The following is a 144,179-nucleotide window of genomic DNA, read 5'->3' as shown; positions in this document are numbered from 1 at the left end:
CAATTTGACACATACATTCATACATACATACATACATACATACATACATACATACAGTATTTGATACACTGCCGATTTTGCAGATTTTCCTACTTAAAAAGCATGTAGAAGTCTGTCATTTTTATCATAGGTACACTTCAACTGTGAGAGACGGAATCTAAAACAAAAATCCAGAAAATCACATTGTATGATTTTTAAATAATTAATTTGCATTTTATTGCATGACATAAGTATTTGATCACCTACCAACCAGTAAGAATTCCGGCTCTCACAGACCTGTTAGTTTTTCTTTTAGAAGCCCTCCTGTTCTCCACTCATTACCTGTATAAAATACACCTGTCCACACACTCAATCAAACAGACTCCAACCTCTCCACAATGGCCAAAACCAGAGAGCTGTGTAAGGACATCAGGGATAAAATTGTAGACCTGCAGAAGGCTGGGATGGGCTACAGGACAATAGGCAAGCAGCTTGGTGAGAAGGCAACAACTGTTGGCGCAATTATTAGAAAATGGAAGAAGTTCAAGATGACGGTCAATCTCCCTCGGTCTGGGGCACCATGCAAGATCTCACCTTGTGGGGCATCAATGATCATGAGGAAGGTGAGGGATCAGCCCAGAACTACACGGCAGGACCTGGTCAATGACCTGAAGAGAGCTGGGACCACAGTCTCAAAGAAAACCATTAGAAACACACTATGCCGTCATGGATTAAAATCCTGCAGCGCATGCAAGTTCCCCCTGCTCAAGCCAGTGCATGTCCAGGCCCGTCTGAAGTTTGCCAATGACCATCTGGATGATCCAGAGGAGGAATGGGAGAAGGTCATGTGGTCTGATGAGACAAAAATAGAGCTTTTTGGTCTAAACTCCACTCGCCGTGTTTGGAGGATGAAGAAGGATGAGTACAACCCCAAGAACACCATCCCAACCTGTTAAGCATGGAGGTGGAAACATCATTCTTTGGGGATGCTTTTCTGCAAAGGGGACAGGACGACTGCACCGTATTGAGGGGAGGATGGATGGGGCCTTGTATCGCGAGATCTTGGCCAACAACCTCCTTCCCTCAGTAAGAGCATTGAAGATGGGTCGTGGCTGGGTCTTCCAGCATGACAACGACCCGAAACACACAGCCAGGGCAACTAAGGAGTGGCTCCGTAAGAAGCATCTCAAGGTCCTGGAGTGGCCTAGCCAGTCTCCAGACCTGAACCCAATAGAAAATCTTTGGAGGGAGCTGAAAGTCTGTATTGCCCAGCGACAGCCCCAAAACCTGAAGGATCTGGAGAAGGTCTGTATGGAGGAGTGGGCCAGAATCCCTGCTGCAGTGTGTGCAAACCTGGTCAAGAACTACAGGAAACGTATGATCTCTGTAATTGCAAACAAAGGTTTCTGTACCAAATATTAAGTTCTGCTTTTCTGATGTATCAAATACTTATGTCATGCAATACAATGCAAATTAATTACTTAAAAATCATACAATGTGATTTTCTGGATTTTTGTTTTAGATTCCGTCACTCACAGTTGAATAGTACCTATGATAAAAATTAAAGACTTCAACATGCTTTGTAAGTGGGAAAACCTGCAAAATCGGCAGTGTATCAAATACTTGTTCTCCCCACTGTACACACACACACACACACACACACACACACACACACACACACATACATATATATATATATATATATATATATATATATATATATATATATGAAGAGTTCAGATGCAAAAGCCTCTAAGTGCCATCTGAAATTTTCTTCTAGAATGATAATTTTTATAAAGCTTGAAGTTTAAGTGAAGTTTAGTAATTTCACTTAAATGACAATTAATAGGTAATTTGCATTGCCATTTAAGTGAAATTATTTAACTTAAATATATGAGCTTGATAAAAATTATCATTCTAGAAGAAAATTTCAGATGGCACTTAGGCTTTTGCATCTGAACTCTTCATATATATATATATATATATATATATATATATATATATAAAAAAGACGCAAAGAGATAGCAAAGTAGTGCACTGGCAGCCTGACACCACACATAGGTTGAGAGTGTGTGTGTTTAGTTAAAGCATGCTGCTGGCCCAGACCATGCATTAGTGATGAGACTGTAGGCCTCACAGACCTCACATCCCCTTGGCCAAACTGTCAATCAAAGCCTCCTTACAGCCTGCAGGAATTACAAGAGCTACATATTCCAGCACTATCTACTGCATCTGCAAAGCTATTATGAATATATATTGACCCTATTTTGATAGCATACTAGCGTGTATGTGTGAGAGCGAGCCTCGGCCAGTGAAGCATACTTTCTACAAATTAAAGAGCAACTCTTGTGTAATTTGTGGAATGTTGCACAAGCAAAAAGGATAAAAAGTTACAGTATGAGGCTGAAGAGAGAGATAGGGAGAAAAGTAGTGTGATGAAACATTAATAACATTTGTGTTTTTCCAATGCAATGTGGGAGTGTGAAATATTGGCACATTGTATTCTATTCAAAAGTTTTAATTGAGTCTGTCACACTCATTTCTTTCATATTTTTATTCACTCAATCATAACCTAACCTAACCTAACCTAACCCCAACCTAAAAACTATTTTTGCATTTTTAAAATTAAGAAAAACATTAGCTTTATTTATGAATTTAAACAATTAAAAATATATGTATAAAAATTCAATAAATGAATAAGTATAATGTGTCCCTTTGGGGACACCCGAGGGCATCTTGACAAACTTTAAACAGGTTTTTGGAGATTTAGCAAATTTCTGTAGAATATTTTGTGCAAGTAAACCCACATCTTGCTCTTCGCCCATGGGAGAGACCACGTCTTGCTCTACAAATCGACACCTCAGTGCTTGTATTCTATGTTAAGTTTCAAGGTGAACCTGAGACAGTGATGTGGTGATCGTGTTCCTGAGCAGACGATAGAATAAGTACACACAAACACACACACACCTCCACTTAAGTGTGTGTGTGTGTCTGGGTATGTCTGTCAAGACAACTGAGCTGACACAACCTCAGGAGGTGGATGGTTTCACAGGGTAAGGGTGACAGTTTCTTGTTTCAGCCAAGTTAGATTGGTGTCACACTAAATTAAGTCTGGCAAAGCCTCACATGCCACTAAATCAGTATGTAGAATTCCTGAGTTGCCAAATATCTTTCCAACAGCTCTTGAATGACATAATGTGATAGGTGGCCTACATATCTACTCTTATGAATTTAGCTGGTGGGAGAATAAAAAGCAAAACATACACACAATTTGATACTGTGTTAGTCGCCGTTTACAAGATTGACAAACAATAAAAAGCGTTATGCTTAAACCAACACTGTCACACTGCTGTTAAACTATAGCGTTATTAAAGCAAGAAGATTGTTCTCACTTTTCCAGCTTGTTCCTCTTCCTTTAGGACTTACAGCTTTGTTTGTTTTGTGTGCTGGTATGAGGTATTTTGACATATGATTACTGCCTCATCCCACACCTGTTCTTCTCTCTCGACCCTTAAATGACCTTTGCGCTTTCAACCGACTTCCCCACGGCCAGCAAGAGCCTCAAACGCTCTTTCTAGCTCTTTAGCAGGTCTGCAGCTGCTCCAAAAACAAACAGCAGGGGAGCAGGAGCAGGTGCTGAAGGTTATGAGGGCTAAAGCTCCAAGATGAGTGAGAGGAAGCCCAGCGTCGACTGAAAACGCACCCACACGATGGGAATAAACGGCAGGTTAACAGTCACACAGTGATGTTCACGGGTCAATGAGTAAACGGTTCACAGCCTGTGTGTGCACGCTTTTTCTCAGAAGTCCTTGTGTAAATCACGCAGAAAAGCTGTTAGAATGCAGCTCTGTGGTGACTGACAGGAGTTTTGATTTGAAGTGAACCCTTTCAAGACTGTGTACATGGGGGTGTGAGACTTTCCAAAGCAAACTGACCTTTATCATGAAAGACGAGATAACTATCTCTAACCCTTTCCTTCCCTTCATGGTGTTTTGATTACGGTGGTTGAATTAGAGTGTCTTTCGTGTGGGTCGGACACGGCTGCTAAAACACCGCAGCATTATCTGAGCACCAATCAGAAGGCAGTCTGGGCTGGCGAGGAGGATATGGGGGTACATGTCCCGTACAACAAACATACTGCGTTACAAAACACGCTCACCAGGAAGCGAGTCATTTTCAGGAAATTGTGTTTTAAAATTCATTCCTGAGCAGATTTGGAGAATGTTAAGATTACACAGATGCAAAAATGCTCTGGAGGAGTGCAAGCGTGATGTGGATGAAAGAGAATTGTGAACGTGGATTGCTCAGTTTGTTGGCAACGTTTGTGCTGCTTGCCTAGATCTAATCTTCTCTGATCAGAGAAATGCTCCATAAGCACAAAAAATGTCTTGACTGTCAGTCTCATTTACCTCCTATTGAGAAAGACTGTACGGGCAGCCCGTACAAACCATCACATTCCACAGACTGTGAGCGTGATAGTTTCTTTTCATCCGTGAGCTCTCTTTAACCTTGCTAAGATAGTGCACCTGCATTGATGTTGCAAAAACTTGAGTGGTTAGTCTCAGAGAAAGCAAAGCTCCTCTTTGAATTCCAGACAAAAACAGAGAGATAGAACAAGAAGCAGACTGATAAAATTCACTGTCAAATTATCATTCTCTAAAAAAAATGCTGAAGTTCCAACCTTTGATATGATTTTTACATTAAATTCATTCAGTCTGTTAGTCTCTGTTACAGAGTAATTAAAAAATAAAAATAGAAATTAGAATCAGTTCACAATTAAAAACAGATTCACACTGTGAGTGAAAACTATGGGGACTATCTAAAATTAAATTTCAGAATAAATAACATTCTCATGAATAATATATGGAGAGTAATACTAATAACACTACATTAATATAAATAATCAATAGTAACAAAATAAAAATATAAATTTACTACATTGATATAATTAAATATGAATTGTATTTTTAATTAAATATGAAATAAATAAAAAATATATATATTTTAATATAATCCGAATTTAATATAAAAAATATGAAAGAGTAAATGAGTTTTAACACCACAACAATATATGCAGAGCCCTCTGCAGTAATATTAATTAAAAAATAATTTAAATAAATCATAAATACATTTATAAGAAAACAATTAGAAAGTATAAAGTGAAACAAGCAGTCCTGTTTTCTGACTTTAGAGAATGAATGTTTCAAGCTATAATAAGCATATTTCAGTCATTTATCATACAGTTATTAAAATGTTATAGTGCCCCAATATATTATGCTATTTTAAAGGTTCCAAATTTTGTTTTGGAAGTCTCTTATAACAGGTAGGAGATTTCTCATAATATACATTACACATTAATTAATATACATTCTCATTAATTTTCTCATAATATACATTACACATCACCAAATTTTTCAATGATTCTCAAACGACTCGATGGATGAATCGGTCTCTCTAAATCCCACCTTTCTGAGAGCCTGCTCTGCTCTGATTGGCCAGATAGCCCTATCTGTTGTGATTGGTCTACCGCTTACAGTGCATGTCGGAAACAAAAAGCCCATTACCATAACTGAACATCAGCTTCGGAAGCTTCCTAAAGCTCAGCGATTGAACTGTAAAGACAGCAACGATGACATCGATTTTACCATATCAATCAGAGCGCGAGTCCGATGATGAAACATTGAAAGAACTTAATCAACCCGAACCTCCATCGCAAGGACGACTTGAGCAGGACGTTTCTCAGTGATACGCTACTCAGTTTGTCGTACATTATGAGCTGTTGAAACCGTAATTCCTCACCATCAGCGTTAGCAAGAGTATGTCCATCAACAAACTGATGTGTATTTCTAATTTATTGCGGTGCACATGTAGGAACGGTATCATTAACTGTATCAATAACAGCGCATGCTTTAGGTGAGCACTAACGTGAATGACTGATGTAACAATAAAGTTTGTAAATCAAATCTTGCTCCCTCCTTTATCTTTACTCAAAGTAGTAGGAACTACAGACAGTCTGCATTAATGGACAATTTTAAGTATAGTGGCCCACAGCTGATTAGCAGAAGTATTTCAGTAAGACAGTAGTAACTTGAGTTAGCCGGAGACTTACACAATATAAAACACAAAACGACGTAGAAAGTACATAATTAATTAGGGCCCAAGCCCTGAAAGGGCGAAGGCCCTATTGTTTCCGTAAGGATTTTTTTTTTTTTTTTTCTTCATTATTTTTTTTTTTGCCTTTTTGCCACTTTTGGGGCCCTTAACATGCTCAAAAACTCTTGAAATTTTGCACACACGTCAGAACCTGCGGCCATCAGGGCCGGGCTGAAGCTGGTACTGGGGCGTGGCAGGGGGGCTCGACAGCGCCCCCTGGAATGGGGTCCGAAAACTTGGTCCATAAATCAAACACGCTTGCATGTAATAATATGAAACTCAGTACACATATAGATCTCATCGGGCCGAACAACTTTCGTGCTCTAAGTTTTACAAAAGCCCAACAGGAAGTCGGTTATTATACGTTGTTTGGAAAACGCATACAATGGAATGTGAAATACTCCTCCTAGGGATTTCATCCGATCGCCACCAAACTCGGTGAGAATAAAGTCAAGACATTGAGGATGAATTCTTGCGAACGGATTTTTGATATCTCGAACGGTTTGGCCGTGGCGAGGAAACGAATTTATGGCGAATAATGGGACACAGGAAGTGTGTTATAACTTCTGCATACATTAACTGATCTTGATGAAACTTCAGCAGTGTGTTCGTTGTAAGAGGCCGATCACATGGATGTGACTATTGTGAGTCAAAGTTATAGCGCCACCAACTGGCAGCAGGAAGTGTGTCACTTTCAAAATGCTTTGAAGTCACCCTCTTAATTTTACCCGATTTGCTTCAAACTTTATGTGTATAATGTAAACACAGGGCAGATGTAGACCTGTGAAAGGATTATTGATATCTTAGATACTGTTGCCGTGGCAACGCATCAAGTTTTAATATTCTTTTCGGATGCGTTTGAGACTCTTAACATGCTTGAAATTGGATGAAACTCGACAGACACATAACACTTATTAGCCAGTAGACATGTGAAAAGTTTCAGAAACGGGCGTGGCAGGGGGGCTCAACAGCGCCCTCTTGAACAGGGTCTGAAAACTTGGTCCATATATCAAACACGCTTGCATGAATTAATATGAAACTCGGGACACATATAGATCTCGTCGGGCCGAACAACTTTCCCTTTGTCAAGTTTCACGCCAGCCCAACAGGAAGTCAGCTATTATGGGTTGTTTGGAAAACGCTTGCTGTGGAATGTGATGTACTCCTCCTAGAGAATTCATTCAATCACCTCCAAACTCAGTCAGCATGAAGTAAAGACATTGAGGATGCTAAATTGCGGACGGATTTTTGATATCTTGAACGGTTTGGCCGTGGTGAGGAAACGAATTTATGGCGAGAAAAGAGAGACACGAAGTGTGTTATAACTTCTGCATACATTAACTGATCTTGATGAAACTTCAGCAGTGTGTTCGTGGTAAGAGGCCGATCAGATGGATGTGGCTATTGTGAGTCAAAGTTATAGCGCCACCAACTGGCAGCAGGAAGTGTGTCACTTTCAACATGCTTTTGACAAAAGTGGGGGGGTTAGTTTTAAATACAGTAAAAAAAAATTGTTTTTATATTGTTCTCATCAAGCCGGACAACTTTCTAATTTACGTTCATTAGCTCAGAGCAAAAGGAAGTCAGATATTTTGTTCTGAATGTGGATTTTTTTGCAAAATCAGCCTATGAATTTTTAGCCACTCCTCTTAAACTATTTATTTTATTCCCACCAAACTTTTTCAACATGATGAAAATATATTAAATATGCTAAATTGTGAACGGATAATAAATATCTCAAACGGTTTTGCTATGGCGAGGGATCAAAGTAATGTCCAAAAAGGAAAAACTAAAAGCCTCAAATTTTCTAAAAATGTAATTATATACCATTTATTTCTATATAAAAGTATACAAACATCACAACTAAACATTTTATTCTTTTTTTCAATTTAAGAATGAATTTTAAGTTTAAAAACTGCCAGAATGGTTGTTTAGTCTAAACAATACATAAATAAAGTCAAACATAGTGCTATACTGCCCTCTTGTGTTCAAAATCAGGTAGGCCTATTATATCTATATAAAAATATACTAGGTATGGGACGGTGAGAATATTTTACCACCGGTTAAAGCTACAATATGCAAGAATTTTTTGCCACGAGAGGGCGCTACATTCCAAACAACAACAACGGCGTAGCTTGATGACGATGTGAAGGAGCGGGAATGATGGGAACTGTCGTTTTAAACTCCACCGTGGATGTAAATCAGTCAGATGGGAATCGAAAAATCATGTTCATGGATGAGGCTAAGTTCTATTTTTATAATGACATGCTTTTTGTGGCGAGGGGGGCATGGTTCAGCGCGGTCTGTAATGGGAGAGAGAAGAGAAGAGCGTGGGACGCAAGTAGGTCAAGTGCAAATGACGAACACCTGTGTCTTATTGCTGTGATCCGCTTGGAGAGACTGCTTATAAGCCGCGCTGGAACGAGAGAGAGACTGAAGAGAAAATTGGACGCAGAGAAAGAAAACCGGTGGATCCGAGCTCTCATTTTTGAACTGTTTTGTGCCGTCGCGGTTGCCACGGTGAATGCGCGTTGTGCATGACTTTAGTTTGTTTTGCTTTATTTTAATAAAGTACCAGTCACGCTGACCCCTGTCTTCTTCCTTCCTGACTCTTAAACCTCATCACACTTTTATTTCATTAAAATTAATTAACCGCAAGAAAAGTAAGGTTTAATACTACACTGGTTATCATAGATGTTACTGTGTATGTCGAATTCATTGTTGTGATAAAGCGGCGCAGTTTTACGTGTTCTAAACCATTGTTGTAAAAGTACATTCGAACATACCCACATCATTTGCCAAAATACTGATTAATCTTTATGTATAACACATGCTATATTTATTTACATGGCCATAAACACCAGACGTGATAAACAATGTCAATGAACTAAACACAAATCTAAAGCAATAATACTTCCCTTACATAACTATTACAGAATGCTACATTTGGAAAATATAAATTTAAAGGGGTGGTTTACTGCCTTTTTTCTTTGCTTGATTGTGTTTATGGGCTGCAATATAACATGTCTTCGTGTTTCGTTTGTTAAAAAACGCCTTATTTTTCATAAATTTCACCTTTATTGTAAGCCGCTTCCTCCTCTGTCATTTGAACGACCGGTTGACTTCCTGAGTCTATGAAACCACTCCCTCAGAAAGAGGCAATGAGCTCAGATTGGTTAGTTCGGCTGGTGTGTTGTAATTGGCTAAACTGCGTCCGGAATCTTCACGCCCATTACCTTTACGGGCGACAGTTGCATGTGCTCCGGTCAAATGTAATGGTGTCAATATTGCCTCATCAGTTTGAGCCAGAATCAGACCCAGAGAGCGGTGATGAAGAGAGTCAAGCAGAACCTCCGCAAACACGGCTCTTACTAAACGTTTCTGAATGGTAATTTATTTTATTTTATTATTATTCTCTCAAAGAATTTCCATACGCTGTTACTTGAAAATGCTACTGCTGTTTGTTAGCTTTTGAGATACGCTTTCCCCCTGATTAAACATTTAATATAGGCATGTGCCGGTATCAACTTTTCATGCTGCGATTAATTGATTGAGTTTTTACCACGGTATACGGTATTATCACGATATTTTAATTGCTCAAGAGAAATGGATGGATTGGTGGGGGGGGGGGGGTGTAGAAAAAAAACTACTTGCATTACAATAGTGATTGTCAAAACATTTGGTAACTAAATAGAATTTTACACAATTTTCACGCTTTCAATTCTTGGGATTTGATTTCAATCTTGATTCAGTATTGACTTTTTGGATAAATATTAGGTAGGCTACAGTAGATAGACGTTAATTTTTCTCAAGAAAAAATATATCTCACATAATGCTTTAAACATACAGAGAGCCCTGTCAGCTGGTATTATTAAAGGTTAAAAATTAACTAATTAAATTAAATATAATTTGGTTTTCATTGTAATAACAATTATGACACAAGTAAAAATATAATACAAATGTAATATAGTGCACATATTGTGCAAAATACTCCTCTCTATAGCTATTTTTGTCTAGTCAACTAACGTGTTGGTCATTAAATGGCTTTCCTGAGGTAAATGTAACGTTCTGTGACATAATTGTTCACCTGCAGTTTTATTAACCTCTTTCCGTGGTTGAAAAACACTGAATGATCGATATTATGTATGAGGCATACCTTTCGGTAAGTTGTAGCCTACTGTAACTTTAAATAAAAAGTAACAGATGATCGCTTGAACTGAGGCGCTACAGTGATCTGTCAAGTCACATTTACAAGCACCAAAACAGTATTTATTGTCTGAATTTCGTAATAAAATGGACAGAACATGAGAGCTGAGAATTGTTTTCATACCATAATAACCTGCTCTGTCTAGTCTGTCGGTCTCCGTGTCCTCTTTGCTCCGCGATTTTTCTCTGCGTGAGAAACTGCATGTGGCGCGAGAGCGTTTGAAAAGTGTAAATTGCGTGAGTCTCACGCTGAATGCGTATTGACAGCTCTGCTTTTAGAAGGGGGATAAATCGTCGGCAGCGTGCCTCCTTCCGCCATGCTTCTTCTCCATGTGAGGGTTGTTTACATTAGACTAGAGTGCGCACTGCGCCGCATGCACACAGTGCTAATACATGTGGGGATTGTTTACATCAGAGCGCGCACGTGTTTCGCGCAGCATACGCAGTGTTTGTTTAAGCGGTTGATGGAAAATAAGCTAATACGCGTTCTATAAATATAAATTCTGATCTATTATTTTTCACGGTATTTTGAAGTGCCCACGATAACAATATCGTGCATTTTCATTACCGCGATTTATCGCATTACCGAATACCGGCACATGCCTAATTTAATATAACTGAATACATGACTGAGTAATACCGTTTTTTAAAGATATTGTTTTATTGATAGAATGAACAACCGTTTAACTATTCACAAAGCTTAGTTTACTCAGTTTGTCGTTTTCTTTAGGTGTACATGTGATAACAGCAGCTGAAGTTTGCTGTTGCGATAATTTTTTGAAGTTTGTACACGTTTGTCTTATACACACAAAATAGCATCGAACTAACTAGCTACTATAAACAAACAGCTTTGGCATTGGTTTGCGTTCTTGATCAAATCAAAAAATTACGTCATTAAGTATACATGGAAAATACGTTTACAAAATTTGTACATATTACAAATTCGGGTCCAAAATGTTTGTACGCGTTTGTCATATACTAAAGCCAGCGCTGGCATTTTTTTACATCCTTGATAAAACTAAAACATTACGTCTTAAATTATACAGGCAAATACATTTAAAATGATTAAACCTTACTTGCAGGTTGTGGCCTCTGGTTTTAAAGCTGTAACTGCTTCATGTTGTAGTAATAGTTTCTTGTTGAATCCGGCATTGAACTCGTGTAGATTCTGGAAGCTGTCTTCCGTAAAATGTGCAGCACAGAGAGCTAAACTACGATTGTAATTGTCAGGAACATAACCAAACTTAAATTTTAACCATTGTTGACGAACTACAGCGTCTGTAGGAAGCCTGAACACAGAAGACCTGACAGCTACAGCTCTCCACTATAACTCCTCCTCTTCGACAGCAGAACATGTTCCGGAGGGAGGGTGGATGTAAATGTATGGGTTAGTTACGTATAAAACCCGGGAAGTATCTCGTTGTAGTCCCATTCGAGACGTTTTTGTAGGCATTAAACTTCCTGATTTTTAAAAGACAATATCTCCGCTTATGTTGAACTTTAAGCGCAGCAACTTTGCAGATACTGTTCATGCACCAACAGCAACATTACACAGTATTTAAAATGAAAAAAGTGAAATAGCAATCAACCACCCCTTTAAGCATGCTTTGTCGACAGAACCAGCTGCAATCGGTAAAGAATAATTGTGTTCCATAACGACTGCACGAAACAAGCTAACGTTTGTTGCTTGATAGACGCTACAATTACAACTTCCGCATTTGTCTAGGACTCCACGCAGTACGAGCGGAAACAGAGGGTAACGCGGATGTGACGCAATTGACTGGCGACTCCCAGGTCCCCCCTGCTCTAACGCCCCATTTCCTTGGTTAAAATCGCAATTTTCTCACGATTTAAAAATAGTTGGAAACATTTGGGATATTGTAAGTAATCAACTTAACAAAATATATAACACTGGCCTTGAGATTATGGGATATTTTAATGCAAAATTATTGCATATTGTACCTTTAACTGACGTGTGACACCGCTGGGGGCTTTTTAATCGCTAACTTAAAAACGAAAGTAAAATATGTTCGTCCGCACTGACATTTATATTGGTTGAGCGAGCGTTTCAAATGAATTCCTATGGAAGTAGGAATTAACTGAAAAACGTTCACTCTGTTCTGCTCGTTCCTCGCAGTGGACGCGCACCGTTATGAATGCCCGTGCCGCCATGAGCATTTTAGTTTCATTTTAAAATTAGCGCCTTTCGGGGGGTGGATTGCTTGAAATTATTTTACAAAAGCACAATTTTGTGTTTTATTGCAACTGTACACAAATATAAGTTAACACTTTGCAGTTTGAATGTCGTCCTGTATAATGACGGAGTGTGTTTTATGTGTCTACTGTTCAATCGCGCCCACGCCACACACACACACACACACACACACACACGGTTTACTATCTTTGTGGGTACTCTCCATGGACTTAATGGTTTTTATACTGTACAAACTGTATATTCTATCTCCTCACACTAACCCTACCCCTAAACCTACCTATCCCAGAAAACTTTCTGCATTTTTACATTTCCAAAAAAACTCATTCTGTATGATTTATAATCTTGTTTACCCATGGGGACCTCTATTTAGGTCCCCACTGTGACACGAGTCCCCATGAGCCTGTGTGCATTCAGGTTAAAGTCCCCACCGGGATAGAAAAACATGAACACACACACACACACACACACACACACACACACACTCCAGCATTACAATCTTGACATCGCAGCCTGTTTATTATAGCCTTAATAAAATATAATAATAAAATAGTCAACCTAACATATAAAAATTACACTGCTCTAAATAGTCAGTAGTACAATTCGTACATTCACAGTAAGCACCGCTCGCTCCACTGTGATGTTTCCAAGCAAATTTTTACGCATGTGAAGAGGATGATTTTTTTCCGTCGATATTGGAACACGAGTGAAGAACAAAGCCTATAATAAAGAATAGTTTAGCATCCAAATACATTGCAAATGTTGAAACATTTTGATTCTGATGAGAGGGTTACGTGAGCCCAACACTGCTTACTTTCATTTTTACTTTACATTAAATTTAAAGGATTTGTTGTGGAATATTTTGAGTGTATCATAAAATCAGAATAAAAAAAAAATAATAATAAAAAAAATAAAATGAATGAATGAATGAATGAATAAATAAATAAATATATATATATATATGTATATGTGTATATATATATATATATATATATATATATATATATATATATATATATATATATATATATATATATATATATATATATATATATATTGCAGCGATGAAGGGCCAAAGCCGGCGGCACCGCCACCCTAAAGGCACCGGGGTTGCGGTGCCACCGGCTTGGGCCCGTAATCGCTGCTCGCAGCTATATTTATATTTACTGTTGTTCTGAGGAGCAAGTTGTTACTGTCCCATCTTTAATGGATAAGCATTTTGTAAATCCCATTTAGACCGCACAGAGATTTGAGAAGCAATTGTCAGAAGGTTATACTGCTGTTGTATCGCTGTGAAACTTTACAGAATACAGCATCTTATCGACATGTACACAACACAAACCAGCTACAGCGTTTGAGGATGGGGCGCTGGTCAGCAAATGAAGACCATAGGTGGGCATTATTTAAACGTGTTACTGCGTTACATATGCAGGTCATGGAAGTGAGACTGGATTTCCTGACTAATCATTTAGGCGGTTCAGAGTTGATTCTTTCTTTTGGGAAACAATACATTTATTTATCGTGCACTTTTGACTTTACAACTTTGCCGACCGTTTACATTCACAGACAGCTATATTAGACACTGCAAAAAAAGGCAATATTCTAAAAAGCATTATAGGGTCACTTTAAAGCATTTGCAAAATGTTTAATTTCCTGTTGTTCAACTAAAACTCACAAGTTCATAAACCCATTTCCTCCAGGCTTGGAGCAGTATGTGTGCGTGAGTAAAATCTGCCGCATGTCTCTGCAGTACAAGTGTGAATGTTTTTGAGCGTGTGAGTCTGAAGCTGCCTATGTGTTTCTCATTAATAACTGTGTGGCTAGTGCTGACACTTGCTGATTGGAAAGGAGAGCCTGTTATTTACAGTACAGTAAGCTGCCAAACTACCGTAATAAGAGTAGTAGATGTACAGACACCCAGAGACTCTGACACGTTCAGTATTTCATTAACTATATTACAATTTACAATCATATTCAGATCCTAAAATCATGTTGCTGTAAAATGATACATAAAATCAATCAACCACTTTCTGCCCCTTAGCTTTAACCACTACGTCATGGTACAAACACACACACACACACACACACACACACACACACACACACAAATCATAGTTTAAGTTTCCTCTGCTCTTTGCAGCTTTGTACACTTTGATGAAACTGTCATTGCTGTTTATCACAAACATTTCTCTCTGTGATCACATATCTAATGTTCTCCATCTTTTGAATATTGAATAGTGAAAAGGGCAGACTGTGTTATTTAGTTGCTAATGCATGAAAGAAAGAACTGAAAGGACGATGAAATGTCTGTCAGTGTGAATGACTTAACAACACACTGCTGTATAAAGCAGTGACCATTGGCTGTCAAATCCCCAGCAAAAACAATGTAAGCACTTTCATCCTGCAGTCTTTTAGCTCTCCAGACACCTCTTCTGTGTTTGAATTGCTAATGTGCTCTCACTCTTTTGAGCCAAGTCTCCCTCAGTATTACCTATTCTGTTGGAAGGGCTGCCAAGCTACATGCAAGCTAGCTTCCATCAAGACACACAGGCGAGTTCTTTAATACAGCCTGAAAAACATGCATGATGCACAAGATGCACAAGTGCGAAATTCCCAGAGAAAAGATGAGGACTGTGATGGGATTCAACAAAAAGAGTTTAAAAAATAGTCTAGTAAAAGCTCGTTCAAACTGCCCTATCAGAATGCGTCACCTCACTATGGTTAAAATAGTTCCATAAGTGCCATTTTTAGTGATATTTAGTATCCATCATGTGACACAGGTGTTCTTCAATCTCAATAAAATCATGGCTTTTAAATCCATCTGCCTGTCTTATAAAGCTATAAATATTCCAACAAGTGAGTACTGCAGTATACTGTCAGAATAGCAACGCTTGACACTTCATCGCAGTGAAGTTCACAGTGCAACAGCTTTTTATAACAAAGGACAGCACAGTATAGATACACCATTTAAAAGTTTGGGGTTGTAAGGTTTTAAATGTTTTCGTAAGAAGTCATTAATTTGATCAAAATTACAGTAAAACATATATTATAAAATATTGTTACATTTTAAAATAACTCTTCTTTAATAACATTTCTTTTTAATATATTTTAAAATATAATTTATTCCTGTGATGTCTAAGCTGAATTTTCAGCATTATTACTCCAGTCCTCTAGTGTCACATGATATGTACTGATTTGGTGCTCAATAAGCATTTCTTATTATTACTTTATTCTCATTATTTTTGTGGAAGCTATGATACATTTTTAGTGAAAACAAAAAATTATTTTAAAATAAATCGTACAGATCTGAAACTTTTGAACACACACACACACACACACACACACACACACACACACACACACACACACACACACGTTGTGTTTTCAAGTTTTATGGGGACTTTCCATAGACATCATAATTTGTATACTGTACAAACTGTATATTCTATCCCCTAACCCTAAAACTGCCCATCAGAGAAACCTTTTTTAAAGAAGCATTTTTTAGATTTTCAAAACTATCACTATCGTATCATCACTAAACATCCCGATCTCCACAGTGGAGGGCTTTTAGCGAAGGATCAAGTAGGTTCTTGCAGAAGTGGTAGGGACTACCTTGAAGCGAGCAGAAGCTGAAACTCCCCATCAGCAGCCTAAATGAAGAATTTATGCTGACCCGCACTAGGGAGGTGCTGCAATACCGTGAGTCCTGTGACCCAAAAGTCTTCCAGGCGGGGTTTGATGTCAGGAAAGGGCAGAAATGGCAGTTGATGATGGTGAATCACATCAAAGCAAATTAAGTTTCCAGAAACTGTTGCCATAACATCACTAAGGCCAGATATGGTGCTGATCTCAGAATGCTCCAAGCAAATTATCCTCTTAGAACTTTCCCTGGGAGGACCAAGTACATTGAGCTGGTACAAGAGTGCCTAAGTAACGGCTGGCAAGCAAGGTGCGAGCCCACTGAGGTGGGATGCAGAGGGTTCGCAGCCCAGTCTCTCTGCATGGCCAATAATATGCTGAGCATCAAAGGCAACAGCCAAAGTGGCATTAAGGTGGCCACTGAGGCAGCGGAAGTCGCTTCAAGATGGCTATGGATCAGGAGAGGAGAGCTGTGGCTGGGGTAGTGCTACCTGGACACAATTCGGGGTGTGATCAACCCCGGCTGGGTCGCCTAAGTGTCTGATTGTCTCACTGACCCGAAACACCAGATGACCCAGGTAACATCACTGATGATGTGTACAGGTGGATCAAATTGTGTAGGATAAAAGTATGATTTATAAGCAGTTTTTCTCATGGGGACCAAAAAATGTCCCCACAAGGACAAGGATTCCAAATATTGCCATCTCTGTGGGGACATTATGTCCTCATAATTTAGGGTATACCAGAATCACACACACACACGTTTTTACAAACACAACCTCCCAAAATAAATCAATGCTATGTGACAAAGCATCACTGCAACTGATCATTTAAAAATGAAATATGTGGCCATAATGTGCCACTTAATGGTCTAACTTTTATGCCTTGCTTTTGTCCTCTCCTAAATTTAGTGTCAGAGAAATTATTAGTGCACAACCTATCAAATGAACTGGAAAAGAAATAACTTTATCTGTCACAAACAGTATACATTTTCACCAAAATTTTATGTTTTTTGAGGTATGAAAAGAATAAATCGAAGCTAAGACAAACAAACATGCAGCAGAGAACTCCAACCCATGTTTCTCTATCATTGCTGCTTCCTTGTCCTGACTTCAAATCACTTCCACGGTCTGCTTGTCATCCATTGCAACAATGCTCACTAATGACACACCAGGCCGCTGACATGTCTTATCAGTTTTACCGGCATATGTAACAGACATCTGTGCGTAATAAGGGATAAGGGACATTTCTCTCTCTCCTTCATCAGAGAGAGCGAGAGGCATCGCTGTCAACAAGACTGGGGAGCAAGAAAAGATACGGACCCTCATCACTTCTAAAATAGCATGAAACTGCCTTCCGTCACGGATTAGCCAGCCAACACTTTTCATTACCTGCCATTCAAAGAATGGTATTTATGGCGGCAGGGGGAGCAATTGTGTAGGCATAAGATGAATACATGTCTTGCAAGACTTTTAGCTTGCTGCTTTCGGAAACCAAGCACAACTGTTTAATTCTGCAGCCAGAATTACGACAAAGACAATGACTATATACATTTATGCATTATTAAGGATATATAACAGGGAGATCTTATAAGAAATATTTTTTCAGGTTCAGATGGTACATTGACAAGAAAGGCTATTATCTAGTGTTTGACGTGTTTTACATGTCTAGCAGATGCTAACTTTAAATAATAGCCCAAAAAATACACTAAAAATAACTAAAAATAAAAATAAACCATCATTTCTTACCACTTCTACTAACATGTTCCTAATACTTATTTGATTATACACTATATTATATTACATATTTTATTATCCATTATTCTATTGACAACACTACAAATATATTGATGTTGTGTTTTGCCTGGTAATTTGTATTTATAGGTCATGTCACAAGAATTTATTAAGAAAACACACACACACACACACAAAAATGTAATAATATATAAAATGACTTGAACACATCTCTTCTATGAGAAACATTTTCTGAAGTAAAATTTATTTTGATGTTTTTTTAAGTAAAAATTTTAAGTAAAAATACAACAGTCCTGATATCATAACTGATATCGTAAACTTTACAATTTTTAAAAAATGTTTGTCACACACGCACGCACACACGCGCGCACACACGCACACATGCGCACACACACACACACACACACACACTACATGAAAAATTAGCAATGAAAGTTATTTTTATGTTTGTGTCCTCAACAGACAAAGTGATGTGCACGATGTAGAAACCAGACCTAGAGAAGAGGGCAGGAAATGTTTGGCCATGAGGGGGAAATAGAGTGATGTCCACAGCAGTTGTCCTTCACCTCCCACAGCAGCAGCTGCCTGGATTTCTTAATGGTCTTTTCATGCTCTTGGACACTGAGTGTCTCTTTGTAGGCCGCTAGCTGTGGTCAGGGTATAATATTACTTCACTGTCTACTGCATACTCGGCACCAGGCACACTAGCTGAGTCGGTGGCACTCAGTAAAGCATTACTGAAGCCCAATGGTGCATGGTTGAATTTAGAGCTACTTCATTCACTGGTGACCACAGAGAGTGTAGCATTTACACTTCTGGGGAAAGCAAACATTTAATAGTATTTATTGATATTTTAAATTTCTATTTTTTTTTTTTTTTTTAGTTTAAGTTTATTTATATTCTATTTCAGATGAATGATTTTTGATATTCTTAGGTGTAGTTAACAATAACAGTTATCAGCTAGTTTTCACTTTCTTTGACTCTAGTAAGTGGCTTTTTATTAAACTATAAATATTTTCTTTCAAGGAGAAATACGACGCTGTGTTTCTTAATGCTTTGAAGAGCAGAGAGCAACTCTAACACACACACACACACACACACACACACACACACACACACACAGTTGGCCCATCTGCCAGGTGACGCTTGGTCTCCTCAGCAATCATACCTCACCATGGCTTGCCCAATCTGTCCCACCACAAGCAAAGTGGCAGTAAGCCACATACCACAAGCTTATTAACAAACTCAGCTAGAAGTAACTCTCCACAGCTCTCAACCAAATGCTAACATCTAATACTTCCAGCTAGTTTATATAAAAACTGTGCACAAAGATCACATTGTTGTATTAAAGGTCCCGTTCTTCGTGATCCCATGTTTCAAACTTTAGTTAGTGTGTAATGTTGTTGTTAGAGTATAAATAATATCTGTAAAATTATAAAGCTCAAAGTTCAATGCCAAGCGAGATATTTTATTTAACAGAAGTCGCCTACAAAAAACGGCTGGATTGGACTACATCCCTCTACTTCCTTCTTTAATGACGTCATTAAAACAGTGTTTTGACTAACCTCCGCCCACAGGAATACAGGCGTATTGATGGCGAAATGTCAACAGACGTGGTTGATGTTTATCTATAATCGGATACCGCAAAAGTTTAATTCGAAGTTGTTAGTTTGCTCTGTCCATTTCACCACGGACTGTTTTTCTAACCTGGGATAATATCAAGCAGGCTTCTCTCAGCGTTTCATACTGACGAAGGGGACAATTTCAACTATATTCCAGCAAGCGGTAAGTAGTGATTTACTATGGAAGTAGCGATCAACTTCACATCGTTTCTCTTAGTAGGATTAAAATAATCTCACTTAAACTGTGATTAATATACAGAAAGCGATCAAAGAACAATCCCTTTCCAATCGCCCAAGCTGTTAATCACACAGCGCGAGTTTATCTGGACACTTGCCAAAACTCGTTATGAAATCAATGACGCTGTTACACTGCACAACGAATCTCTTACTGTATACGAATCTCTTACTCATGTTTGCATTGGTGAAATCATTAGTGAGTGCAGAAACTGCGTTGCAATGTTAAGATCTTTTTTCACGCGATCAACAGACTGTCATCTGCTCAATGCTCATCATCACTGCAACCTTTTATGTGATTGAAATAGATCTAAATACTTAAAAAACTTCTCACGATTCGTTAATCCCGATAGCTGTAATAGTAAAAACGTATAATAGCTGTAATAGTAAAAGTTTTCCAGATAGTTCCACATGTAATGCCAGATATTTCATATGCAAGCATGTCAGCCAATCACAGCAGAGGGTGTTTACATTGAAGTCTCACAGCAGACACGCCCCTTCAAACAGAGCGTTCAAATCAGGTGATGAAATCAGGCTAAAAAAAAAAAATGCCTTTTATTTCTAAATTTAAAAAAAATTTGATCTAAAAAACATACTAACATTATAAAGGCACCCCAGGAAACATTATAAAATAATAAAATAATCCATGGAATGGGACCTTTAACATACAAACAAAAGATTCATACTCTTCGCATGATACTAAAATAATGTGTGGGAATTAGTCACTGCTGTTAATTTGCTTTATTATCTATGTTCTCATTCTCCTTGACTGTTTATCTGTACCTGTATGAGCAGGTGTGGCCCTCTCAATGGATGCTGAGCTAAATATGGTGACGCGGCACGCATTAAAGAGTGCCAAGATATGCAAAAGGGAGACCTTGGCAGTAGCAATGACACCTATTGTTAAATAGTCAGGGGAGTGGTCTGCACTTTTTTTTGGCCAATCAGAAAACAGGCCAATCTGAAACATCATTTTGCACAATGATTGCTTTTTATATAAGTTAGGAAAATGCAGACACCAGTGCTTTTGCATTAAAGCATGTTGAAGTACATATAGCAACAGTCAAAAATGCACACTGGAACTGAGGAGTTTGGACATGAGAAGAATGATAAAATGCAATATAATCTATCATCTAAAAGTCTGGGGGCAGTAAGATTGTATTGTATTTTTCTTCTTTTAAAGGGGTGGTATAATGCCCCTTTTCCCAAGATGTAAAATAAGTCTCTGATGTCCCCAGAGTGTATATGTGAAGTTTTAGCTCAAAATACCCCACAGATAATTTTTTATAGCATGTTAAAATGGTCCCTTTTTGAGGGTGAGCGTCGTTTTGTGTGTGTCCCTTTAAATGCAAATGAGCTGCTGCTCCCGGCCGGCACAGTGGGTGGAGCTTACAACAGCTCGTTCTTAGTAGCTTGCAGCTGTTCCGCCTTTTATGTTCATACCGGAGTCATGGATTTTTAATCTATAGTTCACACTTACTATAATACCTGCCTATGTTCTGCGTGGACGGGACATCTTGCTGTAGCTTGTTTGTGTGGATATCATGTCGTCAAGACACTGTTAATTCCAAAAGTAAATTCCGTTTATTTTCACTTCCAAAAGATAAGGCCGTGAAGAATCAGTGGTTAAAATTCATCTTTACCACGATACCACAGCAGTATAATCACAAGCTTTAGCTGTTCCCTTCATTTTACTGACGACTGCCTCTCAAATCTTAGTTCAATGTGGGATTCGCAAAGCTCTAGAAAGATGGGTCAGTACGGTTTATTTGGACCAGTTTGCTCTTCAGAATCACAACCTGTAAGTATGGCTAATTATTGATGTATATATTTTCTACCAGGTGTTCAAAATACATAGTTTTGTTTTTTATATTGTGTAAGTCTCCTGCTAACTGTCTTACTGAAATACTTCTGCTAATCAGCTGTGAGCCACCTGTTTATTAATGCAGATTGTCTGTTGTTCTTACTACTTTGAGTAAAGATAAAGGATGGAGCAAGATTTGTTTTACCAACGTTTATGTTACATCAGTCATTCACGTTAGAGCTCGGCTAACGTAGGCTATGCACCGTTATTGACACAGTTCCCGCATGTTCATCGAAATATACACATCAGTTTGTTGATGGACATACACTGTTAAAACTAATGGTGAGGAATTACAGTTGCAGTATCTCATAATGTACGACAAACTGAGTAGCGTATCACTGAGAAACGTTCTGCTCAAGTCGTTCTTGCGATGGAGGTTTGGGTTGAATACGTTCTTCCAATGTTTCATCTTTGGACTCGCGCTCAGATTGATATGGTAAAATCGATGTCATCGTTCGTTACAGTCTTTAGTTTACGGTGTATAATCGCTGAACTTTAGGAAGCCTCCGGAATAGAGCTGATGTTCAGTTATGGCAATGGCCGTTTTGGTTTCCGACATGCGGTGTGTACACAGTAGACCAATCACAACAGACTGAGCTGTCTGGCCAATCAGAGCAGAGAAGCTCTCGGAAAGGAAGGATTTAGAGACTTTGGCTGTGTCCGAAATTGCCCTCTATATCCTTAAATAGGGCACTATTTGAGGGGACAGCCATTTGTAGTGGTGTCCGAAACCATAGTGGACGTTATCGAGTGAGCTCATTCAATCCCATAATGCACTGCAATAACGATTGTACAACTGATGTACACTCAACTGCTAGAGAATACCCATAATGCACTGTGAGAGTCGCGCGGTGAATGAATTCCCACGTCTCGCCAAGAGATGGCACCTGAATCAATCATCCATCCATTTTCCAAACCACGCTGGTCCAGCGTATTATCATACAGATATAAATTCCTTTTTAATTGATTATTAAAATTAATTACGGTTTATACATGCTAGTTTCCATAGCAGAGTTCAGGATAAATCTTTTATTTACTACTGGAGCTGCCAGTTTGCTACGTTTCAATTAATTATTAAACAACAAAGCACAAAATATGCAAGCGGGAGCCCTTCCGGCGCACTTAGTGTCTGAATTCACAGTGTTTTCATTCACTCCTTCAAGTGGACTATATTAGTGGAGTAATGTAGGGAATAGGGAATGAGGGTATAGGGGGCGATTTCGAACACAGCATTTGATTCATCCAACGAGTGGTTTGAGAATCATTGAAAAATGTGGTGATGTGCAATGTATATTATGAAAATGAAACCTTTGATGCATGTAAACCTGTTGTAGGAGACCTCCAAAACAAAATTAGGAGACTTTAAAATACCACAATAGGGGCACTTTAACTTGTTTACAAAGAAACTGTTTTATAGGTTTTCAAGAATTACTTGCTTATTCGTGAAAAAAAAGAAAAAAAAAGAAAAGAAGAGGAAATAAAACACTTCATATGTGGAGATATTTCTATTTCCAACAATCTCTCCACACTACATGCCTGTGGACACTATTTGCATTTTCATGACAACACCATAAAAAAGCAAAACAGTCATCAGCTCAGAGATGAGCAGTGTACTGAAACCACAATGTTTAGAGTATTTCTGTGAATGCTGCTAGGGGGCTTCCTGAGGCTTCAGAAATGCCCTCACTAAGCAAAGTTTGGATACATTATCTGAAACCAAACAACAACACACCTTAGGATATAGCCAGGAGAACATTAAATATAGAGCTTTCCTTTTTCCTGATGTTAAGACAGGCATTTTTTTCCCCCATTCTGCTGGATGTTTTCTTTCCCCCTCTGACAGCTCCTGGCAGGAATCCCCAAACCTCAGCGTCTATCCACATTTTAACATTCTCAGTCACTCTCACATCTCTTTTACTCCCTCACTTTCACTGAATTGTTATGCATACTCTGAGCCAACTCATGGTCTGAGCCAAAAGAGCTTTATTCTGCAGAGTAAAACTGACACATAATAGTGTGTATATTATAATTATTGCTATTACCACTCACATTATTACAACAACCATCTATGGAAGATGCATATGGTTCTTTCACAGAACTTTATCTTTAACCTCTGAAAATAACAAAAGACAGGGACAAAAAGATACACTAAAGCACCTGTTGAGAACCAGAAAACAACCACACTTAGATGACATCTCATGACTCCCTAAGTGAGGAAAAACTGGTTTGTAATTACCATAATTGTGCTTTGAGAATGGTGTAAACATTTCACCACATCTGATTATGGCTGAAAACATAAGACTGTGGTAAAAAACTGCTTGTCCGGAATCAGGTATAAGGTGAGTGCGCTTTGAATCCCTCCTCCAGCCTGCTTCAGTTGATCACTTCACATGGAATAATGAGCAAAGATAGCAACTTAGACAAACTCTCATGAAACCACACACCAAAACACTCTCACAAAGAGGGAATCATAAGAGGCTAGTGTCCATTGTCAAGAGAGCATACTGTACCAGTAAAATGAGTTAATTACAGGATCAGCCCACCTGGAGCATTCTGAGGTTAAGAACACTTAACATGACTTACACAAATAGGACACTTTCCTGGATTAGCATCCTTTTTTTGTTCCTGGAATAACATTCCTCTAGTATCCAAACGTTTTAAGGTTAGGGTTAGGACTATTTTTGGAAGCTTCCAGGAACAACAAAGGTTGTTTATCCATAAACATATTCTATTAAACACCTTCTTAAAGGGATAGTTCACCCAAAAGTGAAATAATACTTTCAGAATTCTTTGATACTTTATAAAAATTAATTCATATTATTAATAAATAATAATAAATATGTAGAATAATAATAATTATAATAATAATTCATATTAAAAATTATTATATATTTTTAAATTATTTACAATATTTAAGCATTACCCAAGCGGATATTCATTAAATCTTCTTTTGTGTTCCGCAAAAGAAAGAAAGAAAGAAAGAAAGAAAGAAAGAAAGAAAGACAATATTTGCACGATAACTAAAACGATTAAAGCTTTAATAATCGTTCCACTGTAATTCTAGAAGAGTCCACCACACAACTACAATGATAACAACATAAGAGGAATGATAATTGGAATCACTTTTAGAATTTTTGTTCAGCTAACTCTAAAGTGCCAGGGATCACATTTAACCATTACACTAACCAGCATCTGTTTATAAATGCCACATACGACTTATGGGAAATTAATTTTATGGAATTACATCAGCTGAGATGACTCACAGCAGAGTTCATCTCCTCACTGAGAGAAGCGCATTAATGCGTAAGTACCTAAGAGAGCAGCCAAAAGCACCTCTTTCAGCTCTTCCCCTCCCTTCACTAAACAGACAGGTGCTCGGGGCGACCGTAACACTAGCCCTGCAACCCAATCAGCTGCTAAGCTATTACCATGCCAGTGACTGTGACAAAGACACATCTGTTAATACCCTCTGAGTGTCATCAGAATGTCAGCTGACGTCACAGCTCAGCAGGCCCATCGTGTCAGAATGCCCTTCTCTCCCAGAAAGCATTAAAGAAGGGTTGGGTCAAATGTGCTGCTCACACCTTGCAGTGAGATCAGGCACCGCGGGTTTCCAATAACCATTTACTACATGCTAACGGGCCTCACTCTAGTTTAAGAGTCACAAGCTTAAAAGTGCATGGGATGCCAGAGAATGGGCGCCAGTCACAGAATAACATTGCGCTTTAAGTATTCGTGACTATTTTGTGATTAAAATAGAGATGGTATTGAAATATCTATTGGCCCCAAAGGATTTGTACGTCTACTATTTTCCTCTATAAAAACTGTGTTTTAAGATTAGGGATGAGAATGAGAAATTCATCAATTCCAGTTCCTTATCGGTTCCATAAAAATAAACGCAGGTCTTGGACTTGTTTCTATCCATGGGTTTTTGATTGGATAGAGGCAGATCGGCTGAACGAGAGCTTGAAGTCAATTGTAAAAAAAGGATGGGGTTTAAGCGGACTGATGATTGGAGAAGTCCAGCATACATCACAAGTCAGAAGTTGTGGTTATGATCTTTTGAGTAAGTATTACATGGTCCAAGAAAAGTAAACATAAATGGATGAATCAATCCCAAAAAGAAGATTAATAACATATATAGAAAATAGGCTGAATTTCTATTTCACAAAAATATGATAACCTATTTAATTCATTAATATTTTCAGAACACAACTGCATAAAGCTCAAAATGTGTATCTAAATATTATGTACAAATGTAAAAAAAAAAATATTTCAAGAATGTTTTGCAGGAAGTACTGGTAACACTTAACAATAAGTATTAAATTTGTTTCTTTAGTTGCAAATAGAATATAAAATATTAAAGTTAATTTTATGAATCTATCATTGTTCATTAATTATAGTTCATTATACATGAAATGTAATTTGAAATGTTCACTATTTCACAAACCATGATGCCTTATGCATTAACTAATGTTAGAATCTTATTGCAAAAAGTTACCAAAGTATTTTACGTTGCACATTCACTGTAAGATTGCTTGTGTGCGGCCCTGCAGTAGCACTGTATCATAGCGGGAGGCTGCCGATTCTGGCAGTCTGTGTTCCTTTCCTCACAGCTGTAGCGGTGTAATTAAGACCTCTCTGGAAGTGACAGCATGAACTGGAGACATAAAACTCTCTCTTGCTCGCTCCCTCTCTCCACCACCCTCCCTCCGAGCTCAGCTGTTTCTTCCCTTTGCTGTCACAAGCTGTGCGAGCATGAGAGAGAGAGTAAAGGAGGGTGGAGTGCAGGGAGGGCTGACAGGTGTATTTATAGCATGCCAACACATTAAATTGATAGATGTCACCTTGCTGCTGTAGTCCTGAGGGCACTGCACCAACCCTCCTGCGCACTAACAAGCTGCAAAGTGCTTTCAGGGAACACCAAGCGAGAGAAAGAGAAAAACTGAGAGATGGTAAGATAGATAAAGAGACAGAGGGGGTGAAAAACAAGCGCTGCCGGCAGTTAAATGAACAAACAGAGAGAAGAAGAGAAAACAAGAGCAGTTCTCAGTTTCACCTGCCTGACTGCATGGGCTACTCACTAATTAAAACAAAACCGCAACTCCCAGAGCTCCTCTGTTTCCAGGAATAGCGTCACTCTAACGACCAGGCAATTAGCAGCGAGCCACTGAATGATGTGTCCTGTCTGGACCACTACTGTGTACGTCTGACAGTATGTTCAGCATCAAAAGCATTTTGAACTTAAAGGTACACTATGTAACTTTTGCCTGCATCTTGCAGAAGAACATTGTAGCCACTTCTCTCTGTTTATGGATATGACGAGTCATCCCGCCAGTCTAGAATAGTCTGAATATAAACACTTATTATAAGTGTACCGTAGTGATTCAGGATAAGACAAAAAAGCGGTTTGGAAGATGGATTCATAATGTAATCGCTTATTATATACACTGTAAGCCCGAATAAGTTAGCAGAACTCAAACAATTTAAGGCAATCGATTGCCTCAATTTTTTTACGTTTTGAAATTCAAAGTTTAAGTAAGCAGAACTGGCAGGTTTTAAGTTTGTACTTAAACATTTCAAGTTAAGAACAATTAAAATCAGAGTACACTATTTCATACATTTAACTTAAAACCTTCATGTAATCTCAATGTGCATGAGTACAACAATATAAAGCTTTTATTTGCTCTCAAATCAAGCCGCATGCACCATTGGTCACCATGATGGTAACTATCCGAAAACCAACATTAACAGAAATTCTTCTAAATTAGCATAACAAAACATTAATCAATACTCAATCTCCCACTTAACATTAATCTTGCACAAAACAAAACAAAACAAAACATTATATTACACTTAATTTTAGCATTTACTCTCCCATTCAAGTGCCATCGGCAAAGCATGCTGGGGAATAGACATCCCAGCCGTTTCAGTTAAACTTAAGTTTGTTTAAATTAAAATAAATAATTTCATAAAACTCAAAACAATGAAACAGTTCAGTTTACTTAAAATATATCAGTTCTGTGAACTTGAAAGAAAAAGAAAGTGCTAAATACTCATAAAAGTTAATTTGACTGAACTAATTAGTTTAATTTAAGTTTGTCCTACTCAAACCAATTAATTATTTTGAGCGTTAGGGTTTACAGTGATAGGCTCCATTTTTTTTAACATTTTTAACACAAAAAAAAGTGACATAGTGTAACAAACTCTGCAGGGCTGAGTTTAGCTCCAACCCTAATTAAACACATCTGATCCTGCTAAAGGTCTTTAAGATTACTAGAAACTTCCAGGTTTGATACTACTGCTATAAAAAAAAAAAATGTATACGGTTTCCACAAAAATATTAAGCATCACAACTGTTTTCAACATTGATAATAATAAGACATGTTTTTTGAGCATAATAGCATGATTTCTGAAGAATCATGTGACACTGAAATTGGATCAAATCGGAGAGCTTGTGATCCTAGTATATGATACCTCTACCTTGCCTAAGGTTTATATAACATTTTAATTGTTATTATTTAAAGTGCATGTGAGCATACTGAGTGTTATGTAGCGAGCGAGATGTTTTAATAGTGAAGGTCATGAGTGTTCTCTTGTGTTACATCTCTCCACAGCATTACAGAACACATTATCCCGTAAACACATTAGACAGTTTCAGATAAAGAGTGTCTGCGTTGAGCCGGTGGTGTTGAAGCTGCTGAAATAAAAGGCTGTCAGAATGATTGTGTTGACATTGCTTAAAGTCAGCATGTCACCTGACCCCAGTCTCCTGAGGCCGGCTCTGTCCAGTCGAGGTATTGGGTGTCAGCGCCAAAGAGCTCTCTCAAAATACACTTAGGCTAAATTAAAGGGTTGGGGAGGCCCGGCTGTATATGTCAAGACCCTGAACTGTCATTTCCACACTTCTAAAGCCCACTTGGCTCACACTTATAACTATATCTATAGCAGCCAGGAATACACAGCCTAAATGAAACGTAAGATCAGCACATATTTAGTCGCTGGTAAGCTATTAGCTTCAATAACACTCATAATGTCCCATTACAGTTGCTTCAACTGTTGCTGTGTCTAAACCTACGCTGTTAAAGGCAATCTGAATGTGTCAGTGCGTGTGTGTTTGTGAGTATTGACCTAGTTTGTTCCTAGATGGCATAGCAACATGGTACTTATTATCTACTGGGAAGGAAGTGGAGGTAGAAGAGAGAAAGAGAGAGGGGGGCGGCAGACAGAGAGGATACACTATCTCTGTGCTGACATGTGTCACCGGCCTCAGCTGCTTCTGGTACTCTACTGTCAGAGACTGAGGGAAAGAGCGATAGAAAGAGAAAGAAACAGTGAGTGTAGCGAGATATGAGGATATACCACAGCAATACAAATACCACCACCAAACACTGATCCATCTGTTAGTCCATCTGTCTGTTTGACCACACACTCAACCAATCCCACTTTTTTTTGTTTTTTTGGTCTGTCCTCCACTGCCATTTTCTCTACTCCATGCTAAGCAAAATGCCATGCTATTCCTGCTGGCACCACCAGCTCACACAGACATGAGCCGTCCAATATGTGCCACATTAACTACTGCTACACTCACATCCAAGTAACATTTATAGAAGGGCAAGTGCCACAGACTGAATATGCACTGAATGACTTTTCTCTTTAAGAGCACTGTATAAATAATATACTGCTTATCTGAGGATTGCTGAAGTTTGACTTTGAAGAATTGCTCAAAAGTTTAAATTATATTAATTGATCAAATTAGGCTGGAAATGTCACTTGTATAAAATGCATCTATACTGATAAAATGCACTATTCAGGATGACATATGTAAAAGAAAACTTGCACTGTGATAAACATTTATATACAAAAGACAACTAGCTAAAAGGGAAGATTGAGTTGTGTCATCCCAGTATCCTGAAAATGTGCTTAACATAGTAAACAACAGGAGTATGATGAGCATATAACCCTAGAAGCATTATTGTAAAACTAAAACTGCCAAAAATTGTTTTAGTAATGGAAATAAAGCTGAAATTAAATTAAATATAAAAGCTAAAAAACAAACAGTTTTCTAGAAGAAAATAAAAGGTAATTAAAAATATTAATAAATAAACTACAATAGTATAAAATAATACTAAAACAACACTGAACACAGGAGTACAATATACATGTATATAATAATATTGAGTAAAATAATAATTATGTGCATAAATGTATAAATCACACATTTAGATTTACATATTTGTTGCCATCATTTCAAGAGTTTGCATAAAATGATTTTTAAAGCAACTTTTGGATTTACTTTACGTTCTGAGTCGTGGATTCAGACGGGAATTAAATTACAGAACAACCTTGGTGTTTGCCCAAAAAAATCAGCCAGGAATATTCTCACTGGTGGTAAATAAAACCCCCTGACTTTTCAGATTCTGCCAGCAATTCTCAACATAAAACAATTACTGTCCAAATAGGGCTCCATTGTGTGTATCGAGACATGATTAAAGATGAAAATACTCAAATGAACTGGTGAATGCAATGACTTTGCATTAGATATAAAAGTAAAATCATCTCTGTAATAAAGTGTCACGTCGCTCATGTGAGCTCGGGATAGTGTTACTCTTTCGGGACACTGACCACATTACCATGAGAGCGGAAGAATGCTAATGTACTGTTAATTATGACCCTTGTAAATACCCTGCTCAAATGTTCTCCGTGTACCCCTACCTCACACAAACACAACCATAAGCAAACATAGTGCAAATCACAGTCCTGGCCAGTATCCTGGGCGCAGTGTGTAGCTGGTGTTGGAGAGCGTGTCCTTCCCCTCTCCATCAGAGCGACCAGTAGCATGCTGGGACTCCGCCAGCGGCAATCATAGTTCCCAGAAATATGCTTACGTTGTAGCCCCTCACGAAAAAGCATCTGGCACGCACACACACACACACTCTCTCTCACACTGAGGGTCATGTTTGTCTCGGGTGTGAAAATAAGATCCCTTGCCTCGGTAAATACCTTTTAGCAGCAGGGCAGTTTAAAGCTTTCCAGCTATGCCAGGACCTCTCAGCCTAAACCCCCTCATTAGCAACAGGGGACCTCATATTTGCAGCCCAGTTTAACACCAGCTAGATTTACACTTAGTAGGCTGCCACCTCGCCAATTCCTAGCTGGGTCACCTCTTCAGACCACTTTGTATGTGCCTTGTGTGTATTAAATGTAGACTAAACTGTCTGCACATTACTTTTTTTACAGCGTGTGCATTTCGGTAACACTTTATAATAACGTTCAGTTGTAAGTCATTTATAAGTGGTTAGTTAATAATGAACTAATCATTTACAAAACATTCAAAAATGATTAGCAAGTGATATACAAAAATGTTATGTATGTTTAGTAAATTCTGTTACAAGTGATTAGTAAATGATTGAATAATTATTTACGGAACATGACTATGCGTTCATAAATAATAAGTGTTATGTTCATTATTGTATGTATGTTTTGTATATTTAGTTGTAAGTCATTTAAAATTGATTAGTTAATGATTAACTAATCATTTACAAAACATGAATATGCGGTTCATAAATGTTTAATAAATTATGTTTTTTTGTATGTATGTATGTAGCAATTAGAGGGTGCAGAAAGTGTTGTAAATGCCTTGTATACACGTACAGATAATTTGTAACAGGTAAGTAACAGTGTTCAACATAATGATGTGTCAACGCATGAATAAATCATTTGCAACACTTTCTGCATCCCCTAATCTAAAGTGTAAACTATTCATCACTTGTAAATGTTACACATCATTCGTAGATTACCACTTCAAGAATCAATAAGGCATAAGATCAACGAATCGTATCAACGAATGATGTGTAACACATTTACAAGTGATGAATAGTTTACACTTTAGATTAGGGGATGCAGAAAGTGTTGTAAATGATTTATTCATGCGTTTGCACATCTATAACAGGTGTTGAACACTGTAGTGTGTGCTGCAGTGTAAGTGCTGACTGGTGAGGGTATAGACAGCTGTCTTCTCTGAAACACATGGAGACTTTAAACACTGTGCACCTGATGTGAGCAAAACATACAAAAAAAATGTAAAATGTATTAAACATTTATGAAACGCATAGTCATGTTTTGTAAATGATTAGTTAATCATTAACTAACCAAATGTAAATGACTTATAACTGAATCTACAAAACATACATAAAATAATGAACATATCACTTATTAATCATTTATGAATGCATAGTCATGTTTTGTAAATGATTTAGTTCATCATTAACAAACCACTTACAAATGATTTACAACTGAACGTTAATATAAAGTGTTACCGTGTGTGTGTGTGTGTGTGTGTGTGTGTGTGTGTGTGTGTGTGTGTGTGTGTGTTTAAGAGGAATAGAGATCTCAGTCTGAAGTCACACTACTGATGAGAGTGTCAGACATGCTGTAGTCTGATCTGCTTAAAGCCACTCATTCGGTTTCATTCACTCAACCACTCATCAGCTCAGAAAACTAAACCTACACACACTGAAATACATGACATGCATTTCAGTCATATAACACCTCTCTATCTAATGCATGTCCTCACTAACATCTCATACATCACTGTATGAGGATCATATTTTTACTTTAATATATATGACATGTAAATATATATTTCCACAATTAGGGTTAATATAACTTTATTAGTTATTTTATGCTATTTATTAAAAACCAACAACAAATTCTAATTTTTGTTTGTAAGGCATCAGACCAATTTAGAAGTTTTGAGTAAGGACAAGAAGACTTGTGAAGCAATTCTGTGAAAAAAACAAACAAACAGGAAATATATAAACACTTATAAGCTGAATCAAGAGGGTGTTTCTTCAACACAGGATCTTATTAGAGATGCAAAAAAAGGTGTAAAGAAAGAGAAGAGGAAGCTATTCACGCACACATACACTAGAGTTTGGCAAGAGAGTCAGCCTTTTGAGACTGTCCTTCCTCCTGCATCCCTTTATCCGTATGACAGGATACTTTCAGACACAACAGGGGTGTGTTAGGGTTAAGGAGGAGGTCTGTTGACAGCACAGTTACACACTGATGTACAAATGCATGCACACACATACACACAATAATCTTCTGGCAGAACAAAACAATGCCCTAGTGAGTGGCTTGGCCCGGGCACCCTGGCATCCTCTCTCCCGCATCCTCAGTTCCTGGCCTGATTGGTGCCAGCTCTCCTGACTCTTTCTGCCAAACGCATAAAGAAAGACTGTGAAGAGGGGCCCTGTGGAAGAGATTGAGGACGTCTTCAGATATTCCGGTAAACAGAGAAAACAATTCTTCCAGAGCAGAAAACCAGGGGAGGCCACTCTGCCAGTCAGACCTGCTGCATAATAATTCAACAGCCGACGATAAAAACCTGAAGACATTAAAGTATCATCATTACATGCAGAGGGCTCTGAAATATTTAAAAAGGGTCTGATTGGCTGACAAATTCTAAAACACTCAAACGAGTCTTAGCAAAGTTCAAATGCTAACACCAGCTCGTGAATTGAGATAAAAATCAGAATACTATAAAGCCTAGGAGGTTTAATACTTCTACCCTTTATCTCTCTCTCACTCCCTCTCCTCTTCTTGCTTCGCTACTCCAGGCCCAAAGTGCTCATTTGTGATTAAATAAGTCATCGTCTAGCAATCATTTATTCTTAATGAATTCCAGTCTCTCTCCAGATCACTCCGTCCTCCAAAACTGTTCTTTCTCCTCATCAATGTAATATAAGAGAGAGAGAGATAAAATAATGAAAGGGATATGAACAGTCTACATGCAGTGGATCCACAGTAGAAACACAACAACAAAATTTATTTTCTTTTCTTTTAACTTTTCAAATTACCAAAAGTGGTACTGGGTAAATGTATGAATCAGAAAAAAAGCATAAATATAGTGAGAGCCAGCCATCAGATTACAGCTGTTGTTTGTTGCAAAATGCCTGTATCATGTGCATTGTCTGTTTTCAATGACTGCCTGATGACCTACCATCACCACAAAGCCAGTACAAATCCCTTTGATTCTTCATTGCTTTTCCTTCTTAAACTACCTTGGCTGCATTTCTGTTTCACTTCTGCCAGCAAATCATTGAAAAAAAACACTGATTGCAAAGGAATCAAGTCTGCATCTATTTTATTTTTCTAAACATTTGCTCAAGGCTACAATAAATAATATTTTTCAAGGAATCATTGCAGGATAGTATAATCAGGCATCTGTAAATTGGCAATCATCGCCATAACATCCATCTATGACCGTTAGGGATACTCTCACCCAGTGCTGTGGATTGATTTAATGCGGCACAAATTTCTGTGATCAAATTTCAAATCAAAAAGTTTGAAAACCCTTGAGTTAAGATAGGAATTCATAACAAGGGCATAACTTTGGTTATTAGCATTATATTTGTTGCATTAAGTGCAAGAGGTCGCACTGTGAGACCGCTGGCCCTGGGCTTTGTTGGGCTTGTTTTGCTTCTCATTGACATATGGATTTTCATTATACTTCATTGCAACTGTATAACCTAAATCGTCCCTCCCGACTGGAAACCTCTACATTTGATTGGTGTACTACCCTCGGAATTGCACGTCATGCACGTTATATCCATCAGTCTGCTAAACGTCGATGGTTTTATGATTGCAACTCCTCTCTATCAATACCTGTGATCTGGTCGCAGAGATCGAAACGTTACCATAGTAACAATGTAACTCTTCATCGCGCCAAGACTCTCATACCACTAACCAGAGATGCGGTCTATTCGTCAACGCATGTTCCCCATCGACACAATTGCGCTCTAGAACACTAGTGTCACGAAACAGTTAACGTGAGACGAGGATACAGATGCAGAGGAAATTTATTAGTAACATGCAGACAAGGTACAAAAACTCAGGACTCCAGGAACGGGAAACTCGGACAACGAACCAGCACCAGACTACAAACACAAGGAGGCTAAATAGGGGAACAAACAAAGGAGGGTAACGAGACAGACAGGTGGGACAAATGAACCAATAATCAGATAACAAGATGGGAGGGGCTAGACAATAGACACCAGCACATGGCCCAAAATAACAAAACACCCATGTGCAGCACAAGACAGGACAGGCATGTGACAACTAGTTCCTTGACTGGCAAGGGTACATTGCTGAATGAAATTACAACTGAGAGAAACCTGGATTTATGATTTCTGACTGAAACCTGGCAAACGCCTGATGATTTCATTGAACTGAACCTTTTAACCCCTCCTGGATATACAGTAGTTACCTGACAAAACCTCGACTTAGTGGCAGAGGTGGTGGTCTGGCTGTGCTCTTTAAGAACAACTATAAAGTGACTAAATACGACGTTCTTGATGTTCCTAGTTTTGAATGTCTATCACTTAAATTTGCTGGTCCCGCTCCGCTTCTGATTTTGTTGATTTATAAACCCCCTAGATATAATACAAACTTTTTCTCTGAACTGACTGAACTTCTCACTCTCGCCTGTGCCCGGCATGATAGAATCATGATGCTAGGTGACTTTAACATACATGTTGATTCTGATTGTACTGCTGCAAAAGACTTGTTTTGGATTATTTTGAAGTATCTCAGCATATTGATTTTCCCACACATTCTCACTCTCATACTCTCGATTTGCTTTATACTGTAGGTATTGACAATGTGCCTGCTCAGGGTCATGATTTTGGCATCTCTGATCATAAACTAATTGTCTTCGACTTCTCACTTCCTCTTGTAAAACCAAAAACTTGAGATCTATAACTGTTGACAATTTCTCTGCTTCTATTGCCATTTCTGCTCTTCGTTTCTAGTTTCAACTTATGATGAATCTATTTGTAATGTTTTGGATGATCTTGCTCCATTAATAACTAGAACTGTCCCATCTACCCATTCCTCTCCTTGGTTCACCCCTGAGCTTAGAGTTATGAAAACAAAATGTAGGCGTCTTGAAAGACTTTACAAAAAAATCTTCCCTTCTTGTCCATGCCATGCCAGATTCAGTAGTGAAATATAAAGAAGCACTTAACATTGCACGTTCTGACTATCTTTCTACTGTGATCAACGAAGCCAAGTGCAAACCTAAAGCTCTTTTCTCTGAGATAAACAAACTGGTCAAACCATCCTCTGTAGCTATTACTGGCTCTGTTGATCTCTGTGAAAGTTTTCAGTCATTTTTCCTACAAAAAATGTATAACATTTATCAAGCTTTTTCTCCAACTGCCACTTCCTATTCAACAACATATCTGATAGGTCGTCCGCTAGACACTTTTTTACTCACAAATACATCTGTGGTTGAAAAACTGATTATCAAATCTAATTCTACCTCCTGGACACTTGATCCTATTCCAGCATACCTTCTAAAAACCCTTTAGCCTTCACTTATTCAACTCATATTATAAACCGATCTCTTGTCACTGCCTATGTTCTGCATGATCTGAAAGTAGCGACCATCTAAAGAAGTCTGGCCTCGACAACACCATTCAGAACAATTATAGACCAATATCGAACCTCCCTTTCATTGGCAAGTTACTTGAGAAGGTAGTTGTGACAACTGCAGTCACATTTAGAGAAACATAATCTTTTTGAACCGCTTCAATCTGATTTTCGTCCCCATCACAGCACGGAAACAGCACTTTTAAAAGTGCTAAATGATCTCCTTCTGGTTTCTGATTTTGGTGCCCATAGTATCCTGGTTCTTCTTGATCTCAGTGCAGAATTTGACACTGTGTGCCACTCTACACCTCTGCAATAGGTATCACTGGTGCTGCTCTTCAGTGGTTAGCTTCATACAGTATCTATCGGATAGACAGCAATTTGTTAGGATAGGTGAGAATCAATCCTGTACCGTCACTATTTCTAATGGTGTACCTCAAGGTTCTGTACTTAGTCCTCTTTTATTTCTCATTTATGTGCTGCCACTAGGACAGATCAATCAGACGGCATGGTCTCAACTTTCTTAGTTACGCTGATGATGTTCAAATTTATTTCACGGTTAAACCCAAATCAGTTTGTCCACACGCTTCTGTTATCTCTTGCCTTCAGGAACTTAAAACATTGATGTCTGATAACTTCTTACAGCTTAATGCTAGGAAAACTGAAATCCTGTTGATTGGCCCTAAATCACAGAGTTTACCCCGGCATGACATTTTTATTGATATTGATGGTGTCCAGATTAGGCCTTCAAAAACTGTGCAAAATCTGGGAGATTTGTTCGACGACTCGTTACAGTATGTTTTCACTCACACATCTGTCAGATTGTTAAATCATGCTTCTTCCACTTGTGGAATATTGTTCTTATACGCCCTTCTCTTAACTTTGGAGATGCTAAAACTGTTATCCACGCTTTTATAACCTCCAGATTGGACTACTGTAACTCCTTATATAGCGGCTTACCCACCAAAGCTGTACATCACCTTCAAATGGTGCAAAACTCTGCTGCTCGAGCCCTTACATATAATAAATCTCCACATATCACTCCTATCCTTTACCAACTTCACTGGCTTTTCTGCTTGTTTGATTGTTATAAAAAGCAGATTGCATGTCTCTTTGTCTGTCAACTGTTTGTATTATTTTGTGAAGCGACCTTGGGTTCTTGAAAGGTGCTATAAAAAATGTACATATTATTATTATTATTACTATCGAGTCTTCTCAGATTCTTAAAATGAACATAAAATTCCATCTGAAACACTTGTCATTTCTTCAAACTGTAAGCACACTCCACTTAAAAAAACAATAACAAATGTCTGGCTAGATATGTGATACATTCTTTGCATGTCACAGACGCATCAATTCTCAAACATGTCCTCACACACACAAACACACGTGCCATGTAGCAGAACCTGATTTCACCAAGTACAACATGTTCCTGGATCAACATCTTTGTTGATCCTGGAACAACATTCCATTCAGCCAATCAGATTTGAGATGACAAGTTTACAGTTTATGTAAGGTTTAGGCTGTTATTCAGGACGTGAATAAAATCAGGACGTGCGTACATGTATATGCATGCTCATGAGCAAGTCAAGCAAAAAATAATCACATTTCTGACCTGCTGCCCACTCTTCACCCCAGAACATACCCTTAGCGAGCAGATCTTCTTCAGGAAGCATGAATGACCCTGCCGCCCTGCATTAGTCCCCATTAGTTATGCTAACTGCATCATTAGGACTCAACAACCATTCAATACGCAGGTGTGACACAATTATTATCTCAATTATTGCTGATGACAGGGAGAGAGAGAGAGAGAGAGAGAGAGAGAGAGAGAGAGAGAGAGAGAGAGAGAGAGAGAGAGAGAGAGAGAGAGATTTTCCTAGGAAAGAGAAAGAGGAGATCCCACATAACTCCACTCGAGGCTGCAGTAAATGTCAGCCAGTGTCAGGGTGTGTTTGTCTCCCCCACTGCTGGTCAAGATGCCCTAGAGTAGCTATCTGTCACGACTGCTCTTTCTTTGCGTGTGTGTCTAGGCATTTATTTGCTCACTCATACTTTCTGACTCCACACACATATTGGGAACATTAAGAGTAGTGGAGACTGTCAGACAAGGGTTGTGTGTCTCTTCAGGAAAGGTGACAGAAAGTTGTATATTGTATGACTCAGTCTGACACTGTAGCCAAATGTCCCTGAGACACATGCTCGTATATACACGCTGAAAAATGAATAAGGGAACATACATAGCTGTCAGATGGTTATAGAGACTATGGGCCAGGATTTATGTAAACTCAAAGGGACTAAAGAAAGTCACTATTATTCATATGATATCACAATACTCAACCTTTTTTGCCTGCTACCTGTATTGTCCTCAACAAAAGTCAAAGGCCCATAGCCTTAGTTTTGTCTTTAATACTTATTTTAATTTGACAGAAACTAGGAGTGCATATAGATTAAAATAAGTCATTAAATGATTATCATATAATTACAATTAAAACAATTACATTTCAGGATTCCAGAAGTTTTAAGAGCTATATGTTCTTCAGGGTTCTATAATCCAATTCCTCTGAAGTCACACAATAATTGTGTGATTTTGTGTGCACAACAGACCAAAATGTAAGCTTTTATTTACTAATCTTTTTTTATGGGGAGGGGGGGGGGGGTTTAACTATTCTTGCAATCCTAAATCTACCCACTTTATTGGAAAAGCAGACTGTGGTATCCAGCAGAGGGCACTAACTCTTATACGCACAAGCGGTGTTTCTTTCTTTCCAGAACAGTCTCTTGGGGACAGCAGACTGATTTGACCTCTTCTGCCCTTACGTCTGTTATTTCGGCAGTGACCTCACAGATGTCACTCAGTCTTCTGCTCGTGGGCCAGCCTGCTGACAGGAGGTCACAACCAGTGCTGACCCCGTCACTATCACTTTGCGAACAAAGAGGACATGCACACAGACTCTCACACGCAGGTCTCAAGTCTTTTGTCACGGTGTGGTGTGTATAGTTGCGGTGTGTGTGACAGTGTGTACCCATTGATTTCTGTTGTTGGTGTGTGAGAGTGTGTTTATGTGTGCAAGCATCAGTGAACAGCCTATTTTTTACATTTCCACATGCAGAGCTGCTTTGATTGCCATCTCGCTGCCAATGTGTGAAAACTGCTAATGAGAGAGAGAGGAAGGAGGGAGAAAGAAAAGGTGGCAAAACATAAACTGTTTACTTGCAAACCACCCACACATCTCCCGTCTCCTCTCTCTTTACCTTCCTCACTATCTTTGTTTGTCTCTGACTTTGTCTTACACAGGCATTTAGCAATTATTTGTTAGTGAGGAGAGACGCCAGATAGTTTTGCAATTTCCAAAAGCAATGAATTTCAAAATCTCCAAACAAAAAGTTTGTCTCAGCTTGTCTCTATAATTACATACTGTTGAACTCATTCATTAATTAGGGGATAGATGAAATTGCTCTGGGTACATTCAATAACGTATTATGCAGATAAATAGAGCAATTATAATAAGTCATTCTAATTATAGACAAACATTAGGAAACAGCAGTAACACACCATGCGTCTGTGTCCAATTATGTTTGGCTGCTACTGTCCTCCATTTTCAATGCTTGGGTAGCCATGCTAGCCAGACCATAATCACAGCTAAACATACATTAAAAAGAGGAAATATGTGTGAGCACGCGCACACACACACACACACACACACGCACGCACACACACACACACACACAAATGAGATGACTGGATGATTTATGAATGTGTAAATAAGTTAATAACACAGTGAGCGAATCAACAAGCGAATAAACAAATGATTGAAGGAATAAGTAAATAAGTTAATACCCCAACAATGAACGAATGACTGAAATAACAAATGAATAAACAAATTATCTGTGATAGTGTATTTTTGTATTTTTTGCATTTGTATTTGTCTCTTATTGTTTCTATTTTATAATAATGTGCTTAATAATAAAGCTTTGATTGATTGATTGATTGATTGATTGATTGATTACACTTAAATGAATGAGAAATGAGTTTAAAAGTGGTAAATTAATGAAGTGAACAATTGAATGAATGTGTAAAATAACTGATGGATGAATGAAAGGTAGAATGAATGAATGAATGAATGAATGAATGAATGAATGAATGAATGAATGAAAGACTGACCATTTGAATTTATAAGTGAATAAGTTAATAACCTATCAATGAATGTACAAAACGAATGATACATTAGTTAATAAGTTAATTAAAAATAAATTAATGAATGAACGAACAATTTAAATGTTTAAATGAACGAGTAAACAAGTTAAATACTAATTATTGAATTAATACATGAACAAAACTGTTTGAATGATTGAGTTAATAATCAATGAATGAAAGAACGGAACAAATTAATGAATGAACAATTACGATTGAATAAGTAAATAAGTTGAATGAACAAATGAGTGTGCAAGCAAACAATATATTTGCACGCGATATATTTTTGCAGGTCCATGTTGCTCAGTGAAGCTTGTTCTAAGTGCCTTTGTCATCACAGCTGAACCTGAATGATCCTGAAACAACTATATTCTCCACTGTTCTCTCTGTACTCTCTCTCTCTCTGCTTTAACCCTATGGGTCACATCTTTACAGAGCAGCCTGTAATGGTGTTTAATATTAGGCTATTTGCTCCCTCCCATCAGCCCTCTATGATTTCTCTGATCCATTAGCCTTGGTTTTCAGGGCTCCTGCAGCTAAACACATTTTCTCCTCTCTCGCCCTGGATCCCACATGAGGATTCATCCCTTTGCCCTGGAGCTAATGTATTTAATTCAATCACAGCAATCCATACCAGGACCTTGTTCCTTTCAGCCTCTCTGGAGGGGGAAGAAAGAGATGAAGGGAAAAACGGAAAGAGAGAGAGAGAGATAGGTGAACGGGCAAATAAACAACCTGACCCCCCTACACACACACACCCCACTGATCTTCAGGGACAGGCCTGTCGAATCTCGATAAGAATAACTATGCAACCACCCACTCGCCAGAGCAACACACACACACACACACGCTCGATCACAGACTCTCAGACAGCCAGTAGTGACAAGTGTACGAAGACTAATCTCTGAACCAATGAAATGTCAGACAGACAGCGAGAGAAAGCAAAAGGAAAAAGGAGCGAGTATAACTAGAGAGAGAGAAAACAAGAGCAGCAGCAGCAGTCGTGTTGGCTGTCCTTCCTCTGTCAGCCGGAGGGTAACTGCAGTAGCAGCTATAAAAGTTTCACAACACATCTGTGTCTGTGCCCTCTTTTTTTTTTTCATGCCTCATTTTTTCAAGGCCAGTTTGCCAGCGATGTCGAGAGGGGGAGGTGGGAACGATACGCCGTACGCCGTGCTCCCCCCATAACCCTCCACTCCTGTTTTTGCTGCTCTAGTGCTCATCAGACTCAGTCACTTGTGCAATGTGTTTTTATGAATTAATAAACGGCACTTTAGAGGCCCGGGGCGGGGGGAGCACGAGGATGCGGCGGGGAGGGGAGCAGGCAGTCGTTGGCAGCTTAATGAGCACCATGGGGACGTCTCTCTCTCCCCTCCCTCTCGCTCGCCCGCCCGCTCACTAACACACGCACACACAATGCTCTACATCACTGTCACCGGCATGCAGAGCTTGGCCGCAGAGCGCCAGATGACTATCATTACCCAGATAAATACATCTGCCCTCAGCTATACCCCCTCTCACTACCACAGCCCTCTCCATCCATCTCTCTTTCCTGTTCTCCCCCAACATTCCTATCTATCCCCCTCTCAATCACTCCCGTCCCACCATAGCTCTCTCTTGGTGTCGACCACACCTCTCCGCTCCATCCGTCTCTCTGTGGCTTGGGCTCTGGCGTCCCCGAGGGCCGTCTTTCTCAAACAGGTTCATTGATTAACAGCCTGCCATGATCATTGATTGAGGCGGTTCAGGCCTCAGCTGCACGCAGAGTCATTTCGGCTCTCTGTGTAGCTAATGATGCTTGTGATGTATGAAACATTGTCGTCCGCCGCGACGACACCTCCGTCATCGGAATCATTTTCATACACATTCGCTTGTGTTACGTGCTACTGTTGCAGGTATCGGACTGCCGCTGCTAATAAGGTTCACTCCGGCTCATCATTGCAGTAGCAGTTTACACCGCATTGTGACAGGCCGGCTGAAAAAAAAATACATTTCATTTGCCAAATTAGGCCTGAAACAGCCCTCCGTCTCAACTGAGAGGGGATGGTAAATGGTCTCATTAGAGTAGTATGGGCTTTCTCCAGACCATAATCACTGCCATGACAACCGTTTCCTTAGAAACTGGACCGGTCGCCAGGCAGCAGCACAAATTCCTTCTGTGGTGTCGACCTGGGTAAAAAAGGCCTGGAGCCAGAGGGAGTGAGAGAGAAATGACACTGTGACACCGTGCAACAGGCATGAAATCATTAGAAACATTTGTGCAGCAAATAGTAAAGCACAAATCACTGTTTATTATTCATTTGTTTTACTAAGACATTTTTAAATTACGTGTGTATGCACAAACATTAAAGATCTGGTCAATAATTGTCATGCTACAGTATGTATGATCACCAATAAATAGTTGATATTAAAATTGTAAATGCATCTGAAGTGAATTTAGGCATTTTAACATCAATGTACAACACAAAAAAATGGATATTCATCTTAATATTTATTAAAGAATACATTTAACAGTGTTATAAAATTATTAGTTTTTCTAAAAATCAACTTAAAGTGAGCGTTAGATGACGGCAAATGTGACCTAAAGGTAAAAAAAATAGAAATCCACAAATAACCACTATCAGCCAAAATATGTCCAATATTGATAAATAATATCCAAAATCAATCAATAATAATAATAAAAAAAATCCTCTATTTTATTTGAATCTGAATCAGATAGGGGTGACATCAGGACATCAGGTTTCTAAGCTGAGGGTCTTACACTCAAAAAAATGATTTTAGCTCTTTGTTCAATTTCATTAATTAAAATGAGCATATACAACACAACCCTTCATAGAAATGATTCCAGCTTAATTTCATTAAACATAATCAATGTAATTTTTAAAAAATTTGGTTTACCAAATTTTTTTTAATTGAGTCAACATGAATATTTTTCGTTCGTCTTAACCGGATGTCACTCAAAAAAAGAATTTTGGCCTCTTGTTAAAATAATTAATTACAATAAGCAAAAGTAACACAATTGTTTAATATTGTCACAACTTAATTTAATTGTGTTCAATCAACCTAATTCATTTGTGTGAAAACTACATGAATCATTGTTGCTGACATCTAACTGGGCAGTGGATCTGTAGTTCCCAGCATGCTTTGCAAGGGACTGCATTAAGAGGGTCAATTTAGGGAAAAAGTGTTATTTTATGTGTTTTTCAGTAAATGGAAAGATGTTGTTAGTTAATGTTAGTGTTTAATGTTCATTTATGTTAGAAACTTAGAGGACTTTCTGTAATGTTTTTGAATTTTGTGGTTACCATTATGCAGAAGAGTGGCGACTGTGTTTAGGCTGTGGGCTCAGTATTATGCTATATGTGCATTAAACCTCGTGTTCAGGCTGTGGGCACTCAGTATACACTGTGTAAACCTCGCTTACAGACCTGCACAAGTAATAATTCAATTGAATACTAGTAGTGTCCATCATTAGAAGTGACCATAGAGTCAAATTAACAAAAATTATAATGTTGGTTATTTAAGGCAGGACAAAAACTAAATGTAGTTAACCTGACAAAACTTTATCTAGCAGGAATGACTAAATTAATTTAAATTCATACAACAAGATTACAACAAATTATTTCAAACTATTTCGATTTTGTTGGAAAAATGTAATTCAATTTCGTGGAAAACCTTTCCTTAATTTAATTAAGTTCGTTCAACAGATTATTTTTTTGAGTGTACAATGGCTTCATGGACAAATGAGAGAGAGACTAATTTAAACAAACACTCGGAAATAAAGTGACCTGTTTATTCGGTCTCATATTCATTGTATGCTCCTTTTTCCTTCCACTTTGCTCCTGCACCTCAGTCCTCTCAGACAATATGCAATTTCCAATTCTATATCTCTCCCACTTGCAGTGCTTTTGAAAGACTACGTTTCACTAGTCCTCTCAAACTGAAGGATTACAATTTAGTGGAAGGATTGGCTTGACAGTTGCTGGTCTTACTCTCTAGACCCAATAAAGAAAGAGCGAGAGATAGACAGAAAAAGCATGAAATCAAAAATACAATCCTTCTGAATGATACATGTCTGAAAACCAAACAATGTTTTACTAGATAATGCAATTCACTTTCATTACACACCACCTAATATAGCAACCACAATAGAAAAACACATTACCCACCATTTCATAAAGTGGCGCAGGGAGAGATGGAGGGAGTGTGTGAATGAGGAGTTTATTTCGACTAGTGCGTGTTGAGAGTTGACCTAGCTGGCTCTGTAATGAGGGATGTGGGATTAAAATGTGCTAGCGTCTGCCTGAAGAGCTCCTGTGCTTATTCTAATGGAAGCTGTTGGCTGACAGCAGCACCACTTGACTGCTGCAATAGTCATTCTGTCATAATAAAACACTTAACATCAGACCCTGCATACTCGTTCCCTCGAGTGCCACCACTCCGTATCTCTCCGTCTCTCTCAGTGTCACTCTCATTCACTACTTCATTCTGATTCTCTCTCTCCTGCTCATTAGTGTCCTTTTCCACAAAAATATTAGGCAGCACAGCTGTAACATCGATAATACTAATAAATGTTCTTGAGCATCAAATCAGCATATTAGAATGATTTCTGAAGGACACTGGAGTAATGATGCTGAAAATTCAGCTTTGCCATCACAGGAATAAATTACATTTTAAAATACATTCAAATAGAAAACTACTGTAAACTGCATATATGTTTCACAACATTGCTTTTTTGCGGCATTTTTGATCAAATAAATGCAGCCTTGGTGAGCATAAGAGATTTATTCATAAACATTAAAAAAAAGATTACTGACCCATAACATTTCAATGGCTGCAAAACTCAAGTCAAACCCTTGCGTAAGTCTAGATGTCAATTGTGAGACAGAAATGTATGTTATGCACCCTTTCTCCATTCAAAAAAATCAGCTGCTCAAAAACATACAACAAAAGCATCACCTTTTTTTAAATCCAAATCCAAAAGAATTAATGCAAACGGCTTGTTCCTCACTTCCTCACAGAAATTCTTAGCGAGTCACCCACTCAGAGTAAACAAACTTAGACAGTGGTCTGTTATCCTGTCTTGTCAAATAAGAATCTTGTCAAAATTAGCCTGTTTTGCAATCTTACATCATAATGCCATTCGTCATTCTTATCGGTCTGTATCCAATAAAAAGGCACAGAAGACAGATCCTCTGCGGGCCCAGCGGGGTCAGCCAGTGGCACTTGGCCCATGTCATAAGCTGTTTATAGGATTGGTCTGCTGTTAATATTATACCATTCATCTACAGATTAACAACAGATAATGGCGATTACAGGTTAAAATAAGGTTAAACTACTCTGGCAGTGACAAAAACATACATAAAATGCAGGATAATGACCTCTATAGCAATAATGGGTACATGTCTGAAAGAAGAAAAATAAATCGATTTCTGAACAACATAATCTCCTCCTTATTTAAAATTGATTATAGGCCTACTGCTGCTAGATACATCTAATCCATAAGATAAAGCTCTAATGTCAGAGAGAGAAGAATTAATATTGATTCTAGATATGTTTGTTTAACATTCTGAGGTGTTCTGTCTTGATTCAAAGGCATTATTTAAGTGCACTACTATTCACAAGTTCAGTTCTGGGTTCATAGTGATTTTTATTTGAAAGGGATATATATTTTTATACAGCAAGGAGACATTAAATTGATCAAAAGTGACAGTATAAAAGTACACTGTTACAAAAAAAGTATTAATTATACACTTATACAGACAAGTACACTTGTCACTATACACTGTAAAAAAATATTGTTGGCTTAACTTAAAAGTAAGTTACCTGGTTGCCTTAATTTTGAGTTCATTAAAATAAAAATAAAAATCGAGTTAATGCAATAAAGGAGATTGGTTTAATATAAAGAAACTCAAAATATTATGTTCTCTGAACCATATTAATATTCTAAGTTGATTTGACAAAAGTTGTGATAACAAATCATGAAAATAACTTTTACAGTGTTTTTTTTTTTTAGTTTCCACAAAAATATTAAGCAATACAACTGTTTTCAAAATTAATAAAGAAATGTTATGCACCAAGTCAATACATTAAAATGATTTCTGAAGACTGAAATAATGGTTACTGAAAATTCAGTTTTGACATCCCAGGAAAAATTACATTTCAATATTTATTATAATAAAAAGAGTAGTTTTAAATTGTAATAATATTTCATAATATTACCGTTTTGTGTTTTTAATCAAATAAATGCAGCCTTTATGAGCATAAGAGATTTCTTTCAAAAACATTTTTAAAAAGTTAGCGACCCAAAACTTCTAAACAGTAGTTTACCCTAGCAACCACCCAAAATACCTTAGCAACCGCCTAGCAACACCATAGCAACCACTCAGAACACCCTAGCAACCGCCTAGCAACCACCCAAAATACCCCAGCATATAACTTTATGTTTTATCCTAATCTCCTTGCTGATATATATCTGATGAACTCACTCAGTGGATGTGGACCTTTATTCTTTTTTTCTGTCTGAGATCATATAAAATGTGATCACTGCCCACTATTCAGTGCTCTCTGCCCGTTTCTGCTCTATGCTTACTCCTCACTGGAGTAAATGTTTGGCCATCCCAGCAGTGCATTTAAAAATCCCCATGTCTGGTGTATATGTGTGTTTAGAGCAGTGGCTTTAAATATGTCTGTCTGACAGCAGCTGCTCCTGATTTAATAGTCTTGGCTGAGGTGGCAGGCCTGGGATTCAGAGACCCATAGTAATCAGTGTCTCTGAAACTCGAACGGTTATTTAAAAATCAATGGCTCGTCATTAGACCTCAGTCCCCTCATTCCCCGCCTGCACATATATCGATCTGCTCGTACGCTTACTGGTTATCGATCAGACTGGTAATTTGCAGATAAGTGTACATGATGCATGGAGGGAGGGCCAGCCGGGTAATAGCGCAGCACTATTAATACTGAAGCGCTTAGCCACTATGGTCAAAAGGGGGACAAAGAGGACTGAAGGAAGGATGGTTTCAGGATGCGTACTATAATGATTTTGTGATTAAGAAAAAAAAAACATGAATTGGGAGTCACTAAAGCAACAGATTTCAGATAATTAGTCACCTACTGCTAGTAGATGAAATCAGAAATATTAGGACTAGGAATTATTACAGCATCCATCTGACTTGCTGCTTTGTAGTGTCATCTAATTTCTAAAATAGCAAATGGCAATAATATAATTTAACAGAATACAATTTCAGGAAACTTGAATGCTTTTATGCGAGAATAAGTAATATAGATATGTGAGTTTACACAAATCACACAAAAAAGAAAATGTCCATAATGGCTAAATATGGATTACTTAAAAACCCAAAATAAATAAAGGTAGTCTTATTATTATTTACTGTTGTTATTATTATTGTTGTTGTTATGAAAAAGATGATGATCATGATGATGAAGACAAAGAAGGGAGGAGGATTACAACAGTAATGATAATGAGTTCAATAGGCTTATTTTGAATAACTGATTGCATTAATTGGTCAATCAAGGTCAGGCGTGATCCATCACTCTCCTGATGATCAATAGAAAATGCTGTGGGGAAAAAAAGGGAGCAGGTGGTAAACACAATGAACATCGGCCTATAATGTATCCATTTCACACAGGAGTGTGACTGGAATCTGAGTGTCAGACGCAAACACACTCACAACTCTCAACCACACACTCTACATTCACAGAAATTTCCATTGTTAGCATTAGAACAATTAAAGCTTAAACTGCCTCTCCCTCCCCTGTTCCGCTGGAGGGTTTGTGTTTGAAGAGTGTCTCCTTTGTTCTCCGCTGAAGCGGAGAAGGTTAAGTGCAGTATGCCACATCACTAAAAAAACAAGGGAAGAGGGCTTTCACTACCACAGCCATTCACTCTGAACTACTGCCCCAGTTATGGAGAATAAATTCAGTGGAGGGATGGATGGTAAGAAGTGAGCAGAGAGACCATTGGAGAGCTCTACATAAAGAGCTTTTAGATATAATTGTTCCGTTTTAGGTGTCTGTAAAAGCTTAGCAACATAAGAACACTTGTTATGCTAATAAACTGTTTTAAATATAAGGCTGGGGGTAAAAAGGGAGACAAAAACAGACAAAAGAGGAAAGCCACACGCTGTTGTAGCCAAAACCACTCACAGAATAAACCTGTCCCAAGATCATCTCTCTCTATCCGACACAACCAACACAGGTTCACATCAAAGTCTCAGTCAGAAACACTACAGGCAACATTTGCATAATTTAAGTTTGTGTACAGTTGCTCCATGGCATTGATGTATCAGCCGCATCTAATGTCCGAGTTTGGACGCACCCCTTGAAACAACCACACCAAAATAGTGCGTCCTGGTGTTTTAAATGTGCTGTGTGCACAGGGACAGCAAGCTCAATTTATAATGTAAATAAAGTATCTCACATCTGACTATTACGTGGAGGAAAATCCGCAGAAATAATCAATATGCAGCTCTGGTGAAGTTAAAATACTCCTGGTGAATACAAAGATCCTACCCAGGTTTTTCCAGTAACACTTCAGGCCACCCTTCCTCCCCCCGCCTCCTCTTCTGCTTTGCACTGATTCAGTACCCATCCCATCACACCCCCATTAATGACAGGGACCCTGCTGGGCTTTTGTGGCTCCATCCACAGACTTTGCTCCAAACTGCCACCCCAGCTACTCAGACCCCCACAGTCAGCCCACCTAAACCCTCCGCCCTGACGCCAAGCCTCCCAGGACCCATTCAGCTGAGGGAGGAGTCCCACAGTGACCCTTTCTTAGGGGCCATTATCAGGACTCGTAATGGCTGCTGGGCACGGCTACACACTGCCTCAGAAATGCTATAGCTCTTTCACACCACTGCTGGCTGGATGTGGCATTTTGAATGTGGTGGGTAATGACGGGGAGAGAATGAGAGAGGAGGGAGGGATGCGTGTGCGGTGAGAGTCTGTTTACATGCCTAGTTATAGACATGAGTGCACGTCTACATGCAAGACCGAGAGGAAGAGAGACTAATGCTCCTCTGAGAGGACATGTGCTTTTATTAACAAATGAGGGTGGGTTCGCAGGCCTAACTGCCTAACCGATGGTCAGATTAGCCATCGTGAAAAGTCGCTCTTCTATTGGTCCGCTTTCAACCGACGGAATGGAGTTCCGCTTTTCCACAATGACCATGAATCATCACTCATTGCTATTACGGCAAACCCACATGCATTACTACTCAAACACAGGTAAATGTGGGCAGGCAAATCAGTGCGCCAGCCTGGGATTTGCATTAGTGTGTAGTGCGGCGAAAGAGAGTTACACTCGAACACGCTGCACATGGCCATAATGTGCAAATGAGGCGGTCCTGCCACCTGCTGCAAATTTGCATGGATTCAGGGAAAGCACAGGCTGTAAATAGGGAACCAGATAAGAGAATGGTGTTGACTTTATTATTTCAATATGTTCCGACAATAAGGTTTTATTAGACGTAAGGGTGGGGCTGTTATGAGGAACTATGGGAATTTCTATTCCCACGGAAATGTACGCATTACAATTTAACACCTTGCACTACATGCTTTATCTGTTTTATCCAGCTAGTGCTCTGATGTAATCTAGCCTCATGCAAAATACTACTAAGCACAATCAAACTAAAGTATTTTGCATATGTAAAATCAAATGCAAATACAGAAGCATTGCAGAAGCAGGAACAAAAATCAGCGATGTTAGATGAGGAGAACGCCTTTGAAAATAATATCAAACGCATCAGACACATTTAAGATAAGAAACTGTCACTGGAAAAATAATGGTGCCGATATGTAAAGGTCGTCTGGATGGCTCATTTTTATGTACTGCGTGAAACGCTCAAAGGATTTAAAAAAAGAGAAGTTATGAAGGTATTTCTCCGAGATCAATGAGCTAACACCCCTTCATAATTCAGCTGCTTTGATCATCTTGTCAGTTGTTCTCATCAGAAAGTTTCAGAAATGCATATCTGTTACAAGGCCATGTCTACAGCATTTCCCTTAGTGGAAACTCTTCTTAGTGGAAAGTATTTTATTTTTCAGTGTTTAAATGTCTTCAGAGAGAGTTTATAGAAAAATTTAAGCCCGTTTCCACGTCAGAATAAAAAAAATATATATTGTGAGAAAGTTTAAAATAAGAAATAAAATCACATTGTGAGATTTAAAGACATTTAGTGAGAAATAAAGTTGTAAAATACAGTCACATTGCAAAATGTACATTTACAGCTGTTGCAATTAATATTTTATCCTTTTTACTCAAAAACAGGCTTCCATACTAAAGTGAATTGTGTATTGTGAAACACTGGAATTTGTTGTGCTGAATGCAAGACTAGTTCATGTGATGCTTACATCGCATACACAAAACGCACAGAGCGAGAAAGAGAGAAAAAGAAAAGCACACACACACACAAACGTTCTCACACATATTACACACACCACTGAAATTTGCAAAAACACAACCCGGCAAAGCTAATACACAGAATGGGCTTGGGGGATAAGCAATTTCTGCTTTGCCCCGCAATGAGTTTGCATAATAAGTCATTAGTTAGAATAATACAGTGCTTTCACAGAATAACACATTCTTTGTGTTGGGAGCTCTAAGTGAGTGCTAAAATATTTAAATAAGGGGAAAATGAATCTGTGAATATCCAGCCTCCAAAGCTGTGGGTGTTGAATGTTAATCTCTCGCTCGCTCTCCTGCAAGCAACGAGTTTAACCCATACCGATGTTTATTCCTCATAAAACTAGGCCACATTTTCCATGCATGGGAATTTACATATTATTTACATTTGCTGTAACCTGTCTCTTCTCTCATGTTGTCTAACAGACTGTGAGAGGTCGTTTTCATGCATTGTGTAGTATAATATAACTTGGCACTGCATGTTGATAGTGGAATGCAATGGATTTATTCTGTATAATGTGTAGGAGTATACGAGAGTAGACATGGTTAAAAAAGACAGTTATGTATTATTCTCCATTATTTATGATATCACTTGTTGGTGTAAATATAACACTGTTCTCTGACACAGTGGGGCTAGTCAGCATGCTGCAGAATGTACGGTTTGGACTGAGCTGTGAGTCATACATACAAATACCCAACATACACAAACCTCTCTCTCTATCAGTGTACGTGTGTTTCTCTTGTTCTGTACACCATCAGTCTTGGTTGGCTCATTTATGGATTAGGGCAACATATCATGGAGAAGGAATTTGATTGTTTGTTTGTGCTGGAGGCTGGAAGACGGTTTGAGATAAATAACTCAACAGGACTGCCATGTGCTGTTATGAGCCCAACAGAGCAGAGGCACTGCTGTAAAACTGAACACTGCGCTAACCAATGAACATTACCATTCAGAAAACTCTAGCAACTTCAAAACATCCACATCTCCATGCAGTGAATAACAACACAGAACTAGAAGAGCAAATAGGAAATTGGATTAGAGTATCCAAATAATGGCATTACCAGTCCTACTAGTCCAGTGGTTTCTCAATCTATAAACCCTTCCAGAAAAACTGAAAACCGATAAAAATCCCAATAATGAATGTCTTAGTAGTAATAGTATACTATATTGTCAAAACACACACACACACACACACACACACACACACACACACACACACACACACACACACACACACACACACACACACACACACACACACACACACACACACAATATAAATAAATGAGTTGTTGTAAATGCTAGTTAATTTAGGCATCCAATCATGAACACTAAGAAAAAAATGGCTATTTAGAAATATTTAACTATTATTTGGAATTAAAAGTGTTATTAAATTATTAGTGTTTTTAAAGATTAACTTTAAAATCAAAGGCTATCTAAATGTGCACACTCATTAAATCAAAAAATTATTATATATATATATATTTTTTTTTTCATTTTACAATTAAATATATTGTACTAGCCAAAATGAGAAAAGAAATTATGATAACACTTTAGAATAATGGTCCGTCATTAATTATACAGGAATTAATGCAGAACAAATTGATAGTTCTACATTAAGACTTCAGTTACTATTATTCAATTATTACTATTATTATATTACAAGATTAACTAATAAGTAAGTAATATCAAATTTTGGACTGAGATAGTTCCTTATTAGGTTATCAGTAATTACTGAATAAGATTGGCCTCATTAAGAACTAATAACTATGAAAAATGATAAAGAATTAGCAGTTATTTACCAATCACAACATTAACGTGTCTGAGATGTAAGCAATTGTCTTTTTTACTCTAAACATGGTCATAAAATAAATGACATATTACTCAAGTGTTACCTAGTCACTCTTCAAGAACTACTAGTGATCTGGAACATTATTTTAAAGTGAAAAACTTGATCCAGATCATTATTAGTAGTAATAGTAGTAGAAGATTGGCTTTTTTAAAAACATGTTTTTTTTAAGAACATAGTTATAAAATGCATCATAATTACTAAAGTATTATCTGGTCACTCTGCAGGAACTACTGATCTGGACTATTATTTCAAACTTTTTTCTTTGCACTTTAAAATAATAGTCAAGACCACTAGTAGTTTTTGAAGAGTGACCAGGTAACACTTGAGTAAATTGTAATGCATGTTATGACCACGTTTTGAGTAAATAAAGACAATTGCTCACACTCATTTAGTAATAATTATTGATTACCTAATAAGGAACTATCTCAGTCCTAAACATTACTTACTGATTAGTTAAACTTGTGTTTCCATTTTAGTTAACAGTAGCAGAAGTGTTATTTTTCCTGCATTACTTCCTGCATATAACATATTAATGACGGATTCTATTACAAAAATATATTGGTCGGTAACCATTAGCGGGCTGATCCCTTGCGCATCCCTATACATATTTATAATGATGCTATATATATATATATATATATATATATATATATATATATATATATATATATATATATATATATATATATATATATATATATATATATATATATATATATATATATATATATATATATATATATATATATGATGATTCCACTTCTCTGATGGATCTAAAGACAAACTATTACAGCACCCAAGAACTAAGCCAACAGGATACTGCCAAAAGGAAGTTGCCCACCCCAGAACTCAAATTCAGCATCACTCTGCTGCCATATCCCACATAATCACATTCCAGAGTAAATGACAAACAAAACAATTAAGCTAAAGCCTCACTCCTATTCTGATAGGCTTGATGCAGTAAAACCTAGATGCACCTGCCATTTAGCCATGCCATAAACAGGGCAACAGACACAGAGAATACTGCCAGTGCAGGAAGTGCCAGTTCTGGGCCCTGCACTGAGCCAGCGCTGGCTCCAGCATTTGGCTGAAGCTCTGATGCATGTGTCCTGCAGTCAGAGCTGCTCTGGCCCACAGATTCATGCTCACATGCACAAATGTGATATTATCAACATGGATATAATTAATCCCAAAGACATACACATGTCTCTTGGTAGTGGCTGGATCAGGGGTTATTAACTACAACTTAATCCAAAAATTCCTGAAAGTTTCCTGAAATAAAATAAATGTTAACTGAAAAAAGTCTGTAAAATGTTAATTTCTCCTTTTTTTTATTTAATTTAACTTGATGTACTAAAATATCTAAAACTCTGAAATAAAAATGCATAAAAACTATATAAAAAAAAAAAATTTGGGGAAACAAATCGACAAAATACAACAAAATTACCGGTACTAAAATTGTATGAAAAATATTGTATGAAATAATTTTTATATTAATAAATAATAAATTAAAGCTTTTTTTTTTTTAGACCAGACATCTACCGTTTCAGAGGACAGATCAAGTTTGTAGAAAAATTTGCATATATATATATATATATATATATATATATACACACACACACACGCCTAAAAAGCTAATTGCAAGGAGTCTTGCATTAAAACTTGGTATTCTTCCTTTCACTCTTTCTCTGGCAAGTGATTTATTTCTGCCCATCCGTAAGCATTTAAACCCAGCATTTAACAGAGAATGATTTAATACTAGGTATCAAACATGTCATCGTAAACACTGCTCTAATTAAGCTTAATTAAAGCAATTTAATTGATGCATAATCAAACAGTGCATACGAGCCCGAAGAAAGATGAAGCTTTCAACTCGCACCCACACGCACTAACAATCACTTGCTCTACGAGTACACCCACTTCCATCAATCACAGTGCTTTCCAAACCCATGCCAATCCTTCATTAAGCTGAGGAAGAGCCTCATAATTACGATAATGCAATAATCTAATAGAGTCGTTGCCTCTGTCTGTCTCAGTTTAGCGCACCTGGGAGGCACCACTCAATCTCCATAAAATGTAGACGATGGACAAATCAGTTTCTCCTAGCTGGTGTTATGCTTTTTGAATATTCATAGTGTTTTCAGAATTTTAATCAAAGTCAGTGATGGGCTTGAATATGAGCTGGGCTGAGCAGACACACACACACACACACGCATGCAAGCGAATGCATAATTCATATTGCTTAGCACACGGTAGTTTGGCCACAGCTGGCTAAAGGAAATGTGTGAGTGTGAAATGTGAAATGTGTGTGTCCTGGCTTGAGGGTTTTGGCTCTGCCTGCTGGACACATGGCAGGTCCAGATGTTCTGGTTTCGTTTGTGCATAGCTCATCAAAAACTCCATGCCTGTGCCACCCTTGGGCCCCTGCCAACCCAGACACCAAGCGGGACTCGCTCTGCCATGCACGTGTCCCATTGCATTATGGGCTTGCTGTGTGTGTTTTGTGATGTCATAATTAGCTGATGCATAGGACGATGGAGCTGGTTACCATCCAACTTAGTACAGACCTTTTGGCCAACACCAAGCAACAATCCAAGATTTTTCATGCAGGTGTGTTTTGTTGTTGGTATTGCTCTTAATTTTATTCAAAATATTTAGCAGATGTGTGCTGCTGCTCCCCTGATTTTGTTTTAGTCCTGTCCAGTTTTCGATGCAGGCCAGGTCTAGGCCGCTTACACACTAGTTCTGAATCACTAAACTGAGTGCCTGTCAATGCCATATTTACCAATATGCACATATGCACACACACAAGCACACACCCTGAGAGGCGCTAGGTGTCCAAACTGAAGCAGGTCTGGCACAGAGTGATGATGTGTCCCTAGTGACTGTCCGCCATTTTGTTTTGCTTCACTAAGCATGTCCCAAGTCAGTCAGTCTCACTAGCCAGCACTGGTCTATGGCAGCCTGTCAGAGATGCTAATACTCTCAGACTTTCTCTCGCTCACTCACTTTTTAGTTCGTTTTTTAATTCAGTTCCGTCCCTTTGAAGTTGATATAAAACTAAATATGCTATATCAAAGGCACGTTCCATGATTATAGTACACTTTGCTGACATTTTGTGCAGCATTAGAGGCTAAATGTATCTAACAATTAAAATCATACAATGTCATCATTTTGACAATCTGTTGAATTGATATATAAATAATTATAGTAATACAAAATATTAATCAATGTTATGATAATATATAAATACAAAAAAAAAAACACTTTTCTCATTACGCGGAAATAGGCATCTCTCACTGTCTCTCTCAGTCTTTGTAATGCTGCTGTCAGCCTTTAAGCTGCCTGCTGGATGCTGACAGTTAGACTGAGCGTCATCAGACACCTTCCCTCTCCTTCCATATCCCTCTTCCTTCATCAGAGAGAGAGAGAGAGAGAGAGAGAGAGAGAGAGAGAGAGAAGAAACACTATTCCTACTGCCAAAGTTTTTTAGTCTTTTTTTTTGTGTGTGTGTGTGCCTGAAGCATTGAGGTGTGTGTGAGTAGAATACAGGTATACCTGACTGACTGGCCAAAGACTGTCTGCTGTCTGCCTCCTCCTGAAGAGATCTGAACATCTGGACTGCAGAGGAGTTGTTCTCAAGCTCGACATTTCTATCACCAGAAACAAATACCTAATGAAATTAGCCATTAGTGAAAGTGAAATGGAGAACTCATCAGGTCTCATCAGGTGTTATTTCCACATGTGCACACACACACACACACACACACACACACACACACTTGTATCACAGCCACCCACAGCAAATAGATTATTTACCTCTGTTGTACGCAAGCAAAGTTCCAGTTCCACATATGAATGATTAATACGCCTATAAAATATAATCCCTCTGTAATCAGAACTCTCTTACTCTCTCTCACACACTTAATACATCTGTGTGATAGACACACACACACACACACAAAACATCTGAGTAACAGAGAGACAGACAAACACTATTAATTATTTATGTAGCATTAAAATTCATCTACCAGTCTAATATAAAAGAAACCATTTGTTTTTTCAACCTCAGTCAGCTGCACTATGAACCCAGGCAAGCTGAATCTCACCTGCACAAGTGATGGCCTCATAGTGGGGTGTCATTTTTGTGCCGCAATACTTTTTTTTTTTTTTTTTTTGGGGTCACCAGATTTTCAGCCAATCAGAGATGAGGAGGAACATTCTGATTGGCTGGCTTGATCACCAGTGCTGTTGCTCATTAGAGCGAGATGAAAAGACAGTCATGCATAAATAGCTAGCAGGAAGTTATAGCTACCTAAAGCCCAAAGTATACTTTGGTTTTTACTCATTATGCTAGAGAGTGTATACAGTGCTTGTGACAAAGATTTCATCATTAGCATAGTACAGCCAACTGTATGCATGCTGCCAGATTTTTTTAAACGTGTGTACTTTGTACGCTCAGCTCATGCACCTTTTTTTAACTACTTATTTTAACACTGGCCCGGGCCATTGTTTCACAGTCGAAAAAGAAACGGAGGAGACAGAAAAACAACAAACTACTAAAGATGGCAACAGCAATAGATGCTTGCGTTGAGGAGCACTTGTGTCAGGGGGTTAAGAGATGCATGCTAATGAACTAGAATGAGCTCTAGTTTAAACAAGTACACAAACAATTTATCATTATAACTTGTGGAAAGAAATACTACAGGCACTGACTTTTAAAGACTTTTCATAGTAATAAGACTGCACTAATAGATCTACGGGAGACAAATCCCACAATATGGCAGAATAAGTCCCGCCTACTAAATAAAAGAGCCAGTTTTATAGCCAGTTTTTGAAATTTCTGCATTTCGCCATTCATATAGATATGACTTGGTATTGGACACCCGAAATAGCTGCCCATTGCAAATATGGTCACCAAGTTAACTGACTCTTCTTGAAAGGGACATTGACAAAGATTAAACTTTCTAATGCACGTGTTGAGTGCCTGTGTTTGTGTACACTATCAAAAGTCGCATACTTATTTTATTGCCATATATGCATTTGGCTGTACTCATAAGCTAGTATTCACATCAAAACTGAATTTAAATTTGGGCTTAACTATCAACTAACTAACTAGTGTGCAGAATAACTATGTAAGATAACTAACTAGTGGGCAGAATACCTATAAAAACCAATTGGTGCACAAAAATAATGCCATATATTATACACACTGACAGCACTCCATGTACACAGGAACACAATGCAAACAGACTCCTGGACCAAAACACAACAGTAGACAGGACATTATCTGGATTATATGAAACATAATCTGCACAATTGTGGTGTTAAATTAGACATAACACATTCCCCTTAACAACCTGCCCCAAACAAACCATAACACAGTGAATGCCAAAACCATTGCTTTTCCATTTCATTTAACAATGCCTTGTCAAACACACAGATAGTACAATGCTAAAACGCAAGGAAAAGCATCCCCGGATAGAAAAAGAGCAGCATTCTAGTGCAGTGGAGAGTGAAGTACATGCTGTTTTTAATATGCTGTAAAATATTGATGAGGAAAGTATGTGTGTGTGTTTTTTTTTGTTTTTTTTGGCATGCAGGGAAACACCAGCCAAACCAACATGAGATGTGCTACTATTTCATGCTGAATAGAAACCAGCGACTCGATCTAAATTTGAGTGTTAATTGCAACGTAGGAGACCACAGAGATGATCTCAGCACAGGGTGAAAGGGATTGTGGGTAAACAGAAGGGCCAAAGGGCAGCTAATTTCTTCATGAAAAAGCCTGATAGTGGATGTGTCTTGTTACAGTGATGTGGACTAACAGTGTCAGTTAGATATTTTATTCATGCTCCTTATGAATATACACTTTAACATGGCTGCTGCTCCCTACTGAACCGGAGTTAGTGTGTTTGATTGGACAGAGTGGACACCTGATAGGGGCTCGGAATCATTATCAGCAGCACTATCACAAGCTCTTACCACTTTATCTTACTCATCCAAGAGCGGTTCTCAAACTGCAACTGATAAGAGGTCAAAGTTGATGCGGATCACAGAGGAGACATTAGAATGAAACTGGAGACGGCCTGAGCTTTTTGTGATCACGATCGTGCAACAAGAGATGCTTTGCTGCACTTAAAAGCATTGAATATGATTTGTGCTTCATAGGCAGGGAAATACAATTTATCTTCATTATCTATGTGCATAGACTACAAGCTATCATTGTGCACAAAGGTTTTCAGAGGGCACACAATTTTATCTTTCTCTGCAGCCTGAGGCAGGGGCACATGATCCACACTCACATACACACACATAGATAAGCCCTGCCATTGACTACTATTAATCCTGGCTGATTTGCATTGTCAGAGTGCCTGTGTTTGAACAATGCTGTTGTTTCCTTGTTTGCTAATTTAGGAACAAACATTTGCCTGTGCAGCAAACAAGCTCTCCCAGGATGTGTTATTAATAGGCTAATTAAGCCAGCGGTAATGAGCAGGATTACAGCTAATTATGACAAGATTTGTTTTGGCGTTCCGTCTGGGAAGAAGCAGTGGAGTGTGTGCATCTACCTGGGAGTTCATTACTGCCATCACCATGCACCTGAGTGCACAGAGTACACCGCTGGGGGAGCGCTGTGTGTATTTATGTAAAGGAGGACGAGGGGAAAGGAAGCATGAAGGTGTGTGAACGTCAGTTAAGGTGGCGGTGTCCTGGGCTATGATATTGATAGCACATGCACAGTGCACTACACACCTAACAATACAATTGTGTTGTTCGGTATTCAGTTACTCACCTATTTAGCATTTCAGCCATCTTTTTGTTGAGAGAAGCGACTCTTCTGTTACTGTCGCTAACGCAGACGAGCTTTACCAAACATTCCATAGGAATAAAGTAGGCTTATATATTATATACAGTATCAAGGTTAAACAGCAGTTGCTAAGGTAGGATTAGTCAGTTGCATAATATGTAATAGGGCGGAGCTTAGCAAATGGTCGATCAATCAAACTTTTGCAATTGCACACACCAATACAATTTCTGATCAGTTGCTTTTTGGCAACCGTGCAATAACCTGAGACATCAGATACACATATTGTATGTTGCAAATGTTTTTAAAAGCTTTAAATCTTAAAGGGGTCATTTAATGGTACATGTACTTTTACAAGTTGATTGTACTGAAAAGTGTGTTGGCAGTGCCTGTACACAACCATCATAAAATGATAAAAATCCATCCAGTGTTTTTTTTTTTAAAATCTTCTTATATGTTTTCCCCTCTCTCTTATCAAGCTGTTCGATTTTGTGACGTCACAAAATCGACGCCCCTCCCACGATCATAGCCCGCGCGGACCACCGCATCATTGTTGATAGCCATAGATATATACATCTATGGTTGATAGCTGGAGCACTGAGCAGAATGGCGTCTAAGTGATTGTGGTGTTCTGTTCTTGGGTGTAATAACGAACACAGCAGTCATATTGATGTTCCTAAATCCGAACAGCTGAAGACGCAGTGGCTGAGTTAGTTTTCGAAGGGGATATTCCCCACGATCAACAGCAATGCTTTCATGTTTGCGCGAATCATTTCACACACCAGACTGCTTTACAAACGAGGGTCAGTATAAAGCTGGTTTTGCTAAGAAGCTGCTTCTGAAAAAAGGATCGGTACCAACTATTCGTGTTCCTGCTGCACCTCCAGAAGAACTGAAGTGAGTGTAACGTTTTATTGACCTTTATATTAATATTTATATTAATCTTTGCAAATTGCTTGCACGCTTCACGATGAATGCGTCTATTTTTACACTCAGGTAGCCTACATTATGGCATGTTTTCTATGTATGACGTTCTCAATATAATTTATAATCCCACGTTTATAATGAACAACGCGTTATGGTTATTGTGTTATTGTGTTACAAACGGTGTACGCACAGAACAGAGGGCCGGGGTGAGCAAAGCTCATTATCATTTAAAGACACATGCGCGTGCTGAAAACAGAGCTGTTTTTGACCAGGTAAAATTAGTGTTTTCTCACTATAGCCTACTAATGAGAATTTTTAATTAAAGTATATTACAAACTTTTCATTTAGACCCTAAAGAATCATATTAGCTTGTACAAAAATGACATTATATGACCCCTTTAATTTTTGTAATACCCACAGCTGATGTTACGGGACTTTAAACGTGAAAAGACAGAGCGATGACTCAGGGTTTGAATGCTCACAAAAAAGGAAACAACTACATCCCAACATGGCCTACACATTTCTGTAGCGCAGGATAAGAAAGCTGAGATTGGGATTTACAGCTAAGCTTCATATTTTCACCCTCGTCTTTCTAAGAACAGCCAACACCAACACAAATCCCTGCACCTCATATGCACAGAGCAGGAGAGGGAAAGGGAGAGGGAGAGGGAGAGAAGGGGAAAAGAGAAATGAATATACTTGTGAAATCTCCATTTGAACAGGTGGATTTATTTGCCTGGATCAAAGATTAGGTCACATATATAACCTCAGAAATGATTGCTCACATTTTTCCCAGCATTGAAAAAACATAAATCAGACACACATTTAACAAGCCTTCTGGACTTTCCATTAACCTCTATTGTTCTTAAATCAAGTGAATTATAATTACTATAATCCAAACCCAAACACTAACAATAAAAACGTTCTAAAATTGAAGAAGAAAAATAAAGATTCCCTTTATGAGGTCTTTTTATGAACTTAATATCTTCTTTAAAGGATGTCCAGAGTTTTTTTTTTTTTTTTTTTTCTTGTGGGGATATTTTTCAGAAATTATGTTTTTAAAAATAGAGCTATAGGCCAGAAATAGATCTGTACATCCACAAATGTACATTTTCCATTTTATTTGAGAGAGAGAGAGAGAGAGAGGGGTGGTATTTACATGCTAAACTTGGACAACAGTTTCCCCAAATAAAACTGCTTGTATTCTTCTCAACATGTGTTCATGAAGATTATGCCATTCTAATCTTACAGGGTTTAATAGAGAGAGAGAGAGAGAGAGAGAGAGAGAGAGAGAGAGAGAGAGAGAGAGAGAGAGAGAGAGAGAGAGAGAGAGAGAGAGAGAGAGAGAGAGAGAGAGAGAGAGAGAGAGAGAGAGAGAGAAGTTAAAACAGAAAAATGAAACAAGGCTACACTGCTCCAACAGATGACTTTAATCCTGTTTATTAAATTATAAAGAATCCGTGAGGATCAGGAATAGAGAGTCAAGGATTTAAGCGATTTGTGGATTTTTTTTTTTCAGAGTTATTTGATGAAATGGGATTGTAGTGAAGTAGGGGAGCTTTGTGAGTGTGTGACAGCAGACGTGAACTGGGATAAATTGCTCGAGAAACAGAGCACAACCGACAGGATCAGACGCAGGCGTTTATTTGTTCCAAATTCATGAAGTATTAAAGGGAATAATTCACTCACTCTCACACAGAGAGAGGCAGATCCTAGAACAGCATGATTGATGGAGTACTGACGGCCTATAAAACAAACAGAACGAAAAATAGCAATAATCAAATCAGAATTCTGCAGGCTATTTATAATCGAACATAACACAGGAATCTAAGATTTATTAATGAAAGTCTATGTTTATGAAATAAACTCAGATTTCAAAGTGAAAGCACAGGGATGTGCTGAATTACAGAGACTCATTTAAATGGCTAATTTTCTTGCCACTGATTATAGGATCACTCAGTTATTCTTTGAGACTTTATATCTCATTGACACGCATTCAGGAACAATAGCGGAGGCAATTTGTGACCCCAGAATAATCTTCAGAGCACTCTTTGTGATGTCTTTTAAGAGATACTCAGAGGTTGCGATTTGGGAAGATAGAGCGAATGAGAATTAGCTGGGTGGATTCGCCGTGGCTCTTGGGGACCTCTATGTCACTGATAACTTCCACTGAGCCGTTTGCTAAGAGGATAGAACGTGCTAATCCAAGTCAGAAGACATACCATGTGAATTACATCTCCAAAACAGATTACTCCACACAGATTAGGATGAAAGCAATAAATCTTGTCATATCATTCTTCATACGCAGGAATTAAAACTTGCAGATGAAGTTGAAATAAGTTAACATATTCAATTCAACACTAAGCAAAGAGCCATGAGAAAATCATCACATGCAGGTGTGAAAATTTGATTAGTAATCTGAAGTGCAGTAATGCTGGAGCAGCCGTCTCTATGCATTCTTTGGTTTCTCTCGAACACTCTTAAAGGGGTCATCGGATGCAAAATTCACTTTTATATGCTGTTTGCAGTGTGTGGACACAGTGAATCCATTCACTCCTTTTTTTTTTTTATTCTCAAAAAGCCTAAACACTCTCAATAATCAAGCCGTTTGGATTTTCTGAGCAATATGATGTCATATTGCTCATGCTCCGCCCACGACCACTGACGGACTGTCCCGTATTAGCATATTTCCGCCCTCAGCCATTTGTATACTGTCCACCCAGGCAGGTTACCAAGGCAGCACTTTATCTCCTGCGTGACACCCCCCATGGAAGAGAGGGGTGGGGGTGAGCAGTTGCTCATTATCATTTAAAGAGACATGCACCGAAATGGGTCGCTGTGAAAAGAGCTGTTTTTGAGGAGGTAAAAAGGGTGTTGTTTTACAGAACCATTAAGGAATTTTAACCAATGTATGTTACAAACTTTACATGAAGAATCAATACCAACTTGTGGAAAATGTGCATCCGATGACCCCTTTAAATATTTTTAAGCAAGTATCAGCATTTATTTGGCTAGATTTGCTAGAAATTGGGACAGGTTTTGTCTAGTCCACAATGGTTTGTATTTATATTGTATTTAGAGTGTGTTTGTGCTCCAGAAGCCTAAAGGAAGGCTTTATTTTGTAATTTTTTGTTAAGATGTTAAAGCAAGTTATTGTCTTGAGGTGAAAGAGGAAGAACATTAGGCCTATACCCTTGAGGCCCGAATATACTTCAAGCCAAATTGAACAGACTGGTTTGATGTAATTTCAAACAAAATCAAGCCAAAACAAAGTTAGTTTTGTGTTCGTTTCAGGAGGTTGAAACAGCTTGACAAAGCCAACTTTCCGGAAAAGTTTGCTCTGGCTGGTAGACACAATCGAACTACCATTGGTCTATGGCGATGATGTAATAGGTAGGTGTGGCTCTGAGACTCCACCTTCTTTGACTTGGAAATCTTGGGTTCATTTCTTGTGTTCAGCTCAGTAGAAACTGAAGTTGTAATTTTAATTGAAAGAGACACTGACACTGTTTGTTCATGTTTAATACTGTAAAGCTTCTTGCTTTAAAGTGATCTATAACGTGCTATTTTTTAATGCAGAAATTTAGAGTCGCCTGTAAATGGGGGACGAAATGTAATTATCTTTAGTCTCTTGTCGTCTCACACCTCCGCTCCCCTTGCACTTAGGGGTTTGAATCAAGTGAGAATGAAGAAAAAGGTGTAAGGTGTGTGGTTTTGTCTGTCTTGAGCATTTGAAACAGTTGCACCCAGGGAGTTCCCGGTGCACACATTGGCATAGATGAACACAACACATACCCACAATGCATGTGGTCACCTAACACCCCACCCAAAAAATAGCTTCACTATTAGATAAACACTCTTTCTTTTCCACCTGTGAATGCAAGGAAGACAAAAGGGGAAGGACAAAGAGACGAGTAAGAGGAGGTGTCAGATAGGCATGCTATAGGTCATCAAGATTCTCAAAGGCATTTCATCTCAGTCACACCTGGGTCACACGCGCTGGCATTCTGGGCCTGCGGGGAGCAGGTGTGTGCGTATGACTGCTTTTATGCGTGTTTGTGCAACCACATTGAGCAGATGGCGAGAGCAATAACTGACAAACCCTGAGAGGGAACTGAAAGCACCTAATAATTATCCTCATGTTTTCTGCCACAAACACGGCAATTAGAATCCCAGCAACACCTTGCCAACACATATGTTTGTATGTATGACACTGAAACCATGTGTACAAGGATATACTAGACACGCTATTTTGAACAAAGGGCTCTTGTTTACACTCAAAGTGACTGTTCTTTCTTTCCTTTCTTCTCGCTGTGTTTTGGTCTCTCACTCTCTTGGATCTCTAGGGGGTAAAAGCAGAGATGTAGCTGTAGATCCCAACAGATGGAACACTTGTTAGAACAAGAAGTGCACTTACAGGACCCACTGGGCTCCCTAGAGGTCCTGCTTCTCAGACTCAACATTCAGATTCAGCTAACAGCAAAGTTCACACTGCTTTGTTGAATTTAAAGCTGTCAGTATTTTAACATGCATAATTGAAATCGGGTTTTTGTGTGGTCAAGCTACAGTCATGACAATGCATAATCAAATATTTGATGTATTACACATCACTACACTACTACTGTTTTAGTCCAGCTAAGATCAAACTTTTGAGGATCCAGCTCAGCTTTTGAAAAGCATTTTAGACCAATGGGCCACTGAAGATAGTACAATATGTTTAGTTCTTTTTTTGTTGTTGTGATAAATCACATATTTAGGCAAATTTAAAAACGGCCAGATTATGTCATAGGCTACTTGAGGTAATTTTAGAACAGACATTTTTAATTATGTAGCAAGCAACTGATCAATACTTAGTCAATTGAGGCATATGGCAGGAAAACGGCTTGGATAACAAGACTGGAAACATTATGGAAAGGAAAACTAAATTATTTACAGACCAATATTGTGGGCAGAGTGCTTAAAGATCTGGACTGGTAACATGGACGGTGAAATGCCAGAATGTGTGATAATGAGTTAATCCATAAAAAGGCCAAAAGCAATTCCACTTGTTGTTGGCTAAGCAAATAAAATAAAATAATAAAATAAAATGATTGATAATATAATAGATTGCTAAGAAAGTCTAAAGTCACCACTTTATTTCTGGACACACACACACACCCCACTGGTTTTTAACCACAACCACCTAAATCCCTCTAAATAATTACAACTGCTCCCACTTAAACAGACACAATCAGATTAAATGACCTTTCAATATTTATTTGGTTTACTCCTCATCAAACTGAGGCAGTTCAATTGTATAAAGACAAACGACACACCCGGTATCTACAGAATCCAGAAATTGTGGGGAAAAAATGACCACTTAAAAAATATTTTAAAAACTTTTCTTTGCCCTAAAAACCTCCATTCTCAGTGGATTTTACATGTACATGTCTTCTGAGAGGGATTGTTCGAGATTTAAGCTCGCATTAGACAAAATACTACTTGAGTCTGATCTGTAAGAATAGCTTCCCACCACCTAATCAACCCGAGGCCTGTGCTGTCTGTCCGCCTGGGTGCCTTGCCTTTGTTGCACCCTGAATAGACGCTAAATATCCTCCCAATCTCCTTCCTGGCTCTGGCTGAGCTCTCAGGACCCGGGCTATTCACATGCTAATGCAGACAGGCTTGATTCCTTAATCACAATCCTGCTGAAATCCAGGAACAAGGAGATGTAATAGGGAACCATTTCCTCATTGTTATTTCATTTTTTCCTCTCCGTAATTCTCTTACCTTCTCAGTTTTGCCATGAATTGCAAAGCAGGGCGATGAGAATGGAAAAAGTTGGAGTTTAAGATGAGCCGTTCTTTATTGTAGCATTGGATGCTTAGTGGCAGCGACTATCCGCGTCAATTCAGTGGAGGATTTGATTTGTTTCTGTTGACGAGCTCTGTTAATTTCCTCTCCCGCCTCATTAAGCTCTAACTGCCAATTAATGTCTTTTGTTCTCGGTAATGGCTGCCTCCCAAACAGAGCTACACACACACACACGGACACGGGCTTAAACAACAATAGGGGAAAAGTATCAGTAGTACACCCCTACAGACGGGAAAAGAGAGCGAGAGAGGGAGTTGTTGATTAATTGGGAGCTCAGTGGAACAGCAGGCAGACAGGATCTCTCATTAGCTCCTCTCCAAACTCCACCAACACTCAGACACCACTCATAGCCCCTCAGGACATGAGGTCACGATCTCCCATGGCAACAGTTGGACAGACTAACAATGCCCTAATTGCGAAGACCTAAGCAATAACACCATAACTTTATACGTTTGCACACATAGATACACACAACATTATACGTAGACATGGTTTAAGAGAAAAAATAGATGGTTTGTGTAGTTTGTTTGTCTATGAGAATAGTTGTGCACCGCAGCACTCATCTCTGCGTTGAGAAACTCTCAACTACGGTCCCATTATTAGCAAAGAGTGGCTTTTTTGAAACACAAGGCTCTTAGATTGAGTGTGGGGGAGAACCACGCTTCACCCTTCGGTCCATTAAGAAAGAATGGCTGTTTTTGTTCCGGCCAGGGAATAGAGAGAGATACTTTCTGCGAGCGCTCCTATCGGGGCTTTTACGGGAAAATATGATTATGTTGTGATTCAGTTTTCAAAGAGATCCATCTGAAAGGTTTTTGAACCTTGCATTTTCAAGATGACCTTAATGAACTTTGGTCAGCCCAACTTCTGAAGTACTGAGAACAGTCATCAACTTTTCATTTGAGTCTGAGGGAGAGAGAGAGAGTGAGAGATCAAAAGAGAGAGAGTTCATACATTTTTAGAGCATTTCTTGGACCTCTAAGAAGAACGAAGGCAGTGGTGAATGCGCGTGTGTGTATGTGTGTGTGTGCATGCACGCACACAATACACTGCAGAATTTTAACTCATTCGTACGAAATCTCATTCATAATCTGCTCTCATCTAACACAACATTGCTAAATCATGTTCTTGACATCAACGCTGTAAAATATTACATAGCCTTGCATGGCATTTTATAGCTATATAAATAATACTGCATATAGAAAGCACCAGCCAAAATGCCTGTATCAATCTATCCAGTATATTGACCACTTTGACACATACAGTCACACACAGTACAGGAGAAGAAGATGGGCTACTTATAAAAGAAAACATTATGGGAGAAACCATAACGTTCAAAATGGCGGCTGTTTCTACACATTAACTGGACCAGCTCCCATAAAATACAGCTTTATATCGCACCTATTAACACCCCTTTGGGGGCAGTTGAGGAGAGACCCCTGATATGATTGTAGAGCACTTTGGGTGTACAAAGCACTAATATAAATCCATCCATCCATCCATCCTTCCATCCATTCATTCATTGAATTTATTCTTACCAATATATGGCAACAAAAAATGTCACCTAAAAACATATGGAGTAAATCTGCTTTGATACCACGTGTCAAGTATAGTGTCAATGCATCTCCTCACTGGCCTCATTGGATACTATTGGAGACATTAATGAGGCAGAAGTGAGTGAGGCTTCGTGTCACTAAGCAGCTGTTGCTGTTTACATATCAAACTGCTGTATCATTAAACCCCTCCAAAGCACTCCACAGAGAGAGACTTACTGTGAGAGAGGAAGCCTTAAAACAGAAACAGAACAAGCTTATGCCAGTACAGAAGCTTGCATTGGAAATCAAATAAAGGATTTAAGGAAAGAAAAAATCATGCAGCTTTAAGCGAGACGATGTGTGAGAGATCAATGCGATGTTAATGAATGCTTTGGCAATTATTAAAGAGATAGTTCACCGAAAATAAGACAATTTCATCATAATTTACTCACCCTTATGTCATTCCAAACCTGTATGACTGATTTTCTTCTGTGGAACCAAAAGAAGATAGTTTAAAAAACGTCTCAGTGTTTTATGTGTGTACAATATCGGGATCCAATTGTTCTGGACAAAAAATATATTTAAAAAAAAAAGTCAGATTTGGAACACATGAGGGTGAGCAAATGACAGAATTTTCTGCTTATAGGAGAAATAAACCTTAATACAAGGAAAATAGAGACAAATTATTAATGTATAGGCTAACACATACTTTACCACATTTAAACTACACTGAACAAAATTATAAACGCAACACTTTTGTTTTTGCCCCATTTTTCAAGAGCTGAACTCAAAGATCTAAGACTTTTTCATGTACACAAAAGGCCTATTTCTCTGTGTGTGTGTGTGTGTGTGTGTGTGTGTGTGTGTGTGTGTGTGTGTGTGTGTGTGTGTGTGTGTGTGTGTGTGTGTGTGTGTGTGTGTGTGTGTGTGTGTGTGTGTGTGTGTGTTATGTGTGTGTATATATATATACACACACATAAATTATATATAATTTTTTATTTATTTTTTAGAAGTTTCTTGGAGTTTTATGGAATACTATCTGAAAATAAATGGAAGCTAGCTACTGAAAAAAAAACAAAGCCCGCAACTAAATAATCTCCAGCACAAGCATTCTCACATCCAGACACCCTTCTCTCCCATTCTCTATCTCCACCACTGATCAGTGGATTACACTGATCAAATGAGACAGACAATATGCCCAACATGGTGGCAAAGCAGACATCCTGCTGTGCCATGGACTGACTCGCCTCTGCCAACCCATAGAGGACATGCAGTCTGGGGCTGGCACAGGTTCTGTGCCCTGACCACTGCAGCTTCAAGCTCATTATCTCTTCCTGGGATATCCTGTTAACACACATGCATGAAGCAAAAAGCACACACTTACACACTGCTAGCATTAGCAAGAAACTACTTCGGCCTGCTAACAGAGTGTCAACAGAGCAGAAACAGAAATATCCATCCCTCACTTTCTGGAACACACATTTCTCATTTACATACACTCTGTATCTGCACACTCCTTACCACTACTTACGATACAATAAAGCCAGCGAATATTTTGAAACGTTAACAATAAAAGTAAAAAATTGGTAATTATTAATGTTATACCATAAAATCAATAATGAAGTACAGTATAATAACATTAAACATTTAAAACTATCCGTATTTAAATTGACATTTGGCTTGCATTCAACTCTGCCAAAGTTATGGAAACAATTATTTTATTCTCCACATAATTACGTTTGGTGGGCTTAACTGCTGTCATCAGAACCAAAGAACGGTCTCCCATCTGTTTTCCATTATTGAAATTAAGCAATTAAACTATGCAGTTAAACATTTATAGTGGCTCATTTTGTGGTCCATTACAAATCGCTGCCCTGTTTCAACACTTAAATTTGATAGGTAAAACATTTTTTTTTTTTTTTTATAATAACGAAAATGTTTTTTCTTTTTAAAAAGGAAAATATTTTATATGTATGACATTTGGCTTGGCCTCACTGTAAAAAATTTCTAACCCTCCCAAATCAAAAATTTCAAGTGACCGATACCATCTAAATTTTTCAATTGGCCCAAGTGAAATTCTGTAAATTATAAAATTAAATTTACAGATTTTCACTTGGGCCAATTGAAAAATTTAGATGTTATCGGTCACTTGAAATTTTTGATTTGGGAGGGTTAGAAATTTTTTACAGTGCTGTACAGTATACTATCATCATACATACTATTCATGTTTGCATAAAGCTAAAGTGCTGGATACACAAAAACAAGTCTCTGCCCTTGCAGCCAAATTTCAGATGTAAAGCAGTAGTACTGAAGATAAGCAATTATCCAAGTATTAAATCTTCATTTGCGTGTGACCTGTGCCTGACAGAGCAAAAGTTCAACCAGAACAAAATCAACAATCTCCTTTTCTCTACTCACTCAGAAAAGAGGAGCACTTATCCCAGCGGATTGCCAATGATCAGTTTATTCTCTTTCTGCCTCGTTCACTCTTTCAATCTCTCTATTTCATTCCTCTCTCTGCCGTCTCCTCCCTCTCCTGTTGGTAATGGTTTTATAGGGATGGAAAGATGTCATACTGTGCAATAGGCACATCAAGTCAAGCAATGGGATATTAAAGCTAAACATATTGCATGATTTCCTTGGCTTGTCTTACTATGTTTTAGGTGCCGAAGGTAGGAATCTCCAAGGTGATAGATTTCACTGAACACACAGGCTTGGTTAAACAGGGAAAAAGGGCAAGCTGACTGTACAGAGGCATGTTGTATCCGACACGTATGGTTTCATAAAGGGGAGGGTCTATGTGTTAGCAATAGGTATAATTTCTGTAAGCACCAGGCCATCAATATGCTATTCAAATCAGCAGAAGAGGGATGCACTTCTCTTTCATAGCTTTCATGGATAAGGTGAATAAGTCAGAAGGCGATTGATATATTTGAGATTCTCTTGTTTCCCATTGGGAGGGATTATCTTAAAAAAATATAAAGGCATATGTATGTATAAAGACCTATTTATACTATGTGAGAAAAAGATTCAGTTATTGGCTTTTATATAGTTGCTGTAACAGAGAAGGCAAATTATTAAAATAATGTTATATCTAAGCCTGAACATTTTCATTTCAATTCAAAATGACTTATATAGCACTTCTCTCAATAAATATGACAGATTTTACAGGTTCAATTTTACAGTAGGTTTTACTGTAGTGCAACGGTAGGTTTAGTGCAAAAACATTTATTTATTTTTTCTTTAACTTGAACTCTCTTGGGGCCCTTTGGGGACCCTAGACCCCAGTTTGAAAACCCCTGCTCTGACCTTTCTATATAAAATGTATGCAACATATAAATATAAACATTTTACTCAACTTACTGTACGGAGCATGTCATTTAGGCTTTGCTCTTTGTTTACAGTGTTGTTAGTGAAGCAGAATAATCCAATACTAAATTGCGCACATCAAGAGGGTGGAGAGTATTTACAGACAGAAGCAGTTGTGCACCAACCACCAACTGTGTCTCGCACACACAAACATCACCATCTGCTCCTGTGTGCGCCGTTAGCCCGACGTGAGAACATATTAGCATTGTGAAATGTGTGTGTAGGTGGGTCAGCTCAGTCACGGCAGAGAACAGGGACATTCGGAAAAAAACATCTCATCAGATTAGGAAGAAAAAGACTTATGGTGTCAAGAGGTATGAATAACAACCAGCCCCATCTGTTATCACTCTCTCAATGTCATTATCATCAACTCTCTAATTATTCTCATTACGACTATTTATTTAGTCACAGTAGTCTGTCTCACATAGCAGCGTCATTCACAACATACTTCAAGAGCAGGACCACTGATGTCCGACGGCTCTGACGTTCATCAATCAGAGCTAGCGTGAGACAAACAGGTCATTCTTTATTTGGACTACTGAGGCTGAGGTCTTCAAGAACAACACTGCAACTAAAAATAATGAAAAGAAAATGCTCATGAATATAAAAAAAATATCACTCTTTAAGGATTTAATGGCATTTTTGAGGCAGCATTGGCAACCGCCCTCAGTGCACCAGTAACCACAGGAAATCATTAGCAGTAAGAGCTCATTTCAGTCCTGCTCCGTCTGATTGAGGAGCTAGAGGAGAACTTCATAATCATGTTAAATTAAAGGTCCTTTAGATTTAATCTCACCCTTTCCAATCTCTTAATTACTTATTTGTCCCAATTATTTGCTTTACTGAGCCCATTAACGGCCCTTCTCACCTCAGATTTAACCAGTAGCAGCTGCAATCATGCCAGTGTGAAGTCCTCTTCATTAGAGCACGCACACACACACATTAGAGGAAGCTCTCACACTCTTCTGATGAAAACCAGCATTAACGTCTCTTCAGGTGGCGTTTCAGAGGAAGAACCCAACTGTGCTGAGATGATCTGTAGCTGTCACACTCTCCTACACAACAGACACACACACACTCATCACAGAATATAAATCATCATCCAATGCTCATGTTCCACTCTTTGTGTGATGTATCACTGCATATGTAATGTAATTTATGTGCAAATAAAATATTTTCTCAAACAGTCAGCTTCTCAGCATGGTGCAAATCTTTCATATCTGCTGTGAATCATTCTGAAGATGCCTGCCCCGCTCGCTCTGCCAAAACAGGATATTACCAATTAAAGCAGCACCAATACATCATCATTTCTCAACACCCTAAAATGTTGGTACATGATAGACATTTATCATTGTAAGAATGAAGATATGAACTGCATGTGCAGCGATGATAAATCATTGGCAAAATGTGTGATGATAGCGTAAGCTCTGCAGTGTTAAAAACTAAAGAAAAGAAGATTAATGTCATAGCGTAGCACAAAACCACTTCAAAAACATTGTCTGAATGAGGATTAAGGGGAAACCTTCCCAACTTTATCGGTCCATCTGTGCAGAACAGCGTGCACTGGCCTCCTGTGGTTATTACATCTGATTTTGTCAGAGAGATGAGCCACAAAATTGTTCAGGGCAGGCCGTTCAAGAATGAACGGTTTGTTGGCACTGCTGCTAAATGACCTTAGCAGAAAGACTGAGCTCTCACACTTCTAATGACCACTGCAGGAAGCGCTCCCTTAATCCTGTCTGATTGCTAACGTTATACATTTCCACTTCCAACAGGTTCAAAGTTAATGACCATTATGAACATACCTGATGATTAACCTCGTAATAATCACTTCCTGCTTCTGTTACCTCTTCTGTCCAGTCTGTTAGAGCTCCATGATGGACGCAACTGTAAGGTACAATAGGTTTTGTGCACATGATCCAGATGAAATGGGTAGAAACAAAATTGCGATGTGAAAAGTAATTTCATCATTTTATTTCCCACTTTGATAGTTTTTACTGTGCGTTTGACCATATAAATGCAGCCTTGGTGAACAAAGACTTCATGAATCTTAATGAAGTGGTCTGTTTCTATTATAATGTCTCAGACTGAATAAACGTAACACTGAACTGAAAAGAGATTGCCATGTTTAAGTTTTCGTCACGCATTAACTACTTCAGCCTCCAACTGCAGATGTCAGCAAGAAACTCACATACGTGAACATCACATACACACTAAACTGCCCTCTCAGTGTCTAATCAGACGGATGAAACTAATCTTCTCACACACAGTTCTCCTCCAGTTCAGTAGGAGTCTCCTGAAGAGCCGCAGGAAAGATTCCTGAGCACGCTCGTCACGCAGGAGAGAGAGAGAGAGAGAGACTGCAGCGGAGGATGAGCGAGGTTACCGTTTCATGTGGCTCAGTAAGCCTGGACTAATTTGAGGCCTGAGTGGAGAGGGCACTTGTGTGCAGGCCTGATGAAAGCTCTTCAGAGGAGAGAAAAGAGTGGAGGATTGTATCAAATCGCTGATCGCTCTCATAGAGGAGTCCTTCTCTCTCTCTCTCTCTCTCTCTCTCTCTCTCAACAGAGCCTCTTTTCTCTCTCTCTCTTCCTCTTCAGCAGTGCCACTCAACAGGACAACCCTTTAATCTCCACCTATTCAGCTGCTCCCTTATTAAGAGTGAACCAGGAAGAAACAAAAAGAATAAGAGAAAATAAAAACACACCTTGTCTATGTACAGCTTTTTCACATCAGAGCAAAATAAATGAAAGAGATGAGCGTGAGCGAGAGCAGAACGAGAGCCTGCAGGAAAATCAGTATGTTGGGATTTGGAGTGCATCTCTCCCCCTCCTTCATCCTCTGAAGCACTCTTTCTGATGAGAACATCAAACTCAGGGCTGCCAGCTAAGAAAAGTACGGTTTAGAGAGACCCAAGGAGGAAACCGAACGAACAACCAAGAGAGAGAAGAAAAGAACTGGCTTCACAAACGCTAAAAGGCGCTCCGTCAGTCAAGTTTAAACAGCATTCACGGGAACTGAATTAGCTCTGGCTTTTGGACAGTGTGGATAATGCAGACGCCCGACTCTCCGTACAGGGAAATAGAGCGGGTCAGTCCGTCATCGTCTGAGGTAGACAACAGAAATCTGCAGAGATTAGTGCAAATCAATAACTCTCATTTGATTTGCTGCCATAATGCACAAAGCCGGCGGCTCATTTAACAGGCTGGTACATCAGTCCAGAGCTGAATCACGAAATCTGCTGCTGACACTCCTTTGCCAACAGCAAGACCAAGTTCATCATCCAGCATGGTTTATTCAGACAAGAGAGCCCATATTAGCAGCTCATGTTCAAAAAAGCAGTTCAAAAGCTGCCTGTGAGAGAACACAAGATGTAAGGAAAGCATGACGGGGGCCTTAACACTTCTCTGACACCTGTGAATAATCAGAAGTGGCATCATATAGACGACTTGTGCCAACCTATGCTACTCTTTATTTAAAGTTTATTTTTCTCTTTTGATGGTGGGACAGTAAAGGCCGGTTCACATCAAGGACAAAAACTATAGCGTTTTAAAAATCTTAAAAACTCTGAGAATTTTGCGCACACCACAGTTATAACGATAACGACACATGGTAATGATATCATTGGAATCACTTTTAGAATAATTTTTTCCCAGATGAACAAAAAACAAACAAACATTGACAGCCAATCAGAATCCAGCTCAGACATTTAAAGCAGCAGACGACATAACTGCAGCATGCAATCATAAACAATGTTATCGTACACTGGTGTGGATGCTAGTTATCGTTCTTGGTGTGCATGGACATTAAGAGAGGATCAACAGAGGGAAGAGTTAAACTCGCATTGCCCAAATGAGCATCACCACGAAATGTTTTGGAGCACATGCACTGACCACCACATAGATCCACTGAATTCTATGACCATAGAAAGCGCCACACATGTCCACAGAATTACAACAATCTTTTATACTTGCAAGTTATTTGAACATATATTCAGCCTAATTTTGGTTATTCTACCAGTTGGCAATAGGCACAAGCAAAACAATAACATGACACATTTTACCTTGGGCAAACATTAATAGCTAAGCTCACGGGCAGAGGAGTGCAGGAACAGGTGAGACAGAGACATACTGTATGCTGAAATCACACCCTTAATGAAACCAGTTCAAACCACCAGAATAAATCAATTGACACGAACACGCTTCCTGGCCGATAATCCACTTGAGGTGAAGTAATCAAAAAGGTGTGTTGTGTATGTCACCAGCTGTGGTTGGGGGACCGCAAGGCATATTTGAGTCAGCCTGGTCTGTGGTTACAACAGATAGCTGAGACAGCAGAAACTATGTCTCTTTTACACACACACACACACACACACACACACGGACACACATGCACACACACAACTACATGTCTCAACTCTTCCATCAGCCTTTCATCAGCTTGACACCATGTGGGAACAACTAGATGACATATCCAGTGTTGCTGGCCTCTGTCATTAATCTCCATACTTTACACATATGGAGTTAGCGTGACAGACACCCAGCCTGTGATTCAAATCAGACAATGGCACTTATAATAAACCAGCATTAATAACACATTTTACAAAAAAAAGTTTATTGAATTATTCACAACTGTACATGATCAGTGCTGACACAGTTTGCTACATACTTTGGTGTGAAGTTGAGAGGTTGTGAAAGGCAGGCGGGTTCAGGGTTTGTAATTGTACTAAAGACGGAGTTCGCAGCGACCGGTTCTGCTGCGGCCCCATGAAGCGGACTCCAGTTCCAACAGTTAAAACCGTCCACATTTAGACAAAAAGGTTTAAAAGAGCTGCTCTTCTCTCTCGTGCGCACGCACTTTCACACTGAAGCTTCCACCAAAGTCAAGTGCAGGCAATGAATTTATTCATTAGAAAACTGGCTCAACTGGTACAGAAGAAAATCCCCAAATGACTCTGATCACTCACAAAGAAGGTTTACATCAATCTGAGCGAAAACAGGGCTGCAGGCTCATTAGGGTGGGGCTCTACAGCAGAAGTAAGCTGTCAATCACTGGAGTGAGTCATATCCCGTTTCAACAACAGTGGGGCCGCTTATGAGATCAGTTGGCAAGTTACTCATCGCAGCGTGCAATCCATTCCGAGTCAGCATGTTACAATCACACTTCATCATCTGATTTCCTCTTTCCAACAAGATGCCACACAATGCAAAGGGCACAAAAGTAGTACAGTTAGTCATTCTCCAAGTTTAATATCGCTTTCAATTTACAAACGACTTTCCCTCTCCTCTGGGCTGTTTCCGTCATATTCCAACTTCCACAGGATTCCAGTCTGATCCAGTTTCCACGAACAGCGCACAGGCTCAAAAAGCAACAAAAAATAACAAAACAAAAAAAAATACTAAGATTATTCTGGAAGGGATTTTCCAAGTGAGCCTTTTAGCAAATGGCCAGCCCAGAGAGTGTGCTTACAAATTAAAAAGTGTCCTAATCTACATTCATCAAGCATTAAGGACACGAGGACAAAGAAACCCATCACAAGTATATCAGGACATGGAAATATATATAATTATATATATTTATAAAACGTCTTTATTACTCCATATATACACTTTTTAACAAATTGTCCAGGGAGCAGGAGGCTAAATTTGAAGCACTGCTTCATATTACATCACAGATTGTTCACTTTTTGTTTGAAGGAAGGTAGGTGAGGGAAAAAAAAAATACTAAGGAAGGAATAGGCACACATAATCCCATGAGCAGACCGAAAGCAAAGGCAAGACAATATTTACTACATTAGTGCCGTCAGGGAGTCCTTGGGACAGTTTAACACGTTTCTGCTTGGATCTGTAAAGGGCCGCTCCACTTCTGTAACAATCCAGGCGTGTTAAAAATTAAAACATCTGGGAATCCGATCCCAGTGGACCAACCAATTCCTAACCTGGGTTCCAACTATAAAAGGAGGAAAAAGTGGAGGAGTGATCAATTGAATCTGTTCAAACTCAGGCCCAAAGCTCCATCCATAGGTCTTTACATGTGGTGAACCAGTGAAATTAGTAGATCACTTCATACACGGTGGCCTTCTTGTCTCCAGATCCCGTCACGATGTACTTATCATCAGCCGAGATGTCACAGCTCAGGACAGAGGAAGACTCCTTGGACTGTGGAGGGAGGACAGCAGAAAAAACATTAGCCTGACATAATCAAACAGAGACTCAGTGACGACATAAACAACAGAGAAGTGTCAACATCACTCCCTTTTAAATATTAACTGAAGAAATTACACCACTCTAAGAGGCAAATAGGCGTGTTATTAATAGTTTCAAGTTTAATAGACAAGTGGCAACATATATGTTAGTGGTGCAGAGTTGCGTGATTTTTGCCTGGAGCAGGGAGCCTTAAAACACTTTAAAATTATATTCATATTCAAGTTTTTTGGCATTTTGTAAGTGCTTTTGCCATTTCTATTAGTTGTTTGTGGCATTCATTTATTTTTACTTCAGTTTAAGTCATTTTAGTACTTCAACATAAACTTCAGTTAGCTGCCAAGGCCTACATTGTATACATTTTTCTAGGGATGTATGATATATCAGCCACCATATCGGTATTGAATATATGTAAAATATATTTTTAATGTTATCGACCCAATGTGTCAATTTGGCTGATATATTAAAGCCTATAGATAATGTATTAGTTCCTTCAGCTGAGACACTTCAGATGCGCACTGTTTGCCATGATGGTTTTGAATTGCTTGAAATATTATTGGAATCACTTTGAAAAGGAAAATACAGTTAAGTGCAACAACCAATAGTAGGCTACATAAAAGTACTGTAAAAAAAAAGTCTGTTCACCTGTGTTTTAGCACACTGTTATGGGAAGTGCTCATCCAACACCTTCATGACTAGCAAAGTTAGCTTGTGCATTGTAAGTTGTAATATTAAATATGTTAATTTTTTTTTTGTGTGTGTGTGTGTGTGTGTGTGTGTGTATATGTATATGTTGTTATATATAGCGCGTTGTTATTGGATGAGGGCATCCACAACATTAGTAATGCCGCGGTCACACTTAGACTTTGAGAACGCGAAATTTCTTTGGACACTGCAACAGTCGTGATATGTCACACTCTGCAGCATCTTTTTTATAAACATGAATTCAACATATAACAATTAATAATACACTCAAAATGTAAAAAATACAAAATGCAATCTACTCGACTTTACTGCAAAAAATATTGTTCGGGACGCATCGATCTTCTACTGGTCATACGTCTTCATGTGATGCAAATTCGCAGTTCAACTTGAAATGCAGCGAAATGCAAAACTTTTTTGCACGAGCTTGCATTTCTGGTTTGACGATGCGTTTGAATGGAAGTCAATGGAACAAAGTGCAGTGTGACCGCCCCTTTACACATTCTGACTATCACGTAATTAGTTCAAGATCACTTGTGCATTCACGTCATTTTTTGAAGATACAAGTTGTAATATGTTTATCTTGCATAAATATCTGATTAATCTCATATAGATTTGGTTCAGTTAATTAACCCACAAACAAAGCACTTTTTTTACTGGTATTAATTTGCAGCTCAAACACCAAAGCTGTTATTTAAAACAGTAATAATAACTTAAGATGTTTTTTTTAAACAAACAAACAAACAAACATTAATTCATTAATAATAATAATAATAATATTATTATGTTAATGCATAATATGGTTACATTTTTTTATAAGCTGTCCAATGACTTGTTTGCATTTTTTAGGCATTATTTTATTTCTTTGTAAGGATTTTTTTTTTGGGATACATAAATTTGGCCATCTGAGTATACAATTAATTTTAAAAGTTAAGGAATCTTACACTGGTTCACTATAGGCTACTGTATGTATATGTTTGATTTATGTTTTGTGTTTGGGACATGACTTTTAAAGGAGAACTCGGCAACTCTAGCGAACTCTAGTCACTTCTTCGCTGATTTTCCCTTTTGTTGTCGCATGTTTTCCCCACGAGCTCCCCCTACAGCTGTGGGGGGGGCGTATATGTGACAACACGGTCGTAAAAAACTCACTTGCGGCGGCCTCCTCCCCCTCTCTACCGCTGCTCATGTGTGTTTGTTTTGATCGGAGCAAGCCAACTGAATCGTGTGGAGCTTTGTCTACCGAGGTGGGTAATCTGGTAATACATCATACATGCGTGTGTGTTTATGTTGAATTGCCGTAAAGCAGGGGCGTAGTCAGAATTTTATTTTTGGGGGGGCCCATCTTAAAATGAGGGGGCAACTAATATATATACAGTATAGCCTAAGCTATAGCAGCCTAGGACATAGCTCGGCGATTATTATCTTTTACATGAAGTACGAGGGCGATTATAAAAAGTGTCAATGATTTCATTTTACTCAGCAAATAAGAGTTTGGTTCCAAAACGTGATAAACGTTAAATTATATATAGGCTATATACTTTTTTTAGTTCCCGCAAAAATCTGTATTGTATCTGGTCGGTGTTGAAAAGTCCATTTTTAATTTACGTAAAATGCGATATCCGCGCAGTCAGCGCACCATTCCACGCTTTGTAAACCATAACGGTGGCGCTTTGAATAAACCCGGCATCTTAGTTTTCCTTCTACTTTGTGATCCACAAAAAAAATAATAATAATAATAATAATAATTTTGATGGCATTGGTGACCCTGTGATGGTTTCTGCGGTGGAGAAGAAACATAAACCATCGAAATCTAATCATTTAGGCTACTTGAGGAGATTAAGAAGATGAGGCACGCGGGAGGAAAAATCTCAACTGTTGCTTGTTCTCACACGACAGCATCAAACTTCTGTCACGCTGACACTTTGACCCCAGGGGATCTTTTGAAAAACTTTCAGTTGTTTTACTCAGTCAACGAAAACCGAGCAGGACCAAGCCATTTTACAGCTGATCGCCGTAAAAAAAAGTTCAGGAGGTATTTCTTAGCGATGGTGATTTTGTCGGCTATTTTTAGTCCAGTGCCTGTAAGTTATATATAAGATTAGTATTGACCAAGTTCAGAGGCTGTCATATGTGGATCAACTTACTTTGTTGTGTATTTCAACAGTTAAAATATGAAAAACGTTTATATTGATTCAATGGATTAATTGCATTTTGGAAAAAAAAAGGTGTCATGAATTTATTGCATTTTGTGGGGAAACTAATCCTTTTTTATAATAAATATTTGAAAATCAAAATATGGATTTGAAATTATGTTATATAACCTAAAATATGCTATGTGAAAGTTAGAAACAAAAAATAGTGGTTTTAATCTTTCTACTCTCTAGAAAACACTTTACTCAAAATTAATCATAATGAATTTATCGCGTTTTGAAACCAAACTCTTCATATACAACAGATAGGCTATACAGGAAATGTGGTCATCACTGGTTGTGAAGGCGGTTCATAAATTGGAAACAAGTCATTGTGCATTGTGCCGATCTGAGTCGAAGTCTCCGCTATTCCTGTGATGAAATATGTGCGTTTCTGTCTCCTAGCCGCTTCACTCGCTGTTGTCTTGTAGTAAGCTGAAGCAAACTCAGATGTAGATGGCTTATTTTCTCCTTCTCGCTCATCTTTTCGTGTTTAATATTGTACTTTGCACAACGCTGCCATTGTCACCGCATGAACTCTCACGCGAAGATGACAGCGCATGTTACGCACAACATGTCAAATCAAGTTTGAAAACAGCCGCATTTTACCGCGCAGTATTTTGATTGATCAATCTATCAATTAGACTAACACATCAATAATTTCTTATTTTTATTATTTTATTTTAAGCCATCAGAAATATGAGGGGGCCGGACATATAAATGAGGGGGCCTAGGCCCACCCAGGCCCCCTCGTGGCTACGCCACTGCCGTAAAGCGATTCGTGTTTCGCGCTCGTTCTCGTTCTCGCTTCTCACGAGACTTCCAATTTCTATTTTGCCGGGACGGTAGTCCCCGAGTTGCAAGGTTGGTTTTCCGCCTGGGAACGCTGGGGGGAGCGGGGAAAGTCACCAGTATCACCAGAACAGGTAGTTTAACCATCCAAATGATTTCTAGACAGTTTTATTAAGTTAAAAAAGTTACCAAGTTCTCCTTTAATGGTGAGACTGTACATGCTGTATACAGGTTTTAATTTTTCCACCTAAAATTTATATTTGATTTGATTTCAGTTCTTACATACTGATTGATTTTGATGTGCATTATTTGACAAGGTCGTTCAGAGTAAGCTGAGCAGGCATTTTCTGTACAGCAACAATTCCACAGCAAAAATAAAAGCCATCACTCAATGACTATTACGACAGGGATTAAAGTCCCAATGAAAGCCTGAAGAGAGAATCAATCAAACTCACACTACAACTCACACAAACAAACATTCATTTCCAATGTAGTATGGACATTTGGATCACCTCTGTAGCAAGGGGGAGGGAATAAGCTATTGACTGACATACCTGGAAAATGCTGGCACCATAGGGAGTCCTCCAGGCATTCAAGAGATTGTCCTTCCCAGTGCTCACAAACCATTTACCTTTAGGAAATGGAACAAATACACATGGACTAATGGGTACAGAGTCAAGGTTGATCTAAATGACTTGATTCACTACAGCTCGACTTATTTGGAAGTAGAGTGGTGGGCCATTAAGAGAAAGAAGAAAGAGGAGGGAGGGAGAGGGAGAGGGGGAGAGAGAGAGAGAGAGAGAGAGAGAGAGAGAGAGAGAGAGAGAGAGAGAGAGAGAGAGAGAGAGAGAGAGAGAGAGAGAGAGAGAGAGAGAGAGAGAGAGAGAGAGAGAGAGAGAGAGAGAGAGAGAGAGAGAGAGAGAGAGAGAGAGAGAGAGAGAGAGAGAGAGAGAGAGAGAGAGAGAGAGAGAGAGAGAAAATGTGAACTACATTGTTTTCCCAAGTTTCCCACTTCTGAACTACATATATACATATAAAGTAAAGTAACAGTGTCTTACCACAGTAGGCAAATTTGAGGGAGAGGACACAGCTCTCGTGCAGATGCAGCTGATACTTGTCAGGCTTGGTATGATGAAGCACCTCCACATTACTACTCTCCATTCCCACAGCCAGCCACTCGCCCGTCGGACAGTAGCCCAAAGAGAAGATCTGCATCAGACAGAGCATTTAGCATTCAGACCACTAGTCCTAATCTTTAAAGTAAGTCAAGAAAATACATTTTAAAACGTTGTGACATGCTGCTAGGGTGTATGGGGGGGGGGGATACATTGCCACAGAAATATCACCTTTATATTATTGCAATATATTATATTATTTACAATTAGCACACAACATGAATCAGTTCTTCTAGTGTTCAAACCTACAACATTTGAGTACTTGCCTAGTTATTCTTCTTCATTACATGTGCTCATGTATCACAGGGCAACGTATTCATGTGAGTGTGTGTGAATTTTACCTGTGAAGTGAAGTCATGCTGCTGGAGCTGTCGTCCCTCTCTCAGGTCCCAGGATCGTACTGTGTTGTCCAGTCCACCTGTCCACAGTTTGGTGCCATCATGGGAAATGTCTATACAACTTGCCCCATCTGTGTGGCCCTGGAACTGCCTACATACATAGACATATACGCTTTGTCTTTAAATGCATCAGTACAGTGTACACATCTCTATCCACAAAGAGACACCATTTAATGTGGCATCCCCTGGTGTGCTTCCTACCTGACAAGGGTTTGGTTATGAAGGTCCCAGACAGCAATATTTCCATCACTGCAGCAGGAGAAGCAGACCTTGGCGTCGGGGCTGATCGCCAACGCATAGCAGGCTGGGGCAGAAGAGGTGAGCTCGGCTTTGATACGGGGAGTCTGAGAGGCTAAATCCCATATGGTAAGAGTGCTGGCTTCTCCTCCAACAATCAGAGTACGGCCATCCGGAAGTAGCTTACAGGAACGGATGTAGTTATCCCTGTTCTGAAGAGAGAGAGACAGAGAGAGAAGAGGGCAACTCATGTTGAGAGACTGAATTTTGTACTATTTCTTTTCAAAAATTTAAGGCAGCATTTCAAAAATGTCTATTTCTTTTTTGTATTTCACAAGAATATGTACAAATATCACTCTCTAGCCCCTCAATAATCAGGCTGAAGAGGTCAACCAATCAAAATGGCAGAGCTAAAAAGCAGTCGTTCAGCTCCCTGTTATTTGCTCTGGCTCACTAAATCTTGTCTAACCTGTGTTTATGAAGGTTAATAGAGGAGAAGAGGCGGCCGATAAGAGGGCCCAGAATGGTAAGTGGGTAGGGAAAAGCTTTTAAGGGTTTTTAGTTGCAGCACCAGGATGAAGCACATTTTCAAATTAGCAGGAGAATTCTAGATCTGTTCCTGAGGGAGATCAATAACTCCAGGCTTTCAGACAAATTAAATCACTTTATAATGGCCAAACAGCTCATCAAATACACAGCTTTCTGCACTATGGAGCAAGCGCAGGGAGATGCACACACACGCAAAAAGCAAGTTACTCTGACTGAGGGGGATAACGGAGAACCATCATGGTATTTTGCCTTAAAATAACTACACATAGCCTTATAGATTTGGTTCTTTATTTGGCAGGGGGATTAAAGGGAGGATAATGATTGTAAAAAAAAAAAAAAAAAAAAAAAAAAGTATAATGTTGAAAAAAAAATTAAAGAGTGGATTTGTACTTCAAAAAGGATAATTCAAAAATAAGCCTGGTAATTTGTGTGGACTGATTAGACAAATTTTTTACCAGACAGTCGAGTTGTGAGACGGGGCTCTTGCTGCCAGGCTGACTGATGTCCCAGATCTTCACGCAGCCCTTGCCGCCAGTGTAGACGTGCCGCGTGGGATTGCTGATAGTTACGGCACACACCACCTCACCATGGCTGAGTGTGTTGATCTGGCGGGCGTGACGGGGAATGCCTGGTCCAATAAGAGCGTCTGGAGGAAAAGGTACTGGTTGCATCTGGCCATCCGCACTAACGTGGAAGGAGTAGGCCCTATTTACCAGGACCATGAAAGAATGAGATAAAATCATAAGAATGATCAAAAATTAATAAGAAATTCTCTTACACTAATGCTAAAAACTTAGATTTTTAATGTTTTTAAAAGTCTGTTTAACTCTGCCAGGCTGTATTCATTTGATTAAAAATACTGTAAAACATTAATATTGTGAAATATTATAACAATGTAACTAAAAAAAAATTTTTTTTAATTATATCTTTCAGAAATCATTCTAATATGCAGATTTGGTGTTCAAGAAACATGTCTTGTTATTAATGCTAAAAACAGTTGTGCTGCTTAATATTTTTGTGGAAACTGATACTTTATTCTACCCTGTAAATCCATAGTTCTCTGGATTTGAATTTGCTCAGCGAGTTACTCTGGCATTGAGTAATGATGCTCATTAACTATGCCCTTGTAGCCGAGCTGTACCAATCACATCGGTGTATCTGATATAGGCGGGCAAGAGGCGAGCTAAACAGATGACGACAGCGCTAGTGACAGCGCAATCGCGACAGTGATTGGTCGTAGTGTTATCCAATTGCGTGCAGTGAGATTTTCAAATGCATGCTTGGTAACGCCCCTCAAGTTGGGTGATTTTCATTCCTCAATGCCAGACCCTTAATCTTTCGGATTTGGGTCTGGATTTCCAGGCTAACTTTATTCAGGATGCTTTGATGAATAAAAAAGTTCAAAAGAACAGCATTTATTTTTAAATTGAAATCTTTTCTAACATTGTCACAAGCAATTTAATGCATCCTTGCTGAATAAATGTATTAGTTTCTAAAAATAACTGACCTCAAACTTCCTAACAGTAGTGTGTTATACATAGTTATAGATGGCTCAATAACAGCACTTACGGTTTCCCTCCAGGTATAGAGGTCAGACTTGCTGGCAGACCGGGAGGACGCATGTGCGGATGAGGATCAAAACCCGCCTGCAACACAGACATCTTAGCATAAAAAAAGTAAAATGTAAAAAATACATAAGCCACAAAACAAACTGAAACTGATTTGACAGTCTAATTTCTCCTGCATCAGCTCTTTTGTAATACATTTTTAATATTCTAGTTGAGCACTTGTTTGCACTTTATCTCTCCCCTCAAGCCTTTACTAGAGACCCCCAGACAACTGTTTTACTTCCCATGCCATCAGAGCAAACAGAGATGCAGATCAAATCATTACAAAGGCAAAAGGCAATATTTACCCAGAATGTTATCCTAACAGGGTATGCATACTAAGTTAGACTCTAGAACCTGGGGACCCACCTACCAGAATGTTTTAGATGTCTCACTAATTAAAGCACCTAATTCAACATATCAGCTTCCTAGTATGTTGATTAGAGAGACATCCAAAACATACAGGGAGGTGGGTCCCAAGGACTGGAGAACTCCTTGATGATCAGAAGAACTGGAGTTGGAGAAAAAAATAACTGAAAAAGGACTAAAAACTTCTACGACCATTTAGAAAGGTTTATGTAGTCAGAAAATAATGACATGGGAGTCTAACCATCGGTGAGCGTCCATAGGCAGCAGCGGCTGCGGCGCTCATCTGAGGCGAGATGTGAAGGCCAGGGTAAACACCTGGACTGGTCAATGAGCCGTTCATCTCTGGGTGGTGTCCCATCATGGCAAACGGAGCCCCATACGGCGCCGCAATCGATAATGGCGTACGTAGGGCAGGTGCTGGTGGGAATATATGGAGAGAAGAAAAGCCAAAGTTGAAAAGCCATAAACACACTCTCACACTTACAAGTTTGGCTAGTTAGCATAGATTAGCTCTATTGGCTCAAAAAGTTGTCCCATGATTAAAAATATGGTCACAATCTTTCGATTTAGACGAATGGGAATGCTTGATGAAAGGATAGCTTAATAACGTGCGCATTTACTACTTACCCAGCGCTTCCATACCAGGTGGTTTTCCGGGTATGGGCCTGAGCCCAGGGGTGTTGCTGGTTCCTGGGGTGGGAGCGTCATTGCGTGGGGTGGGGGTGTTGGACTTTAAACCTGGGGTGGAGGACTTGTCGTTCTGCAAGATGAAGAAACAGAGATGGAATTATCGAAGCTAAAGCTACATACCACAAATTCTCAAATCCAGAGAGCTCTCACGCACTAATCCAGTCAAACACTGACAGCTCATTATTGCTGAGGAGGATAAAGCTAAACTTCAGACCGAACCCTTCCCCGAGACCTCATCCTCTCACTCATCTTTAATCACTCTCTCTACTCTCTTTTCTCCTCTTCCCCTCTGAGGCTAGCTAAGCGCATTGAGATATTAGCCAAGACTAGCAGCTAAGCCACTGTTTGTCTGACAGTAGCTGATGTATTCATGTTACGCTTCAAACTGACATTTATGCTGCAGCTATAAAACTGCTGAGAGGAAAAGGGTTTGCAAATGTGCAAAGACTTGACAGCACAAACACCCATCCTCTAGTCCCTAACACTTACATGTGGGTGGTCCTTCACTTTAGAAGAGGGGGTGCTCCCAGAGGAGGCCACAGAAGCCGGGCTGTTGGGGGCATCTTTCTTCAGTGCTCTGGCCTTATCGAGTCCATTCTCAGGAGGAGAGTGAGACGGGCTGACCCTTGGAGTGGCTGGATCCTACAGTGGGAAAGAGAAAAGTCAGTCACATACGAAAGAGATGATGTTCTCCAAACAAAAAAGGGAAAGATTGTTAGCTTTTACCTCGTTAGACACATCCACGACTAGATCATCACTTTTGTCGCCATCACTGTCCTGTAGTGTATAAACAGCAGATACATTTAAGACAGTTAAGCATTTTGTGGGGTTCAATAATACATTTATAACAGAAATTTATAAAATAAAACGTACACTACAGTTTAAAAGTTTGGAGTTGGTGAGATATTTTATATGTTTTTGAAAGAAGTTTCTCATGCTCTTCAAGTCTTCATTTATTTGACCAAAATACAGTAAAAACTGTACAATTCTGAAATATTATTATAAATTAAAATAACCATTTTCAATCATTTATTCCAGCAAAGCTGAATTTTCAGCTGTCATTACTCCGATCTTCAGTTCAGAAATCGTTCTAATATGCTAATCTAAGATCTAATTGGTGTTCAAGAAACGTATTAATATTGTCAATGTTGGAAACAGTTGTTCTGCTTAATATTGTTGTGGAAATTGTGATGCATATTTTCTGGACTTTTTGATTGATAGAAAGTTCAAAAGAACAGCATGTATTTAAACAATGTAAATGTCTTTACTGTCACTTTTCATCAATTGAATACATCCTTGCTGAAGTGTTAATTTCTTTAATGAAAAAAATCTTACTGACAACAAACTTTTGAATAGTATTATAGGTTTTTGTAAGAAACTGAATTGGGGTGCACAATATATTAGTATCATTGTTCATCAGACATAATTTATTGGTAGATTATAGATTGTAGATTACATTTGCAATCAGGTAAAATGAATCTTTAAAACACTAATTTAACACTGCTGAATGTAATCTGTATCAAAAGGAATATTTCTTTGTTATACTGTACAACTGGGGCTGTAAAAGACAAACACTTACATATCGGCTCATGTTGTCCTTCTCCTCCACTCTGCGTTTCTTTGGGTCCAAACTGTATTCAGACGAGCCTCTGTGTTTCTCACTGGCTCTTAGACTGTCTGACGGTGATACTGAATTATTCTATTGAGACAGAAAGAAAAACAATTTGATCAGAAGTTGAACAAATCACAAATAACAGCTTATCCCTGTGCACTTGCTGACAAAAACTCTTAAATGTTCCCTTGAAATAGCATTACATTTAAAGAATATGTACATTTCCCACTAGCGCATAATCAATATTTCCGGATCCTCCCTTAAAGGAACACGCCGACTTTTTGGGACTTTAGCTTATTCACTGTATCCCCCCAGAGTTAGATAAGTCCATACATACCCTTTTCATCTCCATGCGCGTCATAACTCTGTCTGACGCACCCACCGCTAGCCTAGCTTAGCACAAAGACTGGAGGTAAATGGCTCCAGCTAGCATACTTGCTCCCAATAAGTGACAAAATAACACCAACATTTTCCTATTTACATGTAGTGATTTGTATCATGTACAAATAACAAGGTCACATGAGACACAGCCATCTTCTAACTGTATACATACTGGGAACTATATTCTCAGAAGGTGAAGCACTGCTACTTCTGCGGAGTGATTTGCTCGCAGCACCTGTAAATAGGAAAATGTTGGCATTATTTTGTCACTTATTGGGAGCAGTGTGCTAGCTGGAGCCATTTACCTCCAGTCTTTGTGCTAAGCTAGGCTAGCGGTGGGTGCGTCAGACAGAGTTACGGCACGCACGGACATGAAAATGGTTTGTAAGGACTTATCTAACTCAGGGGGATACGGTGAATAAGCTAAAGTCCCAAAATGTCGGCATGTTCCTTTAAAGGTGTCATCTTGAGAAACTCAAATTGAGATATATACAGTAGTCAAATTTGAAGTGGATCAAAACCTTTCATCAAAGTTATACATGAATTTTGAACACTACCCATTCTTGTCTTAGGACAACTTCGATGAACTTTTTTTTTTATCCACTTCAAATGTTGACTACTGTATATACAAAAACTCCAAGTAAAAGAATTTCTTTCTCAGTATAATGTAACCGGCACTTTAGGTTCAGCTCATTAGCTGTAGACAGTCAGCTATGCTCAGAATGGCCCAGGCACTCAGCAGCACAAATACAAATATCAGAGGCGTCATGGGGCCACTGGTGGCTTTGAGCGAGCCATGTGTGTAAATTCCTCCCTCGTACAAGGTAAACACGGAAAAGCGAGGGGGTTAAGCCCAGGCCCTGTTAGATCACCCCGTACTCCCTGGCAATGAGGAAGGGAGAGAGCGTGGGGCCTGCCAAGCAAGCCAGCCCAGGCCCCATGAAGCAAAGCAGGCGGGACAGCTGAGCAAACTATCCCTGAAGAGTGAGGCCTCTAAACCAGCCTGACCACACCACACTTCAAACATTCTGGCCTAACCCCGCAGCCCTGGGCAACCTGCACCAAGCATTACACAACGCGAATGTGCCAAACTGGACAGCAGGGTCAAGCGAAAACTGATCCCCGCAGCACAGAAATGGGGAGAGAGAGAATAACATGGTGAAACGCACACACTAAACCAGAATAAACGGACCATCATCCTGAGAGTTAACAAGCCAGACGACAGCTTGTTTTCCTACCCTCCCGCACATGCCCATCCCAACTAAAACACAGCAAACACCCACCCTTTCACCACAACTAGTGGGCCTTAAATGAGGCCGAAGCAGAGAGAGCGAGTCCATGCATGGCCCTCTGCCAAGACCACTCACTATCTTTATTGTAGGGTTGCACGAAAACGCAATACGGCTTAGTGTGATTATCAAACTGCAAAGTGCAAATGCTGCCATTTAATTAAATATATGCCCTGTGTGTTTCAGAGTGAAGCGTGGCACATGACCTGGTGTCTCAGCAAAACACCAGTGTGGCTTTCAGTGTCTCAGAGCAGCTTGGTTCGCAGTAAATGCTGCTCCTTACGAAAACCATCTCTGCATAAGCTTTGAGTTTCTGCATTTCAAAACGCAACACGTCAACCATCTACTTAAACTTGTAAAGGACTTCTAAATCGGCCAACAAAAGAGAATTAAGGGCTCCCTTCAGTTTTCCACTAAAAAACTTAATTGTATAATATTTGAAAATTAAGAAATAGACAGCCATAATTTTAAGTAAAAGTAATTGTAATTTTACAATTGTTCTGTAAAATAGAATTATTCTTATTGTTATTTTCTTCTTAAAAGCTCATATTTTACAGTGAAATTTTACAATAGTGATTTTTTATTTTAACATTTTTAAATGGTAACAACAACAAACTAATAATATTCACAATATTAATAATAAACTATTATTCTTTTTATAGTCGTATTGATATATAAAATAGCAGTTTTTGACCAAATTGTGGAGCTCTCGAAATAAGCACAGCAAACCTGTGTTTTCACCACAAAAAAAATAAGAGTGTACTTAAACTGAGAAAGTGTGTGCAGATACAGTAAAGCAGGAGAAAGTGAAAGCAGAAAGGACAGGAAAGGAGAAAGGGAGAGCAGCTGGAGTTTCATTGCCCAGAATGCACTGAGAATGGAAGCGGCTGAGTGGCGCTCCCTCTGTGAGCACAGCTGGGCAGACGGGCACCATCTCTGGGCCAGAGTGTGGCCCTGCCAGGGCATGATCTCAGTGCCAAGCCCACACTCTCAGTCTGAATGACAAACCTCTATTCATGCAGAGAGCGAAGGGGAGATAGATGAAAAGGAGGATGTGGCTGGGCCAAAGGAAGTGATCTCGAAGGCAGAAGGAACTCCATGCTCTCCTGGAGACGACACAAAGGAATCCCAGGAGCTTAAACCCCACTCACAAACACTCTACAACAATCTCAGTGTTGCTTTTGTCAGCATTAAGCAGCCCGTTTCTCTCCCCACCCCCTTCTTCTGCTAATCCAAAAGTAATAAATAGACCTAGACTGCTCTCTCCGCCTGACAGGGAGAAAGCGAGCAACTGAGCGTGTATGTGTGCATCTCAGCTGCAGGTTTAATAGGCTGACCTTTTAAGACAGGCTTAACGTGACTCAATAAGCAAAGTCAGAGCGGTGCTATCAGATGACCCGTGACAACAGGAAGTCCTGGCGGGCAGAGAGCAGGATGGCCACTGCTGCACTAAGCGCTAATCAGCAGCAGAGTCTGATTTCTGCAGGCATGACTGCACTCATTCACACACACACTATACACTATTGCCAAGTCAAACCTTTCTGCATATCCAGTTTAAGAGGTGAAATGGGGCAATCCAGCATTTGGGAGATAGATAGAATTTAAGTGGTTACATGAAAACCTCAAATAAACACAGCAAGAGGTATGCACAGAGGGACCGAACCAGAGCTGTGGAGACAAAGAGCCAAAGGAACGAATGAAAGAGCAGTTAACAAAACTGTAGAAAAGAGGCACAAGAAGAAACAAAAGGAGGAGGCTATGATATATGGTTGAATGAGTAAGGTTTATCTGAGCCAAGAGCTGCAGACATGAAGAGTGGGTGAGGACAAATCCTTTAAGATAGAGAGTCAAAGTCTTTTTTAATTGTGATGAAATTATAGCGCTGCTAATCTCTGGCCTGTGCTTTTGCACATTTTTTACCTGGATTAAAAGCAGGATTATACAGCAGGCTCCCCTCTCTCTCCTTTTTTTTTTTTTTTTTTTTTTAAAGCTTAGTGTGCCCTAATGCTGCCAGTTTGGCTCTCTACACGCTGTTAACGTACCACTGACTTCCCTCTTTATCAAACGCCAGGACTTAAAAGAATAGCTCAATGAAAAATAAAAGTTCTGCTATGACATACAGTGAGGAAAATAAGTATTTGAACACCCTGCTATTTTGCAAGTTCTCCCACTTAGAAATAATGGAGGGGTCTGAAAATGTCATCGTAGGTGCATGTCCACTGTGAGAGACACAATTAAAAAAAAAAATCCAGAAATCACAATGTATGATTTTTTAACTATTTATTTGTATGATACAGCTGCAAATAAGTATTTGAACACCTGAGAAAATCAATGTTAATACGTGGTACAGTAGCCTTTGTTTGCAATTACAGAGGTCAAACGTTTCCTGTAGTTTTTCACTAGGTTTGCACACACTGCAGGAGGGATTTTGGCCCACTCCTCCACACAGATCTTCTCTAGTCTTCTCCCGTGTAGTTCTGGGCTGATTTCTCACCTTTCTTAGGATCATTGAGACCCCACGAGGTGAGATCTTGCATGGAGCCCCAGTCCGAGGGAGATTGACAGTCATGTTTAGCTTCTTCCATTTTCTAATGATTGCTCCAACAGTGGACCTTTTTTCACCAAGCTGCTTGGCAATTTCCCCATAGCCCTTTCCAGCCTTGTGGAGGTGTACAATTTTGTCTCTAGTGTCTTTGGACAGCTCTTTGGTCTTGGCCATGTTAGTAGTTGGATTCTTACTGATTGTATGGGGTGGACCAGTGTCTTTATGCAGCTAACGACCTCAAACAGGTGCATCTAATTTAGGATAATAAATGGAGTGGAGATGGACATTTTAAAGGCAGACTAACAGGTCTTTGAGGGTCAGAATTCTAGCTGATAGACAGGTGTTCAAATACTTATTTGCAGCTGTATCATACAAATAAATAGTTAAAAAATCATATATTGTGATTTCTGGATTTTTTTTTTTAGATTATGTCTCTCACAGTGGACATGCACCTACGATGAAAATTTCAGACCCCTCCACGATTTCCAAGTGGGAGAACTTGCAAAATAGCAGGGTGTTCAAATACTTATTTTCCTCACTGTACTTCATCCTTATTCCAAACCACATTATTTTGATGGAACACAAAAGGAGTAATGTTAAAGAATGTACAAGCCTTTTTTTTTTACACAAATATTACATATTTAAGTAATAAATCACGTTTTTGTAAAGAGTCATCTGAATGGTATACACTCATGAAATGAAGACTGTACTCAATAGTTTTCTATAAAAAGCATTTTAATTTTGTATTGTGCAGGTGTTTCACTAAACTTCAAAGAGAATCCTCACGCACACTGGCTGCCATCTATGTAGATATGCTAGCAGCATAGTGTTGTTGTTTGGTGTTGCAAAGAGTGAAAACTAGTCTTATTAGCATTAAAATTCGCACGTATTATCATGCTTGACCAGCATAAACAGCAGGAAATCGGACATCTAGCACAGTCAGAATAAAGTCACATGTAACCATGTCCTTCGGAATAAACTTGCCAAATCAGGTTAAAATCTCATTTGGATTGTAAGAGGTGGTTTAAACTTTTTCTAATCCAATCAAGAGGACATGTAAACAATTGATCGGATTGAAAACCGAAACTGGAAAGGACTGTGCATGTGCAATGACGTAGAAATGGCGTAACGACACGAGGAACGAGCTGCTGTTGTTGCTGTTAAATGAACGAAGTGACAAATGACTATCATATCTTTCTAAAGTTTTCCTTCCACTCATCATCTGTGAAGTGGAGCAGGACAATGTCCTATCAGTCCTTGTTTCAGACTTTAATCCAAAGAGGCCTTGTTTTGGGTGCAGGAACAGGTGTTTTTACTGCTTGATTAATATAAGCAGCATGGCACAACGGTTCATGTGCTCACCTTCTCCTAATTAGGACCCGAAATGGATACATATCAAGTCTGCTCTTTAAAACAAAGAAATCAATGTAGGAGAATAAAATGTGGAAACAGCAGGAAACTGTATATTTGAGCAGTGTGCACATGTTTAAACAAAAAAAACAAAAAACACCTTGTGACATAAACCCATAAGCCCACATCACTTTATTTAGCGTTCAAATAAACACTACGTTCGGATTCATCAATCGGAATGAATTTATTCCAATTGAGTAAATATAGCTACCGTAATTTACATCAAATTCAAAGATGATTATTCTGATCTGCTTCGACAGATGGCAGTGCAGTGTCTAACACAATTGTGGCATCGGTACTTAACGGACATGAACAGCAATGCAATGCAAACGCTAGCAAAAAGCAACTGAATGCACATTTAAAATGGACACAAAAGTACCACTAAAGTAAAATGATTCATTTTGTAAAGTCTTCTGTACTTGTGTTAGGAACAAATTACAATTGAAGTTATTCGTGAAAAAAAAAAAAAAAAAAGTCAAGTAGACACAGAGATTCAGAAACTGACAGAACTCACCGTGCTAGACTCCCGCTCTTTATCCAAGGGAGAACGATGAAGGAGATAAAAGAAACAGAGAAAGAAAAACATCAAGTCAACATTCACATTTATTTTCTTACCAAAGCATGAGCGTACTACTTCAGGACATTTGTTGTGGTTTTCTCTTCAGTGCATGAGCAAGTTACCTCTGTGCTCCAGGTCATGGTGGTTCTTCTCATCTTTGACTGGCAGGTGTGCCTGGCTGCCCAGAGCCCCCAGCGCCAGCAGACCTGATCCTGAGCCTGTGACTGGAGGGATGCCTGGGGGCTGCAGCCCCGAGGGGTGAGGGGGCAGCTGGACCGGGGGTCCGTGGGCAGCATGAGAAAGGTGCTGAGCCTGGAGCTGCTGCTGCTGTCAACACACACATTTACATCAAGTGGGTCGGAGGGAAAGGGCTTATGGACAGCAAGCACTGAATAAAGGTGACTGGTTAAGCCCTTCTCTCACAGGATGCACAGAAAGAACATTGGCACCCTAACACCTCCATTAGTGGATGGATCAAAGCAGGACACTCTTCACAAGGACATGTCCTCCTTGAGCTCAGCAGGAACAGCTCACTCCAACACATACTACTGATTTTTAAACGTACACACTGCCTTTGAAAAACCACACTACTTAACATGCATCTTTTTGCAGCAACCCAGGATATGCACAAAACTATTACTAATTACATGAGATTCAAACAGGTTTGATTTATACACACTCCCATCATACATGCGGCAAAATGAAAATGTGTGTGCATGATTTTCAGATATTTGTTCACTGAATCAATATGTACACAAACATTAATCCACACACACACACAAAGTCAAGTGAGTTTAGTGAAAAGTTGGTAAACACTGGAGTCACCTCACAACCCATAATATATCTGAGAGTTTACACAAAGACCCATGGTTATCACATAAGCTATGCCAGTCCTCCACGCCTCCTTAACAGCCAATGATATATGCCATTCTCTGTTTGTGTTAAGTTAATAGTAAGTAACACGTGGTGTCAAAGCAGTGGCTGTTTACAACTGAGAGAAGATGATGTAATTATGCAAGAGAATAGATCAGGTAAATTTGTGTTTAATTGTGTGATTTTAATCATCCGAATCAATCATGTTGTTCCTTGCTTAATGTCTGAAATAAAATTGTGTCTTCATCTAATAACACAAATAAAGCTACAGATCTCATTGCACTGCTGTCATTCTTCATTCATCTTAATTCCCTTAATTGCACAGTGTTACAATTATATAATTTATAACCAATATAAATTCGCTTTATTAACGGTTCTGTAAGACATACATACATTGCACATGAGCTTCCCACATCTACAAAAGACAGACACACCCACATAAGTAATAACTGCAAAAAACCCAATTCAGTTCAAATCAGTTCTTAACTAATAATTGTAAATCAAACTAATTTAGTCCATATAGTGTTAAAAAAAATACTGACATTTATTGTCAAATAAAAAGCTGAAATACACTACAATTCAAAAGCTTCAAAATATTATTTTTGCTCAGAAATAATGCATTAAACTGATCAAAATTGACAGAAAAGGCATTTAGAATGTTACAATATATATATATATATATATATATATATACATAAAAAAATAAATGCTGTTAATTTTCAAATGTGATAAATCGTATTAGAAATCACGTGACACTGAAGACTGGAGAAATAGTTACTGGAAATACAGCTTTGCCATCACATTTTAAAATACATTTTTTTAAAAAGTTATTTTTAAATTATAATGTTGTTTCAAAATATTAGCATTTTTACTAGTTTTTTGATCAAACATTTTTGATCAGCCTTTGTAAAAGGAAGTATTTTGCTCACACAAAAAAAATAATTACTTTTGAACAGTAGTGTACATACATATTAGACATGTGAATAGACAACTAATAGTAATTTCAGTTATGCAGAATTGAGGCTCTAAATACAAAAATATTTTTCTCATGCAAAATGTAATGCATTTAGTTAATGCATTCAGTTCTTCTTTTAAGCAAACAAAACATGTATCAAATACATTTTATTGATGTCTCAGCAGTCCTGCATTCTCAATGTAAACAGCACTCATAAATATATAATATATATTTATAAAATGTGCGAGCAAGCACTACTATTCTCGCAGTAAAAAGCCATTGCTTTGACTAAAAGAAGCACAATGCAGAACATAAACACACTAAATAACACAAAGGTGTTAGGATCTAAAGAAGGTTGGGGTCTCAGCTTCTTTAGCACTGACCATCAGAGCAGGGTAGACAGCATGAGGCTGCTGCTGATGAGAGAAAAGAGACGAGCATGTCATTACACGCTCACTCATGAATAACACATCACTACTTCACAAATCTACCCAGGCATACCATTCTGACCAATACTATTTTAGCAATAAAGGGGTTCTTTTATTTAAATGTGTGTTTTTTCTAACCTCAACACATCGCTGATCACCCTTAACCTTCCTAGAAAAACACCCTGATCCCCATTAGTAATCCGCTAATATTTTAAAAGTGGCAAACAACTGGCTAAACATTCGGCTTTATTGTTAAAAGACATGTTTTGAGACAGACTGAGGCCATGTATGCTGCTAGTGTGAAATCTGAAATGCAAATGAACAGAAACAGTATGCAAAGTGAATCTGGTGTTCTGTATCAAAACAGAGCAAACCAGCAGCAAACCTCAGAGTCAGCCACTAATGTTTAACATGAAAAGCATTAACATTCACATTGACTTATGAAATGAAGGTCCAGTTTGGCTTTATCACACCTGTATTAATATCAATTTCAAGTGGAGACCAAGTTATCAAATTGCAATTTCTTTGCTAAAAATTGTGATTGCAATTTAAAATGCATCATAAAAGCTCTAGGTTTGCTTTGCCTGTCTGCAAGACTGCACAATTTGAAATTCTACAACTAATTGAAATGAAAAACAAAACAGGAGGTTACTACAGTGTATTAGTCCAGAACCAAGCCACACTAAAAACACTGAACAAAAAGAAGTGCCATGCTCAACACAGCGCCCATTTAATTATATCGCAGCCCGTACATTTTGATAATCGCACCAAGCCATTTCTCGTTTCCAACTCTATTCTGAATAATCGTGCAGCCCTAATGTATGTAACATGCAAGTGTATGTGTGTTATTCATACTGTTTCTACAGCATCAACATAACGGCAGTAACTTACTAGCAAAGCCACATACATGTACAGCACTACCAATTTAACAGGTCAGTCGTACCGCAGACTAAAGCTTTCATGGGCGTCTCTATCCTCTTGCTAACCCACTTATTTGCCTCTGCCCCTCCCTGTGGATATTACTCCCTCTCACAATGTCTCTCTCTCCTTTCACAATCTTCCTTATCCTCTCTCTCCGTGCCAAACGCTGCTGGCTCCTGATTAACAGTGAATCTTTAATGACCCCCCCCCCCCCCCTCCTCTCTACCAGGGTTCACAGATTGATCTCCTGCCATCTTCACTAGCCAACAAATAAAAGCTTGTTTTTTCCCCAAGCCTATAAGGATGTGTGTTAATTCCTGCAACAGTGTGGCAAGTGTCTGCCTGACTACATCTATTTATCCACTATCATGATGACCATGTGACTGCTAAGTGTGTGTATGTGTGAGCAGAAGCAACAAGCCCTGCCCCCATGCCTCCCCCACCTCTTGCCAAGCTGCTCTGCTGAATGGCTAGCTGTTAAATGATGGAGCCCCGTCGACAGTTGCATTCAGGCAGATTCGAGGAAGCAATTACCTTGAAAACAGGGGTCAGAGTCTTGGCTCATTTGCCTTAATTGAATTCCAATATCTGGCTTTGGCTGTCCTGACCCAGCTCAGGACCTCCTACCCACTAGCCCAGCCAAGGCTAATCAAAGCTGGGTAACCACACTCACCACAGGAGACAAACCAATAACTTTTACATGCACATTCAAGGTTTTATTGAACTAAAACAATAATTTGTCTTTTTAAATGAAATGCAAACACTGTAAGGCCTGCTCACACAAGGACGATAATTATACACCTTATTTTTCAATGCGGAAGTAAGATCTTTTCTGTGAATGTGCGAGACTTGATTCATTTGCCACTATAGAAAAATACTAGAAGAATAACAAAGTGAAGTAAACAGCAAACTATTTGCTACAAACCAGTGTGTTTATGATTAAATAATACATTAACACAATATGATAAATACCAGTTTGAAATATCAAGCATCATAACGGATTGTTTTAGTACAGCTGAAATAACAGGATGTGAATGACACCAGAAGCCTTGTACATTCAAGTAACACAATGGCAGCATCAGCTTAAATTATAAATAAGGTGGGTAATGTAAACTAAACTATAAGGTTCAAAATGTGGCAAGTCCTTACCAGAGTTACAATGATGAGACAAAGAAATTATATTGTTGGAAACACTTTTAGATATATTTTTTTTTTTCCATCTGATAAACAAAAACGTTGACAGCCAAACAGAATCCACTGGAATTTAAAGAGCTTGAGCGTTTAAATCAGATGGCGGCATAACTGTGTGCACTTTTATAATAAACAGAACATTATCGTTAGTTGGTGAGGACACTAATATTACATTAGTTATCTTTATAGTTTGTTTTTGATGTGAATGGTCCTTTATTCTGGCAGAAATCGTATTAGTTTGGGTTTTTGAAAACTCAGACTAGACAGACCTAGACTGTCAAGCATGTATACACGGTCAGAATACAACTGCGCTTGCTCTGAACGACAAAGACAACACGCATCTTCAAATATTCAATTACACACTGTGTCCTGTATATTTGGACAGAAAGATGAAGACTGTAGCTGCTCGACTATGCAAAAACCTGCCGTAGTTTGCTTGACTGCGCATGTAAGAGTACTTCAGTTTATAGTCTACTGACCTACAGAAATGCATAATTTATAGATATTTTTTAAATTCATAGAGTTATCTCTGGATTACAATCAAAGATTGTAATTCAAGTAATGTTTGTGTTGCCCAAGTGAGTAGGAAGCTTCTCAATGCTCCTTAACACAAGCTCTTTAAAGTATTTAACATGGCTAATCACAGACAACCCTAACAGAATTAGACTTCTCCCCTTTGTGTGATCAAAACAAGAGCTTAACTTAACAAGCCCAAACATGTCTCTCTCCACATGCCTCTCAAATGTGACAAACAGACACACAGATCAGCACGTATTGATAAGACAAAAACAATGGCATAAAAAGGCAAACAAAAAGGTGTAAACATCACATTACAAATTAAAACAAAGTAAAAAATAAGACCTTGAAGGGCAGGAGCAAATCTGCAGCAGGAGATTGATGGGACTAAGACACACCAACAATCCTGATCTCCTCCCAGAACACTAGTATAAATGGCTCTAGCAATCACGGATTTGTCCTTGGACAGTTTAGGAGCTGCTGAGGTGATGCGTGTTGGATTGAAGGTTTTACACTGGAGGATTACAACTGATACATCACCTTTGACCCCACCTGTGGGAGTAGGCTAATTTAACTGCTTCTTAGAGAGCAAATTTGATCTTTATTACCAGACTATAAATCCAATTGTCATTTAGGAGCCAGGCATGAATGCATTAGTACACTGAGCTGCTTGTGTGCAGGTTTGTCCCTGGCCCTGGTCAAATGAAGGAGAAAGAGGGGTATACACACGGTGAGAGGCAGATTGGGAAGTCCACGTACCCCGATGATGGCATTCAACTCGGTCATTGTCACTTGCTTAGCACGTTCAACAGCCTGTGCGACCTGCTGTTGGTGCTGAGGAAAGAGAAAAGACAAATCAATACACAGGAAATTAGCATGGTTGGGCTAACAGAAATAATGGCAAACAGCTCATTTTATGAAGAAAGATGGAGAATATTTACCTCTTGTGACAAAAAAGGCATTATTTGAGCAAGAATTGCATTTAGCCGTTTGGCAATCTCAGTCTGAAAGAGAGGGGGGAAAAAAGAGACATACAAACAGTACGTTATTGAATGTTGTCAGCTCTTCTCTAATCACTCAAATGTGCTTAATTTCCGACAGCATGCACTCAAACACCCTTCCATTACTTTCACGTTGCTGAATGCTCTAATCAAGCCTCCGCGGATCTAAACGAGGCATGATGGGATACCTCCAGAACTCCTGATTAATGAAGTAAAAACTTCAAAAACGTCTGTTTTCGCTAACGTTGCCATGTGTCTGATTCGGCGCATAATGAACAAGAGGCTCTATGAGGGCTGATATGGTGTGTGGCTCACAAAGCCAAACGGCGCTCCAGCACACTGCTACTGAAACAGATCCGGCCAAATCCATAGCTTTGCCAGGCCAAGATGGGCAGAAGGCCTGGGTTGCCCATCTGGCCAAGAGATGGAGAGAGAAGGAGATATAAAGGAAGGGGGGGTTGTCTGGCCTCATCCCCCCCACCACCCCCTCATTACCCAGACAGATTATTTCATTAAGATGCTGAAATATGCTAATGCTGATTTGGTGCTGGGAGATTAACGATGGCAATACTGAGCAATTACCATTTTTCCCCATGCTCCCATTCCAGCAGCGCAGGAGGCGAGGAACCGGAGCCCTACAGCAATATTCAAAATGACTTTTATTGATATGGAGAGACGGACAGGGTAATCAGCCAACATGCTCTGGTTCTCCTGCATTACTCACAGTTACCTGAAGTCCCCAAGAGCTATATTTCATCATGAGCAATGCTAACGCTTCAGGATGAAAGGGAGAGAAGGGAAAGGCGAGCACGAGGGAGGGGGGAGAGGAAGTATGGGGCGGTGAACAAATTGATTATAGGTTGGAGCAGATGGCCCAGCAGGTGAGGGAGGAGATAAATTTCTCTTTCTTTCACTGAGAACCACATTCCGTTCATTTTTTGGCAGTGTGACCTCTGTGCCTGTGGGAGGGTGCTGACCCTGGCACTCTGATGGATTCGGTCTCTCTTTAGAGCGGGTGAGAGTGGATGTGTTCTGACCTGTGATGAACTGTCTCTAGGGATGTGAACAAAGGATCTAAGCCCTCTCCACACCCCTATAGAGTCATTGAGCTATTAACGCTTTTTCAGCTGAGCTTTGCTACACAAACACACACTCCTTCACAAAACAAATGCATACAACAACAATCTGTTGGCATCTAACTAAAAAAGAAATATTAAAGCATAAAAACGCTGCCTGCCCTCATACACAAGCCATACGCTGAGGTTCTTTTTCCTCGCTCACTCTATCATTTCACACCCTCCCCTTGGCTTCCATTCCTGTATGCCACTCTCAGGTTGCCACAGCAACCGGCCCACCCCTATCTCTCCCTCAGATCATTATGTAAATTGGAGCTCTGCTTGACCATAACAGGCAGTAAAATCATATTACGCGCACAGGGGCAGGTCATTAAATTGAATTTTCGGCCTGTCGATCAGATCAACTCAGCAAATTAATGTGGGATGAAAGGGAGCAGAAGGGGGAGGGGGGAGTAACGGCTTGTCTTTCATGGGTGGGGTGAAGCACGCGTGTGTGTGTGTGTGTGTGTGTGTGTGTGTGTGTGTGTGTGTGTGTGTGTGTGTGTGTGTGTGTGTGTGTGTGTGTGTGTGTGTGTGTGTGTGTGTGTGTGTGTGTGTGTGTGTGTGTGTGTGTGTGTGTGTGTTAAGAAAGGGAAGATTGAGAAACACAACCCCTACATCTGAGCCAAAAAACCCTGGTGACTGTCCAAAAGAGAAGATATTCCACAGTAATTATCAGAAGAGACTTTTCCATTAATAAACAGCATACAAGACTTGTTAGTACACAACACACCATGTACCACAGCATTCAAATACAGGAGAGCAGTTATTTAACACTATTACAGCTCGATGATATGATGAAAGTCTTATTTCGCGATACGAGTCATTTTAAATATCAGTAAAATTTCAATTATCAATACATTAGCAAAAACTAATACTAGCTTTACTAATGTAAGATAAGGTCCTAAATAATTACAGAATACAAGTAAACAGTCTGCGATACAAAGAAAACAAAGAAACTAATTACAATCAAACCAGACAAATAAATACAACAGAGCAAAAATACAAATGAAATAAGCAGTGCTCTATTCAAAGTAATAGCCTACAAGTTACAACAACCAAATTTAATAAGCAAATGTGAAAATTACACTACTTGCTGACTACTTACTAATGCACAAATCCAATATACGGTTACACGCATTATCTTTCTCAATTCTGTACATTTACTTGAGACATAACCCACTGTTGTAGTAGGTGAATACTCTCCAAAAAGGCATTTTAATTTTTGTGTGTACTTGTTTAGGCAGGTATATGAAGCCTACTTGCTCATCCGCTTGCGCACACAGGAACAGTGTCTCTTTTGTGGTTTAATGCACTTTAAATAACCCTGTTTAATAATCAAATACGCCCCGCAGTTTAGCAACAGCAGACTACTCACTTATTTGGCTGATTTGGACGTTACGTTTGGGCTTCTAGGGAGGAATGAAAGTGTACCGCTGTGAAGGAAAGGAAGATGCGCTGGACGGAATGCTCCAGCGGCACAATAATTGGTTTACCTCGATTATCTTGTAGGGCTGGGCGATAAATCGATTTTATCGATTAACTCGAATGTGTAGTTTACGTCGACTTGTTTGAATGAATATCTGTTTTCTCTTTTACATCTGCTGACGTTCCCCTCTGGGCTCCCGTAGTTCCGAACGGGCTCAGCGTTTGCCATAGAGATACACAAACAACATGGCAAATGAACAAAACCGCGGCAGCACAAGCGCACCCACCAAAAACATTTACAAACTTAATCCGCAGGGCTGCCAACTCTCACGAATTCACCGTGAGTCTCACGCGATTGTCACTTTTTACACGCCATCACGCCACATCCATTTTCTCATGCAGAGAAAAATCGCGAAGCAAAGAGGACATCAGCAGAAAAGGATACTATTGCTATGAAACCAATTCTCAGCTCTCAGATTCTGTCAATTTAATTACAAAATTCAAACAACAAACACCGTTTTGGCGCTTGTAAATGTGACGTGACAGATCGCTGACAGATCTCAGTTCAAGCGGCACGTGAACCGCTCATCTGTTACTCTTTACTACTAGTTAATAAACACGAATATAGGTCATTTGAAAGATACAGTTCAACTTACCGAAATGTAATAAAATCGAAAGATCAGAGTTTTTCAACCGCGGAAGGAGGTCCATAAGACAGCTGGAGAACAATGTGTCACGCAACGTTATACATTTACCTCAGGAAAACCATTTAATGACCATAGCATGTTAGTTAGACTTACTATAGGGAGGAAAATTGCTATAGAGGAGTATTTTGCTAAATATGATAACTATATTACATATTTATTACATTTTTACCTAACCTACATCATTAAAATACTATAACGTTGTTATTCTAAAAAAAAATGCATATTTAATTTGAGATGTATGTTATTTTAACCTTTAATAATAATACCAACTGACAGGGCTCTGTATGTTTACAGAATTATTATTATTTTTTATTTTTTTACACAACACATTAACGTATCTACTGTACCTAATATTTATCCAAAGGAATCGATATTGAGTCAAGATCAGAATCAAATCACAAGAATTTAATTGAAATTGTGAAATTTGTGTCAAGCAATAATAAAAACAGCAGCATACCAGTCATCATACCATGTAAACATTGTGTTGTCACTAAACTTAATAAAATTCTGTTGTTACCAAATGTTTTGACAATCACAGTACACTTATTTAAAAAACGTATTTGTTTTTTACATCACCCCCAATCCCAATCCACCCATTTTATGTTATGTTATGTTACATTTTCACTGTTTACAAAGGCAGGGCCTGCCATCCTGTATTTTTGGCCTGTCGTTTCTGATTGCACTTTAACCCTGGAAATCCAGATCAAATCCCAGAAGGGAAAATCAAAACAAAATTAAGTTAAAACTTGTTTTGATCAATTTATTTGTCATCTGCATTATCGATTAAAATTGGAAATTTGGATTTTTTGTGAAAAAAATAAAAAATCAGGGATTGTTTTTTAGGCCATATCGCCCAGCTCTATTATCTTGTTTTCATAAATGCCAAAATCAGAATTGAAAAAAAGAGCCCTATATCTATGCTTAATTATCTTAAGACTTTTTATATTGTGAAGCATTGACAATTAAATCACATTTTATCCTCTAATCTTATTATGATGATACAAAAATACTTTACTGCTATTACAGTAAAGACAATAATGATACAATTTAGGGAAGACTAAGGGAATTACCAAAGAACAAACAAAAAAGTAAACAGAAAAGTGACCCAGACATATTACAGTAATGATAAACTAAAGAGGAAAAGCATGATTGTAACAAATGCACCAATGCAAATAATCTTAATGGATTTTTCATTTTTACCTCATGCAAAATGAGATATTTTCAACATGCAAAACAATTTCTTTTATTTTTTTTTCCTGAGGCAAAATGTGACCTGGGCATGTTTTTGTGTGATTCACCCTTGATAGAGTCCATAAAACAAGCCAAAAGGATTTTAATCCGAATCACTTCACACAAACTATACTACATACATTAACCTCAGATTAAACCACTGCACCATGGGAAGAGTGCAGGAAGTGTGGAACTGCTGAACAGAACCAGAACACTCCCACACGGGCTGATTAAAAAAAATAGGGCCAGGGAGTGAAAACAAGGCCCTTCAGCAGAGAGAGGCTTTCTGCTCAGCTTCACAATCCCAGGTGCTCAGCGCTGTCAAGCAGTATGTGAAGAGCTCTCACACACAGCCCAATGTCAATGGCACGCCAGAACCCATTTACCTGTTGCTGTGGGTACGAGCTGAGTGCAGGGAGACACTGATGAGGATTAAATATGCTGCAAAACAACTGCACACTGAAGGAGAGCCACTCACTGACAAATGAACACACATACAGCTGCACTCTCTCTGTGACTCAAAGAACAATTACAGACAAGAGACAGGCAGAGAAAGTAAAGAGTCAGTTGGATGGTTGAACTTACATTTACATGCTCACTCAAACATAAAAAGCCACATATACATTCTTCACAGATAAGTTGCGCTAACAAATAAATGAAAGCACTCAATGGCATTTACAGATTTGAGTTCATTCCTTCCCGCCTGACACAGACTCCTCTAACCCTTGGCTTCCCTCGGGCTGAAAGGCTGCATTGAGCAGCAGTCATCTGTACAGGGTGTCTCTGTCTTGCCCTTGCTGCATATGCAGCACAAATCCTGTTAGAACTGTTTAGTGATGTTTGTGTCTCTCTGTGCATTCATCTGCTGAAGCCGGACACAAAGGACACAGACACGACCACCTGGTTCAGTGAACAGAGCTGAGAGACAGATGTGGCCTAAAATTACACACACAAACACTACAGTATCTATATTCAAGACTAAGGATGCGATGTGGCGAGCAGCTTAAAAATCTCCTGCTTGTATTACATATTGCACTGTCCAATAACATAACATATTCAGTGTAGCTATTTCGAGTAAATAAATAATAATAATAATAATAATAATAATAATAATAATAATAATAATAATAATAGGTTAAACGTTCAATATTAGGGACTTAGAGTTGATCAGTTTTGGTCTCCATTTAAAATGTCAGAAAATAATGGATTTTTCACTGCGAGTGATACAAAAAAGTGCTCATTTAAAGTTAGTCCTTAAAGGAATTATCCTAATTAATTATAATTTAATAAAAATGCAAATTCCACGCTGAAAATTATAATGTTGTTGTGACCGCAATTTACTTCTTTCATTTAAAGCAATTGATTTTACCATTTATTTTTGTTTAGATAAAATAAAAGTTGTGTCCCAACTTATAAGGGTGGGCGTACACTGTGTGAGTTTGGACACTCGGGAGGCCGTGAGTCAATACACACGTTACAAGTCAGTTAACCTGATAATCGCGTCAAAGCAGCTGGTACACGGCACGACTGTCCTGTATGGCAATCGCATGATCTTTCACACTAAACACGTCGGAGACTGTAACTTTCAATGCTGCTGCTATAGGTTCGGACAGAAAAAAGAAAGAAAAGAAAAATACTAGTGAGCAAATGATTTGGTGAAATTTAACATGTTTGAAAATTATCAGGAGGTACTTGTAAGTTACTCGGCTCTTCCCGTCATTCCTCTAAAACAATGCGAGCATCAACGATTTTCACGCGATTTCTTCCGAGAAAAAATGTAAAAATAAAAAATAAATTAAATAAATAAAAAAAAATTGGACAATTGAATATAGTTGAAATTAAGAATTTAAAGTTGCAGAAATACACACTTCAGAAGATCTCACAGATGAATTTGACCAAGTCTGCAAGGTTTGTGAAATTAAATGTTTATTAGATATTCAAAGATGTTTAAATTATATAAATGTGTATTTGGTGAACGCTAACGGTAAATGATAAAGTATTATAGTGTTTGCCTTTCTATTATTAACCCTCTGGGGTCTAAGGTGTTTTTGGGGTCCTTGAGATGTTCTGACATGCCCTGACATTTTTGCTTTTTTCAGTTGCTTATAAACATATTAATGGCAAAAAAAAATTACACACTATTTAGCACAAACAGGGCTACCATGAAATGTGAGCAACAAGAATGTACATGTCTGCATTTTTGAGAGAATAATGTTTATGCGTGGTTATTGAAAAAACTAAAAACTAAAGTTTTTGAAATAAGGCCATAAAACACATTCTAAATATGTGCCAATAAGACTTTTGTCTAAAAGATGTCATCGCCTAGTGTTTTTTCTTCAAAATGAAGTGAAAATCACCCTGCCTTATCATTCACATAACACAATACATTGATTTGAATTTTGCAAAGCACTTTCTGTTTGGAAAGGCCATATGCGGAGTGGGCGTCAACGGTCATGTATATGTAGTGGTTCACACCTTAGGAGACAATGGGGCCCGCATACTTAATTAGCCATTCATTCAGGTGAGTCACTGAGCCACAAGAATGCAAGAGCAACAGTTGGAAGCATCTCAATTCTTTTTTATTTTTCCTCATATTGTGCTTGCAATTTGGCCTATAATATCCAAGGAAAACATGTCTAGTAATTGTGCAGTTAATTCTCATACTGTATTTTCAGTTTTGGAATATTTATGTGCTCCCCAAATTTGTCAATAATAAAACACAATAAAAGTTATTTAAAGAAAAGGCTTATATTTACCTTTTAATAGTTTGTTTACATCTACCTTGTAAATATATTTTTTTATTAAAAAGGTTACAATTACAACAACAATTCAAGTGTAATCTTTCTTTGTAAAAACTAAAGTATACATTTTATCATACATATTTCAAAGTTAAGGATTTGATTGATTATTTGATAACTTTATTTTTGACAAAACATATTATATTTAACATAAGCAAATATTGGCAAACAAAAGCTTATTTGAGGTGGCAGATATTTTACATTAAAAATGTATAATCTATCCAAAACTAATCAACGAAATGTTGTCTTTCATATGTCTGTAACATAGGTCTTTCATTTTTATTATAAGAAATATAAATGTTAATTTGCAGTTTAAATCCAGGAAATTTGTTAATGAAAAAATTATTAAAAGTAAGATACAATTGATACAAAACGAAATTCGTTTTAAAGAAAGGATTTGTACTTTCTGTTTTGAGGTCTCTGTGAAAGTTTGAAAGTCTTTTAGTGATTTTTTTAGAGCGCTCGCGTCCATAATGGAGAACTGTCACGTAATATTGTTTTTTCCTCATAAATGCGAACACGAAAAATAAAAGACAAAAGACTTTTAAGTAAAACTTACTTCGCTCTTCAATATGCTGCCGTTCGTCGTCTGAGTTACAATCTTCCTCTGAGGAAAAGGTGCATTCTTCCTCGCCGTCCAGAATCATCTGAAGGGAGTCTTTATTACCGGAGAAGCGTGTCATACTCAAAACGCGATGAACTATCAGTAAGTCTGATGAAGAAACTTATGGCATTGATCAGGGGGTGGGTGCGCTGCATACTAGATCATCTAACGATTTACATGTGAATCGCGCCGGGGGCGGGGCGGCCGCAGCTGATTATAGAGATAATGAGGCAGAAGGAAAAACGGTACCTCTCCTTGTTTTCAAACGGATTACATGAGTTGAAAACATTTGTTTTTTATATAAATTACTTCATTTAAAAGAGGAGATTTCAAGCTTCATAAAGACATATCTCACGTGCCTGTGTGAGAAGTATTCGCTGAGTTATGATTCATTTTCGGACGCGTTTCAGAATGGACTACACGGAGAGAGAGAAGGCAGAACTCGCTTCGTGTTTATTTTTCTTTATTTGGCGAAAAGCACAACACTTTGTTTTTATTGTGAGTGTACATAAAAACAATACACACTTAACAGGATAGATTGATGTATAACACAAGCATATAAGATAAAAATTAATATTTTTATTTTATTATTTTTTTGCACTCATACGGAAAAAAACGAGCCTATCGCGCCGGCGCGATAGCCGACCTCAGGGGGTTAATAATATAAAAGCAAACATCACAATACTTTTTCGTATACAGTTTACTTTCTTTTTTTAACAGTTCTATCTAATAACTTGAACAGAGACCATAAACTAATGAAGACAGAGAATAAGAGCACTGTGTGCTTAGGCACTGTTCTCAGCTCTGTCAAAATAAAATTCCTCATTTCTGACACATTGGCCAAATAGAAAAACTTATTGGGCAACTCCGATATTTAAAAAAAAAAAAACAAGCAGAATATCATATATATAAGCTATATCGGTCAACCACCAATTATAATATAACCCTGTCTGCACTTTTTGATTTAAGACGCTCACTGGCCTGCCATAATAATGTGGGTGCACTCTGTCACCACTAGACATCTCACTCACATGTACACAAACACTTCTGAAGAGAGACTGCAGTGTGCTCTGAGTCAGTTTGCTTTGGCTCAGAATCAAATCGACCATCATCACCTTGGCAAACAATTCCTGGAATCCTGAATAAATTATTCATCTGAACAAGTTCCCTCCCCGCTGCCTGTCTCAACCCCCCTCCTCGCTCTCTCTCACCCTCTAAGGCCACAGACTGAGCTTCACTTAATGAATCTGGCTTAGTGTGTGTGTGCACACAAAGAACTGACCAAATACAGCCACACCAATGATGATCACACACACACACACACACACACACACACACACACACACACACACACACACACACACACACACACTAGTTCTGCATGCATTCAGCAGTGAGTACTTCAGGACAAAATGAGGAAGAAAATGAAGACAGAGGGAACTGTGTTAAACACAGAGGGACAACAGTTCAGGGGCCTCTGAGACTCAGTAATTTAAGGGCTACATTGACAAGCACAGCCGTCCAGTTCTTGCCCCCACATGGCCAGCCCTCCCCTCATGGCCGCACACACACCATCCTGCCCGGGGCTCTAACGTACCGCAAAATCAGCACCAATACAAACTCACAAGCACGTTAATAAAACAGTTATTTAATAGTATTCTGAATCTGGTGGATCCTGAAAGCACATGGCAAATCTGGCACCTATGTGCCTTTTCCTTCCGTTCTTTTCCAGCCAAAAGCACTACATGAAGGGTAGACTGTGTTATTAGACTGCTGTCATCACTAACTCCAGAAAGAACAGGGAGTACATGCTCCAATGAATAATGCATGAATTTGAGTCCACTCAGTCAGGGCTCTATTGATAAACAAAAGAGAGGCTCTACAAAAAAAAAAAAAAAAACAGTCGATTAACCTGTTTGCGCAAAGCCCCTGCACCTACCCTTCCCTCCCTTTTCATTTTCTCTCAGTCTCTCTCACAGCTGGAGATAAGTGCTTGACAAAACCTTTCAGAAAATGCAGTGTCTGTGAGAGAGAGACATGTGGCCCAGACACACACACACATACACACACACACAAACACAGAGTAGCTGATGGATCGTGCATACTGTTCCAATTCACCACCCTCACACTGATACCATTAACCTTGTGAGGCCTCAGGGTGAGAACCATAAAGGGCCTCTTCAAACTGAGCCCTCCTCATATGACTATACATCATACCACTACTAATGACATAGACCAACCAACACCCCCATTTCCTCTATTTCTCTTTCTCTCTCTCCTTTAAAATGCATAAAATGCATTTGTTACCAAACCAATCGATCAGTTTCAGGAAGAAAAAAAACAAAACATACAAGCTGCCAACAATTCGGGCAGCCTGTAATGGCCACCATTCACGTCAATTACTAAAAAAGGTTAAATAACAATTACTGCTAGATGAAGCTGACCTAATGACCTTTAACTGGGCCGGCCTCTGTCTGTGCCTCCATCTTTGTCTTGATTTTCGCTTTATTTTTTTAGTTCTGTTATGTGCAGACACCTCTTTTGGCAACTTTTATTTATAGGGGCAGCATAGGAAACAAAAACAAGAAAGGGGAACAGATTCAGGAAACAAATTCAAACTTGCACAAGCCAGATTCAAACTAGGCACTAACCACTATGCCTCTGACCACTGTAATCAATTTAATCATATGCATCACTACTCAACCATATACTTGCATGTTTTTGTGCATGCGCCTTTTGCAGACTCTGACAGATAAAAAAAATAGCTATTAAGCTGCAGAACATTTTTCAAAACCCCTACACTGTTCAAGAATGTCTGCAAAGACCCTGCTGTGTTATTGTCGTCTCTTTGACCAGACAAACTCGTTGACTCATGGCAGAGGACACGTGCAAAAAAAAACAACACACAAATGAAGCAAATACAATGCACAATGAAAATATAGTGTCAGAGAGTGCATCACATACCTGTTTATGCATTTCAATGTTCAGCCCATAGGACATCTCATAGTACTGCAAGAGAAAATGAGAAATGCATTCAGCACACAAATAATAGTATTATGATATTGCCTACAGTAGCACCTCTCTCTCCATTTATTTCCTAGTTTAACAGACAAAAATAAACAAGCCAAGTACACAAAGCTAAGACACAGATCATTGCCTGATTATAGGAGTAGAGAGCAATGTTTATGAACCTCTCTGCTAACACTTATTTAGCGACCACTTACTATTTACTCAGTCAGCACCACTACCATTCACGGAAGCAGAGTTCTCAAAATAGTTACTAAACAGCTCTTAAAAACAAACTAAGCAAAGATTGACAAATAAGCATCTCATCGGTTATGCTTCTCTCTCTCTTTCTACACCCTTTTCATCTCTAAGAAACATTTATTTTCCCTCACAGGCATCTGTGTCATCTCAAGATAAAAGTCCTTTTTCGACCCTAAAAATGTTCATCCAAACAAATAAGGCAAACGTTTTTTTCTTGGAGCATGTCTGTGTATTTCAGTTAGTTTATCTGGTAGTGGCCTTTTTACCACACGGCATTCCTCCGAAAAATAATATTTAACAAAGGTGCCAGCATGTTGAGTCAATACCTACTGCATGTTCAAATAAGATAAGAGAGAGTAGAGCTCAGTTAACACTGTTCAACCTGTGTACTGTTACATCACATCCTGATGGAATTCAGTTTCTACTCACTGGATTTCTAGTAAAAGGTGTTCTGACACACTAATATTAGTGTGATTCTTGAATTGCACACAAGAGCCAACATTGAGTGACCGAATTCATCCTGAAGGTTGATAATGTTGCAGCTGGGTAGTAATTTAAGTCAAAAACAACTATACACACTTAAATTGTATAAATGCATAGATTGATTGATTTTCAAGTGGCTACCTGAGAAGATCAATGACAGCCCTTTACATTCACATAACGCAATTATCGTAACATTCTTATTTACTCTTGACAAATTACTTACAATAGGGTGGACCCTTAAATGCCGTTCAGTTCATAACAAAAAAAAATCTAAACCTGATTAGACTGAGCAAGCCAGCCTTTTTTCTTAGTCGAGGCAAGAGACACTCAGCACCTGGAAGATGGGACAAGAAGTAACTCCCTGTCCAAAACACCCTCCAGGCATTTTACAACAAATAAAAACACCCACACTCTTATAATCTCACCACTGGTCCTTTGGTGCAATCAATGCAAACGCTATTACACAATAAATAGAGGTAGTGGATACTAAACATTAGCTCAGATAGCTGGCTGGTGGCCCTATTGATGTTTTCATGGAACAAAAGAACAACAGATAGCAGACCTCAGATTAAAAACAAACTTGCTCTTACCATGACATAATGTCGCTGCATCTCTGTCTTCTCATTTGCCAGTTTGTCATACTCCACTTTAAGACTGTAAGAAGAGAGAAAGAAAGGGAATGAGTTCCAATCGTTTCTGGATGGCAAAGTCACTTCAAAATCTCTAGGTGGTAACATACACATGGGATTTATTGACACAAATACTAATGTTGTTTTTACAGTCGTTTAAAAGAAATTACAAATAAAACATTAAACCACTATTACAGTTAGCCTACTGTATATAATGGTAAATTACATAATGCATAGTTTAATATGGTTATAGTTACTTATTAACTCTGTTATGACAACTGCCAGGCTTAAGGTTGCACTGATGCTGCATTTGATTTACACAGACTTAAAGCAGAATCAGAACCGTCTCTGAGTCTACAGGTAACAGGTGTGAAATGTATCATCATATAGGTGATTAACAGCAATATTTACCTGTGGTACTGAGCTTGAAGGAACTGAAATTCATCTTTGATCCTGTCACAAGATTCTGCTACAGTGAATTTGAAGCCTGGCTGACCAGGCTGGTGGGGTGCCTGAAAAATAATAGCCTTCATTTATGTAAACTGCTGTAAACCATAAAACTCACATTATTCATATAATCTAACCTAGTCGCTAATGCAATATGCTATTATACCAACTGTTTTTTAATGTGTCACTGCAGCTTTGACTTCCTACCACTATTACCAAAACAAACATCGACCTTCTCCATTTTACAGCAGTCCATATAGGTCTCAGGTTTTACTTTCACTGTGTTTTTGAACAAGTCAAGGGTATAACCACGGGTGTCAATAACACATTTCATGCTTCCCGATTTTCAAGGAAATTATATTTCATCGGAGCTGAATTGCGGTTTGTCAGAAGTGCCCAGGCGCTCCCTCGAGCTCGGCCTGTCGGTGGTTTGGACACTCTAGTGGGAACAGCCTCCAACACTCAGCAGCGGTCGGCGCGACACAGACGGGTCACTGCGTCTAAACAGCCCCGGAGAAAAACTAACAACTGATTCCCCTCCTTCCAGTTTTTTCCATTCATTTTTTTTTTCTACTTTAAAGTGAGATGAAAACGTACCACTGTTCAGAAGCAAGTTAACGGACACCCAGAAGACCACATTATTGTTAAGTTTTAGCAGAAATAAAGGACACGCCGCGCGAGAGAAACGTCACGCGACACAATAGTGCGCGAGGATCACGAGCTCAACGGTCGAAAAGGTAACGCGCTCGCGCGGCGCTGGACACAATGCATCAGTATAATTTATGTTACTCACCGGATGCCGGCCCTGCGGATACATCTTGAATGTATCCTTTCTGAAGTGAAGATCCAGGGGATGTGTCGTTCTTCAGTAATCCGAGTAGATGAGCGAGAGCCCGTCCGTCACCCCTCCCTGCACTCGCGGACACACAAAGCTCAGTCGGTCCACCCGATCCACGCGCTTCACGCACTCCTTTCCCCCGGTTTAACCCCTTTATCCTTCACAGAGCCGATGAGCAAAACAAAAACACATCGCGTTGGCTCATTATCTCCAATAAGAGTCAAGCATTCAGCTGCGCGTGTGCTGTAAACACAGAATAGTTGTGTAGAGTGAGTCAAACACACATTCGCTGCTTGTCATTTGCGCTGCGAGCTGCGACTAACAAGCTGCTTACAAGTCTTCTCGCAATAACAAGATTACCTGACTGCTGTTTGCTTGAATGTAACCCGACAAGATTACAGAACAATGTCAAAAACGCGAGATAAGACATACAGCAACCTAGCAATTCCTCGATAAACAGATTAAAAAAAAAAATACATTCATTCCGTTTATCACAATCGAGCCTCGAAGTGAATACGAAATAGCAGCTCTGCAAATTGGAAAACAGGAACAGAGAAAATAAAGCACGAAGAGCGCTCATTTGCTAAATAAACAGTCTAGATTACAAGTGGATTCTTTTGAAAGTTATCTTCCGCGTTACCTTTAGTCTCCATAAAATCCTTTTCCGCGAATGTAAATACAGCATTAATTCCTTTCTCCGCGGAAACGTCGAAGTCCTCCACTCGTGACCTTATACGATCAGTATTAGGCGCTGGTTGGGAATCAATCCCAACCCTAGAAAAGCAGCGCCTACAACCGCTTCGAGAATGGTTTCCTCTGTTGAGACTCGTGTCTCGCTTGAACACAATTCGCAGAATTGTGGTTGTTGGAAAATCCCCCCAATCCCTATTTGCTTGTTTGTTTAAAAAGGTCTGGTTGTGAAAAGTTTGCCTCGTACGAGCCAGCCGCTCTCAATCGCTTTGCCTAGTTTCTCCAACACTCGCAGTACCACACACAGACTGCCCACTGACACGCGGGCTCAACTACCGCGAGAACAACCGAACGCGACCAATCAAATCTCGAAAAGGACTTCACCACGACCGACCAATCAAACCTGGGATCCCACGTGGGTCACGCCTGTTCTGCGCGTGCTGATTGGCCAATCAAAATCTGACCTCATGTTCGCCATTTTGGCTCTAAAATAGGTTGCTTTCCCCGTAGACAAACAACTTACATGAGCGACGATTGTTCGAAGTCTAGCCACAAACTGAAATCTCAAGAGATAGATTGTAGCCTAAGAAATACATTTTACAAGCGAAATTGTCTGTTGCGCTTTTATTCACTGATTTATGCCAATGACTGCTGCTGGCTACTGCTGTTTCAACGAAAAGCAGTTGTAAGTTTCATTAATTCTGGTTATAATTACTTTGACGCTTCATGAATAGTGTTTTAATGTCATATTTTCAATAAACTGCGAACTTGACACTGAGTTTTACAAAATGAGCGACTGGTATGAGCCTAAACATCCTTCAAATGTCCAGTTTTATCCCTTCCAAGGACGCATATAACAGTGATGCGAGAGGGCACCCTCATTGCCAATGTATAGTTATGCTACCGATTCTGAATGTAACTCAAATTAACAGCATAATCTGTGAAATCAGCCCTCATTACTTGATTCACGCTGTCTGCTCAGCAACACCCTCCATGATGCCCACGTCTGCGACCGAAAAAAAACCCAACCTATCATGTGTTGCTCAGACCCACGTGGGGCGCGGCTCGTTGTTCTGCGCCCGCCGACCAATCAGAGCGCTGGCCTGCATCTGATTGGCTAAGAGCGACACGGGTTGTCAGTTCGAGACCTAAGTTGTCAATCAAGCCCACGAGGGGTAGAGCGCTGACAAATGCCTGTGCCTCTCAGCCTCCCGCCTGCGAATAGTGCTTGGAATGGCTGCTTAATTAGCTTCGAATGGCTTTTCCTTCCAGCTCAAACAATCTGTCACTACCATGTGGTAAAAAGAGCCTTGCGTAAAACAAAAGAGGGAAAAGCTAGTAGGGGCTAAATATCAGTTTGATTTTTTTCCCTATGTATGCAAGTCACATTACCACAAAACAAAACATTTATTCCACTTAAAGGCTGGTTCATCGCAGCCAACTGTTTCTGGCTTTATTTGTTTTCACCAAATAGGGATATAATCTGATATGTTTAATAATCCTTCATTGTTATTTATTTATTTTTAGTCATTTTAAAAAAAAAAATAGACATTTGCTGTATAAAACACAAATCTGAGATATCTGATCATGGAATGCATTGTTAAACTGAAGCTTCTGTCTAATTGGACACATTTAAGATGTTTGCACTCAGGGACTTCAAGGTCATTTCAATACAAAAGATCTGTGAAAAAGCCAACCATTGTTCCATTAAACTGTAAACTTTTGTCCATCCTATTTGGGAGGGTTATTGGCTGGAACAAATGTCAGGAGTGGAATCAGGGATGGAGCATGGAGTCACAAAGAGAGCCATAATTTATGCATTACTGTTTTAACACTTAAGAGAACTGTACATCAACATTTGTGTCAGTGCACAAATGTAAGATTGCTTTTTTTTTCTTTCTCCTGGAATTACAGAAATGTTCAAAATGCTAAACTGGGTTAATGGCAGACATCCTTCTATGAAGAGTAAGCTATCTTCAAGCCACTTGTGTACCATTGGTGTGCACAGAGATAATGGAGATTTCCTGCTTGCTCAGTGACCCCTAAAAAAGGTCTATATAATACAACAAAAGTGAGAGTCAATGAGTTTTCAACCCACAGACAAGGGCTAACAAAGTCCTGTCAAGTCTATTTTGATGACCAAAGTAACAGCTGAAGATGACAGACTGCACCCCACCCCTCTTTTCAAATTACTGCCTCAGCTATAAAACCAAGTATTTGTCGTATACCTGCAACAGTTTAATTTCACTGTGTATTTATGTGTTGCTATATAACCATTGCTAAAGGATCGAACTTATTTAGCCGCAATATGGAGACGCACAACTGATTCATACCCAAGTGTCTGTTCATTCGCACCTTTGTTCTGACAAACACGCTTAGTATTTTCATGCTAATGTATCTCCAAATGATAGCTGGCAGGATTATCCTCAGTATGTGAGAAATGCTTCTTTCTCGTTCTCTGCCTTCCTGTTTTTTCATCCACACAACCCTCCTCTACCTAGCCCTCTCTTCTTTGCTTGACTTCCCTGGTAGTGGAGCAGAAAACTAGGTTTCGACTCTGATGGTGTGCATGCATTGTGGGGCGCCTCTGTCTCTGGATTATTGACGTGCTTTCATACGTGGGATTGGGGCCTGAAAAGAGACATTCCTGCTTACAATAGCTTCAGTGTGCAGCGCTCGGCTGAATGGGCCATGGTGTATCAGAGTGACTTGTCAGGCTGTAATCAATGCAAACAGGATGAAAGGCCTTATCAAAAGAGACAAATGCAGACATGAGCACTGTCGCCAAATGAAAACAAGAGTAAGAAAGATGGAGGTTTTGGCAGTTGGCCCTATCCTGTTGTATGTGGAGTGTGCGTGTGTGTGAGTGTGAGAGAGAGAAAGAGAGAGAGAGAGAGAGAGAGAGAGAGAGAGAGAGAGAGAGAGAGAGAGAGAGACAATAAGCACTTAGAAATTCTGCTCCTGTTCCAGTAAAAGTAATATCTTCCAATCAGGAGCCTTGGCATAACCGTGCTGACTCACACACTGCTCAAAGAAATAGCATATATTAGATGCTAATGTGCAGGTAATGAATGATATATATCCATATAAAAGGACTTAGTGCTTGTGGATCTGTGACCGTTAATCCAACACTTTGATTTGGGAGCTGCCAGAGATGATGGGTAAAGAAAAGCTTCTCTTTAGGGATTCGCCTCCCAATCCAATCTGCATCTGTACTGATGGATTCACTATAATCTCACCATAAAGAAGAAAGAGATTCCACACAGGAACCTGTGGCACATAAGCCTGTTGAGAACTCAGCTGGCTGTCACAGTGTGTGAGTGTGTATAAGCCTGTTTTGAGCGCAGCTGAGTGTGAGTGTGTGTGTGTGTGTGTGTGTGTGTGTTAGGAGAGGGTGTTATATGTTCATAAGCCTGTTTGGGACACAGCTGCCTATCACAGCTATTTGAAAAGCTCCGGGGGTAAGCCACAGGGGCATGAGAGCTCTCTTGAAAAAACTTGGCAGCAATACTTAGCTGAGTTTTTCTCCATGTTGTCTAAGGAATCAATAGCTGTGTCCACTCTTTGGTTCAGAGACAGGTTAAGTACACATTTAAAGAGAATCTGGATTATTTTTTAAGGCTTAAAACATTTATGGGTCCTCTTTGTGTATGTTAGACTCTACATACAAATGGTGTAATGGATAACATTTTATGATCCATAAGAGTCTGACGTTTCATTGGGAGAAGGACTATTGCTTTTATACAACAGGTCAATAAACAAAACGCTAGGGATGTGTTCACAACCCGATTGGTCGGCTTGATACGAATATTTCACGACAGAACTTACCACAGCCAAAACAATGCTGTGTGCTGGGCTAAATGTGTCCGCTGTATGTGCGGATAATGTGTAAAGGAATAAAAACAGCAGCAGGAATCCCTCCGTCACACACAAATGAAGATCTGTGTGTGAAGATCACAAATGAGCATCTGCAACTTACTTTCAGCTACTCATCTGTGGCGATGTGTGTTGCAGTGGCGCTGTCATATCTGGCCATAACATGTCATATAGTCTATAACACGCTCTCACATGTTTATTATAGAGTAAAATTTACATATGTGATTTCAACAACCAGATGCATTTAGACTCTTCCAGTTTCGTCTGGAATGTGTCTCAGACCACCTCCTGAAGTCGTTCGAGTGATCGGATTTAAATCCGTCTCGAAAGCGTTTCAGAGGGCATTTACACCTGGTCTTTTCACGATCGGATAGCTATCCAATCAGAGAACATGCATGAAGTGACCAGGTGTAATTAGGCCCTTACATTTTAGATACAATTGCCAGTTACATTGTTTTTGCTCCTCCAATGTTCCAAACGAAGCCACAGCAGAAGTGGCATTATTGAATTAATCAGTGTTCTTGAACGATTCAGTTGAGTGATTGATTCAATGTCTCATTTCATTCCTGAATGAATCAGTGTGTTTTAATGAATCAGTTGAATGAATGAATGAATGAATGAATGAATGAATGAATGAATGAATGAATGAATGAATGAATGAATCAGTGACAAAAAAAATGACCAGAGATGAGACAGATAAAATTATCTTGACTTTGATCATTTATTAATATGTATTATTATTTTTATAGTAAAATAGTAAACGCGTTACATAAGTGCTTTCACACTTTGAGAGAAAAAGCGAGAGAAACACATGAAAGCAGCAAAGAGTTCTTCAGAGGGGTGCAGTTATTTTTGGTGATTGAGACAAGTGGATAGGGCTTTAAAAGCAGGTCAACAAAGTGGCCAGGTGCTGCAGGCGGAGTGTGAAAGCTTGGGGGGACGAAAAGTCAAGCACCTCCTCAACACCGCCAGTATCTGTAGTGCCAACCAAGCTATCATCTGACAGAGAACAGAGGATGAGAGGAAATATAGCTGGCTTTACACCTACACACACATAAAAGCCCACAGATATACTTGTTCATGCTCACTAGCTGTGGAGTGGGTCTACTAAACACTTTCGCACATGGCACCTCTCATTAAAAACTAGTAACTGTTTAATGAGAAACTATATATATATACAGTATATGTTTCCTAATAAAAAAAGACAACAACTTGATCTATAAGCTGATGATGGTAAATGTGAGGCTTTTGTTCGTTTTACAATTTATCCTTTGTTCTCAGCTCCTTTCAGACATTTTGTGAACAATTTGACAAATCACAAACACTCAAAATTTCCCTGGGGGTGGGATATTGTTCTCTATGGGAAGATTTCATGTAACTATTCCCGTATCCTTTGACACACACACACCTGTCCAAATGCAGTATTGTAAGAGGCCCAGTGTAAAACAAAGGTTATCACCTCAGATCAAGTCTTATGGGAGACACGCAACAAAGAGCAGTAGTCCAGCCCAGCCCTGAGGGTCTCATTAGCATGACACAGCTGTGATCAAGTTAGCACACCCAATATGCCCATGCTATCCCCCTCCACCCCGCACAACAACATTACTGCAAATAAGTCTTAAATGGAACCTGCTTTTCTCATTAATCATGCTATTTTTTTTTTTTAGTTTTATATATTTTGATTAAAAATATATTTAAATAGCTGGATTGTCACATTTTCGATAATAGGGTCAGTGACAAGGTGTGGTACCACTTCATTTGCAAAGGACAAATAAAATGATATATTTACTTATTTATTTATTTGTTTATTAGTTTATTTACACATTGGTCAAACTTAACTTACTCTTAATGACAATTAAGAACAAATGTTTTTTTTTTACGAAACAAGCAACACTTTTTTAGTTGTTCTGCCCAATGGCCAGAGATCTGTATGGGAATTTACGTTTAAGTCACAGGTTATTCGAAAATTATTTTAGCAATAATTATTTTGTTGAAAGGACCTTTATCTGCTTTTTCCAGCTGCCATTCCAATGAAAAGGCTTCAGATTTTTCACTTAAAAGTTGAAGCTTTAATTTGTGAAGCTTTCACAGACGACTTCTTTTCTTCAGAATTTTCTAACATCCAGCTGTCTTCTCCCTTCTTATTTCTCATTATCTCATGTCATTATTTTGATCAAAGATAAACCCCCAATTCACATGGCAAAAGGTGCACATATAGCACTGTAAGTTTAGAACTGTGCAGAACTGAATAAACACAAAAGCAGAGACCTATGTGTATACATAGACAGACATCAAATATATCATACAAACAGTTCTGTCTTGTGCAGACTTATCATCTACTGTATAACATCTCTCTCTCTTCCTTACAAATCTACACAAATGGAAGAAGATATCATCACATCCTTGACCTGGAACTCCTGTGGAACTCTATCATGCTTTCAACATCTACAATCCCTTGCTCTCTCGTTCTGTTGACTTCACAGAGTGCCGCTACCTTGTTATCAGCGTCTCCCTGTAGTCCACTTAGAGAAAGGGTTAGGGAGCTTCCCAAGGTCCACCTAACTCACTAGAGACTGCTGACTATTCTGCCACTAAAGTTCTCTCTTTCTTTATCTACCTCTCAGATAGTAACACATTTCCCAAACTCTTGGACAAACTCCATCAGTGTGTAGCCAATCACACTGTGAAACTCGGATAAGGTTAAGTACTCTTTGATAGTATTATTGAGTGAGTTTGACACTTATGCAGAAGGAGAGAGCTCACTGTCACGGCCCACAACCCACCATCAGGCACATATTTCTGCAGGCATTTTTCATAATGATATTCATAACCTCAAGACTCAGAGGATGGGTGAATATGTGAAAAATAGATCGATAACTCTTGTTGATGGTACTATTTTGTTAAAGGGGGTGGGGGTGCTTTTTGGCCTTGGATTATACCATGCTAGACCTCTAATATGTTTTCAGAGTAAAATAAATAATGTATTCAAATCATGATTTACTAAATATCTAACAAACAAAAAAACTATTTGAACATCGATGACCTTATTTTATGAGCTCATATTTTCATATAATCTTTGAGGGGGATGAAAGAAAATATATTTGTCTTGCTGTCCTTGATGGAGGACTTAAGCACAAAACTCGCCTTCAGCTTCTTAATCCATAATTAATGCTATATCATTTTGATGCTGATATGATTTTGAATACATAATAAAACTATTGGTGGAGGGATGCCAGAGGACTCTGGATGCCAGAGGACTTGTGACAAGTCTTTACTTCCTCCTAAAATTATTGTACCTACTCTAAAATACCGATTATATCAACTTTGTTGCATTGGAAGCAATATATCGAATATCTTTGTTTGCATGCTGAAACCAAAATATGCTCTTTTCATTTACCAAATTATTATTTCAATTATAGTTTATACAGATCATTATATATTAAGTAAAATTAGTTAATTCACAAAAAAAATATATATATATTGTATGAATATTTTTCTCATTATTATTACGTACTACAAAATAACACGAAATTCAGTTATTTGTTCCTAGCACTTCCATTAATCAAAAAATGACTATACACAAAAACATCATTCATCAAAATTTCATTTTACATTACATTTCACTTTGATATACATGGTTTCATCATGTTAGACTGGTCTGACGTCTTGTGGCCTGCTGCTGTGTGCTGGGAATCTGTTATTATAGCAAGACATTTTCCTCAGGGATCAATGAGGCTCTATCGTATCCTATTCTAATTATGCTACAGAGAATTAACATGACCTCTTACCAGTGAGAAAGACAATTATGTTAAGTTTAGAACAAGGTAATGAGATTGAAACAAAATGGATTCTTGACAAACTAATACAAAAGAACTCAATGTTCTTTTATTTCTTGCAGTATCTTCAAAATCTTCAGTTCCTTAAAACATGCCTATCTTTTTTCAACCCTGTATCACCTGCTTCATAAATGACCATAAACTCTGCTCGAGTGCTTTTAGAAAGCTCAACCTGCCATCTTGACCCAATGAACACTGCTGGAATAAAGCAGCCGTGTTGTATCCAATGCTCAAGTCTTAAGAGGTTTGTCCCCTTCTGTGAGGTGATGGTGTTTCTGGGAATATGCTACAAAACCCTGTCTCTGTACTTCTATGTCAATGCTACTGCTTTATTCAACTTGCGTAAAGTTCTGCATTTTCCTCCTTCTTTCCTTCTCTCACTGCAGAAAGCTTTTAAGTCTGTGTACAGTTTGCCGCTAGCACTGAAAAGTGATGAGCGTGCCATAACCTGTTGCTTTTAGTGATTACCTTCCATTTGCATTATTTATACAGTAAAATCCTTTCGGTTGCTTTTTAAAGCATTATGTTAACAAGGGGAAAGAGTCACAGCAGCCACGGTTCACTACCACAATAAAGAATTGATCTGAGCAGGATGTGCTGCTTTTAACCTTCCTTTTTAAAGGCTCCATTAATGCACTCACAGAGAAGAGTGGAAATCCCAGCATGCACTAGTGTTAATGGCACTGTGACAGAGGCCTGGGCGGACAGTCTGGATTGTGCGTCACTGACAGCCTACAACCTACAGGGTGTGAAATCTCTCTCTCCTGCTCTCTCTCAAACGCACACATACACAAACCTGACTACACACACACACAAATAACTCAACAGCATGAGGTGGAGTGACTGGGTGCCATCACAAGCAGAGAGAATAGGAAATGGTTTCAAAGGTGAATTCAGGCAACCAGATCCAGCAAACAGTCAAAACAAGTAAAGGTAAACATCACAGGCATTGTGTGTAAACCGCAGTTGATGGATTAGAACTGCACACTTGCTTTCATTATAAAGAAGGGTGATTAATATCACATTATAGGCGTAGCCGGTGTCACCACACAACAGGTATTTGCTAAAGTTAGCCACAAATATCTGAGGACAAAAGAACAAAGAACAAGATCAGAGGAATAAAATGAGACCATTACATTTACACATGACTGCTGATGCAAGTATCGACGCAGACTGACGTGTGAGGAAAATGTTTGTATAGATTTGAGTTATGTCAGTTTGAATACGGATGTACTGCAATATTCCCAGGGTTATGTGCCATTTAAAATCGATTTGAGAATGCTTTTTAAATTCCAGTTTAACTGAAGTGGCAAACATTCTTTTTTATAAGAATTATAATTTGAATCAAAATGTAAGGAAGGTCAAATTCAAGGTAAAAAAAAGACATTTGTAACATGAAAAAAAAGTTAGGGTTGGACGATTTTTTTTTTTTTTTGAAGATAATTACAGATAGATAAAACAACAGAACAAACGATATAGCGAAAGAATGATAGAACAATAGACAGACAGACCACCCTGATCCTCACAAAATAAGACAAGATAAAATTCTATTTGAATATTAAAGTTGAACAAGCACTTGTGTTCTTAGCACATGTTCCTTCAAGGCAGAGGGTGTTCAGCTTATGCTGAGGCGCAGAGCAATCAGACAGCCTGTGTCTGCAAATGTGAAAACTAGAGTATCCGCAGGGATGGAGGATAACAATTAAAGAGCATCTGTCAGAGTCAAGCAGCCTTTTTTTCCCATTAATTGGGATGTAGGGAGGCTGAGGGCGGGCAGGTTCAAGAGGCTCCATGTGAATGACAGACCCACTCAGGGGCCTCTTCAGAGACCATCCAGAGCAGATGAGTTTCTGACAAAACGTGATCAACAGCATACGGTAACAGCTGAGGTGTTTTATACGGTAACAGCTTTCTCGTCTCCATTTGCTTTCTGTTTAATCTTACTTATGTGTACAAAAACATTTAAAAAGATAAAAATGAAAATCCGGTCATTAACTCGGCCTGGTCTTCGATATTTATGTTTTTGTCATTGTAAATAAAACAAAAATGATAGGAGTATGTTTTATTTTCCTACCTTCCTTCCTTTATCATCCTCCCATACGCATGTCACTAACCAGAAATGTTGAAAGTCTGGTGTTTCATGTGGAGAAAGCAAAACAAACACTCGAGTTTCTTTGTAACTTTGCTATGGACAATGAGTAGAGCAAAGGGTGAGAAAGGAAGTTAAGAGCACTTGTTAAGAGGCCAAGAGTGTCAGCAGTGCGGATGTGACTTATCAGTTCAGTGCTAAATGGGTTCAGTGTCCACTGTCACCTCCCAAGACCTTGGACCAAATGCTTGAGGCTAGAAAAGCTGAATACTGCAGTGTGCGAAACAAAAGAAATCTCTTATTCTAAATCAAAATGCAGCAATATGATTGATTCTAGGATTTAGACTTGTAAATCATGCCTGTTTCCTTTGATACAAACACAGAGTCTCAATGTTCTGTTCACTCTATGTAATTCACACACTTTCTGGAAGGAGCGGAGAGGAGATGGGAGCAGGCGGGCTTGCCTTGACAATACACACCACTGTGTTTTCCTGTTGAACACAAAGGCTATCTGTCACAGCAGGCCTCTTCTGACTCACTCCTCCTAGATGCTAATTTCATGACCTTCCCAGAAAAAAAAAAGTGGAGAAAAAAAAATGCTTTCCCTCTGGTACTCACTGCAACTTAAATCTCCCTCCAGGCGAAATTGACTTCACACAAGTACTGCCATGCTCGCTGAATGACACAGTCTCTCTAAAAATATCCCCTTCACCGGCAATGGATTGCTGTTGAGCTCTATTTCCTGTCAGAACTCACTAGACTAGATGGTGAGATGGAGAGAAAGAGGGAGATGAAGGGAAAGAGCAAGAGTGAAGGCACAAAAACGCTTCAAACATGGAGTTATCAAAAGGCACTGAGCAGGGGTTGCGATACACATCAAACGCATCTCAGGCTCCCTGTTATCATGCATACATTAACATCCACAACCTCTCTTACGCATCCTAATAAACAGGAACACACACCTCACAAACGTGTTATGTTGATTTAACAATCATAAAAGCTCAACACACACACACACACACACACACACACACACACACACACACAAGAGGTGTGCGCTAGCTCAGAGCAGTCAGTTACTCTGATTAACACTGATTAACCTCCTCACGGATCATGAAGTCTGCCGGGGCCTGATACAGGATTCATCGATCGTAACACTCAGCTGTTTCTTCCGGACTGAAAACGTCTCTGAACCCAAAACCTTGTAATCATCTTTCTATGATCTGACACACAAGAGAGAGAAAGCGATTAGACAAATCAACAGAGATTAATGCGCTAACCGTGTGTGTGTGTGTGTGTGTGTGTGTGTGTGTGTGTGAGAAATCCATTAGTCTTCTTTTCCAAAGAAGATTAAAAATGGACTTTCTTTTAATTCTCTAATTATCAGACTGCTTCATGTTAATGTATCTCCAACAAGGCTGCGGCTCTCAAGCAATTATTATGAGTATGGCTGATGGCAAGCTAAAAACAAATAGCATATTTAACTGGTGCTAATGACTTAATTACTGCACAATTTGGTGCCAGTGAACTTACTTTGTATTTATCCACTTCAAACTCAAAACAATCACAGAGAATGTATTTCACAGGAGTCTTCAAGGTCAGTCTTGTTTAATTGCTACCCTTTAAAAAGATTGCATCCATTACACCTTTGTGTTCAGTTCACATTTCTCTCATGCACTGTAAAAATAAAAGGTGCCTGGAGGAACCTTTTGGGGTTCTTCACTTCGCCACACCGGCGGAACCGTCTGTAGATCCTCTAGGCACCCTTTAAAAAGGGCCGGTTCTCTGAGGAACCACACAGGTTTCCTGAGGAACTCTTATATTAGGCACTGTGTGGAACCACTTTGGGTGCCTCCAGGAACCAAATTTCATGTTTTTTAAATATTTAATTTCATGTTGTTACTATGGTTACCTTTGACATCTATTATAATAAACAAATTGAACCAAATACAAAATAAGAATTGTTTATTACATATTTGATATTCATTTTTATACATACACTTCCATGCACATGGGGAAAAAAGCTAACTACAGATTAATATCAATGAATACACAAAAAAATAGTATAATACATAAGGAACATGAATAATCAACCATGTATATACAATAGATAAACAAGAAAAGACATCTCAACAAAATGCATGGAAACACATATGTTCCACGAAATAAATCAATGTAAAAAAATTACATTTGAACTAATTAAAAATGTCCATCATACTTAACTTTAAAACATTTGTGTCTCAGTCCGATGGTTAGTCTGACATCACCGTTTCCAAGTCCAAAAGCTTTATCAGATGCCAAAAACAAACAACAGTGCTAATATGCACTCATTGTGCTGTAACCTTTATCTCTATACTGAAATCTCTGATGGTTAGTTATTCAGCTATTTTGAATCATAAAATGTTGAAGTCTGGGATGCCGTTTGACTGGAGACTGTAATGTACACTATGGCTTTTGAAAATCTTAAATGTGTGACTTGAATCAACAGTGTTCATAAATGGTTGTTGAGTATTCTCATGAAACAAGATAGAGGAAGTAGAAGTAGAGGCTTCGACCCGGAAACAGAGTTAAGGTGCAGTAAAATGATCTGTTGTTCTGTGAATGTTCACTGGTGAATTCCAGTCATTTCAATAAGAATCCACACGATCAGCAATTTCGTTTGTGGTCAAAAATGTCACTATGGGACCAAGTTGGTGTGAGGTACTTAACGAGTTAGAAAAGTGAAAAGGTACAGCATCGTTTTCCGTTTGTTTTTCGTCTTTTCTGGTGGATGGTCCAGGCACTTCAATTATTTTCAGGTCTACAGGAGGATTTTTATTCTTGATCAAACTTGTATTTCAGCTTACCGAGATCCCTGCAAAGTACAAAATTTGCTGTTAGTAATGTTATTAAAGTGATAGTTGTGAAATTTAAATAATTTCCTCAGCCTTGTGACGTTCCAAACCTGTTTGACTTTCTGTCTGTGGAACCCAAAAGCAGATCTCAGGCATAATGCAACCCCAGTCACCGTTCGATTTCACTGCATGAAACAAGCAGAAAAGAATTGTGTAAATCATTCATGAAACCATTCTTATGTACACTTGTCTAGTTCAATTCAATGCAACAATTTATGTGAAAATGGTTAAGCTCCAAAAATGTCCCAGAAAAGATCCTAAAAATAATCAATGAGTTCACAACTCACAACAAAGGTTGTGTTGCAAGTCTTCTGAAGCCTAATTGCTTTTTCCTATTTTTTTATTTTTATTTTTTTTGTCGAAAAAGACTAAACTTGAAGTTATAATTCAGAGTTAAAATGTCTATAGCATTTTTTGTGAATCAAACCTGTGATATTATTTTTCTGAGTAACATGAATGAGATTTGAGATCATGAGAAAAGATTTTCAGAGAGTAACTGATTAAAAAACACAAGTACACAGTCAAACAATACAATTTCACACAGAGAAAGTTCATAGTAATAAAGTACTGCATGTGGTGCAGGAAACTTACTGTAATTCAATGTTGCCACTGAAATGTTCAGATTATTTTAGAAATGTAATGGTTGTTCTGGGGAAACAAAAGAACAAAGCTGATTATTCACAACATAATATTTATTGACTAGTAAATGGAGAGAGAATGAGGGCACCTGTAGTAAGTAAAGTTAATGTTAGGCTAAACAAAAACAGAGCAAACTATAACCTGTTTTTGTTATTCATAACAAACGCCAAGAATCAGAGAATTTTCTAAAGTAGTTAGGCTATATCAGCAATTTGAAGACACAGTTGTACAAAATGTTGAATTGAATGAATCAATCTAAGACAATAAGTCAATCATTTCCATTTGTTCATTAGATCAACGTAGTTAGCATCGCGGCTAAAACCTTCATACCAGATACTGTGCAATAAACGAGTGGTAAACACTGTAAAAACGTAGTAATGTATAATACATTTAGTTTATATATATGTGTTTAAATATATAGTGAGTAGACTCTGTATTTATATTTATTTGGCGAGTTTACAAACCTTGTAATGGAGAGCCGAACAAACGGCGGAAGCTTTGATGAGAGGAGCCGTTACTTTCCTGATGACGTCGATCAGCTGAGCTTTGTTGCGCGCGAGCAGCGCAAGGATCACTGAAGCGACGACAGCAGAGGAATAGCAGCAGTTTCGTGACTGAATAATACTTTTCTCCTCCTGCTTCTTCTTCTTCATATAATATTATTATTATTTAGTGTTGTTGTTTAAGGTTTAAATGACTTAATAAAATAGGCCTATACTAAATATATGTAAGCTACCCAAGTGAAAAAGACTAGGTTACTGTTAAATGTATTAAAATGCATTAAAGTATATTTGTATTGTAGGTCTACTAAAAACACACTCAAGTACATTTTTACTACATTTAATAGTACATCTTTTTCACCTGGGTATGTATACTGAATCAAACTTGCCTATAATAATAATAATAAAAATGCATTAAAGTATATTTGTATTGTAGGTCTACTAAAAACACACTCAAGTACATTTTTAATACATTTAATAGTACGTCTTTTTCACCTGGGTATGTATACTGAATCAAACTTAAGTAGCCTATAATAATAATAATAATAGGATAATAATAATAATAATAGAATAATAATCTAATTCGGGCCTCACTGAACCATTGGGTTCCTCCAGATGCTGGCTTTAACATAAGAGATCTTCCAGGAACCACTTAAATGTTAAAAGATCTTCCAATAACCCTTTTATCGCATTTAAGTTCCTCTATTTTCCCCCAAAGCACTTCGAGGTCTCATGGTAATGAAAAGGTGACTCCAGAACCTCTGAAGTAAATACAAAGTGCTTAAAGGATCCCATAAGTTCCAGCAAGAACCTCAAAGATTGTCAATGCTCCTCCAGTAACCCTACTATAGGAAAAAGAGCTTTGAGGCACCAAAATTACATTTTGAAGTTCCTTGAGTATCCAACAGGATACTTGAGGCTCCTTTAGTTTTTACAGTGTGTGGTGAATCAGGAAACAGTTGGATGCGGTTTTTATTTATTTAGGATATTTTTGCCAAGCGGCTCTGTGAGTCACACACCATAATGTCATGAGGCTTGCACGTCGCCGTGTGAGTTTCTTTCCTGATGGTGTGAAATCGGACCTCTGAGTGAATTAGGGCAAAACTTCCCAGGAAGAACTGTATGGACTAAATGACTAACATGTGGTGTTACTCTACCCCTTTCACTCCTGTCTTGACCCATTTGTTGTTCCTGTCTAATGAGTAATCATTTACCTTTGTATCCAGACAGGATTTTTGGTACCATGGTGGTGAATGTGTATTTTTCTGGTGTTCATTTACATAGTGACATAGACACCATGACAACACTTTTTGGTTGATGGCACAGGTCATGCAAACAACCTGTGGCACGAAAGGCAACAAACAGGAAATTCCTTTTTCTTTTTACAAAAGAAAGTCACTGGTAAATCAATGCTATAATGAAACATAAGTGATGCATATGTTTTTTGCAAAAACAATACTCTGTAAGAATACTGTTTTTTAAATGCAATCAGCGAACAAAATGTTTTTGTTTTTTATTTAGAACCAGTGACCATCTCTACCAGCTGGTGTAGTCAACTACCATAAGCAAGGGTTAATGGGGCCATGCTAACCAGCCAAATCGTGACCCCTTAGGAACAGACTGCAAATAGATATCGAACCAAACAGCTGTGTGCAAAGCGACAAAACTCTGGCGCAATAAACACCACTCCAAATGAACAGACACTTCACAGGGAAAGAATTTTGCCGGTTTAAATGTTTTTATTTGGTCTTTCAGCAGAAAATCATTTGTAACTACACTTTTTTTATGCAAACAAATAAAACTAACATCCTGACAAATAAGAATGAAAAAATAAATAAATAAATAAATAAATAACAACCCACCCAAAAATTCAACCCAAAGGTGCTATCCAGTGGTAAAAGCAGGTTATGAAGGCATAGTAAACATTAATCACTAGCCTGCAGAAAAGAAATAAAAGGGGACCAAATTTTTTCAAATAACAAAATCTTGTTTCTTAGAGCACTCCTAATTCTTTCTAAATGTAGTGTACCAGTCATCTCTGTTAGCCATAGTTTAATCGTTGGAACTTCCTTTTTCTTCCAAAACAAAAGAATAAGTTTTTTTGCAGAAATTAAACCATACGGGAAAGAATTTTGGAAATTGACAAAAAATACAGCTGTCTATGATGATTATTTATTCAAGAGACAGATTTTCAGCAGAGGGAGTCTCGTATCTTGGTCAGCATTTTGAGCCGCACATTAAAAATGTATTATTGCTCTCTGTTTCGTCATACCTGTATGCAGAGAGTGACGCCTCAGCAAGAACTCGTTGCAGATGGTCATTAAACTTTTTTGCTTCAAAACATTATGATGTCCCCCTGTCATTTACCTACTAAAAATATTACAAATAAAATATCAATAAAAATACAAAAAATCTATAACAATCCATATTAAATAGACCAATATTAATACATTACCTACAGCTAGCGAGATCATTCATATCAACGGTTTTCTTTGAGTGAAATTTATTTCTCTTAATACAGAAACAAAACTAAGCAATCCAATAGCATGTTTGGGATTTTAAAAAGTTGCATCCCAGGAATTAATACTAGAAGGTCCGGGTCGTGTTATTTTATTCTGCAATTTAAAGAAGATTGAAAGACTCCGGAAAGAGTGTGGGAAAAATAATCAGTAGATTTTCTGTTGTACATGATGAAATCTTTCCTCAAAGAGCTACTCACACCGTTGCCAAGACTGCAGTCCTAATAGTCTCAGAGCTGGTGTTGTCCTGGTAACATGCAGGTAGGTGTCTAGTGCCCTGACGACTGTGCCACATGAGACAGAGAGAGTGCTGCGCTCACATGATGGCTGAACAAATGACTAAAGACAGTTGAGACATCATCTGCTTCCTGTAAACTGTTAAGATATACAGGACAGGGTAATGGTCAATGTAAACATATTGAATATAATATGAGCATTTACTATGGGGAAACCATCAACAACAATCATTGCAGAAGCAGAGACTGTATAATCACATACTTGTATAAAATACAGTTATAATAACACAGTCATAAGGATATTTTTAAGCAAAACATCAAACCCATAATACAACTGAAAAGTGATTTGTTACTTACAAAAAACTAAATGGGCAAACTGGCCCATGCTAACAGCCAAAACTTGACCCCATGATATATACACACTATACACACACATGGTGTTTCCCAATCAGAAGGCTGCATTTTAGTGAGACTCTGTCCTTCCTAGTCCAGTTCTTCTGAGGCTTCTGGGCTAGACTCCTTTTCAAAACAGAATGCTAGAATGAGATCATCTACTAAGTCCGCTGGCTACATCATAAAGGTTTCTGACACTTATGGAGTGAAAATACTAACATATAAATATTAATACTAAATATATTTTGAAAAATACCCTATATTAAAAATCGTTGTATTTTCTGACTTTCTATGAATGCAATACATTGAACGACAACCGCCATCATGGGAAGTTTAGTTTTAAAGTTAACACAATTAGTTAACACAATAAAAATTTACGTTTCTAAAAAAATATTTTTCGTCTTGCATTTCATTATGCACCCGGACAAGCTCAGTGCTTACTCATTTTCCACCAATTTTTTTTTGTGGACTGAAATGTTGTGGGTGACCGGAGGATGCAAAGGATACACTTGATGCATCCTTCAAAATACGCTGAAAGGATGACACAAAATGAAGGCTGACTTCCAGAGGTTCTTCAAATTGAGATGGCCTTTAATGGCGCTTGATGACATGGTAGCTGAAATATGCAGTTTTAGGATGCAGCCTTTTGATTGAGAAACACTAACAGAGACTTAATGATTTAATGAACAAGGTACACCTGGAAACAAAATGATGGTATAATAATGCGCTTTGTGTGTGGTTTTGCTTTATGTTCTTTATTACATTTATGTAGGTGCTGTAAGTTGAATTGTTATTTTATTGTATTGTACAATACTATGGTGTTTTGGACATGCAACTTCCATTGTAATAGTTCAGCCCAAAATGAATCCTGTCAGTCTGAGTGCTCAATCCGAAAAGCACATACACACAAACTCAGATAAGAGTGGTCTTTGGTCTTCAGATCATTCCCACAAGTCCTGAGAACATGGCTTTTGACATATGAACACACACACACACATATCCTGTACACTAACATCGACCATCATACAGACACATTGAATTTCTTTCTTGGGCTCTCTTTTTCTGTCTCCCCTAGGACAGCAAGTCCAGCCAAGATCTGAAAACACATTTTCGGCTCTACTGAACAATCGACTGTGAGGGTGCAGAAATGCTTGTCCTTGCTGCTCTCTCTCGCCGCCTCTCCACCTTGTTGTTAGGACAGTCCAATAAATCTATATTGCTCTGGCAACATGCCGCTTACACCTCAAGCCTGCTTTTTAGACAACCTTTTTTAGTACAGACTTTTTCGCCCCCTTCCCATGCCAGCTTCCTGTGGATTACTACAGACAGATTGCATGCTCAGCAAAGGACACAGAGTCCACAGCGCTAGCACTAATGAGCTATCTGGCCCACTGATGGGGTAACCGCACATACCCACGTCAAAGTCGCTCAGTGACCCTCACTAATTGGGCTCTGGCAGAGAACAGCTTCATTTGCCCAAGAGGCGTGTATGAAGCAGACTACCTGAACACGCAATGAGCAGAATAAGTATGCACTGCATTTATCGAACATAATAACTACAATGAGATGCTTCTTCTAACATGCCCTGAGATTTTTTTCTTTCTTTTTTTTCATTTTTATTCATACTGCACGAAGGAATTATGTCAATTATTTACACATCAGAGTAAAAAAAGAAAAAGTTAATTAAAAAAATGAAAAAAATAAAGTTATATGGTTAGACATAGTGTCACAGTGTGAGATATAAATAGCCTGGCTAACGTCAGACCTCTTCTCATTGAGACGTGGTCTGGGAACCACGTTCATTTTCTCGTATTCGAGGCGTGGTTTACGAATGCCCAGAGCCGTTTATTGGGTGCTACGAATGTCTATCAAATGCGCCTGTACGTAGCTCATAGCCAATCGTTTCAATTATACCAGATGACGCATGTAGAGCGACAGAAATTCGACGACGAAAGACGACGAAATAAACTTGCGTTCTAAACTACTTAGAACACTATCTAAGGCTGCATCGAAAGGCAACTTCGCGTCTGATGCCATGTTGGATCCATAGATACAAACAAACTGCTTCGGTGTGTCGCATAGACATCGTCATCGTCTAGTGCTCCCTCCCCGTTCTGTGACTGGTTCCCTTTTTGAGGGGAAATTCTGGTCCATGGTGTCCAGGCTGCCTAGCAGCGTGAATAAAATCGCGCTGCGCGCAAGGCAGCATGGGGAAACCCAGGCTAAGATATAAAGGTAAAATTGCTAAATTTAAAGTGGCGTTACGACATACAAGAAACAAAATTCACAATTGTAAGATGTAAAGTTGCAATTACCTCTTTTTTTTCATCCCGTCAAAGCAGACCAATAACTACACTGTGTTTTCTAAGTTAATACGTTATGATAGGCTCTAATATTTAAAGCAGTTCTATCCGCTATTCTTCTTGCTTTTGTTTTTCTCATATAAGGATGCTTCAGTAGCCACATGTTCCACTCACCATCAAAACCACAGCGAAGACACTCATCTCAGGCAGGATGTGGCTGCTGAGGCCAAGGCTTTTCAGTGGCAGTAGATGGCAGAGCAAAGGAAGTGCGTCACAGATCAGACCGAACTGTGTCTTGAAACACCGCAGACTGACCACATTCTAGAACGTCTATCTGTTTGAGCACATCTGTACTTCACACAGGAATGTAAACAGGTCACACATCCTTGCACCCAGCGCTCCAAAACCCTGCAATTATCACATGATCAAAATGCAGTTAAGAAAGAGAAGAATCAGCATCAGAGTGAACATATACATATATACACTACAGTCCAAGTTTTCTTAAAAAAAAAAAAAAGTATACTTTCATTGAGCAAGGATGCATTACACTGATCAAAAGTGTCAATAAAGACTTTAACATTGTTACAAAAAAATCTATTCATCAAAGTATCCTAAAGAAATGTGTCATGGTTTCCAGAAAACTATTAAGCAGCAGAACTGTTTCTTGAGCACCAAATCAGCATATTAGAATGATTTCTGAAGGATCACGCAACACTGAAGACTCGAGTAATTGGCGAAAAAATTAGGCTTCGCCATCACAGGAATAAATTTAATTTTAAAATATATATTTGTTCAAATAAATGCAGCCTTAGTGAGCATAAGAGACATTAAAGAAATATTCCTGACCCCAAACTTTTGAACAGTAGTGATACAGTACATATACATAGTCACACTGACGTATTACATTAGAGGTTACCAAATTTAAAAGGGATAGTTTAAAATGCTCTCAGTCTTTTCGACATAAATTGGGTATTTGGGTGCGGTACATGATAAAATCTACCAGTTAGAGTCGATTCTGAAGCCTCATTAACAAGTGTCTGAGTCGTGATGACAGCAGATGGAAACTCGCACTAATTCTGGATAAAGAAAGAGGAAGAGAAAGAGAGAAACATAAACACATAGAAAAGCAGTTTAAGGTATAATTTGTTCCACTCGTTAGCACACTAAGCAAGCTGAGAACCAGACATAAGTTAGAGTATTGACTCTTGGAAACACATTTTTACACACCCACACACACACACATCCCACAGAGTCTGTTAACAAGCATTAGTGCAGATTTACTTTCAAAGTTATTTATCTATACTACTGTATTTAATTTATTGTTATTTTAATAGTCCCTAACTCAGTGTTTTACAGGCTTAAGCCAAGCTTAGTGTAGTGTAAATCACACACAATCACAATGTGTGTGTACTGCAAAAGTCTTAGATCAACATAGCTGAAATCTATAGGATAAATGCTTCAAAAGTCTTCATCTGTCTGTCCAAGTACATGACATGACGCGTAATCCAATCTATGAGGGATTAAATAAACATGATCATGTCTTTCGGAGCAAGCAACCAACAATGAGGCCAATTGTAGTTCGATTAGCATGTAGGACAAAGCCCAGCTACAATCGCATTATCTAGGTCTGTTAGTCCGACTTCACAAAACACGGATTTCAGTTGAACAAACACTGACATGACATTTCAAAAAGATGAATTACTGTTTTAGTCTGAAACTTTTAAAGTGCCTGTAAACAAACTTACACAGATTGTAAGTGCAAGTGTGCCCACAGGTTCCAATCTCCATCTTTGTAGTGCTAATTTTATACTCGCTACCACTCAGACATGTGTCAGAGGAGCTGGCAGAAACCTGCAAATCTGCATAAGCAAATCTACAGGGTTGCAATTGAGACACTTCAGTAATGATCCACCATCTTTATGAGCTTCATTAGCCACACACACAGAACAGAGGAGCACCTGTGGCAAGCCTGAGCTCCTAGGACTGGCACTCGTGGCCCACCCAAGTGCCTGTGTATGTGCATTTGCGTGTGGGTTCAAGGCCTACAGCACTGTTACGCATCGGGGCCTATGAAACGAGAGCCCTTGATGAGAGACGAGTGGAGCGCTTTACTGTGTGAGAGAGAAAGCAGACTAAACCACAGCTCTACAGCAGGCTGTAATTCACCCGCCACTGAAACCGCCGACAGTGCTGCTAAGCTGCGCCTGCTTTCATACGCATGCACACACACATGCACACACACATGCACACACACATGCACACACACACGCACACACACACACACACACACACACACACACACACACACACACACACACACACACACACACACAGGATTGCTTTGTTTGTTTACGCAGCGTCAAGAATTGGTTGTGTACAAAAATGTAGCTACTGACAGAAGGCAAATTTGTGATCCAACTTTAAGCCGCTTGTCGTGTTCGGGGTGTTGCGATCATGGCTCAGAGATGAAGTTTCATTTCTCCCACTGACCTATCAGGATAAACTAGAAAAGCCACTTAACTCTGGGGCTCAGCTGCCAAACCTCAAGAGAGTTAGTCAGAGAGGGAAAGAAAGAAAGAGAGAGAGAGACAGACAGTCAGACAGACAGACAGAGACAAAAAACTGACACAGAAAAAGAGAAAGAGGACGTGGTTACTTGACTACAGTACAAGCAGTGTGGTTGTGTGTGGTGCTACATAGTTGTTACATTTAATTAGTCATATTGCATTTTTGGAACGCATGATTCAAATAGTTTTTGACAAGGATTTAAAAAAACACTATGAAGACAAAATTTGAGTTTTATGTTAGAAGCCATCTACTGTTTGTGTGTGTGGGGGGGGGGGATACTTTTAGCAGATATGCACATTTTAAAAAAAGCTTTTCCAGGAGAATACAGCAAAATTATGAGAATGACCATCCTCCGATACCACCTGCAACTGATTAACTAGTAGGTTCAGCCTACATACCAAAAGCTACAAATTTTTATAGGTTAAAACTTAAAGGGGTGATGGATTATGATTTAACTTTTCTAACTTTAGTTAGAGTGTAATGTTGCTGTTTGAGCATAAACAACATCTGCAAAGTTACAACGCTCAAAGTTCAAAGCTCCTCCCGGGTTAGTGACATCACAAACCCTAAAATTTACATAAACACCGCCTGCGAACACACAACAGGGGATGAGTCCATGAGAAGAGGAAGAGTTGTTGTAGTAGAGCACATTTGGGAGTCTGCTCAAGCGGTCACATCCGTCTTTACAGTACGTAACACAAATGCAATTGCATGTCACTCTGTAGGCATCTTACAACAGTTTCCACACAAGCGATTTATAGATTATAATGACAGAATATGCCAATCTGACTTGAAGATCAGCTACATAAATTCATCAACTAACCATTCAGAAACGTCCTGTTGCATTCTACATGTTGTCACTTCTTCTTGAGTCTCTCCATTATTGTCCGACTCCGGTTTGAACATAAAAGGCAGAACAGTTTCTGACATTTTATTGCGTGTCTGCAAGCTGCTAAGAATCCACTGTGCCGTGAGCAGCAGCTCATTTGCATTTAAAGGGACACACACAAAACGATGCGTTTTTGCTCACCCTCAAAAAGGGACAATTTTAACATGCTATAATAAATTATCAGTGGGGTATTTTGAGCTAAAACTTCACATACACACTCTGGGGACATAAGAGACTTATTTTGCATCTTGTGAAAAGGGGCATTATACCACCCCTTTAACAATATGGTTCATACATACATTAATACATTAAAGGTTTGGTCATACCAGTGAAATTTTGTAGGCAAATAGTACATCGCCTATTGTCAATAGTGTAGTGTTGTTTGAAGCACCCCTCACATTTAAGTCATTTTCAAACCAAGAAGCTTTCTGTTGATCAACATGGCAAAATCATGTGACCAGCTTGAGCCTGTTGTGAAATCTGCATGGGGAAATCTTTCACCCTCACATGAAATTCTTAATCGTGTGGATTCCTATTGAAATGACTGGATTTCGCCAATATTTTTTACACCATTTATTAATCTACGATAATACAAATATATAAATATACTACGGTGTACTGTAAATTCATGTTTGTTCATAATAAATCAAATTAAAGTTTATTTATACAACTTGGAATGTTAAAAAATGTATTAGAAATTAACCAAGATTAGTAGATGCAGTAAAATATTGGTCATTATTATTTCATGTTATCTGCTGCATGAACTAATAGTAAAGTATTGCTAAACAAAAAAGGAATGAGCCATTCAACGTGCTCCACCCAAATTCCTGGTTTCCATGGGAAATACTGTGAAATACTGTGTCAATACATGACAGAAAAATTATGCTTGTCATGTGATTTCATGGTCCCTTTAAATATATTTTAAGGGTGAAGAAGGCACACAAATGTCTGTCAGCATGTCATGCCCTATAGTATTTTTTTTACCTCGTCGAATTCTCACAGAAAGCTGAGCTATCTTACCATCTGGCAGACTGAATTTAGACCTCCCAACAAATCTTCGCCACGTTTATGTGTGTGTATTTAACAAGAGTAAAGAAAATGGCTCAACGAATACCCCTTGGTGACAGGTTGGACTACCTCCAGGGCTTTGCTTCCTCTTTACCAATCTGTAGCAATTTGTAAGCGTAAGAGCAAACATCTGGATGGTCCCATTACAGCTGTGTTCAGAACGGTCACAGAGCAACTCACAGTGAGTTGGAGAAAGAGACTGTCCAAGCACATCAACTGAAATCCCCAACCACATATTGAAACCATATAGAGCCCAACCTCATTCTAATTCACATCTACCTTGTGACCTCAAGATACATTAACTCTGTAAACTTTGACTCTAGTCTTGCACTGACATGTCTGTCTGACAGACTGGAAGTGACCCAAGAGTTGCTAAGGCTAACATCACTATTATTATTGCTAATAATTAGGTTAGGGATTTTAACAAACCTCTAACCCTGGGTATTTTAGCCCATAGCTCAAATTGTGTGGGCTTTGCAAAAACATGATGATGATGATGATGAGTTCATTTTATTCTATCTCCTCCTATATTGGTTTCTTTTTTGAATTACTAATGGACAACTCCATCTTTCATCCATCTCTCTCGCTCTCATTCTCCCCCAGGGGCTTTAATGGCTTGATAAGCGTAGGCTGAGTAGGCAGCAATGCGATAGCGCTTTGTGACCTGCCAACAAACAAATACATACACAAACACTCAGTCACACACTGCTTTTACCTCCAACAGCCTTATCTATCCATCTCTGTGAGCAGGGATTGACCAGACACTGATGGCACTTCTCAGCAGCTTATTGATAAGAGCAAAGAGCAGGCTAAGAGCAAATACACATGTCCGCTATGTCCTCTACATTGTGCACAATAGAGACACATTTTAATAAATAAAGAATGTCTAAAAATGGATTCATGCATAAAATGGCCTTTTCAACCAATTATTGTCCAATTTATTGTCCATTGTTCATCCCACAGTGACAATTAACTACATGAACAGCACTGTACAATTTCTTTTCCATCCAAACATTTTCCAAATCAACACACACAAAACATGTGTTCACTTTTAAACCCATTTCTCACTGAATCAGCTGAAGCCAGAACGGCTACTGTGTCAACATAAGCGAATACAAAGAGAGATAAACAGACCAGAGAGAGAGTGGGAAATTGCTACCGAGGCCAAGTGCATTGCGCCGCAAGCCAGTAAATCACCAGATTATAGCTTTTATGAGTATACCGCTCGTGTGAAAATAATTGCTAATGTTCAGTGAGTAACCAATGGAAATCGAGGTAATGGAGCAGTTTATAAATTCTGATTGCTATACATGGAAGACTTCCAGCCCATCTACTTTGTTATTTACAGCCTATAATAAAAAATACTTAGAACTGCACAATGAGTGCACGGCTGTTATAATCAATAATAATATATTTTTTTTTTTTTCAGATAAATTGCAGTAGCTTAGAATCTGTTCCATTATTTTTAGCAAGGCTGCAGGAGAATCTCTGGCATGGCATAACTGAAAAGCGTTTTTTTTTTCGCGGGGGTTGGGCACTTGTCTGAAGTTTAAAATCATTGGTTACCCTTAATGTTTGGTTATGGCGTGTGTTATGCGCATGCTCAGCCGCATTTAACTTCCACTGTAAACATGTATGATGCGAAAACAAAACCATCGAGCGAAATACCGGAGTGAACATGGCTGTGAACGACTTTTGCAGATTATGTTAAAGGGATACTTCACCTCTGGGAAGATGAATGTGTATTTAAAATAGGTCATTTAAGTATAAGAAATGTGAAGAAATTTTTGAATTTGGAGCTTACTAGACTGAGAAAATCCAGAAAATGTATTTTTGGCTTATGTGGATAAAAGACAACAACTCCCAGAATGCACTTGCTTCGCTGCCTTAGGAGGCCACGCCTACCGGTAAGGCAGCGCAGTTGAAAACAAGAAGGCTAGCCTACGTGATGAGTTTGCCAGGGATTTAGAGTTCGCCCAAAATGTCCGGGATTCGGCTTTTGCATTCTACAGTCGCCATTCATTCATTATGTTTACTGTGGCGAGCAGGACGAGGCTGACGGCCGCGGGAGAACGGCGCGAGGCCGGTGGCGTCATTACTGAGACGCGCCGGGTCTCGCATCTCTCACGGAGGAGCGGGAATTTTCTTAGCAATGGTAAAACGCACATCAACCGATCACTTGTTTAGCGTTCATGTAAACACTACATTCAGATTCACCAATCGGAATGAATTCAGTTAGATTGAAACAAGAGGTGTGCATGTAAACAATGAATGGCGACCGCAGAAAGCAAAAGCCCGAATCCCGGACATTTTGAACGATCTCGCCCGCCGGACAAGTCCGGGAAAAGGAGGATGTAACCCCTACTTACTCAGCTTTCTCCTACTATTCAGCTTTCTTCACAGAACAAGAGCCTGCTAGCTTAGCTTCCAAAGAAAGACGGCTGACACTGTAACGTTACATTCTGTGAGTGAGATCCAACCCTCTATGGGCGGGCTGAAAACATGCGGAACAACGCCATCTACTGGCTGTAGTCTTTAGCCTCTGGCCAGAAAATCCTCTACTAATACAAAGCTTAATGCTAAATACTGAAGTATCCCTTTAAGTAAATCTACGCATCCACGGTACAATCAGCGTCTACGTCACGGCTCTCAGCCCGCCCTCTGTTCGTTGATTGGCCGGCTGCTTTCAGGCCGGAGGAAAACAGAAAGCTATTACGCTGTCTCAGACTGAGTACAGAAGCGAAATTAAATTGAACGGAAGTACGAAGTCTGACGTAGTCAGGCTAGGAGAATCTGCCTCCAACTCATAAATTAAAAGTCAGTGTGACTGAACAAAAAAACTGCCCTTGCCTTTATTTTAGTGAGAGAATAAGTGATGTGAGTGACTGAGTGAGTGAAAAGTTTTTACATCACTATAATTAGGAAACCATTTAAAGGAAGGCTGAACATGGGTTAAACTAATAATTTTCTGCAGGATGCATGAGAGAGAGTGTGTGTGTGTGTGTGTGTGTGTGTGTGTGTGTGTGTGTGTGTGGGTGTGTGTGTGTGTGTGTTCCTGGTAAACCCTACATTATGGGGACAAATAATGGCAATATCCAAAATCCTTGTGGGGACATTTTTGGCAATATACAGTTTGTATAGTACAACAATCATTGTGTCTATGGAAAGTCCCCATAAAACATGTCCATGTGTGTGTGACAAACACAAATACCACAAAATATATGTTTTCAAAAGAACACAGTTTTCTAACTGGCCTTGTTGGAGTGTGTTGGTCTTGCTCAGCAGTGTATGCACAATTCACACTCATCTCAGAGATCTTGGTGTTCATAACAAGCTTTTCTCTGTCTCAAAGTGTGTCATAGCCCACACAGATAACACACTGCTTTTCACTCGGAGGTGAAAACACCTCTTCAGTATTTAAATCATCTGTGGTTTAAAAAGAGAAGCAAAACAGTGTCAGGGTGATGTGGAGGACGTGTTTGTGTGTGTGAGATGCAGAGAGAGAGAGAAACAGAGAAAGGGAAGTGGGATCATTAGAACTGTGTGGAAGGCTCCTGTTTGTGTGTGTATGTGAAGTAAAAAGAGAGAGCAACGAAGGAGGAAGCAACATAAAGGTGATGTGTAAAAAGCTTACATGCGGCTGAGCCCAGCTGTGGGGACTGGTTGGTGAATGCTTAATTTAGTTAATCTGTTGCAGTATACTCCTATTTTGACAGTTTTTTATTTTTAGTGTGTTTGTATATGTACACATACATACATACACACACACACACTATTGGGGTTAGTATAGCCAACTTATTTTGCTATGCGGCAGTAAGCTATTTTCTGTGAGATAGATAAATAACAAAGAAAAACAAAGTACAGTAAACGGTCACTATTTGCGCAAAACAATGTTAATAATTACAACAATACATTAAAATAATATGGTAAGAAATACCAGTTTGCAATATCAAGCAGCATAACGAGCTGTTTTGTACAGCTAATAATAACTGGAAGTGGATGACACCAGAAGCACATTCAGTTTACAAATGGCCATGCCCACTCATTCATGAAAAATAAAGTGGATTTAGCATTTTATTTAAGGCGCCTTGCAAATCACTCAAGGTCACCATAGCAGCAACAATAACAATATTAAAATAAGAGATAACAGTAAATAACAATGGCAATAAAATAAAAAAAAAATTAAATGGGAGGAGAAGCACGGCTAAAGGCCCTATGGCCCCGGTGGCTAGGCGAGCAGAAGGTGTATGGAGAACACCGAATGAAGAGAAAAGGAGAGTTCGAGAAGGGGTGTAGGGCTGTAAGGTGGAGCGAGGTTGTGAAGAGATTTGTAAGTGAGGAGGAGAATTTTAAATTCAATCCGGAATTTAATAGGAAGCCAATTGTCACACTCACAGATAGAAGCAGACAAGGATATAAACAATCAACACAGTTTATTCGTAGAAATGGTAGGCATATTAATCAGTTTGTGTGAATGGGACTTATCCTGGTGGTGATGGTGGAAGGGATCCAGGCTGGTGCTGGTTGAAGATGAAGAAGGAAGATGAACAGCAGATTGGACAGAGACAGGAACAGACGAGGATCCAGATAACATTTTTTCTCTCACTGAATCAGATGAAGTCAGATAGTATATATCATCACATCATTATACTAACACACTATTCAGTATTCAACTTTGAGTGTAAGATTATGTGTGCCTCTATTTCTCATGCTGCATATCACAATATAAATCTGAACTACTTTCTACCACACAGGAAAACAAATGCTAAAAAAAAACCTGTCAAAGAGCGCAAAAATAGGGCACACTCCCTCCCACATAATGTCACACACACACACAAAAACACTTTTATGGTCACTATCACCTCATTCTGCAGTTCCAAGAGAACCTTTTTTTTAATCAGTGTTTTTCCTTTGAGGGAGGATGAGGTATACCAGTAGCTGACAGACCTTTAACTACATTACAGATCGAGGAAAGGCTTTAACAGTCAAAAGCACTATTGTGGGCTGATTTTGTACACATACACACGTCATGCTCGCACCACAGCGCTGCCTTCACCTCCCTAAAAACCTTACACTCCGCATACACTTCTCTTTTTCCGTGTGCCATGCCAGCTAATGTGTGGTTGTGAGTGACCCATCTTCCTCCCCTTTCCTTTTTTCTTTCTCTTTGTTGCTTTCTGTCTTTTGTTTTTCTCTCAGTTCATCGCGTGTGAACTTTGCTTGTGCTGTTGTGGGTTTAACTGCCCCTGAGATAAAATATGTGAGAGAGCGCGTTCACCAAACCTCAGATGATGATAAGATGTGTAAAAGCGTGAGAGACGGTGTTTATATGTGGTGAATGCATGTGTGGTATCTTACATCTCATGGACTAGTATGGGTAGAACAGAACTAACAACCAAACAAAGAAAAAGCGAGAAGTGCCATTTAGGGTGTAGGATGTGTATTTTTAGCTTCATACTCTTCTGACAGCCCTCGATACATTCACACACATCAGATGCAATGACACTGGTGGAAATATGTGCAAAATGCAATTTGTCACCTACACCTACACATAGAGAGGTGCACAGCTCCTGGAACCGTAAACCTCTGCTTATCACCCACACTGTAATTCTGAAACAGAGAGAAAAAATAGAGAGAAACACTACATTAACAGCATTCGAAAGAAAAATTAAAGATGCAGAAATATAATCTTAAACTGATAATACACAATGATAGAAAATACACTGTGTATATGCTCTCAGTTACCATGACAACAGCAGCAGATCATTTTGCGCGGACAAGTCAAAGGAAACAAAAAGAGCGAGAAAGACAAGAAAAGGAAAAGAGAACTGATAATTTCAACATCACATGCAGTAGCAGCTTGAGAACATTAATAATTCAAGCAGCTGGTGTGATAGAGTGAAAAGAAAACTAACTGCATAATCACACCAAACCGACACAGTTTACACATCAAGTTGCTAACACTCCAAAATCAGCCACTGAGCATGTTTGTGTGTGTTGAGTTCAAAAGAAAAGAAGTTTTAGGTTAGGAGTTATGGGAGATTTAGGTTATGAGTTATGAGTAGTGTGGTAAAGTGTGAGTCTGAGTGTTGCAAAAGCACACAACAGAGGAAAAAAAGCTTACAGAGGAGACAGCATGTGGTTTCTGGTCTGTGAGGTTTCACAAGAGCAAACGTCTCTCTTGCTCACTCAGCACTAATAGATCTTTGCACTAAACCGCAGCTGAACCCGTGAGATAACCTTCACACAAACACACTTGCACACACTCTGGAGTAGAAAAACAACCTTAAAAAAAACTTATGGCTGTACCATGGCACATGACAAGATGATAATTTGTGAGAAAGCAAAGAAAGATGAGACGAGCAAGTGAGAACTCATGTTTTTGTTACTTTGACCAAGATAGCTGTGTGAGAAGTGAGTGAGTGCATGCGTGCGCATTTGTGGTGAAAGTACGACGCTTTCGTAAGAGG

General features: G+C 38.8%; 1 protein-coding gene and 1 long non-coding RNA gene across 23 annotated transcripts; both read right to left on the bottom strand.

Annotated features, from left to right (window-relative positions):
* Nucleotides 1-75,658: 75,658 nt before the first annotated feature.
* tle3b (TLE family member 3, transcriptional corepressor b) lies at nt 75,659-114,944 on the bottom strand. Of its 22 annotated transcripts, none has more exons than XM_081351082.1 (22): nt 114,860-114,944; nt 113,165-113,367; nt 112,336-112,436; nt 111,886-111,949; nt 110,510-110,554; nt 99,604-99,666; nt 99,392-99,496; nt 93,901-94,105; nt 93,734-93,750; nt 87,562-87,681; nt 86,709-86,759; nt 86,472-86,624; nt 85,920-86,052; nt 85,534-85,709; nt 84,886-84,962; nt 83,772-84,021; nt 82,732-82,979; nt 82,474-82,621; nt 82,016-82,166; nt 81,512-81,588; nt 77,138-77,226; nt 75,659-77,017 (listed from the first exon to the last, which is right to left on the bottom strand). In XM_081351082.1, the coding sequence occupies exons 2-22, from the start codon at nt 113,186-113,188 to the stop codon at nt 77,002-77,004; spliced, it is 2,313 nt and encodes a 770-aa protein (XP_081207208.1). In that variant the 5' UTR covers nt 113,189-113,367; nt 114,860-114,944; the 3' UTR covers nt 75,659-77,001. The 22 variants fall into 22 exon arrangements, with proteins under 22 accessions (XP_081207208.1, XP_081207217.1, XP_081207199.1 ...); XM_081351091.1 differs by lacking the exon at nt 114,860-114,944 and adding exons at nt 95,990-96,022; nt 113,850-114,249 and having other exon boundaries at nt 75,659-77,226; nt 84,886-84,977; nt 113,165-113,452; XM_081351073.1 differs by lacking the exon at nt 114,860-114,944 and adding exons at nt 95,990-96,022; nt 113,850-114,249 and having other exon boundaries at nt 75,659-77,226; nt 113,165-113,452.
* Nucleotides 114,945-126,503: 11,559 nt separating this feature from the next.
* LOC308682971 lies at nt 126,504-127,753 on the bottom strand. The gene is made up of 4 exons (XR_014029212.1): nt 127,698-127,753; nt 127,186-127,242; nt 126,645-126,719; nt 126,504-126,554 (listed from the first exon to the last, which is right to left on the bottom strand). It is a non-coding gene; the product is annotated as an uncharacterized lncRNA (long non-coding RNA).
* Between the last annotated feature and the right edge of the window lie 16,426 nt (nt 127,754-144,179).

This window comes from Scardinius erythrophthalmus (genome assembly GCF_964197995.2).
Source record: "Scardinius erythrophthalmus genome assembly, chromosome: 2".
Lineage (NCBI taxonomy): Eukaryota > Metazoa > Chordata > Actinopteri > Cypriniformes > Leuciscidae > Scardinius > Scardinius erythrophthalmus.
Note: the sequence above shows the minus strand (reverse complement) of the source record. Positions and strands in the feature narration are given on the sequence as shown.

Coding starts and splice junctions, on each gene's coding strand:
- tle3b (XM_081351072.1), bottom strand. CDS start 113,188: ATGTATCCGCAGGGCCGGCATCCG. Junction 84,978..85,533: donor CCTATGGACGCTCACCGATG/GTTAGACTCCCA, acceptor TTTTATGCTAAG/ATGTCTGTGTTGCAGGCGGG. Junction 82,980..83,771: donor TCTCACAACTCGACTGTCTG/GTAAAAAATTTG, acceptor CTCTCTCTTCAG/AACAGGGATAACTACATCCG.